Raw genomic sequence first — 121,896 nt, 5'->3', positions numbered from 1 at the left:
AAAAAACTACTGACAAAGATAATAATTTTAATTATGAGTTCCGTTTTGAAACATAATAAATTTATGTATTAATACCGATTATATAAATGCATATTTAAAATATACGCGTAAAATTGAACTTTTATACCCACTAGAACAACACAAACACGCGCTACACGCGCACTATTTATTTAATTTCATATTTACATATAACTAAATATAAATAATAAATAAATTTTATGAACATAATTCTATAATTGTTGTGCAGATTGTTTATGTTAAATAAAAACAATAAACATTATTATTAAAATGTATTTTAAATATTTCGTAAAAAGATATGTCAAGTACAAGATTATAAAATACTTATTTTAAACTTAATCAAGGCACTGATATTTACAAGATTGACACAAGCGCTAGTGGCGATAGAAATATTGTTTATGTTCGCGTATAATTTACAATAAATCTTAATTCTAAATGACACTTTTAATATTTTTATAATACTTGTGTTAAACTCGAGACGAAAGAACGATCGAGTATTGTAACGTATTTGTTAGTAATACAAAATTTACAACAAAGGTATATAATATTCATTATAATCGACATCGCTCTTGAAGAAATGTAAACATTACACAAAGCGTGTATTATAATGAATACAGACGCATAATTTAATGTACATTCGCAACAATTTTATCACTTATGTCAAGTGGATCATACTTTTTGTAAATAATGTCAGATAATAATCCTATGTATGTACGTAGAATAGTGCAAGCGTGGTATCTCCTGATAAATAATAATTAATTACGAATTAGAGGAAATTCAAAATTTGATCGCATTGTTTTATTTCGCATAGATAAGGCACGTGATATATATATTCTTTTAGCACGCTGATAAATATTCTCTTTAAAAATCTGTTAAAAAATATTTGATTGCTGCAACATCATATACAATATAATGGCGCGCGCACGTGAATGACTATTTTCATTCTTGGATAGATTATGATATCGCAAAACATTTAACATGATTTCGTATCGTGCACAGAAATATAATAGTAACTCTTATATATTATTTTATAAATTCCATAAAAAATTTGAGTATAAAAAAGATATAAATATTATAATATAACTTACCGCCTACTTAGTTAAGGCACTTTTATGTACACATTTTTTGATTGTGTCTCGCAGCATTAAAGTCGATTCACAGATCGGTTTCTATGCAGGGTGTATCAAATTCATAACAAAGTCAAAAACGAGGAAATAACAAAGAACTTTACATGTTAGAGTAATACATATAAATTCTTTTTATTATTGATTATGGATTGATTTATATAGTTTTATATAATATGTACAGATTGCCACGAAATTTGCAACTTAAAGTACTATAGCAAAAAATTTTTCAAAAATGAAGTAAAATAATTATTTGTAGATTTTTATTTCAAGCAGTAACTTTTGAGATATTTATAGCTTAAAAGTTAATCAGAGACTATATTTAGATGATTGTTTATGTGGTCACTAATATTACAATTTGTACGACTCACAGAGATGCCAAAAATTATGGCTTGAAATAAAAATGTACAAATAACTATTTTACTTAATTTTTCGATACTTTTCTTGCTTTATTATTTTGCGTCGCGGTTTTCGGGATATCCTGTGTACATATATATATAAAATTGCTAATAACTATATGAACTGCATATAAATTTTGTATATTATCAGTATTTGTAAATATTTTATATTATAAAAGCTGTGATTATAGTACCTACGTAAATGGAATATACAAGAATATATAAATTATATTTGCATAATTATATAATTTATATATTTATGTATTCTAATATTTACGCAGATAATGAATATTTTCAATGAATAATATATTATACAAAACATTTGCACATGCTGCTAATACACAAGCAAAATTTAGTGTGCAGTACATGTAACTGCATAATGCACATTATATCATTACGTAATTTTCTACATATTATCTCTTCGTTGGTTGACCTATTTCCATCGATGTACCCTACATGTTGTTCTTTATTATTTTATGTAACATGTTAAATTGTGCAATAACGGACACATGGCGTAATAAATATAAACATTGTTTTTATAAATAAGAGTGTCATAATTTTATCTTTCAAATCTTAAACATGCTGCAAAAATTTATTAAAATAGCATAGCAACGTTTGATGATATTAGTACAACAAGAATATTGGTTTTATTCTATAACACGTTACGAACGTTATGCACATTTCTCAACTTAATAATTTTGCGGTAAATAGTGTTTCGTGTAAATATAATTATATTCTTGATATAACTAAATTAATTGTACTCGTTGTGATATAAATAGCCGAGAAAATAAGCATTTTCTTTCTGGAAGCGCAAAACGTCATTGCTAAAGAGAATTAAAATATTTTTCTCTATTGTCCTTAAAAGAAGGTAATTGGTTAGTACAGTTGAAAGTATACGGGTAACGGTACATCAATTCGCGCAATTGATGTAATTAATACATGTACAAATGGAATATAACTTTCAAGGCTTAAAGAAGCTTTAAGGTACACTTTAAGATATAAGGCAATTCAAATAGCAACCTTTCATGAATACGATGTGAAATGTGATATAATATCACATTTAATTTGTTTTTAATAAATCTATATTCTTATTAAATAAATAAATATTATCCATAATAATGGCGACCATATTAGCTTCATATTCTGTTAATAATCCGAAAGACACGTATAACAATAGATAGGTTTGCTTAAAGGATAAGTACTCGTAAGTACAATTTTCCAACTTTTGTTATTGATCACAATACACGCTCTCGTATCTGTCGCGTCAGATATTGTCGCGCGCGAGAGGATATCTTCATCCAGGTTTAGTGAGATCATACGAAATTTGAGGCGTACTATATTATAGTAGACTTTGAATTTGGTTGCAAATATTCATCTTCCCTAACTGGAATCTGTAACTAAAACAAAATCACAAAACAATATTAATTCTATGCGTGACAAATGTTAAATTAGTACGTAGATCGAGAGAACTAATTTTTTTTTAGATCACGCAGAGTGATCCACGTTTTACTTTTAATTTCCACAATTCGTGACGTTTCACATGGATTATTCTTATTTTTGTAATAGAACTTTTTTGTTATTCCCCTTTTTATTGTGAAATTCTTCAAGTACGAAAATTGTCTTGCTCGCGACAACCGTTACTATCCGAAATACACGTGAACCCTTGTCGAAGATTTATATCGAGAGAAAACAGTTTCCATCACAATTTCGTGATCCTGGGAGTAAAGGAAGGAAAAAAGATCCCGTCTATCCTCGAGAGATCCTTTGTCCCGTCTCGGCTATTGTGTTCCGTCACTGGATCGCGCGGATCGTCGTTTAGCTGTATTGGGGAAGAATTAAATTCGGAAACGGACGGACGAATCGTCGCGCGGACATCCCGTAGATTCCGGATATATCGTGGGAAAAAACGCATGTACAAATAATGTGGCAAATCCTCATTTTTCTTTGGAAGAAAGCATCGGGGGGCAAAGAAGAACAGGATAGTTTGTGTATGAGAAAAAAAAGATGTCAGAAACTTCTGCTTTTCATGGTACGCATTGAATTAAAAAACTCTGTAAAAAAAAGTGATCTTTAATCGAAACATATTATTACATGTTAACGTATAAAACATTTATTATAATTAATAATAAATGCAATGCAACTTATGATCTAAATTGTAATTATAATATTATACAAAAAAATAACATAAATATGTATTGTATTACGATCCAATTTATAACAGTGCAATTCAAATTATCATACAAAATTGTGTAGAATGAATTACAGAAATATTCAATTGTTGACTTTCGTTATTACATATTATTTTAAGAAAGATATTATGAGAATACAAATAGTGTTATTCAATCAACGTTACGTAAATTTTACTGACAATGAGAAAAATAGCAATTTAATGACAAAAATAGAAATTTAAATAAATTTCGAGGGACTATATGTACATATCGTTATCTATTCTGTCGACGGTGTCTCGTAAAGAGTTTAGTGAAGAGACGTCTTTTTCTTCGTAACCGCAAAGGCGCCGATAAAAAAAAAGCTTGAGGAAAGCGTGTGTGGGATATTCGTAAGTGGCGAGAGATAAATTGGAGGATCTGCCACGCCTGTACTTTTAAGTTCCTAAGAACCGACATGAAGTGTTCTTTGGCGAAGTATTCGTTGTCTCCCGAATCTGGAAGTTCTCAGACATATTTCTTCTTATCAGACGCATGAGTCAATATTGCGTCTTGATAAACGAAAGAAGAGCGTGTCTTTTAGATTGCAACTAAATTTTTTCTGTTAAAGAACGTTGAATTATCTGTTTTAAAATGTGAAATTGAATTTTTTACGACAATATCAAAAGAGTTTAGAACATACAATTTAATTAAATTATTATATATATAAATAAAAAATTATTTTTAATTATTAGAATATTTAAAAAATAATTAAATTTTAATTTTATATATAATGATATATAAAATTGTATAATTAGATAAAAACAAAATAACTGTGATGTACTTTTGCAATTATGTCAGAAAAATTGATTTAAAAAATCGATAATTTAGTACTGAAATAGGCTCCAAACCGTCACCGTCGTTTTAAAGTTGTCGCGCTACCATGCTGGTAATGTTTATTGATAAGATAAAAACATGCGGGTTCCACCAGCATATTGCTCGTTGGATTCTTTGTTCTATGTCTGTGGAATAAGTCAAAGGCGGAAAATGACTGTGACGATTGCCATAAACTTAGTTGCGTACTTATTTCACAATACATTCTGCGCTAATTTGCTAATGACCTCTGTTCGAGATATACGCTACTTTTAAACATTTCTTTTTTTTTAAATAAAGAAAATCTATATTTTTTAAATATTTTTGAAATAAAAATAGCTCTTTTAAAAATACAAAAATATTATATTATTATTTAAAAATTAAGAAGCAAATTATTAAATGAAAAAAAAAAGAATTCATTCTCACTTACTGCAAAATTAAAAACTTGTCATATAGGAAGATTAAGGATTTTTTCAAAATTCCTTTCCGTAAAGAATTTATTCCGTATAATTGTATAGAAAAAACTTCTCTTTTTTTCTATTTTCTCTCTTTTTCTTATGTAACAAATTTATGGACTTCGTCGAAGGGCTACCAAGAAAAATTCTCACGATTATATAGTCGCAGCACGGCTGTATCTTATATTATATTTGATCTCTATAATACGTTTCAATTACTAAAGCGAGACGCGGTTATTATTTACTGCAACTTTTAGCCTACGGCTTTCCGGCCACCCCTGCACACGCTCCTACCGAGAGGCTCCCGTGTTCGACGCGACGTAACGCCACTTCGATTAATTATCTTGATTACCGTGGATTATCTCGCGCTTAATTTGCGCGTAACGCATTTCCGTTATTGGTATAATACGTTATTCAAAAAAGGGGATTTAATTGGGATATAGCCGCGGCCCTCGAATGAGAGAGGACAGAGAGATCCCAGGCTCTTACCACGCGGATTAACGCGATGCTAAAAACCTGGACTTCGTGTACCCCTCGCGGTGCTGTTCCCGCGCAAGAGGCTAACTAAATGCGAGGAAGAAAACCGGCACAGCGGTCGCACACACCGATATACGTGACCGGGAGCCGGGTAAGGAATTTATTAAATTAATTTGACGCGACGACGCATCTCGTAAACTTCGTAGATGACCTCACTTTATAATTGTCGAGAATTACTTGCTGGCCGCTCATTCCAAACCCTCGCGAGCCTAAAGCCTAAAGCTCCTTGCTCCCTGCGCTTCTTGTCACACCGCGATACGTTTCTGCATAACTACATTCGATTGATAACTATATTTCCATTGAGAAAAATTATACACGTATGAGGAAAGTGCGGCGTGTTAAGGAAAAGATAAAAAAATTTTACAAACAAATTTAAAATCTAACAAGTAGTTCTGAAGAAATTTAAAGAAACTGTTAAGGTGTAAATATTGACAAAATTAAAATAATTTTTGACAAACTAAAATTTTGAGAAGTTTATTATTGTCTAATAACGTATAATTCTTTATTATTTTCTTAGAAACAATATTTCTAGATGAAAGAATGAGTTCTTTCATACAATAATGATGACGAAGCTAATAATTTTGAAATTCCGTGTAAGACGTTTCACGGCCTATGACTCGACTTTTTTTAAATCGCCATACTGCACATATGTCAGCGGCAATGGTAATTCAGCTTCCATCGCCCTTCAGTCGAACGTATGTGCATCCAGCACTACATGTCGGCCTGCATGTACGGCACGTGGGCGCTACGCACGTTTCTAAGGAAACCGCGACTTCTATTTGTGGCGACTGGCACCGCCTGCCAGCTGATTTTTTTTCCCTTCCCGTTGCACGTCCAGAATCGAATGCATCGGTTATTACTACGCAACAGTTACGCTTCTCTTTTCTAAGAAATATATGTTTGAAATGTATCGTGCTTGTACAGAAATTTAAAAAAAATTGAGTTTTGTAAAACTTCTGTAAATGAAGAAATAAAATGTAACGTGATTTGTCTCTGGCGCAAGTCCTTAAGAGAATTCAATTTTTTTAATTATTTTTTAAATTTATCTATGTGTTTCTATGTGCATATTGAACAAATTTCATGATATAAGTAAATTTGAATTTGAGATTAATTAGAAGTAATCTCTCTTTAACATCCTTCATCCTGATCGTCCATCTTTAAACTCTCTCAAACGGACAAAAAGAATCTATAAGAAGATATTTTGCATACTCGTACGGATATCGATTTAAAGTTCCCCTAAGTGGATTTGAAAGAAGTAGCTCGGTCGTGAAACGAACATGTGTCAGATATCCATGGGAATTGATGACCAGCAATTGGAAACCAAGAAGATTGAGGAAGGTCTGGTTGCGAGATATTTCAAGAAGAATATCCAACATATGGCTAGACGTTCCGCCACTTCCGTTCGTGGTTGCACGCTTTTAAGATGACACACCATGATCCACCACCAGCCATGTGTCCCCCAAATTGCATACTGTAGACCATTAAGGTTGCTCTGACCTTCGACGTACATACGAGTCTTCGAGCACAAATATGATAGAAAAACAAAAATGCAAAAGTGAATTAATTCAAATTTTTCTTTTTATCTATAAGAGAAACTCTAGCTCTCTGTTTAAACGTAAAGTATTCTTTTTTATAAATAATTCTAGAAATTAACTTGAAGAAAGTTTTTTTTTATCGCGAGGATTAAATAAAAATAATTGCAAAAATAATAAATAAAAAATTATCAAATGTAAGCGACGTTTTTACGTCAAATAGAAAAAGTAATTTTTATACATTAATAAAGCATTATAAAAATTTGATATTCTTGATAAGAAGATAAGTGCTCCTTACTGGTATAAAATTTCTTTTATAGGATAGGGTTCTCGAGAAAAAATGTAACGGGGACCGTGACATCCAAGTGTCACGTCGGCACGTACTTCGCAAAGTGGTTCAATGCGTAAAGTTTATTTTCGGGCTCGACACCGATGTAGCACGTGTTCAGGACGAAGCGTCGAACACGAGTTTCCACTTGGCGGCATTTCCGCGACGCGGGTATCACGTGTGCATCCTGAATGCATCGGGCATGCAACTCGCGACACTGTGCGCAAACACCTCTATCCTTTGTAACTTTACGATTAAATTTTTTTTTTGCGAAAAACTTGTAATGTTGCATCATCAATTGTGTTAAAATCAAGCATTCTGTTATTAAACAGTTACTTCCTCGTTCACTGGAGAAATCGGCAAAAATAAAAAGGTAAACGCTATTTTACGATAATACGATCTTCCGTTAAATAATAATACAATTGTTATGACAATATAATACCATGTAATTTAAAAGAGGTAGATAGCTATCGAATTATGGCCATCAGTCTTGCGTGTGAAGTGCTAAAAATGTACGCAAGTTGTTCTGTAATTTATTGTCGTCGGCCGGTCTCGCAGCTTGAACAGACAACTTGAGTTAAACTCGTCGGGAACTTACCTATAGTTACACGTGCGTCAGCCGTTGCGTATGCTGTTGATGGACGAGTCTTCCCTGTTCCTGTTCCCACCAGCTGACGACGTCCATGAATTCCCCCGTTTCGGTGATCTCTTGCTTGTAGTAGAGGGCTCCGGAGAAGGTCTCTGGGCTAGTCGCGTAAACAGTCGTCGCACCCTCTTCGCTATCCCCGGCGCCGCTGTACGGCGACAGAATCTGCGGCTCCAGATTCTCCTCATTCTGAGCGTAATATTCCGAAGGTGGCGAGGCCACCGAATTTGGCGATAGTCTAGAGAAATTCTGTCCACCGGTTATAGTTCGCGGTTCCAAATTTTCTTCATCGCCTGCCGAGGATGCGTAGTAGTCACGCGGAGATGAAATAGCCGTTCGGTTAGGTGATAATCTGTAAGAAAAAAAGAAGTAAAATTAATGTGCTTAAAAAAAGGCACAGCTGTTTACACTCGAGTGTTGTATACAATTACGTTATTAGTTGTAATTAATGTAAATGTCTATATTTATTTTATGAAGTAAAGCGTATGTTTTTTTTTTTTTTTTTTAATCGTATCTCTACTTTTTTCTAATTATCGTTTTAGTTTGAAATATCTAAAATTTACCTAGATAATGTAATTTTCGATTTAGCGGTACTCTCATCCTCTTCCTCGTCGAGATGTTCCCCCTCGTCGTCCTCTGCGGCTAGTACATCGTCCTCGAGAACGAGTCTTTCGCCAGAGCCGTTATGAGTCGAAGAGATGACGCTGTTAGTCGGAGAAGGAGCGCACTGTGCACCGACAATGGTCTTGGAATCATATTCAATACCATCAGCTTCGGCCAGGAGCCTCTGAAGGCCTCGGATGTATTCTACGGCCATTCTGAGCGTCTCCACCTTCGACAACTTCTTACCCCTGTCACCATAACCCGCGGCAATATGGCTCGGAATATGTTGTCGCAATGTGGCAAATCCATTGTTCACTTGTTTCACGCGATTTCTCTCCCTGGCATTTCTTCGTGCGACAGCAACGGGCGGCGGTTGCCCGTTCTTGCCGTGCTTCTTCAACCTGGAGGGATCGTACGGAGGTAACACTGTCGTAGAGTTCGCTGTATTACTGCTAGCATTGTTTTTCGGGACTATTAACGTCGGTTGATTGCCAATGATATTATTCTCGTTATCTTGTAACGTTCGCAGCAACATCAATTGTTCTTGATCATTGCCGTTTATCTGCACTCTATTGCAAAACACCGTTACCCCCATGGTCGCCATTGTGCTCGTTCCAACGAGTGTTTGTTGGTGACACGAATTAGCCGTGAGTACTTGGAATACTTAGTAAACTATCATCGAAGTTCCGTGATTTTGTTCCAAGCTGAAAAAAATTAATTCATAATCGTGAAGTTTGATGGGGTAAATAATGTTTTAAGTGATTAATCAAATATTATCAAGGATGTTTATTATTGAATTTAATTCAATAATAAATAAATTTATAACGACGCTAAATATAATTAATATAATAGAAATAGGAATATATGGTTAATAATATATTTGCGTCTACGTCGAAAATTATGTGATATCTCGATAAATTATGAATTCCACGCGAAGTATTGTGTTTTCTACCGCGTAATTTCCACAATAATGTTGATTAAGCGAGTTGCGTTAAGAGACAGAGCGATCTCTTCAACCGGTCGATAAACGACACTAATGCTTGCCGAGGACGAATCTAATTGCCGGGCTTATAAATAAAACGTTTCCTCTTGTTGGAGACAAAGGCGATTATCGACACAGACCGTTCGACGACTTCATGATTGAGTATCAATTCAAATCTGGGTCAGACCTGTCGTGCTCGCAAAAAGTGTTATAAATCTTTTGCATAAGGATATAAACATTTTTAAATTGTTTATTAATGATTGATTAATGACATTTTTAAATATTTACTTGTGAAATTAATATACATTTTATTTTCTACTTCATATAAACTTTTAACCTTTCTGAAAGCTGACGATTCGAAATACAAATGCGTAAATGTTTTGCTGTAGGCTTTTACAAGAGCTTATAGTTTCTTCCTTTACTAACTCATGAAGCTGATGACCCAAACCGAGATCTAATTGTCTCGCTGCCGGTCGCCACGGCTTAAGTAAAGCATGAGGTCACCATCTATTCTTCTCCACGAGAGACGGTCGTCGACTCCTCGGAAACTAACTATCGAGAGTTTTCAAAACAAATCTATCTCAACGCAAGTTATCTTTAATAGAAAACATTTTTCTCGCCTAATATCAAACATCATGAATTCAGTTTTACTTATTGTTTGCATTCAACAAATTGTCGAATTAATGCGATTCAAAATAATCTTGCAGTAAACCTTTGAGTTAACACGTGGATCAATTATAAAACGCAATTTAATTTGATCTCAATTGAAAATAGCTTGCAAGCTAGTGCCGTTATTGGACCAATTGCTATTAAGCGCACCGTAATAAATGACGTTATATTTTTGAAACAATATACAACTTCCAAATTAAATACTCACCGAAGATCAAGGTGACACTTGATGAAAATACTCTTTAACGTATGCCATGAAGATAAATAGTTTTGATGTCAACACATAGTCGACTTCCAAACGTTCATACAGACGGATAACAGCTTCGCTACAAGTATAAAAGTTGGAGACACAGAAAAGGCACTTGGATTTTTGCTCGTTACACTTCCGCAAGACACAAATATTGTGATTTAAATTTCAATCGGGAATTTGATCTTGCTAACAGCTGTAACTACGCCATCCACCGCAAATCGTTAAAGGCACCGCGGACATGCAAACAATTAGGGATTAATATTGATTTAATGTCCGAACGAACGGTAGCTTCACTCTTTTGTGTTTGATTTCCTCTGGCACAGATAGTATAGACAATGTAAAATTGTCAAGTTCGACCTGTTTTGTGTTTTAAATTATCGACGGCACACACGAGACTACAATTAACTCGTATTATTTTTTCTGACGTCGAATGCGAACGAGAGGAAAATTCCCTTGGAAGTTGAACTACACGCACTCGAGTAATCCGTTCGACTGAAAATCTTCATTCATCACACTCTTCACTCCTCACTCTTCACTTGCAACGATCCACATGGATCATTTAGCGAACAATCTGATCCACGTTGATTTACGAAACGAAGCGCTAACGGAACGGAAATATCGAGGGTGCCCTTCAGAGTACAAAGACCTCTAGGACTAGCTAGACGCTCGCGTTGCTGGAAGGGAAATCCTCACGATCGCGTATCACCAGCACCTCTGTTCGTCGATCATGTCTACGTGGTATGCACTACATGGCGTCCGCTTCGAGAATGAGCGCGGACATCGATAGATGGGTTACGTTTCAGCATTTTGCCGTGCCGCGCCGAGTTGGATCGCGGGGTTGGAGCGAGAAGGGAGAAGGGCGCCCGTGAGGGAGCGAAAGCGTGAAAGGGAAGGGAAGAGAGGAAGAAAGAGAGAGAGAGAGAGAAATGGTGGGGATTTTCAGCACGCGCCGCAGCCCCTCGTTTCTTCTCCCCCGGAACTGAAAAAGGGGGACCGTGCGCGCCATATGCCGGGGGAGAGAGAGCGTGTGCCGGTTGTGCTACTACGTGTGTGGGTCTACGGCCCAGCAATAAATGCGTGGCGCACATTGGTGCGTGCGTGCGTGCGTGCGTACCTTGCCCGCAATTACCGCTTCTTGTACCGGTGGCGTCGGCCATAGAAGACTATACGAAAGACAAAGTGATCTTGGCAATCTAATGTGTAATTGAACGGCGGTCGATACGCGATTAAAGGGCCCCATATTATTATGTACTTTAGCCCTTATTGCCCTACGATGATACGCGTGCCGACGGCGGAGTAATATTATTAGGTAGTCATGCTTATATTGTTAGTCTACTTAACGCCTGTCTCTATCCGGCATGTTCTATAACATTATGTTCATCACCGAGAGACATTAAGCTGCCTATACACTTTTTAAGTAATATTATTTACGTAGAGTTTTTTAAATTTCGAAAAATTTCCATAGACAATATATACTACAGATTCTATATACTTATTCTTATTCATACTGTTTAACAAAAATTGTTTTTGTTGCAATATTGTGATTTTCATATTGATGATCGAAGATTACATAGATATTCACATCAAACAAATGCGTTTCGTGATTTGCATTTTTGTCCTATATTGCCAGAGCGCTTTAATCTTCATCGCTGTACGCTATGAACACAGGATGAGAAAAATACATATGTGTTCTAAACAGCTGACAAAACTGAATAAAGTATCTTTTTTTGTAATATAATAGCACGAAAGATAAAATAATAAGACAGTGATGTAGTTTATGACATTAGTAGCTTTTTGCAAATATCAAGTTGCGCGCGATTTAAATCTTTCAACAATATTAAAAAAAATAATTTAATTCCACCTGGCATATTTCCTACTGCGGCAAAAGACAGGAAGAACCACACTCGTTCGTTGCGCCGCGGAAGTTTCGTGTTTCGGGGCGGTACGCTCGTGAGAGTGACATACCGAATGTGAAATATAATTTTTGTTCGGGGAAAATAAAAAAGACCGGTTTTAAAAAGTCTATTGGTGGGTATTATTAGCAATTACTTTGAAAGGTACTTGTCTTAAAAGGAGAAATATAAGGACAGGAAGTGGAAGACATTGGTTGAAAAGTGAGTGAAGATTCATTTTTACATTAAATAATCGGGAATTGCTGCAGTTGCTAGGCAAAATGGTGATTGAATTGAATATTGAATTAGTGTGTACCTAACTGATCTTTATGCGCATACGTAAATTATAATTTAGAAAGCAACCGCGATAAAAAGCTTTTCATGCCGGGGGCTGTACTGATTATGCTTAAGGGATCGGAGGGTTCAGTGGGATTCGACCTAGATCTAGTCTGCATTTGTGCACCCAAACCTGAGAGCCCCTAAACCAACCGTGCGATTAAAACGGAGAGGCCCGAATTTATAATGTACATTATGTAAACTGGGGCAGTGTCTGTACGAAACCCTGTGCGCAGAATTTTAATTTTAGATTTGCAAAGCGAACAATATTATTTATTAAAATACGATAAATGTCTAGAGTCTAAGATATTACATGTCTCTGTTATAAATCTAAATTAACACTTTATTGATAATCTACAGTTGTCGGTTAGCAGTTTTATGGGGGTAGAAAAATGAAAAAAAAAAAAAAAAAAACAGTTATTTTCCGTTCTATAACAGCTGGGAAAAATCTGTTTATGGGAATAATGCGGTGTAGCGGTGTGGTTTTCCCATATGTAGGAAAGATCCTCTTCTCCCATAAGGGATTAACGCAATTCGTGTGCAAACGGTTTACACGTGACACCGATTAGTCTTCAGCGATTAAGACGGTGATTTATGAAATCTTTCTCGATGCGATATTTTCTCCTCTCGCTTTCTCATTATTTTCATTGAAAACGGGAAAGGATCAATTCTCACATATGACGCTCGTTAGCGATGACGGGATACTTCCTTCTCGAGTAAAGTGAAGGAAACGACCGTCGCGTCGGGGAACTCGATACTGGTTTGCTTTTCGCATAACGCACAATTGGAATTTATACGACGTGATATAAGAAAAATACATGTAAGGATGTCACGCGAGGAATATAAAGCGATCTATATGTGCGCGTTCTTGCATGACCGCAGCGTCTAAGCGTCGCGTCTTATCGCGCGTTAAACGTGCGTAATTCAGCGATTATCATTGCAAGGATAACATATATCGAGTGCATGCCATTTAAGCGCGACGTCGAACCGGGGTGGAGTCCGAAATCGTGGTACGCGCGACCGGGCCCCGTAAAGTCCCCGGATATGTTGATCCGATAGTCGCGCGCAAAACGGACTCAAATATTTTCAAAGGCCTATTCGGCCACGGCAAACGAGCTCTTTGCGTGCGTGCAAGAAAAGCGCGCGCCGCTACAGCACAAAATGATCTGATCCTGATTTACGTACCCAGACGAGGCGGCGCGGCGCGAATATCCTGCGATCGTAATGCCCCTCCCCTCTCTCCTCGATCGACCTCGTTCCCGCCGTGGTATATCATGGAGATTCGGTATTATCGAACGGCGCATCGATGCCGCTCGCGACCGTCCGACTGATAAGTTTACAGGCTCATCCGGAGGCATTATGCGTCGGAGAAGATTCCCAACAATGGGGGAACTCGGTGGGGCCCCACGGCGGTCCCCGTTCTCGCGCATAATCCCCACGAGCACTTCTCTCTCATGGGACTCCGCTGAGGCGTGCGCGCCCGCTCCTCGTCTCCTCGGTACCCCTCGGCATCGGGAGATTAAAGTTCCTCTTTTGCGAGGGTTGCCGCTCTATATATTTCGTTATAAATTCGGTCGCGGCTTTCTCGTTCACCACGGCTTAGTATTGGCAGTCCCGGGCGCGCGCTCTATATACGGACGAGCGTGGCACCATCCACAACTGACGTTCCCGGCTAATTTTCCATGTTTATTGTTAAAGGGATAACCGTCGGGGTTATTGATGACCGTATTATTATGACAATGCAATGCCTATTTGATCACGTTGGCCGTGGCGAAAACGTGATCTCTTTCGTCTTGCAACGGGGCACCCCTTAAGTTTACATTTCATTTAAATTCCCGTGTCTATAGAATCTATTGTCGTTTCCAGAGGTCCGACTGTTTTCCGTCGATTTACCAAAGTTTCGGTAAGCGTAGTACCAAGTTATCGTTATTACCTATATTTAAGTATTGATCGTAAAATACTGGCCTCGTCGTAGGTTCGTTATAGGCGATTACCACCGCCTGGCACGAACATGACTCGTTCTTCCGGTGCGATGGGGTAGAGCAAAGTCCCTCGATTCACGATTATCGGTCAAGTCGAGCCAGCACGAGCGCAAGTTCAACGTGTAAAATTCGCGCAGTCCGATGCGCCGCGGGGGCCCACGTGCTTAAAAAGCGCTAATAGCATGACGAATGCTTCAGACTTTCGTTCGCGTTAAGCGACCGAAGCGGTCGACAGCCGTAGAAGAACGCGATAGGCAGGAGGGACGGAAAGAGGAAGAGGGGTGGTAGTGACGGGGAAGCAGAGAGTAAAACGAAGCAGAAAGGGGGTGGATCAGTGCGGGCCCTTTGTCACGACGCGTGCCCCTGCACGTGTGCACGACCAATGCCTACGCACTTCTGTTACGCACCATGCTTCGTTGCAGGGGCGGATTTCGAAGCTAGAAATTCGTATGGCGATACTTCGGAGGAATGAACTTGCACTTCCATTCCACCTATGGATTTAAAATAATCGTCTAAAATTTTTAGCTTTGATAAAAGACACCTAAAGAATTGTATGTGACGATATACATGTAAATTCATTGTTAATAATTAATTGTTAAATATTAACATCTGGTCACGACATGAAAAACGCTGCTTAAGAATAAATCTAATTACTAATTGGATTAAAAGACGTTTTATTCTGCTGTTTTCACGGTACGAAAGATGCATTATATGAAACAGTCGATTCCTTGTTTCTTCTGTAGCGGCCCGACCCTGATTCGAGGCGCACTTACGCTCCGCTATACAACTCGTCCTACGTGCCTACGTAGGTGCGTTCTATTCAACTACGAAAGGTAATTCTACTCCCCTTTTCTCTATCGAGCCCACCCTGCCACGGGTTGAGCTTTACAATGTGCAAAATTATACGATCAGCCTGCTCAATCTACCCTCTTCCCCCCTCCGTGCGCTTCTCGCTGACTTTGCTTGAATTTGTCAATTGTAAATGATACTCGCGAGTTTTCGTGCAACAAAGCACAACATTTTTCGGTGTTAATTTTTTTTTGCAGCAACAAAACATGATCGTCTCTGTCTCTTTCGTCCAGAGAAATGTCATTAAAATGTCGATGATGTAATAATGAATGTATCGAATGTAAAAAAGAAATCTTAATCAAACGTGTATGCGTTATAAAAGAGAAGGAAAACTGAATTATTATTTTAATTAAACACGGAATTTTTCATTCAATTTCTCCCCGGAAAGAAAACATAATAAAAATCTTTTTTGTTTTACTTGCTGATTTACGAGCAAACATTTCTTTGATATGTTAAAATATCTTTTCTTATTACTAATTGATTACAATGACATATATATGTAAAAACGTGTTAAAATGTTCGATTGCGTGCCAAAGTTAATTACATTACGTCACGCGAATGCTTCAGGGTTACGTGCAAATTAAAGTACTTAATTGCCACACTGTTTCTCTACTACCTTCACGCGATTACTAAATCTTCGGAGTACGGGAAGAGTCTGTGGCCTTTCGTGCAATCCTTCAGCGGTACCTTTGCTCTTCAAGATAACAAAAGTAATCCTTTCTCTCCCCTTACACGCGAATATTTGGGAGATAGTTATCTTTTTGCGCTATTAAAAGTTGAGATAACCCAGACCGTTTCGATGATAAAAGATTCGGAGGCGCAAAAAGTCCAAACCGTTTCCTGCTTCGGGATTCGAGGGCTCCTAAGAAAGGGCGCAGAAAGGAGCCGAGAAGAAATCCTTTTTTTTCTCTTTCTCTCTCGTTTCTCCTTTTTTTTGCCATACGTAGTTCGTTCAACTCGCGCGGGGACTAATCCGTAGCGCCAATGGATCTCACGCTCCTCTTTTTCGTCGACCCTCGGCGAAAATGCCATCGCGACGCTCTTATACGTCGCTTCGTCGAAGGCGTATGACGCGACTGTTTGCAACAAGAAGCCAACTGTCGTATCCTCCAAGGATATGCAGCAATGATAGTAATCGAATGGCGGTCGGCGGTTTCCTCCCGGAAGCAACCATATGCATCCCGCTCGGAACACACTGTGGTCTCGTATTGATGTCGCATCAATTGCAAATGTCTTCACTTTTTGGAGAAACTCGACGTATTCATTAAAGTTTTCATCACTGATTATTGATTGCAGGAAATCGACATATAACAATTCTCGCCGATTTTTTAGCTATAAAATACGAATCAAGTTATCGAAATTTAAAAACTGAAGGCTTCTCTAAGTTAATTTTTTTTCTTAATAAAAAAACAAAAAATTTTGATCGCGAATATCCGAATTTGACCGTGAAACTAGTTACAAAGAAGAAAATAATAAAAAAATAGATTTATAATGATTTTTGCGACAAAAATTACTATATTTTACTTCAATTTTAAATAAATAATTTTTAAACGAGTAAGTGGATCTAAATGAATTATTGCATGAATATTTATTAATGTTCTATTAATATAAAATTTTGATTTAATTGGTAATGCTACTTTCCCGTCAAATTTGCAAATAAGTACTGCAAAACGCGATTTTATATAAAAGTAAACAAAAAATTTAAAAACTTTTAAACCAATAAGAGAATTGTACTCAAATTTAACACAGATACTCAAACATATAATCCAAAAATATTTATAATATTTTAAAGTTTTTATTTTTTCGGTAATGCTTTGAGATATGACCCATACTTCTTTAAAATAGTATAGCTTAACTTGTCAATTTGTACAAAACGGTATAAAAAAAGGTGTCATAGTATTTAAATAAAAAATTGTTTGCACTTTTCTGTACACATGAATGATAATAATAAAAAGTATTACTCATACTTATAGATTAATATATTTAAAGTAATGGAATACATTAAACGTCGTTCAAAGAACGTTTCCTCCCAGTCATCCCATTCCTTTCCAGTCCTCATATTAAAATCTATTGCCCGTTTATTACACCCGTATATTATAATATTGTAAACGATAACTCGTGGTTGAAACAAAGAAGTAAAGATAATTAGCAATGCATGTAACATCGCATCGCGACGATGGACTCGTTTCGATTGTTATCGAGAGGCGCGTGTGTGCGTGCATGTTATAACTTACAACCTCCGACCTACAGGCACAGAGAGTGCAAGAAGGAGGCTTCTGTACGGCTCGAAGTCGCGTGGCCGAAGCGTGGCTGCAATCTACCGTCCTCGTTCATCCTACCGGTTGGAAGGAACCGGATGGCGGGAAAGGAAGGGCAGATACGCGCGAACGACGGTGCGTACGGGACGAACGATGAGAGCGCACTTCGTTCGTGTGCCCGGAACGAGTGACGTGGGGACCAGCTGCGCTTTGGGGTGCCCGCTCAGCTCGCTTCGTCCTGCTCTGCGCTCGCGCGCGCGAACGGGATCTCGTTCGCTCGCTCCGCGTCACAATGCAACGATCGCCGACGTGTCGTGCGTTTTCCTCTCCGTGCTTTAAAGGGAACGAGACAATCTTCCGGAGACGACCGCTCTTTTCTCTTTTTTTCTGGTCATTCAAGCCAATCGGGGCACACGCGTTCTTTAACCCCGTCTCCCGCGGATTCGCAATTTCGCTGTCAGCGAGATTACGCTCGGTACGAAAAACGAGATGTATATATGATGCCTGAGAAGCAGCGAGTATCATTTCAGAGGTGGGCAGGTTCTCCAATCAATTTGCGGTACCTCCGTCCTCTTTCGCAGAGATTGCAACTTGATGTTTCGACATAATCGAAGCATTATAGGATACTTTGAGACAGATAATTACAGAGAAGCAAAAAAATATATATATATATTAATGCCACACACCGGTGGACAGACAAAGCTTTGAGAAATTAATATTGAACAGAATGGGAACGGTTGATTGACAGTGATTCCGAAATTTTTTTACACAACCAGCCGACATCGTTAATGAAATGCATTTATGTTGTGACTTGCAGATCTTGCGACGCGATGCAACATGCAGGTGAGAGTAACCGATTTTGCACCTGGAGGCATCGCAAAATTGAGCAACATGAAATATCGATCGTACCGTCGACACCGGGTCGACACTCGTTGCAACAATGTAAGTCGAAATGATTAATTAATTAATTGAACTAGTGAGCGTTGAGCCTGATGACTTTCTCATGTCATAATGTTATATATTACTCGGCATGACTCTCTTGGAAACCTTTCGATAACATGTACAATATTAAAATACGATGTATGTACGCCAAGTCTTTGCGAAAAAATTCATTTAAATAATTAAGAATGTGTAGAACATTTAACAAAACATTTAAAAAATTATGAAAAAATTACAGATTGTTTTCTATCCGGAAAAAAAATTATTTTAATAGAAAGTAGACATGTGCTCTAATGAAAATAGAATTAATAATGAAATAATAAAAGAATCTAAATTCTTTTTATTTAAGTACTTTAAATATTTAAGATGATTGATGTAAAGTTTAATTGCAATACAGAGATCAGTTCTGTAAAATAAACAACATTTATTTATTTACCTATTTACGAAATAACCTATTACGAAATAAACAAACCATTACAATAAAACTTTATATAAATCATCTTGAATGCTTAAAGTACTTACACAAAGAAATTCAGATTTTTCTTAATGCTGTAAAAAATAATTTAATTTTTAATCAAAAATGCAGTAAATAAACTATAAAAAATTTATTGTTAATATTAAACTATATTAAAATATAGTTAATATTGAACACATTTCCAAATTTTATTTATTTTGCAATAACTGTGTGTGTCCGATACATCTTTAAATAAAACATAGAAATGATACATAGATAAATTAGGAAAGATGTGATTAAGAAGCTTTACTTCCGTTACGTATATATGGATACATTTTTGGTAACTTGGGTTACACGTTGGAAGGTCTGTCTCTATAAATAAAAATGAAAACGCGTGAGCAGTCGTGCGTTACCGAGGTAGGGCCCAATACAAAATCAAAACGTGCCGGTTCGCGTCCGCGCCGACACGAGCCAACCCCTCGGGCTCGATTTTCCTCCCTACTACATTTCCTAATTACGAAAACACTCGTTTCCTCGGACATTTCGAGGGAGGTGACGGGGTTCGTTTCCGACTTCCTCTCGTCGTCGTCGGGCAGACAGTCGGTTCCTGGTCTCGGACGAGCGGTTCTCTCTCTTACGGCTTGCGGCCCCGACATACGCGGGGCATAACATATGCGGGCAGATGGTTTCTGTCCCCCTCCGTACCCCACCTACCCTCCTCTCGGTACCTCCCCGGTACATTCGATTTCTGGCCTCCCCTCTTCGTTCGCTGCATCGCGTCTGAGCGCGGCGACCCGAGCCGAAAAAGCTCGGGGCACCCTCTACGAGCGCGCGAGTGCTCTTGCCTGTTGCCCACCCCAAAAATATCCCGAGACTCATCCAACCACCCTGCGCGGCACTCATCAATAATGTGCGCAGTGGTTCTCCCCCCGACTCGCCAACCACTTGTAGAGTTTCGCTCGATGACACTATTGGGATGCTAATTTCGCTAACAGAAAGTATACCGTTTTTACCTTCATTCATCTATTATTCTTTTAAAGTTTATTCATATTAATTTGAAAATTATCGTAAATGATTCTTCTCTCAGTATGATTATTAATGTATAAGTCTAAAATCTATATTAACAATTAACATCTATCGCGATAGTAGACGTTCGATAGTATCGGTTGCTCCAAGCTACGACTGCCGTCGTGACCTGACTCGGAAATCGATTCACTCGTCGCCACGTCACGTCTTGTGTCGAGAGAAGAGCGCTTTGTAAGGTTCGGGCAACCTTGCACACGTGAGAGAGCGGCGCAAGAGAGTGAATTTTAGGGGTGGATTCAGCTCCGTGGCATGCGACGCTATTCTTTTGTGCCTTCGACCCCAGCGGCCGACACCGCCTCTCCCGTCTCTCTTCTTCTCCTCTCGATTGCCGTACACCTCCTTTCTTCCTTCGTCCCTTCGCCCCTGCCGTGACCGCGCTCGTGCGCGAGGGGTGCACCCCGCAACCCTCCGTCTATCGGGGCAAGCGCCTGCACATGCGTGTTCGCACGCGAGGACAACGGATCTCATATTGTATTTCACGTCGGGAAAGCGCGCGAGTGAAACTGTCGTGTCGCTTAATGTATTCGTGGCGTGCTAACGAGTGTCTGTGATTTATCGCCATCGCCGAGAGACCCTGTATTCTTTTCTCGTCGTCGTGGCGTCGTTGCGCGCCGGCACCGAACACTTGACGTAGAAAAAAAAAACATGCAAATCTTATGTACTAGATAAATAAATATAATTTAGAGAAGCAGCTTATTCCGATTCACATTTTTTTCATCAATAAGATCCCTTTCTTCTTCACGTCTTCTAACGTTCGTCGCATTTTGTAAACCGAGAGTCGGCTGCATCACGACGCACGTAATCTAATTTGAAACGTCGTGTTGCACACGTTTAGTCAGTTTCTTACTTCTTTTTTTATGTCACCAAGAGGCTTTCGATAATTCTGATAACTCCGCGTAAGGGAGATTTTTTATTCTACTGAGAACCTCTGATCTCGCGCGCTACGCGATATCAGTGCAGTTATTCCGGATCACGGTCTACACGTATCGGCCTCGAGTCCTAGGGACGACATATGCCACCTGAATGCCGAAAATCAGGGGGGAGCAGTCAGGTTTCTGGATCGAGTCGAAATTCGGGGATGCAAATAGAGATTAGCCATTGCTGACACACCGCGCCGTGCCGGTTCACCCCTACATGCGTGCGTATGTGCGTGCGTGCGTCTGCATTAGTCGCGTATATATGCATACATAATTTATCGTTCCACGCATCGATACGGGGAACGGCGTCTGGCGTCTGTTATTGTCAAAGAACGCAGCGGCCACTTCGACACAATTGTTACGACGCATCGCACATGCACATAGACACGTAAATCGCGAATTTGATGTTTTTTTTTTGTTTGGGCACTGTATGCATCGGTTCACTCTCAAGGGAAGTAGAAGAGAGGATATACATATATATAATGCGCTAGGTGCATAATAACGACTGCACTACCATTGTTATTGTCATTTATTTGCATCCATTACAGCGTGTCATTGCCAAGGCTAGTTCGGCTAGTTGTAAATTCTATTAAACATTTAACATATTTTAGGCGTCTAAAGATAGCTAGAAACAAATTAAATTATGCAATGCATTGTTAAAGTTATTATTGAAGGTCCAAGGGTTATAGTATTCTATATTGAAGAAAGAGTTTAGTAATAATAATCATAGCTTTGATGAAATAATTTCTATTAAATGTTTGATTATTATAATAAAATATTTAGTAATATTTGATAATTACACATGGTAATAGTAATTACCAAATCAAATCAAATATAATAATAGTAACCTGTCAATTAAATATTTGATTATATTAATTAAATATTTAGTTAAAGCTATTTTACCAAGGCTTAATAACAATCATTGAGGTTTGATTATTATTACTAGACTCTGTTTTCAGTTTATTAAAAAAGTAAAATATTTTGTGACATACGTACACATTTTAACACGAAAAAATTCTTTAATATAATGTAAATTGTTTTTGTTTTATTGAATAAAATAAAATATGTGCATTGATTTTGAAATCGATTGTCTCATGAATATTCGAAAGAAAAAACCGAATGTATGACTTCAACATTGATTCTTGCAGTGTCGCAAATGAGTAACGTTCTTGATTTCTGACTCATAACATTTATTGTCAGTCGAGTAACAATTATTTAAAACGATTTCGTATATTGATTTCGAAATCGAATACTGTTTGCTACAATGCCCAAGACGCAAATAAAGAAGATCAAGAAGCGACTTTCATTTTTCATGTGGAGCACACCGCGAATCTTCTCCCGGGCGAATAAAGAAAATCAATTTGTACATAAAAATGTGCTTATCACTTTCTGCCGCATAATAAAACGTCGGCATGTGCGAGCTTATTGTTGCGCAACGTGTGGTTAAGAAAAGATGCATAGGGCGCAAAAGAGAAAGAACGAGAAGCCAGGGAGCAATTTTCGCCGCTTGTCAATGAGAGCAACTCGTATAAGAAATAGCTATCGGTATGACACGATCGATTCTTTAGAATAATAGTCCCTCGGCGCAAGAGAGAGGGAGAAGAAAAAGAGAGCAGCAGAAGGAGGAGAGGAAAAAGAGAGAAAGACGCGTTCCAATCGTGGAAATAAATCTCCATATCTGACACGAAATGGAACACTTTGGCGCTTTTCTATGGAAAGCTACGGATGAATATCCACGCCGGAGGAGACTGAGAGAGGGTGGGGTGAAGCGCGGAAAAAGGAACGCGATGATTTCTACTTTACTATGAAAGAAGTTGCGGACTACCAACAGGATGGATCCGGGGCGGAATAAACGGACGAGAAAGATAGATAAAAAGAAGAATGAAAGGAAGATGAAGACTGGATGAAGAAATGGGGTCCCGTCCTCCGATGGCACGGGGACCGTCTCAAATCCGTTTCTTTGAAGAAGTTTTCTCGCAGCGATACAGAGACTTCTTCTCCCTTCATTCCCCTCGCCGATCCTTTTTTCGGGTTATACGAAGGAAAAGGATGGCTCAGCTTAATTAACATCACCGATTAAATATAAATTATTACTGTACTAGGAAATGCGAAATTTAGAAAACGAAATAATTTTTGCTTCATTCAATTAAATAAATTGTTATTATATTTTTAAAATTAGTAAAAATAATATTTGCAGATAATTTGATGAAAGAAGAATTGATTAACGAATAGAATTGGATAACTAATTTTTGCAAGTACTACTCTTCCTATCGTTCTTACATCTATAACAAATCGCGGTCTCACATAGATGGTGGACTCGGTAGCAGACAGCAGAAGAGAGACCCTAAGGTCAATGTACAGGCAAAGGCTCAGTTTGGTCGCCGATCAGGTTCTTTTGTCCGTTTTAATCCGCAAAGACGTTGCTTGCGTAGCTGTGCCAACTTTCATCCATCGGCAACCGATTTGTTGACTCGCCTATAAATGTAAAACCTTACAAAGTAGACGGAAAATCTGATTTGTAAACGTATAGTTCTTTTTTACAGTTTATTGTTCAAAATTTCGTTTTTAACCAAATATGGAAAAAAAGTATTTAAATCTGATGAGTGGGAGTAATTTTTTCTTTCGGATAACATTATTAGTTTAATAATTTCATCTTACTTAATTTTATGTATTCTCTGTTCTAAAACAGCTTGACAAAAGCGTCATACTTACATACAGGATGTAAAATTGAAATTTACTGTAATTACAGTCTTATTGAATATTTTGTTCATTCTTCATTTTTGATAAATATTAATTTGTAAAAAATGAATGACGCTTGTTTTAATATAGACCTGAAATCACGAAGCAACTTAAATAAATAATCTGTGTATCCATCTACTCTGTTTCAAGAGAAATGCAGTGTAATGGTTTGATAATAATTGACTTTCGGACTACTATGTTGCAATTCGACTCAGGTCTGCAATAAGGGTTAAGGAGTAAGTCTCGGAGATATCGGGCGATTAGCGCTTCCTGTCTGCAGCAACCGCGAGTTAGCGAGTTGCCGGCACGCGTCCACAGGAGATTCGCCGAAGTCGGACTCGCGGGGCGAGAGAGCGGGTTCGAACGCCAGGAGAAGCGGGCGAGCGAGGGGGGCCAGAGGGTGGAGAGGGAAAGGGAGACAGGTGCATCGCACCGCCAATTATATTTCGGAAGGGAAAAAACGAGCGGTGCGTAAAAACAGGAAAAAAGTCCGAAGGCGCGCGCGCACATACGCACGTGCGAGAAGGAGAAAAGGGGGGAAAGCGAGAGCAACGAGGAAGGGGGAAGATTGTGAGGGCCCCAGAGAGCGGGGGAGAGTAGACGGAAGAGAGGATAGACGGGATACCGAGGAGGAAGAAAGTAATGGTACTTCCAGCTAGAGAGAAAGAACGATGCATCGCACGTAACTCCATTTGCTATGTGATTTACGCGAATTTAATAGAGAATTTACATAATTATGGGGAAACAAGTGGATGGATATGTGGGAGGCACATATGCGTATGCCATCGAATAACGGCAATGTTAATATTATCTCCGACGAATGTTATTTTGCATGACTTATTGCTACAGTCGGCAGTTTGTTTTTAGAGTAAACCAAATGTTTCTAAAAAGTTAGTGATTACGGGACTACCTTGAATCGAGTCATCCAGTTTTGGCGACACGTACGTGCATTTGTATTAGAAAAACTTTGACAGTCAACGAACGAGGGGGAACGCGGAGCGATTCTCAGGGACGATTTGGCTGTGTAAATTCGCTTTAACGCGATCCAGATGCCCGCGTAATTGACACAGAGAGATGGGGGGCTCTCGCGAGTGGTCGATTTTCATATTTTATCTCGGCGCAAGGGGCGCGCGCGGTGACGGTGTACGCCGCACACAAGATTTAACGACAATAATGGCCGAGCATTAAATCTTCGGCGTGTATGTCACCGCTGGCAGCTCCGTCGGGCAGCCTTTAATTATCACGAGATTCGGAAGTGGACTCTGGGGCCCTGCGAGACCGACGACGACGAGCCGTGGAGATTCGCGGGGAGAAAACGTGTCCGAGAGAGAGAGAGAGAGAGAGAGAGAGAGAGAGAGAGAGAGAGAGAGAGAGAGAGAGAGAGAGAGAGAGAGAGAGAGAGACAGAGAGAGACAGAGAGAGACAGAGACGGAGAAGCCGCGGCCGCAGGAAGAAGTTTTGAGCTACACGGCGGCTACAATCATGAAGAAGAGGTCGTGCACCTGCTGTTTGCACGCCACTAAAGGCCGTATTTATAGTCGTTACTTGAATCTCATCTCAAGGGCGTATCAAGTGAGACATCCCGATCGGAATTTTATATCTCGAATCAGGAACAATTCTGTAATGACACTCAAAGTAAAAATTGAACAAATAAAAGAAGCACAGCATTACATGCTTCAGTTTATACTAGGGCTTATAATGTTGTGTGTACGCAAGGTCGCCGTACTCTCATTTGTACGACGAGACTCGAGCGCAGGCAAACAGCGGTAAGCGTTACTCCGTCTGTCGTCGTGTTATTATCGGTAGCGATTATTTCTTATAGACATGTGTACGGCTTGTTATTAATAAATTTTTACAACCAGAAGCGATTTGTAATCGAGATAAAGGTTTTTGATTAAAGAAATTTTGCATCATTTTACACTGGGAGAAGAGTTATTAATTTGATTAAATTTTTCAACTTAATTGCATTTTATCAATTTAAACATTTACATATTTAAATTAAATATATGTGTAGTTAGGTTAAATATATAAATACCTTAATTAAAGTTTAAGTATTTTATGTATTTAAAATACTTAATAGTTACGTTTAAATACGTAAATGGTTGAATTAAAAAAATTTAATTAAGTTGAATTTAGTCAAGTTAACTTTTTTTTCAATGAATCGTGAAGCGAAAGATGATGGGAATTATCAATTTGCTCTTTAGTAATAGGGACGATAGAATTATTTCTGCAATTTTCTGAATACATATTTATGTCGCATATAAAATTTTAATTTAATTAATTCAAAATGTAATTTGCCCATTTTCATTCTCGGATCAAAAATGTGACGTAATATATACGAAGAGCCGAACGATTCGATAGAAATCCGTGAAATGTCAATCCTAAATTTAAATCGAGATAAAATGTAAGAAATACATAGTTCGATATTTTAAAAAACTGAAATAAATATTTTTTATAACAGAAACACCGATGACAGGTTCGTTTTGACGAACATTTATGAAGTTCGGCGCGCTACCTCTAAAGTTGCCGCGTTGTCAATCGCGCGACGAGATTCAAGTAGACAAGTAGTGACAAGAGTTCCTCATCGTGTCATCGTGTTATTATTCCTTCATTATTGCCTTTCGAAACGCGATTAAAGACAAGCATCTCTCTAAACTAAAAAATTCTCAACAATAACGAAAAATGATGTATGTATTGAAGTGATAGTTATTTGATAAAACACACACACACACACACACACACACACACACACACACACACTCTTTCTCTCTCTTTCTTCGTGTGATTTAAGTAGTGATACTTTAATAAAAATTAGAAGAGGAAAAAAAAAGTATGAATTATAAAGAGCGATATCATACAAAAGGAAATAAGAAAGATGATACGTAATTTTAATTGTTTTTTGATATTTATATCTTGAGCAATATAAGTATTTTTATAATACTTATTGTTAGATTCAAATGTATCTCGCGTTGTGAATTTGAAATACTTGTATTTGAAATAGAATTTGTATTTTTTATTTTTGTAGAGCAATTAAAAGTATTTTGTACTTCAAGAAGGTTATTTAATTTATCTTGTATTTCAAATATAAATTTAATTTATTTTGTATTTTTAATTACCAAAAAATCCATGACAAGTAACTTAAATTTTTTTAATATAGCACAACGATGCCAGTTTGAAACTGAAATAAATCAATTAATTTGCTCCGGTTCCATCGATAATACGATCTTTATTAGTTAATATAAAAATCTCGATTAAATCCTGATTTTTTTCTATAAAATTTAATTGTTAATACTAGTATATTTTATAACTTTTTTCTGCTCAGTTAGCTAAAAGCCAGCTCAAAATTTCCGTGCAATATTGTAGCACTTAGCTTCATTGAGAAAGTTTAACATTATATATTATCGTAATTAAAAAATCGAATTAAGAAGCATTTTGTATTTCACAGAAGTATTTCATATTTCAAATAAAAAATTTTGAAGTATTTTATATTTCAAATCGAAAGATCAAAAGTATTTTGTATTTCAAATATTTTAATGTTGTATTTTGTCAAGCCCTGTCGACAATTTACACGTAATTTGCTTGTCATTTTGGATCGAGAGTGTGACGTGTGATGCACGAACGATCCGATGGAGACCCGCGAGATGTCCATCGCAAAACCATTTAAATTAGAGTAAAATATAAGAGACGGAACATTCGAAGTAAGTTTAAAAAGCCGAATTAAATGTATTTAAAGGGAAAGAGGGATGGTATGCGGCCTTGACGCTTGTGTTTACATCGTGCGGCGCGCCTTTTTTGTTAACCTGAAGTTGCCGCGCTGACAACTCGCGACGAGCTTCAAGCGGGCGGATAGTAATGTGACGAGCGTCGGTTTCGTGTGTCGTTGCGCTTCGAGAGGCGATCGCCCTTCAAAAATCGCAAAGTTTAATATACTTTCGCGATTAATAGTGTCCGTTCGAAGCAGAGATACAACCTCGCGTGCGTGGATATTAACGCAAGACAGGAGCAACAGGCAATGAGAAGGTACGGGCGAAACTAACCTCTTTAACCTGCGACCCTGCGAATCGAGTACATTTCGCCTCGCGCTTTGCATCTCTCGCCGAGTCGTTTTCCGAAGTTTCGATTGTCATGGAACAGTACCCTTACTCGTCCGTTGCCAATTTCAGATTTGATTGTGAGTGCGCGTGATAAGACACATTGGTCCGAGTGAATCGCATAACGCAAATTCGTTCGTTCGTTCGTCAGTAATCTGCGCATCCTGTGCAATATCGCGTACGGCGTACGGGAGTGTCTCGCAGTGTCGCGCGATAGTAATTAACTCGTCTTCCGTAAGTGATTATCATGTGAGTGCGATGATCTGCGAGGAAGAGGAGGAGGAGGAGGAGGAGGAGAAGGAGGAAGAGGAAGAGGAAGAGGAAGAGACGGAGGCTCGGAGGCATCGGGCGAAGGCAGAGCAACTACGGGGTAAGTGTAATTATCTCTTAACAATTGCGGAGTGTTATAAGCAGGATTGTGCCGTAAATTTTAATTACGTCTAAACGGATTATTTTTACGTATTGCTGATCACCGTGACCGCAATTCTCTTAATTAATTTCCCAACGTTTTCCCATGACATCGACGCACACATTCATACATCCGTGCGTATACGCACAAATGTGTACCGCACGTGCGTCGCACGCGTTCGAAGAAACGCTTGGGCGCGCGCGCGCGCACACACACACCTACACACACACACACCCACACACACACACATACACACACACACACTCTCTCATCGGCGCTCATTAGCTCGATATCGCGCGGACGGCGCGCGGCGTGGCGCGGTGGCGCGAGCGTTACCTTCGCTCTTGCACCTTGCTTTCTCGCGACGGCGACAGGTGCGATCTCGTATCGCTGTCTTCGTTTGTTCGTACGCCGCGCGCCGGTCCCACGTTCGTCCGTCCTCGTCGGTCCTTCCCCGATAATAAGAGACACGTCGCGGTGGAACGGGGCACGTGGCATCGAAATAATTGCGAGAAGCGCTCTCGCGCGTTCGCGAGGAAGAACGCGTCGGAGAAATCGACAGGAGCCCGAGACAGCTCGACCGCGCGCTGCGTCGTAACGCGATAACGGTCGAGTAATATGATAATGTATGATAATGCGAGTTGTATCGACGAATAAGTCAGCTAATGAAGCGGACAGGCGAGGGGCTCTTTCACGTGCGCTAAAATCTTTATTTTTCAATCATCGTGACACTAATTGCTTTTACTTTTAAATTCCTGTCTCAAAGAATCTAATCAGCTTTCATTCGAAAAATGTATAAGGATAAGGCGATTCGAACTTGCAAAGTTTCTTCTTCGTAAGAAGCGCTTCAATGATCGGAACAGATGTTTGGCCAGCGGGACGAATACGGTGGACGAGAAAACATTTTCTATTCTAACTTTTTAATTTTTTGTTGCGTCTGTTTCGCTATATTTGTCGAGTATTATGGAGACGGTTAGAGACTCTTCTCCTTGAAATTAAAAGACTAATAAGGTGGACGATGATGGTAGAAAACGGTGATAATTAAATTATTTAATAAATAAGGAATTATATATATATATATTAACGACATTTTATACTGTTTATCTTACAATGAGAGAAAAAATACCTTAAAACAAAAAAATTGAAATATTTATGTAACGAAAATAAAGAAATAATTTTTAATCAAGTAATTTTTTCTTGCGATTAAAAAAAATATTTATTGTTAGACTGTTTTTATATTTAAGATAATTAGATTTCTTTAGAAAACTCTCATAAGAAAACAAATGCTTGCATCAAAATATATGGTTTTGAGAAAATGTATTTTTTTTCATTAAAATAAAAATTTTCTCTCAGTGTATCTATAGAAATGACATTACACAAATGGAAAGCTTATGTTTAATACATGTATAAGTTGGGATTTATATACATATTTCTATAGATACTATTTGGGAATAGTACATTCAAATTTTTGTGTTATTTAAGGTAGTTAAACCCCAAAGCACATTATTAAAAAATGACATGAATATCGTCTTAATTAAGTAAAATAGATATTAATATATACATATATCGGTAAAATGTGAGGTCAAATTACCATTCCATTTCTGACATATAATCATTTAAACATATGTTTTTTGTAACGATGAGTTAAAAAAAGTACATAGTAATTAGCGTGCCATTAAATAATGAAAACTTTATTGTTGCCAATAATAATATAATAGGCACGTAAGAAGCATTTAATTATATACACATAATTAACAGTTTAACAAAGTTTGTTACGAGATGATATCTCTTACGAGAGATGATGCTCTTACGCCTGATACTAGGCTGCACCGCGATACATCTGTGAAGAAGATATTTCTCTTACGCAGGCGGTAGAGAGACAATTTTGTGCAACGTCGATACTTACAATATAATTAATGTGCCAATTAATTGACGTGATACATTTGAAATGACCGCGATTGACCGCAATCACTAAATCGTTAAAATGTATGCCATTCTCGGTGTTCAACAGGTTTGCTTCATTTTATAATACGAACGATTCATTGATTTTTGTCTTACACTCTAAGAAAAATAATTTATTGAGAAACTAAAGTATTCAGTACGATACACAATTAAATATTGAGTTGGTTTCATTAATTTTTGGTTAAAAAATTTGAATGGTTGGTATGAATGAACTATATCTTTTTTTACACAACTAAATAATTGTTGAATGAACTCAATGTTTAGTTGATCGTATCGGACTAAATATTTTGATTTTTTTTTACACAAATTTTTCTCTCAGTGTACGCCATGATCGCAGCGTACTGTCATTAACTGATGCTGTAAGTTGTTTTGAAGTATTTTTTTGGCCCTTAAAAATGATATCGTACAGACGATCTGGATCGCCGCGCGGACCAAAGGAAAATTAATGAGGAAACGTTAGCGCTCCTGAAAACCTCGGACGATTTCAACAACCGCAGCGTGTCTGTTAATTGAAAACGTGATAATTAGTCTCGGGTGTGCGTGCCGGACGTGCCGGCGCGAGCCACAAAAAGGACAATCGTACGGGCAGAAAGTATCGTGATTAAACGGCCACGCCGACGTTATTTTCTTCACGTATACGCAAATTGCCTGCTGACTCGCATGCGTTAGCGTGCGTTCGAACTTGCTCTTGCCGCGTCATTTTTATCATTTTATGCACCGGCAGCGTGACGCGATCGGTCTTGGGGGCCCTGATGGACCCGTTTCTCCAATCTCAGGTCCGGGCCTTCTCTCTAATCGATTCAACTTCGTAAACATGTCGGAGGTTAATAATAATTTTGCGTGACGCATTTAATACGTTGTATCGTTCGAGTCTCAAACGTGAGGAAAAATACGTCAATATCGAGCATTAATTATGCGCGCTGCTGCTGTGTTGTTTTGGAATAACTTTGAATTAATTGCTACGCAATTAAAACGGTACTTCTGTCGATTCACCTGCATTGCTTAAATATTAACTTCCAAATAACCTTACAAAATGACGTGGTAATTTCTTTGCGATGATAAATGCAATTCGATTGATTGTGATCGATCGTCACGTTATATATTATGCATTTACACGAACGTATAATCGCAATGGCGTGATTTTTACCTTTCGTTTGTCAATTATAATAATATCGGTTAGCATGACAATGCGTAAATTTTGACGTTTATAATTTTGTTCGAAATTCGAATATTTATTTTTTTCTTTTTTCGACGGGTCTTCGGAACTATTCGAAGCCTTCCGGCACGGTGGACGCTGGAATGAGAGGGAGCACCATAAAGCAACTGAATTTTATGGCTTCATAATTTCAAGAAAATCTTAATCACATCGTTAAAGCTAGGGTGCCAGTCGTTTACGACATGGCACTCTTTCATCCTTTCATGCAATTATGTAACGAAGAATTCAGACTCCTCCGAATTCTTGATTAGTTATTATTGACCATTGAAATTTTTTCGATAACTTTAACCTTTCCTCTCGTAAATGGAACATCGAAACGCAATAACAATAATGATATTGAACACTCATGTAAATGAATACTTGGAAGGAAACTATTTACCTTAAGTATATCTTTTGTTAAATTAATAATCTTTGATAATTTTTAGTGACTGGAAGTAGAATATCTCTTTCCAATAAAAAAAAAACATTTAGAATATAACAAAAAACGAGGAAAATAAGTAGAAAGAATCATACGTGAGTGTTAATACGAAAATATGTTTGTATAAATATCGTATATATATTTATATATATTTGAACGACCGCGAAATAAAAAACCGTGAAATGTACGTTTCGGCTCTTACTCGAGAGCCCACCTCAGCATTCGAATGCGACGCAGAATGCGAACAAAAAGGAAATAAAGAGTCGGATTCTCTCAATTTATTTCGTTCACGGTATTTTGCATCACATCCGTATGATAAGAAAGGCTCGAAGAGTCGAAACATTTGGCGTTTTTTATTTCGCGGTTATTCAATTACGTACAACATTTATATAAATATATTTTCGCCCCAATACTTGCGTATGATTCTCACTAGCCCGCACTTACTTCTCTTGTGTTTTGTTATAATTTTCGGAATCCTAATCATTAATTAATTTTGAACATATTTTAACATTTGTCGTATTTATGAGTAATTACATTGATGTCCTTTTAATTAGAAAAGCAGGGCACAAAAGTTAATATAAAGGCGTTAAATCGAACTTTAATTTAACATATAGACAATTGGTAAAACTCGTTAGGGTAGCTAACGACTCGAAAAAGAGAAGCCAGCTTGCGCGGGAAGACGAATTCGTTGTCAAATTGTCTAACAGCGGGACGGCGGTTATTATCAAGATGGTATAGCCCGGTTGTGTGTGCTGTGTATCGTCGGAGGCAGCGATCATCTTTTCTCGGCGCGCACGCTGCCCGGGCGCACTCGATTTATCGCTGAAAACAATCTTGGATGTGTTCCTGCGCTTCCTATCCGAGCCTAGAATCACTCCAGAGTTGTTAACGAGGACCAAAAAGGGGCATCGTTCTTTCGCGTGGCTAATGTAGGATCCATCGAAATTAATTCGATCGTCAGTCTCAAAAACGGCGGTTGCTCGCGATAATTACTCTCTACGGTAAATCTTGAGGATCTTACAATTTAATTTGATTGTCAGTTCGAAAACTGAAGTTTTTCGATGACTAAATTCGTTATTTTAAGAGGAACGTTACTTCGAACTTGTTTCGCTCTCACGGAATAGAAAATGTAATTTTCAAACGCACTAATACAATTTCATAAGAATATTTTGTTATTTTGAAAAGTATGTAATATACAAAGCAAGTATATGACTGTAACAGACACATTTTTCATTTACAAGTGTGTATTTGAAACAAGAAATGAGAAACAATTGCATGCGATAATTTTTAATGCGTCATGATAAATCAAGAACCGATATTATTTGGGTCAATGCATACGAATGCTATTTCCATTTTAATTAGCTGTATTTTTCCATATTTCAATTCAATACATTTAATTTAAAATTTTGCAAGTTGTGACTTAATTAATGTTCTTTTTTTAATACAAAAAGTAGTTACCGTAGAGCAAATCAATTGACTTTGTCGATTGTTGTAGCAGTTGGGAATAGCGGAAGGATCGATTTTCGAAATGGTAGAGTAGATTGAAATGCGTCCGCCAATAAGATCCGGATGTATTTATCGAGGGTCGAGGGATCTACGGGATTGGAGAGAAAGAGAGAATTGTATATCGATCTAACATCGAGACCGAGTGCGTAACGGTGCATTTTACAAATAGGGTACATAAAGGGAAGGAACGGCTTCCCCCCCCCCATTATTTCCTATCCAAACGAGTCCCTCTAGAGTCGGTCCCTCATCCTCGCGACTTTCGATGAATCGGGTGCGTTCATCATTCGCGATCACAGATTAAATCTACAAGGGCAGCCTGACGAAAAATTTTGCCGAAATCTAACGTCGTCCTTTGACCGTTTTGATCTGAGCCAAGATTATCAGCCAAATTTCTGCTATCGATCTCTTGCAAATTTTTTTTTAAATTGCAAAAAGTATCAGATTTCACTATTATTTTTTAGCTGCAAGAGTACACAGAGTTTAGTAAAGTTACAATTAAAAATTATGTATGATTCTATATATTTCTTCTGTATATTTCTTTGGTATATGAACAAAATTAAACGTGCATAATAGATATTTGAAGTACACGAGGAGATAATGAGAAAAACAAGTAAAAAGTTTACAATATTATAATTATTTTATGTTAATATATGCACAAATATAGCTTATAGTTAAAAATATATTTTTTGAACATATTTTTTTAATACTTTTAATTTAACTAGAAGGATTTAAACAAAAATTAAAATATAAATTATCATTTTTTTCCAGAACTCTTTAAATTTATGTACAATGCCAGTAATCGATATGAGATAATACAGATAAAAGAATTTGAGAAAAAATTATAGATGCCTAATAATTTGGGTTCACTGTATAAGTTGTTACAAGGATGAGAATTTAATTTTTTTGTAATATACATATATATTCTGTAATATATTTTCTGAATTTTTTAGTCATTTTGAGAAACCTCTAGCAGACATAATTTCAAGAGCTCCTAATCATGTCAAAGTAACGTTTACTTAACGTTTACTATTGCAAACTCTATTCGTCACACTTCGATCTCTGCGCGGCTCATTACCTTGGATAGAACACGATTAATTCGACGTAAGTGTATCGCATCAATTTCCACGGCGTTATCGAAAGAGGAGCGCCGCGCCACGGCGGTCGTCGCGACGGGAAGATCGATCGGCAGTATGGGCGATCGTTCGATCAGACGTGGTGCGTCCGATACCTGCTTCGATACCCGCGTCGTCGGCGAACGTCGGCCGCGTTCGCCACGGGTGCCGAAAAAAAAGGACCGGACGGGCGCACGCACTCACGCACTCACGCACTCACGCACGCACGCACGCACGCACGACGCACGCACCCGTGCATTCACACGCATGCCCGCGCAGTTCGTGGGCTCGGAAGCGAGCGAAAGAGGGAGAGAGATGGGGAATCCTGCTCGAGATGAGACGAGAATGACCGGGGGCAGCGCACGCGAGTCTGTAATGATACACCGCGGAAAGGAGGGATAGAGCCCGCGACCAGCTCGATGGAAAAAGAGAGTGGACACTCTCTGGCGCGAGCGAGCGGAATTTCGCGTGCAGAATTACGTACCTACCAGTGGTCGAACCGATCAGATCGAGGAATCGCCCCAAAAATTCGAGTCCCTAAATTCTTGAAAACTGTTTGTAGAAATAAAAAGGAGAATGGCACGCAGTAAAAATTAAGAATAAATAAGTATAGATTTTAACTGGTTTTAAATTCACGTTAGTACGCTGAGAAAAAACTGCCGAAGAACTAAAATATTTAGTCCTATACGTTCAACTAAATATTGAGTTGGTTTAGTTAATTTTTGATTATAAAAAAACTTGAATGGTCGACGTGAATAAACTACAACTTTTTTATGTAACTAAACAACTGTTGAATTAACTTAATGTTTAGTTGATCGTATCGGACTAAATATTTTAGTTTTTCAACAAATTTTTGTTCTCAATGTGTGTACGCTTAATTTTATTCAATATTATTATGATTCGTGGAAAGGTTACAAAAAATTGGTGGGCCTTAAAGAAAATCAATTCGACACTGCGTCTCGCGTCACTGACCGCCGACGTGATGGAAGAAGAAACTTTTTCAATTTACGGTGCAATGGTAAATTAAAAGTATTCTTCCAAAGAGGATCCTACGGCTGCGCTATTCGGTATTGTGCCATCTCGATAATAATAATAACAGTTCTCTCTAATCTACTGATTGTAGTCGCTAATGGAAGGTGGATTGATCGTTGAAGCGTAGATTACTTTGTCCTCAAGACGAAGCTCGACAGAGTCAACGTCTTTCGCAAATTCAATAGAATCACCGTTGTAAATCGGTTTATTATCTCCGGAAAGGCACAAAATCGCTTCGTCGATAGCCACGCGATTCGGAAAAAAAGAGCGTCTTTGATCTCTTTGGGGGAACGAGTTGGTTGGGATAGCGCTGTGAACAGGATCGGCAATCAATTTAGCTTCAACGTCTTCGATCGCGCGCCCTGATCGATCATTCACTCGTGTGAAAGCTTTTTCGGACGCGACGGGGAAATCGCCCGCCGGCAAGACTCATTCCATCCTTTCGCTCGACTTTCTGCATCCATATGAGGATGCACTCGCCGCGTCGATTTCGATGCGGCTAATGTGTATCGGTCGGTCAGACATGAATGACGTTGCACACTCGGGACTCGGGATTCGCTCGCTTATTATCGCGTCGCACGTAGCCGCAATCGTTTATTACGCTACATAACGCGTTATGCAGAACATGAAAAAAAAAACTGAAAATAAAATAAAATTGTCAAGGATTGATCGGAGTAATAGGATTTAAGGAAATGCACCTCGCTGAGAGATTACGTACGCTAAAAGCGATGGTTACCGTCAATGATCGTTTACGATTTTCTGACGAAATAACGGCTCGAGAAAATTCTCGGTTACTCGTCGGCGATCACGCGAGAAAGGGGCGATCGCCGTTGGGATGGGTGCATATGCAGCAGTCACACATTGTGTATCGCGCCGGAATTACGTACGGCGTACAAATTGTCGACGGATAAACGAAGATAATTTGGCGCTCTCGGGGAAGTCGCCAATTATCATAATTCCGCGAATGCCACAATTTCCAAATGCAAGAGTTGCAAGCGGCAACGTTTCAGCGGGAATGCATATGTACGTGACCTGTTCTTTCTCGGTCGAAACGCGCGGACGGATGGACGGACGAACGGACGGACGGCGGCCGCGCCGCTGTGCTGTGCGTGAAAAGGGCGGGGAGGAGCTGCATCAACGACGAAGGGTAACACGAGATAAGAGGGAGAGGTACATACGTATTCTCCATTTGTTACAGATTCCTCTCTCTCTCTCTCTCTCTCTCTGCAGAACAAGCAGAAAATGCGCTGCGAACGTAATTACGCGTCGTCGGCAGGCAACATTCGATGGGTTAATGCGGCCGCGCGATATTAAAGTATTTATCGCGTGCAAGAGGTAGAGACAAGATGTAATTTCACGTCGGACGCCATGCGCGTAACGCCTCGCGTCGGACGCAGTCCTGTTTTTGCAGATCTTAAATTCCACGTTGTTGTGTTTTCGGCCGAACGCCGCGCCGCCGCCGCCGCCGCCGCCGCCGCCGCCGCCTTTATCACAAATTGATTCCGCGTGAAGAGAGTCAGAGAGGGAACGGACGACGACGATTCCTCTCTCGCTAGGCGAGGAAGAAGTAGCAATTTATTTGACCGCTCAGGTAGCAATTTATGCCCACCCGTATCTCTACTCTCGCGACAACGGACGACAAGTAAAACATTTGTGTTGAAAATTTCGCGACCAAGGCAAAGTTGGGTAGCAGTCAAAGTTATCGTAATTCATGTAATGCGACGGATAACTGTGGTACACGGTACACACCGCACGGAGGAAGCACACGCGGGCGCGAGAGATGCGGCTTCGGTAAATTATCGGGAGATAAACGTGGCGGTAATTTAGCGCGACTTTGCCAATTACCGCGCTTCTAAGAATGCCGCAATTTTGATACGCGTGCGTGCGGTTGCGGTCGCGCTCTTAATGGGCCAACGTGTCCACAACCAGTTTCGTGAATGAAACAGTGTTGCGGGACGGGCGAAAAGAAAAAATTAAGATGACCAACATGAGCGTAAATATCGGCAGAGACAAAGAGATAACTGACGGTCTCTCATGCTCTCAGCCGATTTCCGATACCGTGTTTCTTACCGATCGACAGCAGAATTGTACGTACGAGAGTAATGCAATTGCGTGCCACGGAAAATGCAATTGTGCTGACGCGAAATTCCGGGATGAGTATCGATACAAAATGCAACGATCATGCACTTAGCGCACGTGACGTCGAAACGTATCGTTATTTTCCACTTACACTAGGATGATCGAACGTGAAATACGCGTAACATTAGCATTGATTTCCGCGCTGTCATTATTTTAAAACTTTAGCAGAATTTACGCAAAATTATTCATGTTTGCACAGTGGTTTAATTGAAATACAATGGGCTATCTGTTAAATATTTCAAACGACGTCGATTGTCGAAACTCATGCTGATTAAACAAAAATTGCGACATATTGCGACATATTGACAATAATTAATATACCTATAAGACTATGAAATGTATAACATAATTATAAAATCAAGAAAAAGGGCAACAACGGTTATAGCCGATCTTCCTACTCAAATAATAATTTCGTAGGTGTTATATTTTTTAATTCTTCGAATTGCGCTTATTTATTTTTAATTATCTTGAAACTCTTGGGTTGAATCAGAAAAATAATATCACAGTATTAAATCGACAAAATTCATTTAATAATACTGATGCTATAGGTACAGGTCTGGGCAAAAAGTATTTAAAATACAAAATATTGGCAATCTTTCGATTGCACAAGCTTGTACATTGTATTTTGCGAGGGGGAATTCACAACCCAAAATTTTGTACACCAATGCCGATTTTTGGCATTGCTGTAAAACACTGCCGACATTTTTGTACACTGCCGACAATGCTTATTGTTAGTCAATGCCTACAATGCCGTCAATCCTATATTAAAATTAAGGCAATGCCATGCAATTATGAGCACTACCGCGTGCCCATTATCATACGCCAATGCCTGCACAAGAATTCTAAAGCTTTCCCGAAGTATTCAAAAATTTTTGTGCTCAACCCCATGATCGACTCTGAAGTGAGCTCACCACTCCCCAACCACTGACGACAATGCCGTCAATATTATAGGTCACTGCTTACTTTTTTCGGCAGTCCACTGCCGAAATTTTGTACACCAATGCCGGCTGTGAATTTCCCCTCGGTATTTTGTATTTCAAATACTTTTCGCTCAGCCTTATAAAATATCAACGTTGCAATACTAGATTAACGTTCTCTTTAACAAATTCCCGTTTAAATAAAATATTATCAATTTCAATTTTCTGAAAAAAAAGAGTTAGACAGTTTACTTTCTAGATAAGAAAAATATAAGTCAATGATTAGGCATTTTTTTATTGTTGGGAATTATTTCGAAGCTGTGCAACTTTTTCTTCAATTTCACAAATACAACAAATGATTTATATCAACTTAATAAATTAAGATATGCGATCGAGCACAAGTATTCCCATGCATATATATTTACAAAATAATCTTATAACTTTATAATCAGTAATCGCTGTACGCAGATATGCATTTTCTGGAATGCATCTCAGGCGATCTATTATAATTTCCGTACACAATGTGTCGCACATTTATTATATAACTCGTGCGGCATGGCATTTACCGAGTTCTCACTTTCCCGTCCATCCCGACGTACGCGAACCCTCCTTCTTCTTCGGCGGGCAACACTGTTGCAGTCGGTGCAAGGCGCGCGCGGCGCACACGCACGTCGAGAAAATAAAACACCGCCACCGCCCCGGGAGCGCATTTCACGATACGCCGCTCTGCCCGAGAAAGGGATCGACCACACGGCGGGTTGGACAAAGATGAAGAACCCGGGTTCGGTGGGAACCCAAGAAGTTGCTGCCGGTCCCGCTGCCGTTGCTGCTCCTAGCGATGGGAACCAATCGCGCTCGACCACTCGACTTCTAGTTTTTTAACGGAAAGTTTGAAACAGCACGTCGAACATTATCAATTGCGTTTTACTTTCCCGATTATCTAATTTATTTATGATTAATAACGTTTTTGTTTCCCTAAAAAAAAGTGTTTATCAAGAAAATTTGTTAAGAAAAGGAGGGGGGATTGAGACACTTTTCAGTAGCTTCAATAAGAAAATGAAGATGGTAACAATAATTTGTCAGATGTTAATTTAATACTTTTTAATTTTAATTTGTTAATACTTTTTACTCGATGTATGTATACATAGCGATGTATGAAGCTTTAACAATTATTTTTATTTCCAATTTATAGAAATTCTTAAAAGTTGCTAAACGAAAGTCATATTTTATCGGCCTGTTGCTAACCATACGTACGGAGCATCGAACACTTTTCACGTTTGCTACGTTAAAGCCCAAAGGCTAAAGTCTTCTTCGCACCTGATTATTGGGAGCGGTAAAAAATAGCGGTGTAGTCCTAAATTTACCCGCGCCGAAGCTCGTTCCTCTTCGCAACCACAATGTATTAAGTAACAATTACCGACCGCAAGCGCAGCATCTACGCGCGATCATCCGGCTGCATATTGCTGGCAAAAAATGTATTATTCCGTCAATTACGTAAGATTCAAGTGTCGATTCGCGATTGCCACGTATCTTACCGCCGCTGCAGAAACAAGAGCTAGTAGATGATCGGACGGGATGCACCCATCCCATACGATTATCTCGGCTATTATAAACAGACTCTAAAAGAAGCAACTCGAAGTGATGAGAAAGGGGAATCGCAAGCCCCGAAGAGATCGGGAGAAGACGAAGAAGAGATTCTCTTTTGAAAGGGGGTGGAAGTGATGTGAGATAGCCATCGGCATTCCGTGGAAGGAAAGCGCAGGAAGATGGCGGGAATGGCGGGAGGATGAGAGATGGATAAAAGGAGGAGAGAAGAGAAAGAGAGAGAGAGAGAGAGAGAGAGAGAGAAGATAAGAGCGAACGTGGCGGTCGCGTGGCCGGCAAAGAGGCGCGCGCGCGTGTGCACGAGAGAGACTCATCACGATGTTTATTCCGGTTGGGTTGTTTATCAGCCGGTATATCGAAGCTCATTTCGACCAACGGGAGAGTTGCACTCCACTAACATTAGTAAAGATACCACGACACTTCTCGGTTAATTCAATATATGGTTCAATTTCATCCTAATTATACCCTTCGATATTCTCGCTCTTCGTCTCTTTCCATTCGCGCGTCGCTCGACAGTGTCCCAAAAATGTGCGGCATATAATCTCACTAGGATTCCAGCCCTTCCACCATCTAATTTTATGAATAAAAGTTACGATTTTTCTTCAGCGGCATTTATATTATCTCATCTAAATTGGAATTAATAAGAGCGCTTTTATCTTGCGCCAATCTCCTTCAATTTCACGACCTCTCTCGTTTAATCCGTAGCCGGATCAGAAATAATATTCTTGATATAATTATAAATACTTGTTTCGGCTTTTGGTTCAAGTATACGACGATGTAAAGTGTATATCGGCCATTTTTCTTTTTCCTTTTGCACCGTCGAGAAGGAATGCGCGTCTCTTTCGGCTTCTGAGTCGTGGGTGTTTGGATGTCTTCCCGCGTCTTCGACATCTTCACTTTTTACGGTGTTCTCGCCAAGTTTGAGGACAACGTCCAACTGTAAAAAAATTATTCAGAGAGAGAGTCAAACCATTATGATTCGCAATATCTGGGTGGCGTTTTCGTGTAAAAGTTTGACGAGGGATGCCATGGAATTCGTAAACTTTGCTCGAGAGACGAGATCACTTCCTGCTCGCGATACCAATGCAATTTACGCGCGACGGCGGCAAAGCGAGTATAACGAGAATATTACCAATTTGTAGTGACGCATCAAGCGATGGAAAGGACAGGCGGGAGATAACGATCCGGCTTCTTCGTTACTCGTAACACGGCCGAGGCGATTTGACGCGCGGCAATTACCGGTGACATCTTCATTATCTCACCCACGAGGATCGGCTCGTGGTGGATCTTGAGTGTCCCCATGAAAATGTACATATATATACATGTATATACATATATAGTAGAGGCTGCTTCTTTCGCGGGATCGTTACAGCGCTTTAAATCCCTCCGGGAGCGCTCGCGTCGTGCTCGTCGTGCTCGTTTCCAAGGTCGACTCGATGCTCCCGGGTGTAATTTCGACTTTTAATGCCCGTTGCAACCTACCACTAGGTGCGCCGAATGTTCGCCGAGGTCTCGTTACCGGGACTTAACCCGGGCTCGTTGTTTATCCATGCACGTGCGCGCGGCACACGCACTCGCCCGCGCGTGAACGTAAAGTTCGAAAGACGAAAGGAGGCACTGGCCGCGGCGTTTGTTCCGCTCGGGCCCTCAAATGATTTGGGAGCACTCGGCTCGGTTTGTAGGTTCGTATGCCACGGGGCCAGTAGGCTCTCGTCTCTGTGTGTCGAGAGGCCGTGAGTACGTGTGCGTGCCATCGGACACGCGCGTGCTCGCGGACCGACTGGGTCCGCGAGCACGAGCCGCGCTTCGGTTTTAATTCGCGCTGATCCAAATTGAGTATTGGGGTCGTTGGACGGAGATGAAATATAAGAATAATGCTAGCTTTCAATAAGTAATTTCTTTTGTCTCTGTATATGTACATACTATATAACTCTCTTATTTATCAGATAAATATTCTTATTGTTTCTTTTTTCAATCAAATTTTTCAATGTGAAAAAGATCTACAAGTAATACACCGAGAGAAAAAATTATTTTTATTAAATTTTTATAATTATTCAGTTGAGCACCTTGCAATGAAATGTTTATTAAATGTAAAGGAATATTTATTTAATACAAGAACTACTATTTCAATTTAACTATTATTTCTTTTATTGAGGAAATATTTATGTACCTTATGTAAATATTTCATTGTAATTATTCAAACAAATAGTGATTAAAATTTAGTAATTTTTTTCTCTCCGTGTATGTAACAAAAAATGAAAAATTTGTTTCAACACGTTTCACAAGAAATATTTTTGTACTCAAAGTATTGTAACACATCAATTTATTTATTTATTATAATTATTATAACTATTTTTCTTTTTTTGCACTACACGCTTACTCTCTCTCCCTTTTTTTTCTATTTCTGTTCCGTTTTTTTTCTCTCATTTTTGGTCTTTTTCTCTTTCTCTCTCTTCATCTTGTTCTATCTATCTTCTTCTTCAGCTTTCTCTTTCTTACATTAATAATTGCGCCGTCGAAACCTGTCCGGTTTATACTCGGCCGGAGTGCAAAGGGAGGAGTAGCACGCGGACCCGCTCGTTGCCGCTCGTCTGAGGTACTGGTAATTGTCGGAGCCTCTCTTTCGGGTCCTCGTTAGATCCGCTCCGCTTGGTTCGTCGTGGGTCCGGAGAGTGCTGCTGGAGAGTTCCGATACCACACAGATCGACCGCAACTCTGCGCCGGTTTCACCATCGAAATTCACTTGGAATTGGTTCAGTTTGCGACCGCTGAAAATCGAGCACGTGCTTTCTTACGAGGATCGTGCATAACTGTCCAATCGTGGCGCAGAATTTTGAATTATGTTGCGTAAATACGTTCACCACATGTGTCTTGGGATGTTCGAAAGATCATTGACATTGCAGGTAAAACTCTTTCCGTGAAAGGACCTGCTCTTATTTGCGTCGCTTTGGATGGTAAAAACTCGTAAGATACATGAGCCGAATAAGATTCAGCGATAAATAAGGCCCACTCTTAAATTTATCATTTAAAAACATGCTTTATGCCTTATGCCTAAATATATTCTTAAAAAGGTGTGTCATAAGAAGTAGATGAAAAGGGACTACAGAATTCAAACCGGCAGCAACACGTTTATTTAGTGACATAAAAACTTAGAATGAAGTGGATAAATAAGCCATTTTTATAAAAATTTACTGCAAAGTTTATTAAGTATACTTAATTTTATTACAACATATTTGTAATATTCAACTTTCCAAGTTTAGAAAAAAGCATTAAAGATACTTGTCATGTTTAATAGTAGAGTAGATTTTACGGGTTTTTGTTTTTGTGATTAATCAGCATTTTAAAAGTGATTTAGAACATAATGTTTGATTCGGACTTTATTAAAAACACAAGCATTTAATAAGGCTCAATGTCAAAGTTAAATTTTTTTTGTTTAGTTACAAATGTTCTACGTAAAATATAATTTTATTTTTGAGTGATTGAAATATTTATTCTTACTTAGTTTATTTCAATATCTTCACAAATAAAATTTATAAAGAAATATAATAAATTAGGTGGACCTTATTTGGTTCAGGCTTACTAGGTGAAATTGCAAGATTAAAATTATTTCCACACAAATTTTGTATTAGTTTCATATATTATTCAGACGACTACATATTCTTATTCAGTCTCATTTTTTAATAAGGTTGTCATTTTTAGCTCGTATATCAGCAATTTTTTTCTATATGGCACATAAAATTATATGCTTTATTGAAGATGATCTCGTTTAGATTTGCATCTTAAAAAATTTATTGATAACATTTGCATAAAATTATAAAGAAACTGTTTTTATCTATTTAAGGCGTAGTTAATTGAAATTCCAAAACCTGTCTCAAGATTTTTGTTTCGTTTTGTGCCCCCTCCGATTCAGTATACATATATCGATGTGCGCGCGTGCGGACGATGTTCTCTGTCTGACGTTCATCTCAGTTTCTCCAATAATTTCTTACGGGAGCCCTCCGTTTGTTCGAGAATGATTCAAGGCCTCTCAGTAAAATCACAGTGACATTATGCCAGTCGAGCGGAGGGCGTGATTTCGGCAAAGTGGCCAGGAAAATAGCATACCGATCTCGCATTCTATTGAATTCGGACCACAAGCGGTCGGTAATTCCGCGGGTCGAGCCATCTCTCATCTCGCCTCTTCGCGCCCGTTCCGCATTACAATTTCTTCGGTATGCCACTAGCTCCCTTCCTCTCTATGCGACGTAGGGAGGTGACAAAGAGTCGCTGTCGAAGAAAGAGAATGGCAGACTGTATGGCGGCGGTCAATGTCGAGGCGTGAGACCCCGGGACACCGTGAATTGTCCTCGGAAGAAAACGCGAATACTGAATGGGAAAGAATGGTGGCCAAACGAGGCGAATTCGTCGACCCTACTGCGGTTGCACCGACGACGGTGATATGGAAACGGTGCGCAGCGAAGATCGACGAGGCTTTCTCGTCATAAAAACGCCCCTCCTGCCGGCTCAGAAAAATCGCGGGGCTCGGGGATACTGCGATAATATTTTCCTAGGATCCTAGAAAAACTCGATACTCGCGTTTGTAGCCACCGGGGATCCATCCTTCGATCTCATCTTCCCCGAAGACGAGCCACCGCTCTTCTCTCGCGCTCGGATTACCGAGGCACGAATCGCAACCGTGAAAGGATCCGATTCGAGAACGGATACGTCCTCGAGCTTGACTGTTTGTCTTCTCATTCAACTGCGCGCCGCGTTGAGTTTTCCTTTTTTTTTTTAAGACCCCATTACAGTTTCCTTATATCGCTTTGGGAGCGATAGCAACGCTTGTTTTATTAATGAACCGATATCTTTACGGTAATTTCAATTTCCGACCTATTGATCCGTAAATTCGTACAGAGACAAGTCGTACGGAGAATCCAATCGCAAATCTTCCATTTGGTTTTCTTGATTTTGCTATATACATATATATTCGTAGAACATGTATAACGCATGCTAATTGTGTATTAACATGCGTCCAAGGTATGCAGAGCGACCTCGAAAGATAAGACTGATAAAAAAATAAGCAATAATGAGTAGCAAGCGTGCGGGCAACCGTGTCGGCTAATCAGACAACAAGCACCGATCGCAAATGAGAGCATCTCGCACGTTCGGCTAATGAATAATTTTAGTATCTTAACGAAAATAGTCGACGCGGCGCGCGGCGGCGTGTCCGCAACATCGCCGAATCCTTTAATCAAGTCGTTACGCTTTCCGCACGATGCCGACATGCGGGATGATCCGCTCGTGGTTTCGACACGTGTCCGTGCGCGATAAACGAAGGATGATCGCGCTAGTTTGGGAAAGAGGAAAGAGAGAGAAAGATATAAAAATGAGAAAAGAGAGAGAGAGAGAGAGAGAGAGAGGGAGAAAGAAAGAACCCGCCGCGAATCGCCGCGTGTTGTTGCCGGGATATAAAGATCTTCTTAATTCGCGTGAGGAGCCGGCTTCCGTGCTTTTTTTAATCCACGTGGACTTTTTGCGAGGTTCCTGCACCCGGTGGTGCCTACCAACGTCGGTCGCAACGTGTATATTTAGGCTGGCATTAGGCCGTCCCGGCTTCTAGGCGGCTACTTATTAACTCTTCTTCGGCATATTGCCTCCCGTAATGCGACCAACAACTGCAACGCCTCCCTTGTGTTTGCCTCCTTTTGCCTTCTCTTATCCTCGGCTAAGGGTTCCTAATGCCACGATATCGCGTCGCGACTAATTCGCAGTCGTGATTGAGAATGATGAGCATGATGGGTCTTTGGCCGTTGCGATGAGCACGTGGATGATTGAAGAACGCAACAACCAAAATTTCTTTCGACTGTGAATTTATTGCGATTACCTTGAAACGATCGCGCTGTCGTGATTAAATTAATAGTGCGAAGTTTACTGAATGCAGCCTTGTCCCGAGAGGTTTGCACTAGCGCCAACCACAGGAACGCGTTACGTCATTCGAACACAATCGGCCTCCAGTCAGCTTGGATCGAGATACAATCGTGAACGAGAGTTAGTTCGGCAAATATTTGTATTCATTTCCGGCTTTGGAGCTTTCTCACAGAGACTGCTTGATTCTGTTCTAGAAAACTGTGGTGTCTACAGCGAACATGGCAAATCTAATAAAAATGTTCGGAAAGGAGAGAAAGAGAACGGAAAGCAAATATTTTAGTTAACATTTGTTTAAATTAAAATTTAACTTTTTCTTTCAATTAAATTTTACCAATTATAGACATTTGCAGTTAAAATCTATTTTAACTGCGAAAAAGCTGAACTTGTGTTCAAAGAATTGTTTCTATTTTTAAATACGTGATTGAAAAGGATGCACCGTTCATTTTTAATTTTTATCACACATTCAAATCTCATTAAATTCAGAAAGGGATACTTACTTTTCTTTGTTAGCGATTTATCTGGTTTTTGATTTTTTTCCCCTAAAGTTCACCAGGTGGTCCGAAGATACGGACTTCTCGCAGCTCCTATCGTTGATGCGTTTGCTTCATATAAGAGGCTGATCATTGAGCGATGATAAGGCGGACAGAATACAAAGCGTAAACAATCGTTTTTTTTTGCAAAGTCACATCGTAACCATCCGTCGTTTTCGATGAGCGATTAGAAAGTAATTAGCACCCCGATAATTGCCGATCCTTAGATCGAACCCCTGCGGTTCCTACTCATTTGGTACCGGATGTTCAATGCTTCGGAGGAGGGACCTATTGTTTTCCATTGAACACTTTCTCACGAGTGTTGCTAAGCGCTGCCATTAACTACTTGGCGTTAGTATAAGAAATTTTATTTATTACAACGGTACGCACAACGTTTGTCGCTGATACGTATCTTGCTCGCTCTCATTCTCGTTTCGGACAATTTCGAGTAAGATAAATATGTAATAAGAGAAACAGATCGGTTCGCATACCGGTTGTAAAACCACGGGCGGTCTTGTGCAACGATGTTGTGACCGAGGACAACATTGTATCTCTGTTTTCTGCCAAACAAATCCCAGAGCGTCTCGAGACTGTCGCATGCAATCGTCTGTGAGAATCGCAGACGGATGGATTTACTTGGGTAAGCACACATTGCATTATGTTCTCTTCGGCTAATGTACAAGCTAACGAGGCCGGGATATGGTTTTTCCGCGACAAAGGCGTAGGTTACACAGCGCGACGGCGCGAGGAGAAAAAGGGAAAAGGGAAGAGGGAGGACATTCATGCGTGGCCGTCTCCCCCGGTACTACCACCAGCGAAATGAAAGGGAAGGCACGGTAATTGAAGTTAAACGAGATAGCCGGCCATTCATGGGTTACGGGATCGTGACAATGAAGCTGGCTCTTGGTTGAACGGACGCCTCGGGCGACAGACAATGGCTCCGCTGGAGTTTACACCGCGTTGAGGAGTTATGCCGTAATATTGTGGCCGTCCTGGTAGTTTTCTGCCGATGTCGATGAAGGTACCGCGTCAAGTTCTCTCTCCGAGCCTCGAGTCGTTCACAAAGTCGCCTGGCCGATTCATACTGTAGTTCCGTCCCGACCTCAGTTCGTTCACCGCGTGAAATTGAAGAAGCGGGAAGAAATGATTTAGCAGTGATTTTCACTTTATTAGAAACCAATTATCTATTGCGAGTGATTTACAAGGAAAACGGATTAAAATCCAAACTTTGAGAAATTTTAAGATGCTTGCGTTTTTGGTATTAAGATATCTATCAAATTATTAAGATAGATAATATTAAATTAATATTCTCGATAAAATTATAGTAGTGGTGAAAACTAAAGGTACAATGCAGAAACACAATTAAATTGTAGAAACACTTTGCAATCGTATCTCTCTTCTCAAATCTGAAATTTAAAAAATGAATTTTATTTCTAATTAGCATTGTTTGCAAAAATCATTTACATATTTATCAATATACAATTGATAGAATTTGTGCATATCAAATATATTTAATCAGTGAGAGAAACAAAATTAGTTTGTGAATGATATTCGGAAAGCACGGTCTATCTATTTGGCATGTTTCCCGATTAATTATTTAATGAATCAGCGCTTGCTAAACATTGATACTTATTCATTGTTACAATCGGACATGCAGTGAATTTGTGTAAATGCGAATTGGATTAATAATAAACTCGAAGCAGGCGTGTATGAGCGTAGATTGCATTCTTTCCATTGCGCTTTAAAAGTCATAAAAAGAAAAGAAGAGCCAAGGGAACCCAGAGTTGAGATGACCTAAGATCGCACCTTCTTCGTCGCGAGCAGATTTTTCCAGAGATGAGTTATGACACCGAACGAAGGATTACAAGATTGATTTTCCTGTTCGCAGTGGTAGCCAGGGATCTCCCGTTGCGATCTCCTGGAAGCTGTAAACTTACCGCGACGCCGAGATTGAAATCTCGGATCTTTCACAACTCTTTTCTGCTTATCGTCGAAACAAAAGTGAGATTTCGTGGAGAGCGCGCCGCAATCGTGTTTCGGGGAAATAATCGATGAGCCGGCGCGAACGACATCGGTCCGGATGCTCGGGAGGAACGGACTGTCGTTTACTTATTTTTCATATGAAGGAGCTCTCATATGTTTTCAAGTAGTCACCCGTTTCTCGTTAACACTCTACGTATTTTACGTGTCACGCTGTAGAAAAGATAGATAGGGACGTACCTGAAGTGTCGAGTCAAGATAATAACTCTTTTTATCACGTTAATGTTCTTGAAAATTGCAAGACAAACTAGAAAAAACTAACTACAGGAAGTATATATAAAACAAAACGTTTTTTTTCTCTGTCGTTAACGTGTTCAATTAATCTCTGATTAATCTCTGATTAATTGAACACGTTGGAAATTATTGCTACGAAAAAATGATTTTACACTCGGATGTTGGATTCGTCGTGATGATGCACATAAACGCATCAGTGTAAGATCGTAGACGTCTTAATGGCAGCCAAGACGACTGCTGGGCGGGTTCGCCGAGAGCGATTGGCGCGCGATCGTTGATTTCATCCCGGGCGGTATCTCACTCCCCCATCTTCTGCGGTCGCACGTGAATTCTTCCCTGAAGAGACGCAACATCCAAAACGCGTTTCCCGGGACGACGCTATTCGGCCGAGCTCCACGAGCTCTACGAGCTCCACGACCACCCACGACTCGAACGTGGCGAATCTGTGAGACGCGAGCGGGCACGAGTTCTCCCGTTTCATTTTTTTTCCCTTCTCGTCCTTCACTCGACACGACATCTCCCCGGATCCTCATCTCGGGACCCGAGAAGCCGCGCTTGAATGACTAAATGGAATCGAAGTGAAATGGAACGACCGCCCGTGTGTCATTCACATTCGTGTGTCACGTCTCGCTTCTCCCGGCTCCCGAAAAGCCGGTCCAGAACGATGATTCCCGGGCGACGAAACGCGACGGTGCCGATGACTTTCGTGACTTAAGCCTTTCTGGCTGTCATGCCGCCATAATTATGCATAAAAGAACTGAATACTCTTTCTCTCTGAATGACTTGGCAGCAGTCGAACACGCGGGATAAACTGTCTCTATTACTGACACAGCATATTATTATATTATCATGCCACACTAATGCATCCATGCGTGTATTCGCATAATTTGATATGAATTTATAATGGCTCCCGAGATCACAAATTTAGCAGTATACATAGGTGTTGGCAAATAGTATTATCTGCATATTCATATTGTATTGTAGAATGCGTTATAATTCAATGGCGTTTATTCTAAAGATTATGACGCTGGGTAAATTCAATTTTTATACAAGCAGCATAAATTTTGACGAAACGTTCACGTCGACGATGGTCGCAATAACGTCCGTGGTAGAAAATCTCTTTCCGAGTCTCGATTATTCTTTACGTTTACTCTCTACGTAATGTCGTAAGATATTCGGGCATCTTTTTTGTAGCAATTTGTGAGAGGCTTAATAGTTCGCGCGGGGTGTTTCTTTGTCGTCTTTTCGGCCATTACCCCGTGGCGTCTCCCTTCGCGCATCTCTTATTACGTACGGAGCCGTGTGGAGTGTGCGTCCGGAAGCAAAATCGAAGAAAACGATACCACGCCGGGGTGGTATAATGCTTTCCGTGGCACAGCCCCCGGCGTCCTTTCTCACACTCTCTCTTTCTAACGGAACAGAACGTGGTACAGCGCGTCGGAGCGCGCCGGATCCCGACTGACCTGTGGAAGAGTTGGAAAGGAAACTTGCCTCTAATTATCCTGTTGGGGCCATATAGTAGCCGCGTGAGTGCACGCGTGCGCTGCGCCGCGTACATACGTGAGTGCGTATATGCGAGTGTGCCTATACGTGCGTGCGTGCGTGCGTGCGTGCGTGCGTGCGTGCGTACGAGTAACGCTGACGCGCGATCGAGAGGAGGACCGGACTTCAAGGAGAAGGGCGGCTCCGACGGCAACAGAATATATTATAGACTCGTTCCTTTCGACTTGCGCCGCGCCGGGCTGAAATCTCGCTCTGGGTTTCGTGTTAACTTAAGTGTCCCTGAAACGGACTTTGTGGGAGAGCGCGGCGTGCGTATGTGCCGCACGCACGCGGTCGCCTCTTCTTCCAGTTGACCTCTTAACGGTCGATCTCTTTTTTCTTTTTTTTTTTTACGCGATCCATCCGGATGTGGATTATGGATTGTTATGAATTAGTTTTGTACCGGGCTACGCTCTTAGGGATAAGCGAATGGTCACATTGCGGGGACAGAATAAATTACTGCGTAGAAAAACCGGAGCGAAAAATTGCGACGGGTATTGTATGGATTTCTATGCAATAATTACACGCGAAGTTACGTAGGATATCGAAATTAAAATTTTAATAAGTTGGTTAATAGCAATAAGATTATTTTTTGCTTTTTTATTAGAAAATAGAAGTACAGAAAAGTTTGTTAAATGGAAATTAATATAAATGACAAACGTTAATTCTGTGATGAGAGATTTTAAGTATAATATTTCAAAACTTTTATGCTTAGAAAATGATATCAAGATATATTTGAAAAGATTATTTATTGATTTTATAGAACAACGATCAATTGGTTGTTTTTGTTAAGGGTTCTCACAGTTAAACGGATTTAAAATTCGTCATTGGTTAATTCGTTATTAAGGCAGTTCACGTCCTTTTAACTTATTGCACTGGTAAGCCAGGCTTACGGTTCAATCCGTCGCCGCGTGTCCTCTTAAACCTCTTGATCTATCCTCTTCGTGTTCTTGGTTTGTCGAAATATGTAGATAAGATATAAGAGAATATAAGGCAGGACACAGATAAAATTGCGTAAAATTTGCCTTTAAATATATTAAATTTGAAGTAAGACAAAATTAATAATGTATAATCTATATTTAAAATTCAGATATATTTCTTCAGTACTTAAAATATTATATTTTTTAATGTGACGTTTTTATGGCTCGCAGTGCCATGCTAGATTGACACGTCGCATTTTTTGCAAGTCATTTGTGGCACATCGAAATCTTTAATGCTAATTCAGTCGTTTTGCGGTTTCGAAAATCGTGAGGCAGCCAAAGGGGCGTACGACAGGGAAATTACTGTTATTCCCGCGTATTATTTACTCTGAAATCTGGGACCATAGAGACACTAACAGGAATATAATCGTTAGACTAGTTCTTCTCTGCGCTATGATATTATTTGCTTCTTGACAGAAATGACTCTTTTAATTTTTCAATTTCTATGATTACCAATTAATATTTTGAACTGAGATAAGTTGACATTAATACATGCGACACGTTTTTGTTGCGTTTTAACGATAGATAAAATTGTGATGCGTTTCACATAGTATCGGTCATCTCGAAAAATTTAAAAACTTTATATCAATTTAAAAATCTTTTTATATATAAATAATTTAATATTACTTTCATTATTTCAAGATTTTTTGTTAGATGTTAGAGATTAAAATACATAATGAAAAAAAATTTGGAAAATGTGTTATTTTAAGTCCTCTCTTACAGTCGCTTGTTGTTATTTAATTTGTAGAAACAGTTGTTCAAATACAAAATTATACATGTATTATAATTTTAAGTATATGTATTTTTCTGTAAATTGTGTACAATTATTTTACATCCAATTCTGCAGGTGCAGAAAATTTTTTATTTTGATCCTTAATTCTGATCCTTTTATTTTGATTTTATGATTCTGCGGGTGCAGAGTTGGAATTTATTTAAAAATATTATTATTCAATTTTTAACCATGAAAATGAAGAAGATGAAAAATTTTTTGTACCTGCAGAATTGGATATAAAATAATTGTACATAATTTAATGTGGAATACGGGGCATTTAAGTTCATAATAGACGCACAATTTTGTTATGAATTTGAATAGACATTTTATTTACGTCACAGTATCAAGTATTTACAAGATTAAAAAAAAATTAGAAATTTACGAATGCATCAAAAATGCGAAATGCAATTATAAAGTACGTTTGTGATGTATGTTCGCGATTGATTTTAATCGCTTGTCACTTATCCCTTTCTCTTTCTTCTTTCTTATGACTTTTTAGCATTAAAATTAAGATTATTTAAATTTTGTCTCTAAAAATTAATAGTTATAAATAATCTTTAATTGAGAGATCAAATAAATAGATAATTAGAAAGACAAAATAGATATATATATAATACATAAGTAAATTAAAAGTATTTTTCAAATATTATGTAAGAGGAATCAAACCAAATATTACGGAGTTGGAATAGGGTAGTTTGATAAATAACAATCCTGAATTATTCGTAACGTCATTCGTTATATTTAACAAATCGTCGTTAAATCTTATTACAATGTCTTTTTTTTTATTTACAAGAAGGCACTGCCGATCGCGAAACGTCGTCGATCGATTCGCTCCGGGCGAGAATATAAGTCCGCTCGATTATGTGTGATTCATCCATTTTTCTTTCATACATAATTTTCATACATAACTTAGGATGCTGTGTATAAATAATTAGTGCTGTCAATAGTTAGGTACACAGGCATTTTGAATGTTACTTGGATTAGCCCGCGTATTACTTCGGAATATCAGATTTATTCCAAATGATTAGGAAATATTAAATGAATATTAAACAACAAGATTACATCTCGATTACGTCTCTCATACATATATATTCATATCTGGAAGAAAGATAATTCATGAAAAGGCACACTCAATCAGAGAATAATATTATATTTTAACAAATATAAATATTTAGTATTACTCCCTGAATGTTTTTTTGTTATAGTTAATGCTATTCAATTCCTATTACGCAAACATCTATATGAACATATATAAGCTTAAAAGTAATGTCATAACATAGTACAACACAGTTTTTATTATTACCAGTTTATGTGTATTTAGGCATATTAAATGAATCTATAAAGAGGAAAAAATAGAAACTGGTTATCCAGATACTAAAGTTCTGTTCAAAAATAATGCGTCGTGATGTAATGTATCCGAATAGACATGTAATTTCTTTGATCGAGTAATGGATAGATACTCGGAGATTACTTTGCTCATGCTAACAACATTGTAAATAATTATTACATAATAGTGTAACAGCATAGTTATAATTATAATGTAAAAATAGTAATAAGTATGTAATGCAGTTTTATAAAAAGTAATTAATCATATTAAGTAATCGAATACACGGATAACGTCCGAAATGTCCAGATACCTGAATACTGACAGCACTAACGCTTACATTGGCTGACATAGCTAATAATTCTATAGAATCGCTATGGATTGTATAGAATTACCGCGAATTAATCACTTTAATATATATACATATATGTATAATATTATAAAATAATAATATAAAGTAATACGATATATAATACAACATAATATATAAACGTAAATGTAATATATAATATATATAAAATTATTATTAATTATTTCAATATACACAATAATAATCGAAATACCTGTCGATGGATCTCATTTTAAGAACAATTATCTTAAATTTTTAGGGAACTATTCGTTGAAATGTTTCGATTGAAAATTACATGATTTTGAGGGAAACATCTTATTAATTTATGGAAGATTTTATCTTATTCAAGCATTAAATAAAATTATGTGATTTTTTATGCAAGTTGATTTTTTATGTTTTACATGTAAGAATATTAAGATAACGTAAATAAATTGAATGCACTCCATGTTATATTTTAACATTTCTCCGTATTTTACGTCTCCCTTGAAACCATGCTACTTTTGCTTGAAATAATTTTTATTGAACAATAAATAGTTAAAAAATGATTTCAGGACGTTTTCTTTTTTTCAAGATGTGAGCTATTTTGAATAAATAACTGTATAGGCGCGCCCTATCTTATGTTTAATTTTTGGGTGATGAAGTGTGAGGAAATATTTTCATCATAATAAATTACGAAATAGAAAGTTAACATAATTAGAAATTGCAATGCATTTGTCATATACTTTTGAACTACTACTTGTAATTGTACGCTTCCAAATTTCGTTCGATATTAATGTATAATTCTAGAGATAATTTCCAAGAATTTTTTGCATTTATACAGAAAAGGACAACATATTACACATAGTTTAGATGACAAAATGCAAAGTAATATGACTAGATTATAGTTAATGCAACAGCCGCTTTCTTCGTTTACCTTTGTTTCTTTTATTTTTGTCTTTGACTCCACGCGTACCTTTGCATTTGGTCATTGCTGCAACAGAAAACAAAGAAAAATTTATTAGATAAGTGTATTTCTTTCTCTCTTTCTGTCTTCATAACATTATTAATAGTTGAGGCAATAATTTTTATTTTATCAAAGAAATTGGTAAAAATATTAATATATAAATATACGTTATATACTTTGGACGTTATGTACAAAACTTTATGCGAATGATGCGAGTAAAAGGAGACATTCAACGCTTGCGCTTTCAGTGTGATATCGATTCCTCCGAATAGATCGCGGGTTTTTCGTTGGCAGAGGATGATAAAAAAGAAGTCCTGCAGGTATACGAGATGGAAGAAGCAGGGGATGATTTCAGGTAAGGGCGGTTTTACTGCAAAGGAGTCCTGCACGTTCTTCATGGGCAAAAGCGAGAGAAAAAGTGGAAAGGAGTGGAGAAGAGAGAGAGGACGTACCGGTTCAAAAACCGACAAACGAGGGACGGGAATATCTTGAAAGATGCATTCAGGTTAAACGCGGCAGACGAATTCGTCCTCGTGAAAAAGAGAGGTGGAACGGGAGGTGGATAAAGAAAGATGGCGACAGGGGAAAAGTGAGAGACGAGGATAAGGGAAGATACTCACGCGCACACACACACATACAGAAATGTGACGAGAGATCTGAAAAAGTTACGTCCGTCAAGATTATACCTAAAAGCGAGCTTCGAAAGGCAATCAAATTTCTTCTATTCGCGATTCGTCGAGGTCTTTGAACTAGAAAAGGAGTTCACGAAAAATCTTTCTCGAAGAAAATCCTTATAAAGAGTACTTTGACATACGTTGAACTCTAGGTTATGTTTTTCAAATATTTTTACTTTAATCTTGCTACATTTAATAAATACTATTTCATCAATGTTATAATCTCCAGTGAAAAAATTGAAACAATCCTTTATTATGTCATTTTTATTAAACGGTGACGTTTTCGAGCTTACTTCACAATGTGCATATCCAACCGAAAAAAGATGTTCCTCGATGATCGGATCGAGCGACTTGGAAACGCCGCTGAAGGACGAGAGGCGGGGTGGAGTTGGAGAAAAAACGGTAGAAGAGGGACCGACACTCACGCACACACATATGTGCATTAACGTACCGTGAAAGAAATCGCGGTACAAAAGCGTCGCTCCTCGAATGTATACGCGGTGCCCCTCTGAATGGAGTCTGCGATTTGAATGGTTTCAGCGAGGGTTCGTGCGCGTCATTGTGAGGGGGCAAGGTCACAAATTTACTCGGAAATTTCTTTAAGCTTCCCGGTAACGTAGCCAGATATTCCTTGTACGTTTGTCAACTGGCGAGGGTGGCAAATACAGAAAAATTATTTTTTCAATAATCGCGATCAAATACGAATGTGTCGGTGACGTCCAATAACAAAAATTAATTATTAATTCTCAAATTATCTTGAAAATTTTGGTAATAATGTTATCTAAAATATTTTACTTAAAGACGCTCATTCAGACATTTAAAAATAAAGATAATGAAAACGTGCTGATTAAAAATTGCAGTGAAATTACGTTTCATGTCACATCACAAGTGAGATTTACAACTGAATCACAAAAAATTTTTTAGTAAAACGACATAAGACTAACAATCACAAGTAGAACACGCGATACAATTCTTTAAGGTCACAAGACCTTGCAATGTGAATGACCCGCAAGTTATAATTACAAGAGAAAAATATATCACGACACTAACCTTCAGAAGGCAGGGATCCGACATCGGCATCCTCACTGACTCTGTTGCCACCAGGAAATGACATCTAGCAACTCTTCATCTTCCGGACTCATTGGCTCGTAATTGTCATAACTGTCGGAATGCGTTGCGTAAAGGGTGCCAGAAGTGCCATAACCTTGACTTCCAGCTGACGAGGTTTCGGAGACAAAGCTTGGAGTTGGTGAACTCGACGCTTCCGAGCATGTCGTCGGGACAAAAGTCGTCGGACTCGGATTCTGCCTAAGGTGTTGATGCCGAAGGTCAGATCCATGTGGACTACTGTGATGATGGCTCTCTCCGCTGATGCTACCTCGTAATCTTAGTTCCGCCGAATGATTAGAGTCAGAGCCTACTCCGTTTTCGGGCGAGTTGGAGGACGTTAAAGAAGTGGACTCGGAACTACCATCGTGCTCTTCGAGAAGACGTTGAAGACTCCTGATGTATTCCACTGCCATTCTCAAGGTCTCCACTTTGGATAGTTTCTTGCTGCCGGCTCTGGATCCTCCATGAGTCCCAGCAGTACTACTTCCCAGTGCCTGCGCCACTGTCTGCGGTATGTGTTGTCTCAGAGTGGCGAATCCGTTGTTTACCTGCTTCACCCTGTTGCGTTCACGCGCGTTTCGCCTAGCCACCGAAGCAGGCTGATGCGGTACCGCGCCGTAAGGTCCAGTTGCTTGTCCGTAAATTTTGGTTCGCTTACATCCGTGTTGTAGAGTACTGCCGTTCGTTGGCATACTGTTGGTGGATACAATCACGTTGCCGCGATGGGTCTGCGCGCTCGAAGTGGCGTGAAGGCCGTGATGGTGATGCTGCTGCTGCACACTCAGCATGATGGGCAAGACGCTCTCCTCCTTGGGCCCCACTAAGGTCATATCACGGGTCCGAATCCCCCACTACCCGCGAGCAGGAATTGTAGCAGCGCGTGCCAGGCGACCTTCGTGCGGCGTACACTGCTCGACTTATCGAAGAGAAACTTCGTCGTGGTGAAGTCGATGCGAATTCTTAACACCTCGTAGTACGCGCGATCGTGAAAGTGAGAAAAACAGACGAAAGCGTGTGGTTACTCGACCGACCGAGAAGAAAAGCGTGGGAAGAAAAATTAAACCGCACCCTCGATGCTCTCGGTACGATTCTGGCTCCCGAAATGCCTAGCCAATGAGAGTTCGGGCCTTATATAGCCAGGGCGGGCACGCGCCTATCCCCACTCGCTCTCGATCTCGGGTCCTAAACCCCCGTTTTCTCCCCTTCCCCCGTTTTACCGGCCCGCAGCGCCTCATACCCCTGTGATTCCCCACTACTGCAGTCCCAAAGGCCCTACGTTGCCCGAGATTCTCATCTCCGATCGTCCTTATACTGGTGCGCCGCTACTATCCCAATCTGTTTACCGATTTACCTTTCGTAGCATGCCGCGTTGTTATCAATATGATAGGACTTATCGTCGGCGTGTGCCGTCAAAGTAGTTGACGGACTGATAAGTTAACTTAATGTTAGAAGAAGATAAATCGAAAGATGTGGCTTATATATATTTCTATTCTTTTTTTATTTCTATTGCACATGAGTAAGCAATTAACTCTTATGTGTATAAATATTAAATATATTATTTTGTTATTATGGGCCGTTAGCATTTTGAATGCATCTTCTGGAACGCGCTCTATAGTTCACTTTTTTCCAAGTCCTTTTTCATATTTAAAAACACAGAATTGCATACATCATATGCACTTAAACCTGACTTGAAAATATGTATCTTACAAAAATAATAATAAAAAAATCTGTGTTTTTTGATTAAAAAAAGAATGATAAATTTACAATTGCAATGCAACTTACAATACAAGAAACAAAGAAAAGAAAGAAATAGAATAGAAATTTTGATTTCACAATCACTATTTAAAAAAAAAAACTTTTTTATAAGTTATTTATAAATAGAAATTGATTCGCAATCTACGAAACATTTATTTATAAAGAAAATAATTTCTTAATCAATAGTTTAAATGCAATAAGGCCCAATGTGTATATATCCAATTGTGTCTTGCAATTCTCGTGTGAGAGACACTGGCACGCACATATGAAGGGTCCACATCCCCACCGGTCTCGCGGTGTCTCGGGGATCGAAATTTGAACAGTTACCGGGAGAAGGAAAAGCTGGTCCGGGGGCCAGAGCAAGTAGACTGAGCGGGATAGCGAGAGAGCGAGGTGTAGAATACACGACAAGGACAGAAGACGCAAAAGAAGAAGAAGAAGAAGAATGATGAGGAACAAGGAGTGGGAGGAGATGGAGAGGTCTGCGGCTGTAGAGAAGCTGTGCAGAAGACGAAGAGGTATCGGAGGAGGGTAAGGGAGCCCGGTGGCACGGAACATACGAGTACCCGAGACAACTGCAACAGTGGGGAGAAGCAGCGGCAGAAGCGTATAGCGATGGGCTCAACTGTGGCACGTGTCTTCATTTTACGTAGCACGTAGTTTAATATAAGCGCATTGCAAAATATTTGAAAAATTTATGAACATTTTTAAAATTTTAATAAATGATATATCGTTCAATCGTAATCGTTGAAATCGTAATTTTTTTTATAAGTAAGTTGTATTTCAACGATTTACTGGGGGAAAAAAATCCAGTTTCTTTATGAAACATGAAGAGAATCAAATCAGAAGAAAGGAGTAGATGATGTATAGGGTGTAAATATGTATAGATGGAAAATTTTCTCATTTTGATACCAGTCCGTGTGAAAGAATTAAAACCAATGATATTGCGTTCACTGCCTTCACTAGTAAAGAAGACATGTATGACGACAAAGGGGAAGGGGAAGAGACGCGAGCCGTCCTCCCTTCCTCACATTCGTGGCGCGCGCCTACTCCCATCCACCGGCTCTCCCTCCTTCCATTCGTCCGGTTTTATCCTCCCCGAACGGAGCGTGTGTCTGCATACATGCGTGCATGCGTGTATGAGGGCGCACGCGTTCTTGCTCGGGCCTCGTGCTTAAGGGCGTTGTGTGGGGGATGTGTGTGCGTTCATACACGCGTGAGGAGTTGTGCGTTCCTGTATGCATACGCGTCTGTACGTGTGCGTGCTCGCGCGTGGAACAGGTATATGCTCTCCTCGTTTCTTTTTTTTTCTCCCTTTCGATTCTGGCGGTTCTTTCCGTCCTCTTCGCGGGTCTGTCTTTCTCCTTGTCGAAAAGGCGACGCGTGAGGGAGCGTTATAGGACGGTAGGGTCTCGCTGGACATTCCTACGAATAAATAAACGTCAGGCGGATGCTCGACGGTTTGGATAGATAATAGATGCGCGCTTTGAAACCTTCGATAAGGATGTGTAGGAACGCGAAAGAGATAGTGTGTCTCGATACGCTGGAAATGCGGATGCGTTCAAGCGCGAATGAGTGAAATGTTAACAAAAATCGCATAAGATTTAATGCACAGTATTACAAAGTTGTAAATTTTACGTTAACATAAATTTTTAACTATTATATATTTATAATCTTTATTGAATTTGTTTTGGTATGAAATTTATTAATATCAAAAGTCTCTTTACAAGGTCAGGAAAGTTATTTTTTACAATAAACTTGTTTGTTATTGTTATTTAATAAATAATGATTTGTTACTTTTTTAATAATAGACAAAACAAAATAAAGTAAAATAAAAAAATGTATTTTTTACATATTTTTTTGTTAAATACAAAAAATACAATTGTATATCTTAAATCAAATAAATAATTCTTAATAAATTTATAAATACTGCAAAATTTATATTTCACCCTCGATCTTATCTTTAAAAATTTTAATTTGATCATTTCAAATTCAATATTGTTAATATATACTCGTACAATGCATTTTTTCATTTCTTCGTGCATCTCAATATTGTAAAGATTTTGAGACTAAAGTTTCTACTGTCATCTATTTTTTGAAAGGAAGGACTTCAAGAAATGTTTTTGTTCTTTTACCCAAATTTGTTTATCCATGTTGATGCCTTAAAAACTTTAAAATTATAATTTGTAATTGTTTTCAACGCTCTATGACAATGAGAGATAGTAAAATATTTTGACATGTATTTTTCATTTTTCATCATTCACTGTTAACATTTATTAATTCTGCGCACATGGAGATAGAAATAAATGATAAAAGTTATCATGTACCTTCAATATTTTGATTGTTATGATTTTGATTCGATGTTTTCAATTTATTTTCTACCACTGCCGACTAGATTTTTGAAAAAAATAACTTTTTTATGCTGAAAATCAATTATTATTTTTTTACTTCTACATGAGCAAAATGCCAACAATAAATGAAATACATGTATTATATTATTTTCCACTGTCATAGGGAATTGAAGAAAATATAATACAAATTATTTATAATCTTAAAGTTTTTTTAGGACATTGATGTGAATAGAAAAAATTTCTAAATTTTGTTTAAGACTCGAGTTATAAAGATTTAAAACAGAAAAGTGCACAGAGATCTTCTGGGACTTAATCAGTTAAGATAATCTTAACTCTAACAAAGAACGATAAATACTAATTAGACTGGATACACGGAAATTATGTTAAACGAGACGAAACAGGCGCGCGCTACAAAACTTTTAATATTACATAATTTCATATAAATAACAAATTTAATATTACACTATTAACCCAATACACACAGTCAAAATACGCGATCTTCGCGATGACAGCCGCTTAAGAAGTTAGCGCAGCGAGAAAACTAATTTAAATCTTATGTTTGTGTGTTACAGTATTACCGCAGCTTCGTGGCTGATTGTGAGTAACTCCGCTCGTTGCGCATCAGGTCGGTGAGTCAGAAATTTTTTTATTATACTTCAATACTTTGACAATATCCTGCGCAGGATAAAGAAAAGAGGATATTGAAAGAAAGAGTTTGGTAATAGCTACCAAATATTAAGTGAAATAAATAATTATATATTTGATTAATATAATAACAAATAATTTTAGTTTTTAAAATTTTTGTGAACATTACTAAACTGGATAATACTCGCTAAATGTTTAGAAAAGTAAAATTATTTTTGGTAATATTAATCAAATATTTAATTGACATTATTTAATTCAACATTTGGTAGCTTTTACGAACTCTTTTCTTCAGTGGACCCGAACAATTTTACAAAGGGAAAATCGAGTATCCAATCGTGCGCGATCGGTTTCCGGGAGTGCCGTGTAAAGTACACTGATTGTGAAAATAAAATTTGGTAATAACTACCAAATGTACAGCAAAACAGTATTAATTAAATATTTGGTCAACATAAAATAATTTTACTTTTCTAAATATGTAGTAAAGTACGCGTGCGTTCTACTCGCCGACTCGGAGTGCTGAATTCATGGGAATCTCTTCTCCGAATCGAAAGTCTTATTATGGATTTTATAAACCCGAAGTGCCGCAGCGTATTCGCGTGAAAGACATATTTAATTAGTCTACGGGCGCAATTTTATTGTACTTAACGCGAGTGTTTATTGCAGGTGCAACAAAAGGAGACAACTCGACAACCTGGAGCTGAGAGGAGGAGGAGGGCTTGGAGAGGCATCGGGCCCCAGCGGAGCAACCTTGGGGTAAATATAATTCTTTACATCAATTTAATAAGCATTTTTTTTTATTCTATCTTATTACAATAAATTAAAAAAAAGATACTTAAAAGAAGGAAATTTATATAAAATTTTATACACACTCAAAGAAAAGTTATGTTTAAATTGATGAAATTGTTTCTTTAACTTGATTTTTTAACTTGAAAATACATTTAAGGAAAATAGAAATTTGATTTCAAGAAATGATGTTATTAGCCTTTTAAATAAATTATATTTGTTCAAATTATTTGTTTCATTTAAACAAATAATTGTTTAATTCAAGGAAAGTATTAATAGAAATGTAAAAAATAATTTAGTCGTTCTGATTTTAAAAATATATTTTTTTCATTAAAAAAAGTTTGCGTTGCATAATCAAACTGTTTCTTTAATTCTAATAAAAGAAACAATTAAAAAATTTCTTAAAGTCAAAGAAACTTTTCTTTAACCGTATAACAGTGCACGAATTTCTTTGAGTCAAACAAATATTTTTTTTTACTCAAAGAAACCTTTCTCTGGGTTTATAAAAAGTATAGAATAACTTTTGAACTTATTAATTTTGAGCGCAGTTTTAATTTTTAAATCTTATGTTTGTTACAGTAATCACCGTAGCTTCGTGGCTGATTAACTCCGCTCGTTGCGCATCGGATCGGTGAGTCAGAAATTAATTTTTTCATTATAAAAAAAGGATTGTAACGATGTTACAAGTAACGCGTTATTTCCCCCTCTGTCCTTTTATAGCATTGATAATACGAATGAAAATCACGTTACATTAATATACGAATATTCGTTACATACAATAAGTATGATAAATAAAATTACTATATATTTAATTATACATTTGATCAATAAAAAGATTATGTCATTTAATCTGAAAAAGAAAAAAGAATTTGGAAGCATCACTAGGCACGCGGCAATGTCGAATAGGAACCAAAGTGATCATGTTCATAAACAAAGGATGAATGCAAGGCAGAGATTTTGAGAGGAGGAGGGGGGGGGGGAGAAAGAGAGAGAATATGAAAGTAAATTCGTAATAGCTTTAAACCTCCGAATTAGAATTTATTCCGTAATTATATTCCTTGAGGCTCTCTCGATTTTCTTTCACCAAACACTTTGACGGTAATTACCGTGGAATTAATTACCGTGTCGAGTGGTGAGATGAACGATACCACGTTCGTGTTCTCCGAGTCAATCCTTGCAGGGTGCGTCGACTCCAACGCAACTGCGATCCGAAACGCGCGTTGCAATCGTCTCGCGCCTCGGGCACGGTCTTAGATGTTAGATCGCTCAGATCATTGTCCCGCGCGATCATAGAGATTAGGGGTTTTCTGGTTGGCCGAATGAAGTATGGTCCATGGATGCACTATGCAGTTGTTACAATTTCTCTCAGCTCTTTTGTTCTCCATTATTTTCACGACGGAGGCGTTTAAAACAGTTTAGTTCTATAATACGTTATTGTAATAATATACCGGTGCTGATTTGTGTCGATTACACGTTATCATAAACAGTTTAATAAGTATCTAAATATAAACGATAATAATAGCAGCTTGTTCCTATACTTTCAATACCTACTCTCTGATGTGGAATACTTTTTGTGTGTATGTATAATATACACAAGCACACGTATGTATATTATATTTACGAATATATCTAACGTATCGTTATTAATAAAATAATTTTTTGGATATTAGGAAATTAATCACTTTTGTAAAGCGTGTTTTAATCAGATGCTTCACGCACAAAGAGAATTTTTCTGGATCCCTAATTAACTGCAGACGCTTTATAATGGCGACAAGGTCGATAATGATCGTCCTCGAAACATTGTGTCCACCATAAAGCAAAACGCATCGTCACCAAGATCATTTATAATAATAAAGACATCGAGTAACGAATTTCATCGTGGATTCATGGCAGCTTGTGCTTTTCTTAATCTTAAATGTTGCGCAAAAATGTAATGTCGAATGTGAGCGCAGTTCATGTAGTAATTACAATAATTACTAATTATTAACAGCTAATTAAATTTTGAATAAGTTTATAAATTTAATGATTTTTTTATAAGGTTTATTAATTACGTTCATGAAAATGCCGCTTTTCTCATTGTAACGATAAACTTAACGTTGTCATCACCAAATTTGTAAAAAAAATTATATCTGACAGGTTTACCACAAAAATACGTGTTTTCACGTGTCAGCAGGTCGACACCGGCTCGCATAAGTAATGTACAAATACTTTAGTGTTCTGGAATGGACAGGGAGCCGAGGAAGGTAGTTCGAGGGAGAGAATTTACTCATGCATACGTCTATTTTGTGAAGGGTCATGTGGGGTTGCCGAATAGAATATAATCAGCGACACATATGGTGCGCAAATGTATGTAGGCAGTGCGTATTGGTGCGTGAGCCAACGTACCTAACATATGTCACAGCAGGTTGGCCGGATACCGACATTGCTGATTAATTCATTCGTATCAATACCCCGAAGATTTTTTCAACCTTTTTAACGAGAATGAAGAAAATTCTGTATAATTATCGTTAGGAAGATTAAACAGTTAGAAAATTATCAACTTAAATTACCGAATTATTTAAATGTTAACAATTAATTGTAAATGCGCGTTGCGTGAAAAAAAGATATCGTAATGTTTAATTATTAGCTTATTTGGTAGGTTTCTTGATAAGTGTTGAATTACAAACAATTTATAAGAAATATATGTAAAAAAAACGATTCGTTTATAAAGAAGCCGCATATTAAGGTATTAAATGCTCGAATAAACAGTGCGCGTTATTAAGGTGGCGCCAATTACCATCAAAAGATGCATATGCATTTATCATGCCGTAATTAAACTGCCTTTTGCATCCAAGCACGCGCGTGCATTAATGGACAACAGGCACTTTGTTTAAGAGATGCGTAAAAATTTTTGACAAGGAGGTCCTTATCGGAATTTATCTTTCCAACTCATCCTTCCCGAACTCCATCTCAGAGGAGAAGAAAAAAAAGAGAACGTGCGGTGAAAGAGTTTCGCCGCGACGAATTACTTTATAAGAAATGCCACCCGCATGAGTGTTCATGCGTGTGCTCTTGTCAAGTTATAGCTAATAAATAAATGTATTTTAATAATTTTATATAGAAAAAGAATATGTTTTAGCAACTTATTTTCAATGACATCGTTTATTTGCTACAATAACGGCATAACTCACAAAACAAATTTTCTCAGTTTAAACGTTTTGAATTGTAATTCAAATTTTGTAATATTACTGTAAGAGCGCGAAGAGTGTAGCCGATTTGGTCCAATTGTAAAAATATCATTAACTCTTCACTCAGTGTATTGAATTCTCATCGAGATTCTATTTTTGCAGATAATTCACAAACATTATTTTTAAATTATATTGTTATTATAGCTAATGAAAAATATATTAACGTTAATGTCATATAAAATTAATCAATCAAGTAAACATAATTTAAAAAATGAAAAGATACGATATATCATTGCATCTCATGCACAGTCATACGCATATATTTATATAATGCAGAAAATTCAGTTTCAATTTTTTCTTTATTTTGTTCCTCGTCTTCTTTGGCCAGTCTTGATTCCGAAATTTCGCGTTTACTCTGCGGGAGCCAACTGAAAATTGCCTCATTACTTTTGGTAACCAAACGATAGGATTCTAGAAACCAGTATATTCTGCATTTGTCACGTTAAGACAAAAACGTTATTTGCATACCAGCACCCGGCGGATCGCGTACGCGTGAAACGTTGCGATTATGCTGGCGCGGATGTCCATGCCAACGAATGCAATTGCTGTGGCGACCCGCGCATAATCCTCCCGTTTAAGCATGAAACGACAAAGGCTTTACGGTTCCATCGGTCGTCGTGAGCGCATGCTGATTAATGATCCACGACACGTTCCACGCGAACCGCCCGGTTGCGGTTTTCCATGCTTCACGCGAGTAACCTTGCCGATTTTATCACTAGAAATGTTTTTTTTTTCGCAAATCGGTGCGCGACGTACAAGAATGAAGCACAAGTTGTGCATTTGATAGTTCGCGATTTCAGTCTTTTGCGAGATGTTTAATTGTAATATATTTTTTAAACTTAAACTCACCCTCTTCCTCGGTGGAAAATAAAATAATTCGATCTAAAAATTATGTGAAAATTTATACATTAAAAATATTTTTCAGCGGGCAATCAACTGCGCCCGCATAGACAATTACAATTTTTAAGATGACATGTCCCTCCCTTCTATGCATACGTTGCATTTTTTTCATTTTTGTTTTACCAACGTTATCTATTGACAATCACTTTTGAATATTAATAATATCGTTAGTAATACCGGTACAACCACATGCATTAAATATTGTTTTATCTTTTTATTTACGCGATGAAGAGTTATCTTCAATTTATGAAGTTCTATGCGAGTAAATAATGAATATTCTTAGTTATTCTTGTTACATCTTGCACATATCCATAATAGTCGAAAAATACTTACCGTTATAATACATTAAATTGTATCGAATTAATATCAATTTATAACATAACAATATGTGGAAAACATTTTATTCTTATTGCAAAGATGTTCATTTATCAGCACTCGATAAATGTATTTGTACATTTAATTTAAAAATTTTACATTATATACAGTCTTGGTTAAAAATATTAGGCAAATATTTTTAAATATTTTTAACTGGAAATATTTAAATAGAAATTAAAATGTCAATTATTCTTTGTGTCAAGTATCATTTAAACTTAGATGTAATGCCAAAAATTAATATGAAATAATACAGATAAAAGAATTTCAGGTAAATGAAAGAATATAGGTACCTAATAATTTTGGCCAAGGCTTGTACACATAAATGAGGATCTAAATCGGTATATAATTATTGATAAAATATAATACATTTTACAATTATATATTTTGAATTTACTAAATTCTGTGACATTATAATGCAATCGGAATAAGAGTATCTAAGCAATCCATCTTATTATGTGTCGTATCCGCTAGCACACTGCAATCTGGCGGTTATCGCGATTTTTCTTCCTCATCTCCGTCCAAGTTGATTTTGCGCGTAAAAACGGCGTTGTCGTGAGATCGTAGATCGTGGATCGTCGATCGGCACGACGATTCTTCTCAGTGAAGATTTATCGTGCGAGCGGTCCTGTGTACCTTGGCATAATCCCGAGGTGGACCCGCGTCCTTCTGCGGCGGATCATTCGACGAGTCATTTTTCACGTGAACGCACAAAGGGAACGCCATCCCCGGGGGAGGAGACGGCGCGCGCTTGCAGAACTATCTGGTTAGGATATCTGTACACCGACGAACGTCTCGCAGGAATTTTTCGTGCCCGACAAAAGGCGGAATCACAATCCTCCACGAGCTCGACTCGGCGGTCGTTGAAAGGCCGAGCTCAATCGAGAGCTACCGTTGATCATCACCGATGATTCGAGGAGGCGATATCTGTCGGCGAGAATATGAGGATCGGCTATCAAACGCTGCTATGCGAGTCGATGGTCCTTTTACAAGGGAAGCTTGATTGCCCGACAATATTTACATCGAGAATATTAAGTGATGAATACGTCGTTTAATTCTGATCTATTCTCAGTAGCGTTCTTCATGAATGAAGCCTTGAAAAGGATACTTCAATACCGATAACCCCGTAGGTGTTTTTTCTTTACTGTTCAAAAATTGCTTTATGTTGCGTCATAGTACTACGTTGTAGCGTCACGTGGTTCGACAATGATTCCATTCAGCTTTCTATCGCGCGTCACATTTTATCGTCGGCTAATATTAAACTCGGTTTGCACGCGATTATATATACAAGATTAGGACGGAAGAGAGAGAGGAAACTAAGGTCGACCATCAAATTTGAAACGCAAATTCGTCTTATCGCTTCAAAACTTTCAAGCTTCTCAATGAAGACAATACGTTTCTTCCTCTGTCGATTTCTCTGCAAAGATTCTATCGCAAACAATAACCGGTCGTTTGGGTCGCTTTATGACTTTTTGGATTTTTCGGGACGCCCGAGAGGGTGTGTTCTCTCGTCGCGAGGGAGAAAAATCTGTTCTTCTCGGTACACCTACCTGCTACCGTATACATCGTCGACGCGTTGGCGGAAGGCCAATACGGTATTTTTCTTTTTACAACGTATTATCTAAATTGTCACCGTGTGCGACCGGACGCCGAAGAATGTCAGATATTTCGAGATAACCTTAATTACAAGCATCGGGGAATTGAGCAGAGGGACCGTATACTTACCTTCATCGTAAAATCCTTTTCCTTGCGCAGTGGTGGCCCACAACGTTAAGGATCGAATCGTGTCTTTACGTATTAATCGATTAAATCTCGAGGGACCTTGAATACATTAGCCGAACAAGACGCCGCGCGAGAAATAAGAAACAACGGTAGACCTTTCTCCTTGAACCGTGCCGGATACCGGTAACGATGAAATATTACAGAGATGCATTCGTGGATTGAAGCCTCATTCATTATCTGCGTAGCTGACGGTGTCGGAAAACAAATCAATTAATTTTTTTTTTATCTAGTTTCAGCTTTAAGCTTTTTATTCAAAATTAAATTCATCTGCAGATCTCTAGTCCACTTAACTGAACAGTGTAATATATAAAGGAATCTAACGATCAATACTAATATAATTTTTTGACGGTGGGGCTGCATAAATAACGTGAATTGAAATCAAAATTGAAAATTAAAATTGAAATTCCATGATCGCAATTGATCGAATAGAATCATTATTACTTTTGCCGACACAAATTGGCAGAGTCATATTATATTTTTACAGACCCTCCAACATTTTTCTAGTCCAACTAGGTCTAATATTATTTTTGAAAGGGTTTTTTGGGCTCTGAAAAATTTGAAAAATTCACACTGTTTTCACACTGTTTTCAGAATACAATTTCACAATTGTGTAATTCGAAACGTTTTTCACTTTTTTTTTGTACGTAGTTGAATTTAAGGCAGAATAATTCAAAATTGAAAATTCGCCTTGGGTTACAAATCCCCGGTTGGACCAGGGGGAATTAACTATTAAGTATCTAGATAAATGTAACCAGTCCTATCTATCGATTAGCTTCGTGAATTGCACAAGCGAAAAATGCTGTGTTAGCAAATTGCAGTGTAGTAGCTTCTGAAACGAGTAAAGTAAACACGCGTGCCGCCTATACCACCTACAATTTTCCGTCTGACTCCTATTGTGAGCTCTCGGCACGCGATTCCGCGCGCGCCTCGTTGACATGCAAATATCAGGCAGCTGATGACGGTCAGGGGATGCAACAAGACTACATGCATATGAATGTGTGTGTGTGTGTGTGTGTGTGTGTATCGCACGGCGCGGTGTGGCGCGGCGCGTTTCCACTTTCACGAAATGACGTGGTCTACCCTGAGAGGTCGGATGCAATCGCCCGGATGTCAAGGTCTCGCGGTCAAGGACGCGCGCACGTGAGCCTGTACGTCGTGACCCGCGAGAGTCCGGGGCTCCGGGGCCTCGGGACTCAGTCGCGCCGCGCGCCGGTTGCCACGGCTTGGCGCGCACCATCAAGGAAGAGAGATGATCGAAGAAGGAATAAAACACCTGAATATCTCTTCTCTTTCGTTACCGCTACCTCCCGTGCGAATAAGCAGTGATCGTGGTTTATAATAATAAAATATCCCGATGTGCGTGCACCGGCTCCTCGTACTCCCGATCAGCTGCTGCACTTGATTATATACGCATGCAGAAAAATACGTAGAAATCTTGCTTCCCTGAAGACTTCTCCTGTAATCACAATCGAAGGATAATCATGTCTCACATCGCAAAGTTGAATTTGAATAATTGCTAATTAACTAAAGTAAATGAACTCTGACGTGAGATAATTTTTTCACAATATGAAGTAATTTAATACTCATAATATTTGCGGATTTCTCTCATCAAACTTATAAAGCCAATTAAAAATTATACAAATCATATACCAAGTGTCTGGTAATTATTAACCCAACGGTTGCATAGAGGTAGAACGAACTAACCTCGAATCGAAAAATCTTATATTATTTTGCAATATTCACAATAGTTAACTAGTTATTAATTTATAAAGATAATTGAATTCGTTTTATCATCAAATGTAAATAGTGCTTGGCGAGATACGACCGCCCAATCTATCATCGTTGTTAGTAACGTGAGAGTTATTGTTTATAAATGGCATGATTATGCAAAAAAAGAAGAGACTCTTGGAGCACATTTTTAAACATCTCGCGCACTTGGCAGTAATAGCTGCTATACGGCCATCGTATCTTTCTGTGCCCTTACGGACACTTTGTGTGTGTATTTTTTTTTGTTGAAAATTTTAGTGCATAAAGATTTGTCACGTAACATTCAGTATAATTGTATAATCATAACATTACAATATTTAAATAACATGAACATTTTTTTTATTCTTTTGAGCAAAAGCGTAATTACATAAAAGCACAACTGTCGTGCTCTTTTTACTATTTATACAAAACGCAATTTAAAAAACGAATTAAACATAAAATTCAGTTTTTGTATTTTTCATAAAATTGCGTATGAAAATAGTTTTTAAAAATTTCTTAATTAACTCTATCTTTTTAACACAATTTTAATATCTTAAACAAAATAACTTACATATATAGCATTTTTGCTCTTCAGTATAATAATTACCTAAAACGATGTTTTAGATTGCGGCAAAAATTCAGAAACTACTTACAAAGTTTGTGTTCCAATGTAATTAACTTTATTGCTGCATCACCCCGAAACGCTACGATGCCATTCGCGTCAGACGGCACGATCGATCCACGAGTCGCACGCAAAAAAGTGGGCTCCAAAAAGGGTGCCCACTGTTCCGAGGTGCTAAAAACCTCGATAATCTCGGCGAGTAATAACGAAGGACAAACCTCAAAAAGGATCCCCGAAAGGGGGCGTGCCAAAAAAGATACCAAAGTACGGGGCAGGACTCCACCAGGGAAAAAGGATAAGTGCGAGCCGCAGTAAGCGGGAAGGGAGAGGAGGGTGTGGGGAAGAAAGACAGGAAAAAGAGAGACTAGCAGAGAGATTTTGGAGATAACGAGTACGGTATCCACTCTTTCTTCTTTCATTTCTCTTAACACCAATGGTTTGTTAATTATATATCGCCCACAATTATAATTATCTCCGGCGAGATAACGAGTCGATTACCATGATGGTATCGAATGAACAATCCATCGACTCTATTCTATTCTAAAATTTTTGAAAAAAAAATTATGTTTTTTGTGAATTTTTCTACACTTTTGTGATTATTAGTGATAATTACCGACAATGAGCCATTATTAAAAAAAAAGAGAAACGCTCATTCTGCATAATTTTGAGAGCTCTTAATCGAGCTCTCTCGATTAAGAGCTTTCTCATTGAGATTTCTCTAACTCTTTGCTCAGAGCTTAAAGCATTTTTCGCGCTGTCATAAATATAAACATAAATTTTCATTTTCATGAACGTAAATATAAATTTTAATATAAATTATAAATCTAAATTTTAATAAAAATTATAGCGCGACTTCGTTAATGAAACGGTAATTTTGTACATAAATCGATTGTGCATGTGCAATGTATTTTGAGCATGGGTGAAAAATAGAAGAAGACGCCATGAGAAGAAAAACAGATGACAAAGCAAAAAGTCAGTTTGCGAACGAAATGGCAGATATAACAGAATTTACGAACTGGCGATTGGCCGCGTGACGCGCGATATCTCACGAGGGGCATGCAGTACTTGTGTGAAAAAAGACGAGAACCAATCCAGATATACTTTTTACGACCGAAGTGCGTGTAATAATACAATCTTTTAGTTTTAGTTGCTCGATAGCATCTCGATCGATGCCTACATGTGGATTTCGATATTGATAACGTCGCGAGAAACGAGAACTCCTCTCCGACATGCAAGGACGTCAACTAAGAATTTTTCATATTGTCTGTACTTTGCAAAGCTTTCGCTTCTTACGAAAAAACAAAAAGTGTACGCATGCCGACAGATTTATATGCACCTCGAAACCTGTTTCATTTGCGTTAATAAGAGATTGCGGCGCAATTGCCTTTTGTTAGATAATTTCCGAAATCACGAAGGCGTTAAATATGTCAATATTGTTCCGTGCGATGAGGTTGTAAAAGCAACGTAGATATTATTACAAATAATGAACGTTTCCGCTTGGAAGAAAGGCTCGCAACACGAAAAGCTATCGGTGACGCCTCATTTAGAATTCTTCTGTGAGTTAAGCGACGCGTCGATGACACCATAAGACGCGTGCCACGACTTCTCCTTCACTTTTCCTGAAATTTTTACGTTGATTACGACGGTAGATTACGAGACGACACTTTGAGGATGCGGGCCTTCGAGGCTACCAATTACGATAGCAGCTGCCGTCTCGAATATTCCTCGATATTCATGTTATGCGGTCTGCAAGATATCGATATTTGACTACGATCCACTTTCTTGATACTCTGTGCCAGAAGTTTTTGATTTTAAGAAATGTCGATTGATACAGGAACACCTGCGGAAACACGCACATGTATGTATAGTTATATTGTGAGGGCAAGCCAGTACTTCATTTTGCTACCAATTTTTAATCGTAGTAACATAAGTAATAATACAGACGCATGAATATCAAATATGGTGAATGGGACATCGTAAACGATGAATTGTGAAGGAATTTCTGAGTTACCTTTTAAGGAATTTCGAAATTCAGTGTTGGAAATTTTTTGACATACTCGAAATTGGATAACAAGTTTGACATAAAAAAAGAGTATAATATTCATAGGGATATTTTTATAGATATTTCTTTGACACTTTCTTTTCGACATCGCGTTAATGAGAACCATTTTCATTGTCGTTACAAGAGATAGACGTTTTGATAATTGCGCTGCAAGGTATCGCATACATTAAGATACAAATCCTTACAAATGACGGGGTTCATGTATGTTGATAGAGCTAGTTATTGTGTGTACACTGTTAAATATTAAAGAAAATTTAAACCACAGTGTCCTCGAATCAAATAACATTTTGTTATTTGTAACTTGTATGCATGTCAAAATTTATTATTTGGACATAAAACATGTAGTGAAAAAAACAACCTCTAATTAATTCATTTTTGTGGTTAAATTGTTTAGATTCAAAGTAAGTAGCGCCCGTACTAACGTAGGCCTTTGATAAATAATAAATTACATTTAAGTAAAATTAACATTTTTATAATTAAATTACTTAACTTTAATGCTTTAGTTAAATTGACGACATATTGAGTAGGAGCAATAGCGATCTATAAGAATGATATTAAAAATAACTCAAATTGGATATAATTTGACACTGTGATTTTAACAGTGTATCTGATTGCAAATATTTGATTGTAAATTAACAAATATGTATATATTTAGATATGCACAAACATTTAAAAATAAATATACGTTTAATTTTTTTTGCGTTAACTTAAATAATAAGGTTTTTTATATTATAATTTCTTATTGGCTAAATATCATTCGCTTAATCTGACTCATAACTTTTATGCCAGCGACAGCTGGTTTAATGCAATTTCATGTAACGCAAATAGACGAAAAAAACTTTGTCATACGTTAAATTTGAAGGCATATACGTATACATGTATAAATGACACGCATTTTCGTGACATACGATTCCGCGCGTGCAAACGCGTGCTCTATCAAGATCACGCATGCACGCATGTGAAAGAAACTTCGTGCATCAGGATTCACCTTTGCGCGATGCACCTGCACCTGCCTACGGCCCAGGAGCTTATTTAATGTCGCGCGTTACGTCAGAGCGAGACTTTGAGCGGGATCCTCGCTAAAGAAAGAACCGACATGTGTTAATATTTCTTCTCTTTGCAAAGGAAAACTAAAAAACATAAACCAGTAGCCTTATCGATATTAATTTGTCATTTAAGCATGCAAAATGAAACACGGTGTAAAAAAGATACATGCGATTAATATTTTTCTTGATATTCCTTTTGTCTTAAATTTTAACTCAACAATTAGTAGTGATTATTACTTTTCTTCAAGAGAAGTCAGTGTCTGATTAAAGGCGTAAAATAGAAAACAATTATTTGGAATAAAGAAATTAAGCGTGAAAATTAGCGATTTCCATATTCAACTTGTCTTGAGCACCTGCTTAAGATAAATTGAATATGGAAATCGCTAATTTTTATCTTCGTTCTCCAGATAATTAAGTTGCGTTCTCCATCGTACATTCCATGTTCGATATTACATGTTAATGTAAACTATCGATGTGAACGATGATAAATCGACTGAAAATGTAATCCAAACGTCTGGAAACAATGTCAATTTTCCAAATTCACTGTCCCCTGCCTCCTCTTTTCGCCACTGAGCTCGAAAAGTTAGGCAAGGTGTCGACGGTGGCCGTAGGAACGTTGGGAGTCTGCCAAGCTGCAGGTGACGAGTCCGGTGGTCCTCTTTGGCGCACGACCCCGCTTCGGTGTGCGTGCGTGCATGCGTGTCACCGTACATGAAGAAGGATGGCGATAGGGTGTCCGGCTTGCCGGCGCGAGAAGGAAGGAGGGCAAGATGGACAGAGGACGAAAAAGGATGATAATACTCGGACCCGTGCGACAGAGGGAGAGAAAGAGGGAAGGAAAAGGGTACGCGAAGGGAGGGACCAGGGGAAACAGGAACGAGCGCCGTGGAAGCGAACCTGTAAAATGGTGTACGAAGAGAGGCCGAGGCCGTGGCCGAAGCGGCGCGGCGCGACGGAGGGCAGCGCGTGGCAGCGCTGCAGCTGCCGTTTTCGTCGTCCGCATGTGCGCGCGAGGGGCCCGACATTGGCGTTCTCTTTCTCCCCCCCTCTCTCTCTCTCTCTCTTTCTTTCTTTCTCGCGCGCGCGCGCGCGCAATTCCTTTCTCTCTTGGTCTTTTTCTCTCTCTCTCTCCTTTCCGGCCGGGTCTTACGCGCGCGTGCTCGCCCGCACGCCGCCGGTGCCGTGGCGCGCGCCAACACTCATTAACGCGAAACTGCGGCGGCGCGCGTACTTTCGCGCGGGTACGCGCGACGCGCGCGCGGAGACGTTCGCCTCTCCGACTCTCCGCTTCTCACCTCGCCCATTCTTCATCGGCTTGGAATTAATATATGGCATTAATTTGCAAATGGCAAAAATCGGATGGCTTAATGACGATGTCTTAATGAGCGGTCATATAATCGCTAAGTTACGCGTGTCGGTAAATATATATATATAAAGAAAAGGAGATTATTAATGAATCGCGATAATTATGTGACGCGAGTCCTTCGTGTATTTGCCGTTTGGCGATATTTAAATTGTTAATTCTGCGGCATGTAACTAAGGCGTAATGTCAAGAATGCTTTGAACGACGATAAGTTTCATGATTACGTATTACATGTTCTCTGTGCAGTTCTGGTTCCGTTGCATCAATCGCAATCGAGATTTCGACGATCGACAACTGTTTTTTTATAACGGTAGCTTAATTAAGACGGGCCATCTCGATATGTTGCTTGATGAATTTTGTAATAACCCGAAAGTATTTGGCAATGCGTGCCAGGTGAGCTTCTTAATGCGATACAATTTTATGAAGTGTTGCCGATGTCTTGAAAATTGCTGCATTTCGTAACAACGCCATCACGTTAAAAATGCATCGTCAAATCTGCGTTCTTGTGTGAAAATGATTGATAACTAATTAATATATATTAATTGATGTATTATGAAAAGGTTTTAGGTAACACAGTATAATATTTAAACATTTCACGGTGTTATCGTATAAATTATAATTTGGAAAGTTCCGTTAGAGGTTTTCCAGCTATCTCACATTCCATAATTTTTGACGTCGTCATTATCCGATGTCTTTAGAAATAATTTCATATAAAATAATGAGAGAATGTTTCCTGGCAACGATGGAACAAGTCGATAATTATCGAACGAAGTAGCGTCTTGAAGTCGGGAAAGAAGCGATGTCTCCAAGTTTCGTATAAATAAGAACAACATGTCTCCGAAACGATCCGATAATTACCGAATGAGGTAGCGTTTCGAAGTCGAAGGGAAAAATAACGAAATGTTATAAAGATAACCGTTTCGGTGGATGCACATGGCATCGTTGAGTGGAATCCGGCGGGGAAACTTTTCAGAGAAGGTTTAATTAAGACGCGAGGCGGCGGAGATGAATACATCTGTACGTATAATCTTGATTTGCAGCACCTTATGTAAGGAGATTTTAAATCTTTCCATGTAATTATTTGATCCGATGTGGCGCGCGTACAGTTTATGTACTTTCATTTGTAACGTCATGCCGATTCACGCGCAACACGCGTTCCTCATGTTAGCCGTCGCATTTAGCTTTGCCGAGTTTTGGCATTCCCGAATTTGTTACGAGGCAAAAATTTATTTCGCAGAGCGATATATTTAAAATGTATTCTGCCGCCGGATCCATAACTTTTTTGGTTGAATGGAACCGTTGACATAAAACGAGGATGCCCAAAAAGGAAAACATTTACATTTCCGTGACGAAAAAAATTCACGATCGTGGAGGCACGTCGCAGGACATGGATATTCGGACAGAATAGTATTAGCTAGGTATCTACGAAGAGTAGAATGACAACGGAACATCGCATCAAAATGCAATATAGTACCGAAGTTATAGACTGTTGCATTAATTTCGACACGGGAGGTACACGCCGTGCTCCTCGAGATAAGAGCGGGCAGCTTCTGGCGGTTTTTATTCGCCGCTCACGCTGAGAGGACGGCGAGGTAACGGGCAAATTAGCGGTGTGCAACGTTAACATCCTATCAAGACGCTCGTAACCTCCCGGTCCCTCGGTTAAATTAGTCGAAACTTAGTTTCGCCGCAGTTCGGCGCTCCTTTGCCTTGCGCGAACAGCGCGTGCGTCACGCGCGTGTGTGGATGCACGGTTGTAAATAAAAGATCTTATACTTGGTATCCGAGGATCGAAGGTTCTCGGCGAAAGCTGACGCAAGCCCCCTCGGCGAATCAGAGAAACGAATCGGCTTGCCGAGAGCATCCCGGCGCGGCTTCGATCTTCGAATTTCATAGAAAATACGAATGAACCGGCCACTAAATATCGCCTAGTCTGCCATTGCTAATTTGAATGCCGTCCGGGAACTTTTAACCCTAGTCTCTACCGGTCGGACGTATCGATAAAACTGACGTGAGTCATCGATGCCGATGTGAGTCATACCTCATTTGATGAAGAAGATTATTATTTTTTTTTTATAATATTATAATGACGGCGCATATATATAGTGTCTGATAATTATTTTCGCATCTTGAAGTCATAAATTCTAATGCCTCGTGTGATAAAATACTTTTTATTAATGCGCGAGTAACAGCGAGCCATTTATTTTGTGTGATTGTGAAGTGAAAAGCCTTCGTCCGTGTTATGGTGAGAGGAAAAAAAATAGTGCTTATCGCGCGAGCTGTCGTCGTATATTAAACTGCAGCATCTGTTTACCTGATTAGTAGACCTTACATTAAGCTAGAGACGACTGCCGTTACATTAAAACCCAGTGACAACTTTCACAAAACGCTAAACAATCCAAGAGCCCGTAAAATTGAAAGACACGATGTCTCGTAAACACATTATAACGTAATTGTACGATATTCATTCCCTTTCGCATATTTTATTCGATATTATAACTTTAAGTACCATTTCACACAAATACACGCATTTATTCAATATATTTGTAAAATCACGATCGGAAAGTGAGTCAAGAGCGGCGATTGCGATTTCGCAAGGACTGCTTCGGCCGAGCTACCCCCTTGCCGCGCCCTGCGCCGGCCGATTGTGATCGGCGAGCAGAACACTTTTTACGACATTATCCCTCGTGACGCGGCGACGATCGTTTATCAATTCGAATAATGATGACGGGAGATTCGCGTACGCGCATACAAGTGTCCGGTAATAAAGCCGGTGCTAGGCCGTGGCTATAACGATCCGGTCTCGCCAGTCTCAATGGCTCAGGCTCAATGGCGAGGAATTGAAAATAATAGCGGGGTGGGTATTGTGCTCTCGCATGCTTCTTTACGAACCTCCCCCGCGTTTCTGACGTGACCGAGCACTATATGCCGAGTCCTCGGTCAAACTCGAGCTGGAACCGCTTCAATGGACGCTCGTCTCTCACCCTAACGGAAATCAAGTGCCATCGCGCCTTGCAAAAAGGAATATTTATTTAATCATTGCCGCGCCATTCTATAAATTTTCAAGATTCCCGTTCTGAAGATTTCCCTTCTTGATATTCAGATTGCACCGGGAATAGGGTGAGGGGAACGAAGTTATTAGAGAGAAATCATATTTTAGTAGCTTTGTATAATTTCGCAGGTGGATCTAAGAGGGAGGGGTTCAGAGAATTGAGTCCCTCCAGAAATATTAGTCGTCATATAAGGAAACTTTATTGTCTCACTATTTTTTTCCTCAAGTTTAAGCCTCTTTCCTCTCGTTTCTTTCTCCTAACAAAACCACAAAGGTAGATCCGTCTGCGCCGAAACTCGCGCGCCGCTCAAGCCCTTCATATATTTTAAGAAACGTAGCGCTTTTGCTTGTTGTAAAAATGTCGGCAGGAGCTAATATGGTCCCCGGATCGTGGGATTCGTATTAACATGTATTTTTATCTGCGAGAGCGGTGCAAAAGTAATTTTATTATGCAGAATTGGTTACGGGCGTTGCAACGATTCTTTCGCTTATGCAAAGTAGCGTGCGAAGTTGTTGCGAAGTGTTCTCGTGTCAACATCGCGCGCAATATATTTCCAATGGCGTTGGCGACCCGTAGCAGGGGAACCTGAATCGGCCCGAAGACATCGGCAAGATTGTTTCTGTAGCGGTAAAGTCGCTGTATATTACGGAATAACCATTGAAGAATTAAAGGAATGAAATCGGCTCGCGAGTAATCTTCTATTCACAAACCCTTCGTAAAAATATCGTCTTTACAGCATTCTTTCGTTAAGCCAGACGAGAAAAGATTTTGAAAATTCCCCTTGGGTGCGTCGACCGTTGTTACTTTACTTAATTCCGTCGAATCACTTTCATAAATTCGCCTTCTTATTCGCTACACTTTGCTACGTTCACCGAAATGATTGCATTTGATAGATGCTCTACCCGCGTATTAGTCCATTGTTATGCTGTTAACGTTCGAAGGAACGAAATTCCGACATAAAGAAGACAGAAATTAGATAAATGAAGAGTACACAAAGTTGGTACGCTTCAATCGCGTGTGTACCATACTACTTACCGCTGCTCGCACCGTAAGATTTCCACGCGCGGTTAAGTATGCGATCGGCTTAAGTAGAACGTGGATATACGTGAAGAAGAGCGAAAGGAGCAGCAGCGTGAACAGAGCGCCAACGCGAGTAGAGGGGATCGTTGGCGCGTGGCTCCGATCGTCCCCCCTGATCCCTTGACTCGTCCGCCGATCGCCGACTCGCGCGACTGTTCGGAAGGAGACGGAGATAGAGAGAAAGAGAGATAGAGCGAGTGATAGGGAGAGAGAGAGAGAGAGAGAGAGAGAGAGAACGAGAGGGAGGCAGATGCCGTGGTGCTTCTTTCGGGTTTGCCTCTTACCCAAGGCGGCATTGAAGGCACGAGAGAGGAGCGCCGGCACCAGCGAGAAAGGCTGGTATAAGAGGCAAGCACCTGCCGCGGGCGCACGGTGTCGGACCGCGATCGCTCATAGCGCCTGGTCCCGGCCGTCTGCCTGATCGGGCCCCTATACCCACATCTCTGCCCACCACGAAAAATCATCATCTAGAGAAAGAGAAGAGCGCGACACACGTGTACCTGTCGCATAAAGTAGTCGAGTCATTAACTAGTTTCCTTTGCCTCTCAAGAGCCTCACTCCTCACCCATCCCGATATCACTGTCGTCACCGTCGTCTCACCTCGTGTCCTCTTGGACAATGATGACGGTCGCGGAGCAATTGCGCGGTCAAAGACGATAAAGACGACCTATTCTTATTCAGCGAGTGAGAACTTTTTGAATGACTTTAATCGGATAAATGACTAAGCGATGGTACCAACGAACGTGTTTCACCTTTGAGAAACGTACAGTCGTTGTTTTATTCTGCCCTTTGTTTCGCGAAATACTTTCGAGTAAGAAAAAATGCATTTACATGACCTTGCGGATCTGTCGATGTATCTGACACGAATATCTTCACTAACGACTCAAAAATCGCGTTATGTGTAGGTCAATCATTTTTCTTATTCATTATTATTTTCTGAACCGCATGTCTCGTAAAAATGAAAGAATCGAGTATCGAGAAATCAAATCTTTCTTCTTATATCTATTTCCACCAATGTAGATTAACTTTGATCTTGGTTGAACTATTTTTTTTTTTTAAGAATTAGAAGAAGCTAAAGAGTAAATGAAATCAAGACCAAAGTTAATTTAAATTGATGAATATAGACATTAGGATAATGTTTGTGGCGGGAACTTTATCGTGCGTAGACAAATCAATCAAAAGAAAAAAAAGAAAGAAAAAGAAAGAAAGTGCGTGGCTAGACCAGTTTGTATGGGTGAGTGTGGGTATGAGTTGATGATGCCCGCATGATTGAACTGAAGGAATAGGAGATGAGGAACGGGGGAATACGTGGAGTCTCGGTGATGAGGCACGACTACACATCGGCAGTACTAACCCACTGAACGTGATGTCCGGCTGCATGAGCTAGAGACTAGTAGAGTTTTTCTTCGCGACCGGTCTAGTGGCGTCTAGCTGCAGTCTACCGTCTCGAAGATTCCCCTTCTTTTCATCGAACGAGACGTATGATACGTGAAGGCATACTGAATCCGTTATCACAATGGGTCCCAACAGCATCAGAACTTGACGACACTTCTCACTTTTGTTGTTTTTTTATTTTAACTAACAAATTGGTTTATTTTAATTGTTTTTTTATTTATATAGAATAAAATACAATTCAAATTTGATTGAAGGTATATTTGGTGCGAACATGGTACCATATATTTTTTCTAACGCAATTTTTATTTTTGAAATTTAAAAGTGAGCAGATCTTTTTTTAATTTTACAATTAAAATTTTAATTAAATATATTTAATTAAAATTTTAATTGCAATTAATTAGCTGGATAATTGTAGATGAGATTTTGTGTGAAAAAAAATTTTATTAATAAAATTGCCTAAGGAGAAATAAGATTTCATCTATTTGCATTTTTGAAGCGTTTTTTTTTTTATTAAAAAATGTTTCAAGATACAGCTAAAAAAACCAGTTTACATTTTCTTCGTTTTTTTTTAATTACAGAAATGTAGTTATATTTTTTTAATATTTCTTAAAGGTGTCAGATTGGATGACAATTCTTATTTAAATAAAATTTGTACATGTGCGTGTGTTTTACGTGCCGTGAATTCACTCGCATTGCGACGCAGTAGAAAACAAACGAGTTGGAGATTCGATGAGGGTGCTCAGGAAGGGTGGCGCGGATTGTGGCGCTCGTTCTGATTATGTCTGACACCACCTGCCCCCCGCAGGTGGCCGGTTGTCGCACGATATAAGGAAATTTATCCTCATGCTTATGATCGGTAACAACTGGTCAGTAATCATGTTTCGATAGCATTTCTGGTATAGGCGCGGCTCAACCCATAATCACACTTCATAAAACGCGATCATCAACGATCTCATTACTCTCATTTGCACGGCTTAAGTATAGAATTAATTCCGGAGTAGTTTGCTTTTAATAAATGTTAATATAAGAGCAGCTGGCATAATTTTGCAATAGCGTATGCGATCAGTTTATAATTTTCCTCTTTATATAGATATTGACGAATAAAAGGCCATTTTGAGATAGATAAAGACATATAATAATTAAAAATATTACATTTCATACGTAGTGAGATTTTCTATCGGCAATAAAAGAAAGTTCTTTTTTTTTTTCACACATTTATAACAGTTCGAAAACGACATGGTGATATTGTTTCTAAATATCACTGACCGAAAAAAGGGAACGCGTGTACACCAGTGTCAATATTTTGAATTCTAGGAAGATATCTCTTTCAGTTTGTTTGATTTGCTTTTATCACTGACCACGGTTATATCGATGCAACAGTCCGCACGCCGATATATACATTTTTCCCCTTTACCCACCCTCGCTTTCCCTGCAATCACTTATGCGGGAGTAGGCACCTGGCCACCCCCGCACGCGTTCTTATCCTTTTGACCACCTTGCCGGGATCTATGCATACTTGCACACGTGTGCATACTTGCGCACGTAATCCGGCATATGCTTTCCTTTTACAAAAGTGTTGCTCCCTCAGAGTCGCGTGGTCAAAAGCTTAAAGAGGTATAATTTATTTAACTCGTTTAGCACTGCATTTATGGTAATAAATTTAATAACGCATTTTTAGTGATGAAACGTTAAAATATTTTAAGTACCTATGTTTGTGTAATATCGCTCTTTGAAATTTTATTGTTGACAAAAATACATTTTAAACTAATATACATATATCTTGTAATATACCGTTTAATATTATAAAACATTAATACTGCGTAAAATATGATATATTACGATACGTGCTTTATAAAACGGGAACGTAAATAATGGCTGCGGATATTCATTATTATAAGTACGTGTATGTGGCCGCCCACGTCTTTTCTTCCAATTATCAGTTCCTTGTCCAATTAACGCGTCAACAATAGTGGGTTAATAAATAACGATAGCTGGGTGCTATCGAGAGCCATCGAGAGCTCATTCCGCGGACAATTGAAGCGAAATCGAAGGAAACGAGGCGCTGTCGAGCGAAACTGCTGAGAGCTCGGCCAACTGACAGCCGAGGCCAGAAGTCATCGGCAAACAAACCACGGGGCATCCTCCCGAAGCCCTGATACTCGTCTGCATGCATGCTGGTACGCCGTGTGACCACAATCGCCATTTCCAAAGGAGAAAAATCCGAGGTAACGATCGCGGCAGATGGGCGAGCACCCATACGCGCATACGCGCGCCGTCGTCTCTTTCGACCGACGCATAATCGTCAATAATAGATGCAGCGAAGGTGTGTATTCAACCCTTGCTCACGGGTCTACCGCGAAAAAGCGAAAAACAGCCAGACGACACCGCGAATGCATCCCCCTCATCCTGTGGGTGCGGTGAATTTTATAATACATGAATGAGACATACCCTCTTTTTGAATTTCAGCCTTTCGCTAGATGTACGTATCGTTGACGGCTGATCGGCGTTTTTGTAGCATTCTGTACCAAACCCTCTTTAATCCCTGTACGCATGATCACATGTCGATTTTGCTTTTAATCTTTCGCGGCACATTTTATTTTTTTACGAATAAATTTGAAACGTGCATCAAAAGAACATTCAATTAGATAATTGAAAAAATTCTTTGTTTTATTTCCTGCTTTATATGGACTTTTTTTGTCACAACGACCGAAAATAAAATATTTTATTTCGTTATGTACCGGGACTGAAAGAATTAAATGAAATTAATGTTACATAGGTTATGTTGCAGAAAACTATTAACTTGGAGATAACTATTTTTTAGTATTTTTAGACTCATATTGAAAAATTAACGATGGCAACATAAATACACACCCCCTCGAAAATAATGGATTGTTTCGTTTTTAGCGAATATTTTTTAAACTATGAGATGTATTTTTTAACTATGAAAAAATGTTCCATACAAAAGTTGTATAAATTTTTATACTCTGTATAACGATGTTTACTTTTTTAAAAAAATCCAATTAAAAAATCTATTTCCTTGTCAGACACGAGCGCACATCAAATGGAGACTACGATTTTCAGTTACGAAGGACTGATTTGCTGGAGAGACTTAAAAATGATTTTTCTTGATTTTTTTTGCATTTCAAATATTCATAGTCTAAAAATTTTTTAGCGTTTTGCCAAATATATGTCGCGCTATTACAATTGATATTGCATAACAATATCTTTGATGGTAATATCAAATGTCTTTTCGCACACTGTAAGCTTCACTAGATATTGTCGTCTCGATAGATCGATCGTGAATGATTCGGGGATTTCAACCCTTTTTCGATCTCGCTCGGAAAATATTCCTTCGAAATGCGGAATCATCCCTTTCGCGCTTGATTGTCCGTCACTTCTCGCGGGAACACCCGGCTGCTGTTTGAATAAGACGTTCAGACGACGGGGCGCAGCTGTCAGAAGTGCGGCGTTACGGCCTTCCGTAGTTTTTCCAGATTTTTGCGTGCCGCAGGTGATGCGGGCACGCGACCTTCCACATGCATACGCTCTCCTCTGTTCTCGGTTCTGTTGTTGGCCTTTTCAGTGCCTGCAGGGAACCCTTTCGAGAAGTGACCACTGTGAATTACGAGGATCGAGATCCTCCGGCGAAGCGTGGGAGAGCTGAGGGGCAGATGCCGGATTTTGGCTTTGCCGCCCGGGGATGCGTTACCGCCGACTGCGTGCGTGTCAAAACAGAATTAATTCTTTTTTTGCCCGTTGCTCTGCGATGCGAATTTGCGACGTGGTCGTGCCTATCTGTCTCGAGTTTTAACTCTATCTTTTAATAAGGAAGTTTGGGTGGGAGCAACTTATACATCGACACAGAGTACAATGGTGTATTGGGGAAACAGCATTGCGCGCGTTAAAATATTTATCGTTACTCAACTCTGTAATATGAATTATTTCGTAATTTGCTATTTTATTGAACAGCCGGTGGCATTTTTAATTACATGTTTCGCACGTTGCGGTAAAACACGAAATTTACCGCGCGAACGGTAAAGAGCGCCTACTCGTCGATAACGTAAGTTCTCACGTGGTGCGGAAACGAGAAATGTAATTTGTCATTAAGCCGCGATCGTTACTGCGTCGTGCGAACGTATCTACTCGTATACGTATACGCGCGTGATTACTCGGTTTTTTTTTTTTTCAACGAACCGCACGTTGGATGATGTAACGATAATGCAACGAGCAATCCTCCCTATTCCCACGCAATTCGTATTGCGTTGGCGCGGCCTGGCACGCACGAAATTCCACCCTCGGTCACTGACCACAACAAACTCGCTCGCCCTCCCGATGTGAAAAAGGGTCCCAGGGCTTTGCGTGGGGCGGCCACGTCGCCGGCTCCAAACGCCGAAGAGAGAAACCGGGCAATAACAGCAAACTACCTGGACGGCGCGATTTCGCCGCCTATGCCATATGGCGCTTCCTCCTGAAAGGGCCCAACGGTTTTGCTATGTGACACCTACCGCTCCCACGGACAAACCATTACGTTGAGATTATTTAGCGCGACTGTGTCTGCTGCCGAACGTATCTGTCGCATTTTCCGGAAGCAAACGCACACAAGTAACCGTTACCGCTTTTCCGATAAAACCCGATTGCAATTTCGTCGAGGAAAGGATCGGAAATGTTTCAAAATTAATACATTTCGTGTAACGATGAGAAAAACATTTTATTGCCTATTACGAAAATACAAAAGTGTATTTATTTGTTTTTGCGTTGATCGGAGTTGATTTATTTTCATAAAATTATCGAAAGTAACTTTTATTTTAATATCATAATATTTATTATTTTACAAATCATTTTTGTGTAATTAAATTATTCATGAGTATAGAAAATATCTCGCAATTCACGTATTAAAATACGAAAAAAGGGAAATGCACGGAAAATTGTGAGCGATAGAAGTCTTTGGTGTTTTAAATACTCGTATTTGAAAAGAGTATTGTTTTGGATCAAACATCGCGAGGATTAATTTAATTTTGCATAATTTTTTCTGCCGATTGGAAGCAGGAGAATTGTGAGGTTTTACATATTGGAGAAAATGTATCCCGTCTAGACGCGTGAAACATAGGATCACAGTGAGTCGTCGAAGCGAGTCTATAAATGGTGCTCGGATCGTCAACCACATGTTATCGAGCTGCGCATAAGCATAAAGCACTGCAAATTGCTTCGTAAAATTGGTAGTCGACGAAGGCGACAATAAAGTTCTAACACGCGAGCTGTATCTACGTGATTTCATCTACATAGTTTTTTTCAGGTATAGAATCTTATTTCTGTACTGATATCTTTGCGAGTTACGAAAATTTTTAGAAAAAATATTTTATCCCGATATCGATAATCTCAATAGACGAGATGAATTTTTTATTCATCTCGTCAGCAGAAAAAATTTCGAATTTATAGATCGTGAAATGTCTCGAGATAATGGTTATGTAATTGCTAATGAATGGAAAGAAATATATCGAAATGATAATGGAATTCCTCTCAAGTTCGCTGAAACAAAAGACACAATTTCACGGTCGCCGACCACATGTCATCACGTCTGCTCGCTCGGTGAAGAATTGCGAAACGTATACGCGGCATCTTCGCGAGACCGAGAAATAATAGGAGGTCGTCGAAACCGAGAGTGCGAGTGTGCTGTTTGCTGGCGAAGAAGTCGCGCGAAAGCGCTCGGGGGGGAAAACGAATGCGTCGAACGGAGAAGAAAGAGGCGAAGAGGAAGCGGAGAATGAAAAGGAAAAAGAAGGCGACGGAAGGAAGACTGAAAAGGGAGGAGAAGGTGAGCACCTCACGGGCAACATTTATACCGTTTACGAGCTTGCTGGCGTGAGCAATAGACGAGGAGCGGCGCGAAGGACGCGAGGAAGACGAGAAAGCCGAGAGAATGAGAGAAGGCCGAGCACACGAAAGTAAAACCATTGCGGTTTATGGGAGATTTTATGGCGTAACCCATAGAGGCACCACGGTGCTATTATTATCTATCTTGGCAATAGAAATTGGCTGCCTTTTAATAGGTATCTGCCTCTCGCGCGGGCCCTTAATAACACCCCAAGTTCGGAGAGTTTGAGGATGCTGTGCGCTTCGTGTCGCGCCCACTTTTACGCGGGATATAATGGAATTAGCACACGCCAATGCGCGCTGCACCGTGCTGCGCGCACTCATCATCATATTTTTAACACACATTTAGTACAGCGGAGCGCGAGGCCTCGAGCGAACCGCGAAATTATAGCGCTCGCGTCCGCATCTTCTTTTTTTCGAGGGCATGGCGGTCGGATTAATTTCATTCGTGAACTACTCCAATTCAATTCGCCCGATCGTAAAATGCTGATTGCGAATAAGATTCTTCGACTTTTACACACATATGCATACATAGCACGGAAAAAAAAAGATTTTCGATAGAGCATTAGAATCTTTTTATACGTCAGTTTCGTCGCTCTTTTCTAACACAATTTGAAGCAGACTTCTCGCGTAGTCTGCTCTCGATGGATTTGGGATAATAGGATAAATATGTATGTTATTGCGGTTTTATTTTGCGACGAATTTGGACCCTTAAGAGAAGGAATGCGAAAGTTCGGCATCAGATGGTAGAGCTGGCGAACCAGACGATCGTGGACCATCTGGTGATCCATCGTGGCATACGGCGAGTATCCGAGCGAGCGTTTGAAAAAAGGCTAAAACTCGATACTTCGGCTTTAAGACTCTAGAGATAAGTAACAACAGGAAGACAGACGGTACAGGATGATCCATACTTATCCATCATTGCTAGGAGGCAAGAGGTTACTTAATAAGTGCAGAAAATAAGATTAAGTTCATGTATAAATCTAGGTAAGTTATCGTGGTCATATATATGAATTTATCTGGAAAAGGAGAGAAAATTTGATATATTCTCTGTCTAAACAGAAATGTCTAGTTTTATAATCAATCTTATCTTAAACGATACTTTTACTGACTTCCCGATACTAAAAACACTTGACACTAAAAACAACCGTCTTGATAAATGTGTTTCAAATAAAAACAGATAACACGAAATTCATCCAACATTAATTAAAGAATAATATTTTGTTATCTGTTTATCTCGATTCGAAAAAAAAATGTAGTTTTTCGACTACGGTTCAGAAACTCCTCGTGCTTGATATTATTTCGATATTATTTCCTTTAGGGAGAAAATGATTTCAGTCTTAAGGAAGAATTTTTTTGACGAAACGCATGCTACTGAACATCCTGTATATTCGAATTATCGTCAGTTGCCAAACAAACGATATTTTTGTAGCACCGTCGTCGCGTCGGTGTGCTCCAATCGCGCAGAGAGCCGGTGCAGGTTATTCCCTCGGGATTCTTTTGTCGGTGCGCGAAGCCGAAGCACGCGTGCTGCACGTGCCCCATTGCGGACGTGACTCGGCCGGCATTGCGCCTTATATTGCGTTAACCGTCTTATTTTGCCCCGGTTGCGCCCTGAAAAACAACGCCGTCCAGCCGCGGCCGGTTCGGCGCCTGGAATTGCGACGCGTCGTGCGCGAGCCGCGAGTGTGTGACCTAAAAATCTCATTTAACTTTTCACGTGTATTCGTTGCGCCGTCTCGAAGAAAAAGGGACTCGGGGTTTTGCGTGCTCCCTTCGTTAGATCCGGTCCTCCATTGTCCCCGCGGTTCGTTTTCTATCGTCGCACGAACTATCTCGATATTCCGGAGTTGGAGCATATGAAATCAATTGTGGACAATTCTGGACACAAAACTTTGCGCGATTGTCGTTCCAACATTGGTAACAATAAGTTTTACACGCCATTATTTTTTTCTATTCGTGCTCTTATGCTGAATTATGAAACTCTCGCATTTAATCTTACGCGCGTGTTGCGCATACGTGTGCGCAAGGGTAATTTTATACAAGCGCGGCGCCCGGTACTTTCGCTTGGCGCAGACATAAAACTGAAGAGCCGATCTCTTTAACGTATGCAAAAAAGCCGGAGAGATGGACCGCGCGAGATCGGTGGAAACGCGCGAAAGAGTACCATCTCGTTCCGGCGCGAACGCGGTTGTTTTGCCTCGATTAAGACCGGGAACCTTTTTTCCACGTCGGCTCGACTGGCCCCCTTTGTCTCCCGTGGCGGCACGTACCCCAGTTTCGGTGGAGTGATTTACAAGTCACTCCAGCATGAAAGGCAGGTGACCGTGCCGCTCGAGCGCTACTTAAGCGCTTGCACGAGTTACGAACACGACCTCGTCGGGAATAAAAAAGGGACTCCGGCGTATTCTGGATAATAGTAATTCCGCCCGGCTTTACACCCTCGATCGGAACGCATTGGTGTGTCCTCTCGCGGGACGATAATATGGAAATTTCGTGCGTTACATGCGCGGTCTCGCGTGCCAAACGCTTGTCGTATGAGGCGTTTTATATTTATGCGCGTATTTACGGCGACGTTGTATTTCCTTTATGGCCGCGCGCAGTACGAACGGTTTGTTCAACACAGTCGATTGGAAGATTAAGCGACTTCCATATTTCCGCAAGGGACAGCGGCCATGCGCGTATATTCTTAGGTCCTCCGTAAAAAAAAAAAGCATTGGAGGCAGAGACGAGCGATCTTTCGGTGAAGATTTATTCGAGGTGAGGCGGCAGGATCACAGAAAATCAATGTTTAACAACGAGTGGCTTCCGCCGATCAAGATTCAACTTTTTTTTCTCCTTCTTATCCTTTATTATCTTCGGGAAAGGTCGAGTCACAAGCGCGACGGGTATCGTACCGTCCTTCGACCGTAAAATCATCGTCCAGTGGAGGTCCGGAATTTACCCCACGTACATCTCGGATCCCGAGATCGCTCTTGGAATCGTTCAGACGTGTCGAGACGCATTGTCGTATAAAAGATGCCGAATGAATAAAAAAATGTGTCGATGAAAATCATCGGAGTGTAACGACATCGAGGAGCTCGTTCGAGCGTCACAAGACTTATCCACCTTTTATCACGTTATTTTGATCTTCATATCTGTTTTCTTGCAATGTGATGCATGATAGAGAAAGAAATATTGGAAATCCGAACTTTGGAACTCTTTTCAGATTACAAATCGAGTATTGGATCGATACGTGAATAACACAAGAAATGAAAAGTGCTGTTTTAAATGAAAACAAATCTTGGTGCTTAATAATATTTCTGTGTCAGTTATTAAATACGTAAATGCATTTTACAAGGTGAAATAATTATAGCATTATTATTAAATTAATGATTAATTTAATTTGAGATATTATTTCTAGCTTCAGTTTACGATTGCTTTTCAAGTACGGCAACTCGTATCAGTATGCCGTTTATAGAACTGAAAAATGTATTTAATAATCGATATAGAAATATTATTTAGCAAAATTTGTTTCGATAGAAAAATGGCGTATCTTCTTATTTCTTGTGTTAAAAAAAAATACACGGAAAAAACAATCAAATTGAAACTAATTATATCGAACTATTAAAAAATTTATATTGAACGTATTGTTTAAGCTATTTGTTAAAATGTTAAAATATTTGCAGCAGTATCATCATGTTTGAATGTTTTACATAATAATTTTGATAGAATCTAAAAATATTTTCTGATTTGTATCTTAGCTAAACTTTTAAATACTATATAGTAAAAGGAATTAAAAATCGCATAACAAAACGCAAAGTCGTTTTTAATTTATCGTTTCAAATACAAACTTTCACAATTCATCAAAGCTATCGTTTTTGCTAAAGAGAGTAAAAAGTCTTTAACGTGTCTTAACAAAGAGGCAACGCAAATTATTCGTCAGTCACGAGAAATTGATTTCGTAGTACGGGGTTGCGGTGGGACGCGCTAATGTATCAAGGCTATACGTATCCGCAGTTTTGTGTCTCGAGGAAGCAGAGAGAAAGAGAGAAAAAGACAGTCTGTAATATTAGGCGTCGAAATCGTTAACACTGGCTGACCCGTGTACATACCTGACGCGCGTACCCTGACACCCTTCAATTACTTCTCTCACGTAGCGCACGCGGATGGGTTATGGTTTGTACTCACGCACCGCGCCACACGGCGTAATGCATTTTAGCGTCGACACCATCGGGAACCGTAAATATCAGTTGAACCGAGAAACCGATCGTTTCGACGCGGTATGCGAGAGTTAACGCCACGCAGATCCTTCTTTCACTTTCCAAATCATTTAAGCGCGCGTGTTACGCGCGCAACAAAAGGTGCTGGCAGATGCACAACAGGATTGAAGCGATACTTGAGGTCTGTCCACTTATTTTCAGTATTATTCATGTTTATACTCGTGGTCTCTGCATCTTTTTTTCTAAATTTTTTTCTTCTTTCTTATTTACAAATACGTTCTTGCATATTACTATTATTTTTAAATATTGTTATACTTTTTTCATTCATTTTGTACAGTATTTTTATTCTTTTAAAGAAAATAATTTTAAAATAAGTCAAACAATTTGCTGCTGCTGTTGTTATTTTAGCTTTAATAGTAAAATTATGATTTTTTTTTATGGGAAATGGAGTGATGTCCATGTCCATTATAATGTAGATTAATTTTGATTTCTCAGTTTAATTTATTCTTTATTTTTTTCTAATTTTTAGCACTAGAAAAGGATAAAGAGTTAATTAAATCAAAATCAAAGATAATCTACATTGATGAAAATGGAAGCAAAATTAAAAAGGGAAAATTAAACTGTACGAAAACCATTTACAGCATTGCGTTCTTTAAATACAGCACCGGCGTAACCGAGCATAGCTCGGGCGAAGTGCAACGTAACACCGGTGTATCGGCACGTGCTCTCGTGCGCATAACTTGTCGCCATATTGGTGCGGGTGTAGATACGGCGCGATATTTGTTCGCCGAAAGAAGGAAAAAAAAAAGAAAGAACAGGCGAGGGGACGACGTGGAAGGACGTGGTAAAAGAGTCGGCTGAATCGTCTCGTTGTTGGCCGCCACCACCCTTTCTTCAACCGCCCCTTTTCCCGCGTTTTTATCTGTTCACGCGTGCGTTTCTCTCTTTCTTTCTTTCTCCCCGTTTCCTTTATCGGGCCCTGTTACGTATCTCCCTTTCTCCAACGTTTAAACGTTTTGCCTCTCTTCAGTTACTCGCAGGAAACGCCGGCTATCTCGCCGGTTATCTCGTTGAGAAGAGTACACATCTCGCGCGTCAAATATACGGAAAGCGATTTTCAGCTAGACGCCAAGCCGGGATCTGCGCGATATCCTTTTCATCTCTTTTTTATATATATACATATATATATTTTAGACGAAAGTAACCATCGTTTCACACTAATTTACAAATCAGATAAATTAAAAAAAACACTATATTTTGAATTTAACGGAAAACTAAATAAATCGTACGCCAGTATTTTTATCGAGGTTGCAAAATATTTCTGCTTCTATATAATAAAATTCCGTTTCTCATATTTAACCTACTTATTCTATTTATTATTAATCTGAAAGATAGACCAGATACTATACACTACACAAAAAACAATTTTGTTTTGAGAATATTCTTATTTTCGAAATGTTGTTGTAAATTGAAAAAAGATTACATATGTAGATATATTCTACATGAAGAAATTTTGCACAGTTTTATCAAGAAAAATATATCTTTGTTATTCAATAATAGTTTTCATAAAATCAGAGGTAAAGGTATCAGATAGAAAATAATATCTTTTATCCAAGAATGACAATTTTTAAATAATGTATTATTATTATTATTATTAAAACACAAAAGCATTATATTATGCGCGTTAGAGGACTATTATAATATTAAAATTATAAAAATAGAATGTTTTACTGAAATTTAAGATTATCTTATTTTTTTTTTTTTTAAGAAGATTGTCATTATTTCATCATTATTTCACTGAGAATAATAAAAATTGTTAAATTTTTCAAATTGATTAATTAAGTACACACTTGACAAAATTTAATCAAGTTAAAGAATTTAGTCAAGTTAACACCTTTCTTCCTTAGTGTACATAAGCAAGAATGTAATTTTTTGTACATATGGAAAAATGATTGTTGCAGAGAATATATTAATTTTAATTTGATATTAATATTTGGCAATATTTTTTAAATGTATAATTACTCATTAAGACAGCTTGCTTATTAGATTTATAAATCATAACAAGAACTACAGTAAATCAATATAAAACACAAATAAGAGAACGGCTATTAGTTTAACACGACGGCAAAATAAATTTCACCGATTCCGTTATAAATTATTGTCGTTTCAGATTGTTCGGATGTAGAACATGCGTACTCGGAACGTGCAATGCATACTATTAGCAGGGCGCCACGTAACAACAGAAGCAAGGTTGGATGCGCAATTCTCTTTGCACTTGAATTACACACATTTGAATTACATACGCTTTTTCACGCAATGCCGACACGATGACAATTTGCTCGTCTCAGAAATAGAAATAAAAAAATAATGTGTCTATAATGATATAATGTGTCTATAGTGACGGATCGAAATTCACGCGAACAATTGCACGAAGAGCATAGAAAATTCAAAGATTTCGCTATATCATTTTGCAAAAAAAAACAAAAATTTATCTTCAATAAAGACCAAGTAGAAAAAGACGGATACATCCATAAACGCACGTCACTTATCTTATTAAACGGAACCTTAGATTACGTTTATCGCGAAACGCGAACGATACGGACCGTCGTCACGCGAGACACATCGCTTCTTGCTTCTTTCCGTCAGCCAATCGCGAGCCCCATCGCCATCGGCGCGAAGAAGAATCGCCATTGAACGTCGCACAAGCAGAAGTGCGCAACGATATAAAAATGTCGCTGTTATCGGGGGTCCTCATCTCGCGTATGTTACCGCGCGCGCAGTTTATTAAAATCGCTTCCCCGTACTAATTGCGTCGGTAAACCGTATCTCTCGTCGCTTCGCGACGCCAGAAGTAGTTCTCTCTCGCCCGTGTTACCCTTCTATTATTGCTCAACGCGTTTCACAGGTCTCACCCCGAAGCCAGGCTACCAAGGTGCCGCCATTTATACTCTATTATGTACGCGGTCTCGCCGCTTTTTACTCGTGGGGCCCCGCGAGTAATTTCTTCATTCGAGGTTTTACGTTAATAAGACGCTTTTACAGGCGCGGCCTGTCAGCTCGTAGCTGACGCCGCGCGCCGTATAGTGAAACTCTCTTGACCGTGACCGTGCTTCATGCAAATCATAACTCGTGGCTATGCCTTTTACTCTAGAAAAATGAGTTCCGGCGGGAAAGAAAGAGAATCAAGAACCTCATTCCCCTACGACCTTTTCTCTGGCACGTATTTAAATGCAAACGCGTATTCATATCTGCCGCGTACGGTCTGCATTTTAAACGATTGGCAGTGATAGTGTAAATAATGAGTCAATCATCTCGACTACCTTAATTTTCTAACACTTCTTTTCTCACTTTTAGTTGAATCCTAACTATGCTAGTCAATGACGGATTTAAACAAAATATATTGTTATGTAAAATCTAAAAATAAATAAAAAAACAAAACATTTTATCCACTTTCAATATTAAATCATAGTGAAACGAATTTTAACTTGAGAAAAAAAGAAGACCTATCACGCAGTGATCAATTTCTTGTCGCTCCTTGACAGTGCGCTGTCATACTTATTAGACTTTCTTAATTTTTGAGAAAATTTATAAAATCAAGATTTTTTTATCGACTCAAATTTTGATAACATACGGTAAATATTTGCAATCTTGTTACACATGCTTCCTCACGAATTCAACTACTCGAGACTTGTTTTTTATTAACTTTTTTAATGTGGTTTCGATATTATACGAAAATTCGTGTCGCGTCATGACAGAAATAGCTACGCACTACAATGGTAAGTACGGAAAAATTTGCGATATTGGAACGGGACGATAAATCGAGCTTATACCATATTTTACAGGCATACGTAATAATATCTAAATTACTTAAGACAAAAATTTAAAAACATTCTTGAATGACTTGAATCTATGTGTTAAGGTCTAACTATACTTAAAATTTACGTGATTGCATTAGAAAAAATCAAATGATTATTTATATTATTCACGTGGGAAAATATCTCTTCATTCGGTCGCAAAATATTTTTAATGTAAATCACGTAATCGTTTCCTTCGAATACACGAATCGAGCGTGAAGTATAATCAACAAATGAGTGAAATGAAAAGTTCATATTTTATTTATAAGAACGAAAAGTAATTGAACATAATTGATTTAACCGTCCGAAAGTCTCCATTTATCTAATGAATATTTATAAGAATATCACAATGTGCATGTCGCTAGCCTCGATTATCCGGAGGGTTATAGCATTAGTGTTGCTAATTTCTTGAAATTACATATAATTTCTGTGCTTCTCAAAATATTGACGCATAATCATGTACACGTGCGCGCGTCGCTGGGGGCTACCTGTAGCTCATGCAAATTCGATCTTGGAGTCTCGTGCCAAATCGTGATACCTACTGCATAGAGATTCGCCACAAGAAGAAACTCGTCGGGTCGCGAGCTGTTAAATCGGGAATATATCATATCGCATTTCGCAGGAATGCAGTTTCTGAATGGGCGCAAGTTGACGCTAATAACGGTGATTTTTGCATATCCGTTTCGTGTGTCGATGCACGAAAACTCGGTGCGGTGTCGCGCGGACAATAGAAATGTCGGTTGTAGCTCGTTTAAGCAGTTTACAAAGTTCATGCTAGCATAAATATTCATACGTATATTATATAATATTATATATTCATACGTACGTGTCTCTTGCGTCCCTTTTTTTCTCCTACTCGTTCGGATTTGCATTTTTCAGCCTTCAGCAGCGCGCGTTCGCACTATCGTCAGACGCCACTACCGAGATGCCATCGGACATTCGTGACTGAATCTTCAATGGAGGTCTCGCGCTGATTCCCGTCCTTCTAGAAATTACCAAGTCCTCCGCGCGCAGACTGTCGCATCAGCATTTTAAGCGCGCGTCCTTACTGATACAGACCTATTTGAGATACCGACGTTTTGTAAATCACGCCGCTGTAATTCGCACGACAAAATTAAATTTCGATAATACGCGGCGCAAGCTTTGTTTTAATACGGTACCGATAATAAGAATTGTAAATTTTCAAAGTTATGTCGATCAGCGAGTTTGATTCGGCGTACAAAAATAACCACTTAGCTCTTATCAAATATTTTACGATCTTATGTACTCAAACATAACTTACCTGCGATCCCGCGTGAAGCTCTTTAAATGTTCGAATAGGTGCATGATTATTAATTGGTAAAATAAATCGTTTGGATTTCCGTAAAATTTTTCAAGCGGTGTAAATGGTGTCTTACAATACATTAGGCTGCGATGATAAGATTGAAACGAGTTTTTCGATGTGAGACGAGCTTCGTACGTTGATTTATTTATTTATGTAAATTAATTCAGATTAAGCGAAAGGGTTGGCTAAACTCTCTCTTTCTCCGAGTTTGGGGAAAACTGAATTCCGGTTGACTGAATTAGAGATTTTGATCGACAGACGATTGTTATTCTCGGACGTGCGAGTGCCACCAATCCGGTGCACCGAGACGTTTGATGCGACAGCACGTGCGCGGGAAAAATAGAAGCTATCGGGATTCCATCGTGCTCGCGTGACTAGACCGTCGATAGAGGCCTCGTGTGCCATTTTCGTTCTTCCAGAAATTAGTAAATCGTCCACGCAGCCCGCGCAGGCTGCGCCTCCTCCTCCATCAGCACCCCGTGCGTCTATCCACCTTCCTGATGGATGCAGCGGGAATAATAAACGCGCTGTGCCGACGCGACGCGACGCGACGCAACGCGACGCGTCTCTCCTCTTTTCTTATCTTCCCGCTTGCGCCCTCCGCTCGTTTAGCTGGAGACACCTTGCCACGCGCCAGACTTTTTCCTCTTATCTCCTGTGTCAATGTTTCTTCATCCAGACGCGAATAAACATCTTATCGCCGCGACGTATTAACGCCATTTCGGGAAGCGACATTTTTCATACCGCGCTACTTCGAGCCACGAAGCGAGCTCGATGTTTACGATGGTCGGCGGCGACGCCGTTTAAATATTTGTTTATCAATGCCCCCTCGTGCACCTGAGCGATAAGTATTTGATGTTAGTGTGAAATTCGTGCTAAATGGACTTCTGCCCGTGTACGTCCACGGTGGTCCAAAAGTCGTATATTCTTTCTCGACGGCAAATGTTTTGGAACCATCACCGCGCGCGTCAATGCGGTAGAAGAGACCGCCTTCACGCGCGTGGGAAAATCTCAAAATGGACCTGTATCCGCGCGTCACGAGAGAGTGAAATGCGTTTCGAAATATTTTCCACGCTGCCTTCGGCCGAAATTTCATAGCTTTGTCCAGTGCTTTCGCTTTTTACTCTACAGGACGATTGTTACACGATAAACGTGTCAAAAAATATTCAGGACAGGAATTTTCAATGGGCACGCGGCTAAACTTTCTGAATATACGCGTAAATTTCTTTAATGCTGCATATAATGCAATTATTTTATCTTTAGCGTACATTCAATTTATTTTCGTATCGTTACGACGAATCTATTGTGAAAAAGATTTTTATGCATAAAAAATTTTAACAGCAAACCGAGCATGTAATGGAAAGGGTGATGGCAGAGAGATCAGAGCCGCTTTTGTGATGCAGCGAGACGATATATGGTTTTAGAAAGGAATGAGGGAGGCAAAAAGTTTCCCAAAGTTTTGTGAGTCCCTCGCCACGCATCGCGCGATCGGAATCTCGTGAGATCAGCTACGAAGATGAAAGTTTGACGCGACCATGACATAACGATTCAGCAAGTTTCAGGGGTCGAGACAGGAAGGATGATATAGGCGCTTCCGTTAGCGGTTAAGTGTGCGAGAATCGATTCGTAATCTCTTTGAAAATCTGCCCATTAGCGATCCAATTTTATTGACGTCTCGAATCTTCCCTACGTGATTTTCTTCTCTTTAGATCCCAGAGACCGATATGTATATAAATTGAATGGTTAGCGGTAATTATTTTTTTGTTATCCCAATCCATTGCGATGTTTATGTAAACCTCTACGTACAAACGTGAGAAAATTTGTCGTTATTATTGTATATGTTTACATTAGTTACTAATTATAACCACGATATCCGTATTCGTCAGGCAACTGCAGTCCCTATGCGTCCTCACTCGAAGGGGCGAACGGGCCTGAGGGATCCGCAATCGTGTAGGGGGCTCTCCCGACGGGGTGTCTTCTGGTCGGCGAGTGAAAATAATTAATGCGCCTCGTTAACTCGCGATAGCTGCAATATGTATACAAACTTGGCGGGGAGTGTGTAATGGATACTAACGAATGGTCGCGTCTTATTCGCTCCTCACCGGGGAGGATGTGGTAATCCACTTTTCGGCAGGAACCGATTCGTCGGGTGAATAATTAGGCCCGTTCACCCCCGGCCGTGCCAGGCCCCGGGATGATCGAAGGGATCTTTATGATCGTCCGCGGATGGACCCGTTCTCGGGTGATTTAATAGGCTGCTGCAACGGCGCGCGGCGCGTTCCGAGTTTTTCTGCCGTTAAATAACGACCCGTTATTAATTGCGTCCGCCGCAGCGCCTCGCTTTGGAATAGTCAGCGATTGAATTCAACTCTAGCCGATTGAATGATCAGTCGGGAATTGTATTATTCCTTTCCTAGTTACCTGATTTCTATTCTTTCTTGATTCCTGAATGATTAATAATGCTTTTGATAATTGAATCGTTCATTTTGGAAAAGAAATTGTTTTAAATTCTATTTATTTTTCAACGTACAGATAGTATTGTATGTGTTGTCTTTATAAAAGAAGGCAAGTACAATAAAATTATCGTTTATTAATGATATGTACACTGAGAAAAAAAAGTTGTTAACTTGACTAAATTTTTTAACTCGACTAAATTTTTTCATTTCAAGTATTTATGTAGTTGACTTAAATATATAAAATACTTGAACTTGAGTTTAAGCATTTACATACTTCACTTAAATACATAAATATTTCAACTAAAGAAATTTAATCAAGTTGAAAAGTTTAGTCAAGTTAACAACTTTTATTCTCATATAACGCTTTAACACGCATATAATTTACATTTATTTTATGTCTATTACTATATTCATTTCTGCATGATAATTATCAAATTACAAACGATTTTTATAGCCGATAAAATTTTGCCTAAAATGCTGTGATTTGCCGTTATTTGAACGATGTATTAGAACGATGAAACGAGAAAAGTGATGGAAAGCATAAAAATGTCTTAGTCATCGTCGATCGTTCCACGATGAAAAAAATCGAAAATATCTATTCGTCGAACGAGTCCATTTGTCGTGGATGTACAGCTGGCCGAACCGCAACTCTTTCTTTCGGCGCTTGCATTTCCAAGACTTGAGAATTGTACGTGTATCAATAGGTATCGTTAACAAACTATTTTATCGAGGCTAGAGCGTGTGAAATATTTTTGAATAATGAATTAACTCCATTCTGATCATTTGAATCTCAATGTCGGCATATTTGTACCTCGGTTATAATATTTTTTTTGCGTGAATAAGAATAATTTATTTATTTTCTTTTGATTGATAAAGATTAATAAAGGTTATTATTTCTGGAAAAAATATGAACGATATTAAAATTAATGTGCGATTACTTTTTTCAAAAAATTTTATTGATCGAAATTTTTATTTATGATTACTATATTGAAGTGTATACAAAATATATATCATCTTCAAAATAACAAAGTTACATTTATACATATAATATATTTGCTAAATGTAAATATAATTTGATATCGTAAAAAATAAAATAAAATAAAAATTAATAAAACACGAATAAAGAGTGTCATTACAACTTACAAACACCACCATAATTATCATCGTCACGGTGTCGAGCAGCTTAACAATAATTAAGAGCAACAAATTGCAGACACATTTGTCGAACCAAGAAGTCGACGACAGTGGGTAAGGTTCTTTTTGCCGGACCGTTACCGTTTTGCGAACGTTTCTCGATCGAATTTCCGGAACGAAAGTCGACCTCGATCCCGAATGCTCGACCGTGGAAATACGAGTACAATTACGAAGATGGAGGATGAGGTGGTTTAAGCATTCCTTCCGTGATCGACCGGGACAAAAAGGAATATTAAGGTGGAGAAAAAGAAAATACACTGTAGTGAAATCAATTGATGATTACCCTCGGCGATCGAATCGACAACTCCCCTTATGTAATTATTTATTCGAGACGCTCTACATACACCGTAAAATTTACATCCTCCATCTTAACTTTGTTGATATATTTATTTAATTAGCGTAATTTAATTATCTTGAAAGAGAGAGAGAAAGAGAGAGAATTTTTATTCGGTGATCGTAAAAGTTTTCAAGACTTTTTATTAATTAGAGAAAATATTAAACACGAGTGGTATTCGCATGATTATCATAATATATGCTAATTTTATAATGTAATGCTCCGAAGGTTATAATATAAATGAGAAAAATAATTTTCACAGAGTTCTGTTACAATCTGTTTCTTCTTTTGTGTTGTCGCTCTTGATGTAAGAGACATTTATGTTTCTTGCGTGTAGCTCAAGATGAAATTCGCTTCTTCATAATTAGGTACACGGGTTTGCCTTTTTTTCTTAATCGGTAATCCACGTTTGGTCCCTTTGAAAACTCACCTTTAATTTACAAAATAACTTGCGCGCGGCGGTTACTAATAATGAACTGTCGCGCGCAATTAATTGCGCATTTCGTGCTCTCCCAGTTTCGGTGTCGGGCGAAATTTTTATCCTCCCGGCGGGCCAAAGAGTTCTCGTCGGAGATAAAACGAATAAAAAAATGGCACCTTTCATTATCTCATGCCAGGCACGTGGCCCGTTGCACGACAACTTTCTCGATCCCGCGTTTTTCATCTGAGTAATTATCTCCACTCCCCTGCGGCTCTCGATGTAGATTAAGTTCCGCAAAAACTTTGATGCATCGCGCTTACTATAATACCGTCGATAAAGGTGCCTTTCGAAAATTACTTTCTGATACAACGATCAATTAAAAAAAATAAATTTACTTTATGATATTAATGAAACGGTAAAATAAGCACGCACGAGATTATTATTGGAGTAAAAAGTATATCGATACGATAGGTACTACTAATATTAGCACTGAGGTCCTTTCATACAATAATTACTATCGCCAAATTTCTATTATCCCAAGTGATATAAAATTGATATAAAAAATTTATTTGTAACATCAATTGTAAAGTATCATTGGTCGATTCGAGTCAACCTTCCATATAATATGAGATTCATAGGACGGGATTACATCGACACCTGGCGCGATATATACACGCATCTTCTGAGGTAATCAAAATGATCGAGAATCGTTACATAACGTGAGATGTGCGCGAGCTTGTCGAGAGCCGTAACGTATAGACGGAATTTCGCTGGAAATTTTACGGCCGAAGTTTTGAGATAAAAGAAGCGGAGCAAGAAGATAGCCGTGTGTTACGATGCCGCTAAAATATTTACTACATACATACATATACCTTTCGCGGTCGGTTAAAAATAATGAAAAGTAGCCGAGTTGCGCGTCTCTCGTTCGAGTCGCCGCGCCAAGGCGCTCGCTCGCGTGAAGGAGCGCGCGCGCGCGCGCACGCGTGTGCATGCGAAACACGACGCGAGGCGCGGAGGGGCACTCGAAGCAAGTCGCCCGGATAATTTGAAAGCGATCCGATCTTCTCGGGGCAGCTGCCTGCCTTACGCGTAAAATATTCAAGAACTGCCCTCCTCCCCGCTACTCTTCTTTGCGTTAGTCGGTTTGTTAAGTGAGACGATGACGAGGGCCTCGCGTTAAACCGCGCCCGCTCGAATATTTTCCCTCGTAAATTCGCCGTGTCGTTACGCAGGAGGATCGCGAGATTCGATGATTTCCTGAGCTGGTTATTGTCGAGACTTGCCTCTTAAGTTTTCGTATCGATATACAAGTAATAAGAAAATAATAAGACAATAAAAGATTACGTAAATCAACAACAATGTTTATGCCGCGAGAGATAGAAATAAATAAATCTATTAGCAAAAAGAACCGATTAGGTTTATATGCCCTTTTTATTAGATTAGATTGTTTTTAAATTTAAAAACCCAAGTTTCCAGATTTTTTTTAAATAAAAAAACTCTATTCGCGCTTAAACTTTCGAAATCCCACAGTTCTTCGATAAAATGCCCAAGATGTATGTATTTACCAGAAAGAAGGCAGTGTGAGAAATCATGTTGTTTATATATCCCAAAAATGTGATTTTCCGATCGACATGACAAATGCGCGGATAATAAATGTAATATCCGCAAACGGAATCGTAAGTTTTTGCTTTTACTTTCTGGCAGCAGTAAAGATCTTCGTATATCCTTAACTTTGTCCTGCTTTCACCGTGCCGGCCGTTTGTCGAATAGTCGATAAAAAAATTGGCTCTCTCCCCTCCTCATTTTTTGCCGTGTGAAATATCGTGTTACCAGAAATATGCAGATGCACTTCGGAGGCCGTGTTAAATTTCGGAAAATCAGAGAGCTGATAAAAAAAAAACTTACAACGATCGGCAAATTCAATGATTACTCTCTAAATCTGAATCAGTGGATAGTCACTGATTATCCAGTGGCATACTTGGCACTGATAAATCAATGATTTTTTTAACCTAAATATCAATGAAAAGTTACTGGTAATCATTGAAAAGTTCTTATTGATCAGTGTATTAATAAACACACTCGTAAATACTAATAAATACGCAATAGTCATTAATAAATACACTATAAATTCATTGATTTTTTAGTTCAGATAATCACTGATTACCAATGGCATACTTGGCACTGATGTCAGTGATTATCCACTGATTCAGATTTAGAGAGCATTATTTGAATTTATCATTTGCGATGTAGTCGTTTGTGGCAAACTCTAACATACAATTAATTGCAATATTTTATTAGAACGGAATATCTCGATCGTATGTTAATGAGACTTTATTTAAAATTATTCGCGCTAAAGTTGATACTCTCGGAAAGAAAGAAACACGACGAAATCCTACCGTATTCGCCGAGCGAATTTTTAAAATGGATTTCTAATTTTCAAAAGAGGGGCCGACGTTGCGCTTTGCCAGGGTATCGATTTCTCGCATTGTGTCCTCGGGTGTTGTTTAGCCTTGCGGTTTACGCCAGATTGTTTCATATGAGGAAAGAACCGTCCACTTCGGCTTCGGAACGATTCAATGAGCCATGAGGCTCTCTTTTTCGGATCGCTCCCTTAATTTACCTAATCCGCGGAGATAGCCGTCTTAGCATCGGTGAGTATTCATGTCAGTAATGTGATACTAATCTTCTGTAGCATAATGGAAACCGCAGCGACCACAAAAAACGAGGTATATCGATTATCCTCCCCGAGAGATAAAGTTGCTGCGTAATACGTATTTATATGTACTTTAAGTTTCTCATAATCGATCGATTACTCGCATATAAAATCATTTACGCGACGAGTGATTTCTTCGATCGAGAAAACCCCTTCGAGAAATTGCTCGAGTTAAGCGAGTTTTACAATGGAGACGAACGGAAGAGGAATGACAGGCGCATGGCGGGACTACTCGAATGTCTCATTAAATAGATGTCGAGTGCACCGGAAATAGGTCGAATCGACAAGAAGCGAGCTCAAAGAACGCCGACCTCTCTTCTTCGGATTTTCACGTAATACCCGTCACTCGAGTGTCTCTCATGGAATCGCTGGTAATTATCCTTAAGATCCTGACAGGAAAATAAAGCTTTCCTCCGCGTCTCGACGAGTTCGCCAAACCCTTGATTACCGGAAAGACACTTCTGAAGAACCGATAGACAAGGCAATTTTTCAAATTTTCAATTTCCGGGATTTTTCACGAGCATAAGCACCAAATTTTCGAGCGATGTCTTCCGCAAATAAGCAATACTGGTGCAAAGGGGTAGGCCGTCGAACAAAGGACCGTTTCACATGCCCGCAGACAAAGCGACTCACCCGGAGATCGATTCATGCATAAACGGACAAAGGGTTGAGTTATATCTGTCAGTTTTATTCTTGTTTACATCGTCTTTTATCTAACTCTCTCTAAATATTTTTACGTCGCTTTTTGCACCTCTTTGAGCGTCCTCATCGACAGCGGAAACCGTAGCGTCACCCCTTCTGACTGCGTAATGTACGAGCGGAAAAACGTTCTCGCGCGAAATTCTCACGACAGAGTATTTATTCAGCGCTCGGCAACGAGAGAAAATTGAGTGGAATTAATGACGGACAAATTACACGACAAGTTTTCGGGATTTCGTCGCGGGATTCTCTTTAGACTAACGAAACAGGGACGTAGTTAGGAATTAATTCTGTGGACGCAGAAATAGAATTGCATTATATTTTGTCAATGTAACAAACGACGAGAATACAGATGTCTTATTTACTATTGAAATTATTAAAAATTATTATTAAAAAAATATTTTCTAAAATCATACTTATTTCACCTTTTAATTTCATACGATACAAAATAGAGCAAAAGTGCAGTCTAGGGGTGCACGTGCACTTTTACATTTACCGATGCTACGCCCATGTCGTTCGATGATATGTAAATGCATCGCTCGTTCCTTTACTGAGAAGTAAGGAGCGACGAAAAAACTGATTGTCGAATAATTATGCATTCCACGATCGGATGCGCCCCTCTTTCGCTTCTTCAGCTTCTTTTTCTGCGCGGATCTCTAAGGGTCGCGTATCTCTGAAACGGTGGGACGGTTACCTGGAGAAAATCCAGATCGAGAAGGGGTTGCTCTGCCATTCATGATTCCCAAATTGCGCATTGTTATCAATCCTTCCGTTGCTCTCGTTCTTACTGTTGCGAGAAAGGACGCGTCTTGAATCTGCATTCTTCATTTCAATTCTTTTGGCATCATTGGGGTGTTGTGTATTCTATTCAAACGTGTACTTTTCTTTTCATATCTTAAATAAACTTTTTTAATGCATAAAATATAAGATGCTTGCGCGAGAGATGCGTATTTCTATTTCAACTTGAAATAAATGATACATTAAAAGTAAGGCTGATTACAATAGTAGGCTGAAAATAGGTTTAGCCAATTGGTCTTGAATCGTGCAAATCAGCATATTGACGTGCCCGTGTTCAACGTTTATTAGAATCGTTAGATTCAATGAAAGACAACGTCATACTTCCACTTTTTTCGGGTCTCCCTTTAAAAATAAGGGTCACGAAATATTGAGTGTGCAGGTAGGCATTTCGTGATGGAGATTCGGTGTGGGATTGGGTTCCAGGTCGGTAGGGAGAACGATCATTGTCGTTGTGTATTGTTCACGTATGCGAGAGCCACGTCTGAAATGGCATTAAGCCTTGATTCTAACTCCGTATGATTCTAGAGTGAAAAGGGAGTCTGTCGTGTGTCGCGCGAGCATTTTTCTCGATTTTTTGTCTCTCTCTCTCTCTCTTCTGTGCTCGGTACTTCGCTGAGTTGTCAAGAAGACAGCCCTACTCTTCGAGAAATGTGGGTTATGCCTAGTGATCCTGTCGGGAATCTTCTACACAAGGTGGCCGTTTTGCTCGCACTCGCAAATATAAAGATAAATATATGTGTGCTCTTATGAGAAGATAATTATAATAAAAAATTGATTCTTAAAAATTTGTAATGAATCATTTATAATTTTTATAATTTCTCGAGTATTAAATGCAAAATATTTAAGGTATTTTATATGTTACTTTTGTAAAATTTATATTTGATATAAACATCATGTACATAATATAAAATATATAATTAATTATATTTTTGTCATCTTCCAGAAATCATTCTACATTTTTTAAAATTCAATAAAATGTGAGCTATGCTTTTGAGTCACCCGTTGTATTCAGATCGGTGCTTTTCACGTGCTCATCATAGAATAAGGGAGCGGTACGTAGGCAGGTAGAAAAGTCGTTGAATGATATCGCGTAGAAAAGGAGTCCTGCCCCAAATATCCGTGATCGACGAGCGGGCTAGATCGGGACGACGAATCCTGATGCGCAGGTAAAACCGTTATCCTTCGCGGCAGCCAGTCGTGTTTTAGTGAGGCTTTATAGGACACTTTTCGGGGCGTAAACCCTGTCTGGTATCGTCTATCATTCAGCTAAAAAAAGGGAAAAAAACGATCGAATTTTGAAGCGAGTTCTGAGATTCAAAGTACATCTTCTCTTTATGAGTTTTAATAAAAAAGATCCTCGCGGTGCAGGATACGGCTTGTAGAGAATTCTGCAAACGTATTTGTAAAATTACAAATGCGTTGATTTTTTTGAACGAAAGACGCGAGTCAGTTTATAGCAAAGTTCTGTGCGCGAAGTAAACGCGCGCGAAGGAGCACAGTGAAATCGCGGTGTTACGGTAGTAGATATGGACCACATTGTTTTGATCATAACCGGTAATGATGGCTTCCACGGGGTATCGGTGATCTTCAAATTTGAAGCCAAAGGCAAGTTGCGAGTGGAGTAGCAGTCTGGACAATTCCGCCCCCTCGAATTTATGATCGGTATTGCGATTTTATGACATCAGATCGAGATCGTATCGATGTACCCAACGCAAAATAATTCCGACGTACACGAGAGACACGTAGAGCACATGTACGCTTCTATGGACGTTATAATAATGCATTGTATTTATAAATAATGATCGGCATTTAGTAAATGAAAAGAAAGGTTTACTCGTGTGTTAGCCGGCACGTATTAATTAAAATAAAAATTCCACGCACAACAATCTCGCTGGCTTGGACCCTCTGCTACTTTTTCGGCGGGAACCAATAATGATGGCTTCTTGGGGTATCCATGATCTCTAAATTCGAGCTCGAGGGCAAGTAACGAGCGGGGTAGTAGTTCACGAAACTGCCTTTGGATTTACGATCGGCATCTTCCGATCTCGTTATATCAGATTATTAGAACCATATGATTACTCCGATATTTTGGCTTTAAAGCAACATTCCACGTATGAAGCATATACCAATACTTTCCGTCGATGCAAACGGATGTATATCAAGGCTATCAGAGAAAATCTCAGGTATACCCGTCTGTCTCTTGTAAACAATCGGGATACATTTATGCTTGAAAATCGAGATACCAATGGTACTTAAAGACATTTCCAATGTCTTAATTAAAGGCGTGGGATACGGAGATTGACGAAAATCAGGGGCTACCAGGCCGGCCCATATTTTGTTCCGTCTGGACCTAAAGGGAGACGCACGGATCTCGAGATAGCAGTGATCTCTAAATTCAACCCCGAAGGCAAGTAGCGTACAGCAAGGTACTGATCCACGAGACCGCCCTTGGATTTACGAGCGGTATCCAGACCGAAACTCACGGAGCAGTCGCGTGGCCTCTTCGTCGGGCCTCTTATTACCCCACGCACGGAGCTCTTTGAACTCCGATATAGCATCGAAGCCTTTTTCTTTATTTTTATACACTTTTAGAGAGAGAGAGAGAGAGAGAAAAAAATAACGCGATAATCTATGAAGGTTTTCGGACCGGCACGGCGAGACTAAAGTATATTGCTTCGAAGTAGTCGAAGTAGTCGAATTGAAAATTTGTAAATGAGCCGCGGTGTCTTTTGACTATTTCCGAGAGATTTAAGGCGCGAGAGCGACGCACGTTCGCGCCGATAGACGTTTCTACGATCTTTCGACGAGATTTATAAGATGGTGCCGCCTTTTTTCTTTCGACATCTTTCTTAATAGCGAGATGGAATTTTCGATGCAGTAACATTCTTTATAAGGCATTGATATCTACTTCAACGAAATTGCTTTAATAATCTTTTATTTACCTGAAGCGGCTGATTTTCACGCGTCACATTCTACTTTATTTGGTAATTTTTGGTATTTAATTTTTGCAGAGAGAGAGAGAGAGAGAGAGAGAGAGAGAGAGAGAGAGAGATTGCTTCATACCGAAAAGATATATCTGTTGAGAAATCGAGCGTCCGATCGAGATGCAAGTACGCGTAGGGGAAAGTATATCTCAATCTTTAATATCCATAACGATCCATCATGCGTGACGCGCATTGTGCACCCGTGCGTGCATTGTATTCGTGCGCGGATGGGCAAAGAAGCGCGAGAGCACGGCGCCGCGTCCGCTTTCTCGGGAGAAGGCACGAAATCTGTTTTTCGTCCCCGCGGGCCCGCGCCCGCGGCTCGAATTTCGTCGTGTACCGCGCCGTCCCCTTCCGCGTCCTGTGCACACGGAGTGTCCATTTTCCGGGACTTCCGACAGAAAGGACACTCCCGTCTCGGCTGTAATGGGTCCTCCATCGAGGGGGAGTCGTGAGAGCTCCGAGATCGTGCCTCTCCTTTAATCTTTTTTTAAGCAGCCACTTTCAAAGCCTCGAGTACACTTCCGAGTGCTGGAAGGCGTCTCGAGGAGAGAGTCGTCGGGAGAAGATTGAGTCTGTCGACACGTTTCCCGTCGCTGATAGGAAAGGGAGGAGGTCGGATATTTCACGCGGCTACGTTCTTTATTCCTGCAAAGGATTATTTATAAAAATGATAAATGATATTTTTACGCCAAAAGACAGTAAGAAGGATGTTAGACGCTCTTACAGCGTGAAACATAAGCACGAATTCCGACTATTCCGAGACGCTGAATACACGAATTCCGTTTTTTTTAACTAATCCTATTGAAACAGTCTCCTTTCGGCAGATTTTTCAAATACTGAAAGCAGAAACATTACGCGCTTTGTATTTTACATCCACTGGCGCTCACGCGTTTCGGAGTAACATGATATTTTTCCCCCAAAGCCGATACGAAAATAAACGCTTTGCTTGCGCAACTGATTTGTTAGATTTTTTTCTTAAAGTTCTCTCAGTCTTCTATTGAAATATCTGATAATTTTAAGTAACTCGTTCACACGGAATCAAAGTATATAGATTCTCCCTACGATTTATTCGAAATGTATGATCAGATATATTATTTTTTATTCTTGACAGTTACAATTAATTGACAGTATAAATTAAATCACGTTAGCTAATATAATAGCTTGTTTTATGTATATGGACTCAAATTTATATCTTGTTTAAAAGAAACTTTGCAAAATAATTTTACTTATAAAAGAGTCTTTCGTTCTAGAAAATCAAAATTTACTTCAATTCATAAAAAAATGCAGCAAATAGAAATTAAACGATACTGTTATTTAATAAATCACGTTCATTTGCAGTAAGATTAGAGATAATTTAGACAGAACTACTGTGATGCCGTGTCAGAAATCGTTCTTGTCCAAATGACCGCGATTAAAGGCGTCGCGTAATATCTCTCTACAACTGTCATATCCAACAGTTTTAATCCAACAGTTTTAATTGATCAGTGCTTCTTATATAACTCTGATGTAGTTGCAGTTATAAAAGAATCGCTTCGCACGGAAGTTTCTTGATGGATCACATAGATGAACGAGATTTAGCACGAATTAAGGTCGATTACGATCCTTCTGTTCAAAGACAGGTAGCCGCCTGGTTTTTTTTCCAACGGCCAACGGCTAATTAGAAGTTAATTGTATTAATGGACGATCGGACGGTCGGCTACTACAAAGGTTTCGACTTGATGGGCCCAAGTATCTGTTTTGGCTATATACTCTTCGTCGAGAGGGGAGGAGAGCCTCTTCGATGTGATTTACTGAGGTCGCTTGTAAATTTTAAATTATTAATTAGTCCTAGTTATTCTGAAAGCAGTCAACTCTACGAGATATTTTTCAATTGCGCCCATTACGCAAGAATGGAAATAAAATTTTACGGTGGCATTGTGAAAAATAAAATAGTCATTTTAAATTGTATTTGATACAAATATTCAACAGTATTTTGTAATAAAGTTAAACTTTCTTTAAAAAGACAATTGATTTTTTTTTATACTATTTATCTAATTTTTCTTTTTAGATAAATTCAATTTCTTTATGTATTATTTACTTTAAAATTGGCGTGCTTTAATTTGAAGTTTGTTTTCCGCGTTTCTGATTGGTCGTTTAATTTATTAATTTAATAATTATTTAATTAATATAAATATAAATGTAATATAAATATAATCATTGCATACATGAATTAATTAATATAATTGTTTTATTAAATAATTGTATAATTGTTTAATTAATATGTCGAATCTCTGTGGAAAAAAGAAGGCGCATGCGTAGCGCGTTGTTATGTTCTAGTATATCAAATGATGCAAGGGTATCTAACGAATATGTGTTTTATTCATTTTTTTTAAGTTATTCTTATAAGTTAAATATTTTTGGAAAGAAGTAGAATATGATTTGTGTGATAGAACTTTGATCCAACCTTAAACGACGTGTGTTTTACGTTTGTTGTATGACAGACCGAAATTTCCCGCGGACATTCCCGCTCCCTAAAAGCAAAGACTTGAGCTACCCGAAAAACGGATGTTCGTTTCTCGTGTACGTACTACCGGGGGACAAAGTAGATATGTATGTACACACGACCCACTTCATCCTAAATAAATCGAGCGACTTTTAGTAGCCTTGGTCGACACAAATATTGTCGCATCAATTAAAGCCATTGTCCCAACGGTACTTCGCGATCGCGTCTCTCTCTCTCTCTCTCTCTCTCTCTCTCTCTCTCTCTCTCCATTTGTTTGTATCTTAAAACGTGGCGCCATGTTCGGGAAGCATTTTTTTCTAGTATATGCGTTTATAGGTATGTATAGAGTTTTAAATAATAAATATAAAATTTTAAATTAAATGACAAACTGAAAAATAAATTAGGATGCTATAAGTAATTAGAAAAAATTAAATCAGGTTACTAGAGAATAATTTTTTGGAACGATTGGAATACACAAATTCTACATTTTATGTTCGAAAAGAATTTTGTAATCTATCATGTAGAATCTTTTTGTCGAAACTTTTTATTTTGATAAAATAATATAATTTATGAAGGAATTTCATTTACATTGAAATCAATTTTACGTTAAGCAGCGAAGTAGTTTTAGGTTTTACTGTATCGCGTATGAAGATAATATTAAAATCATTTATAAATTTCGTGTCAATTAACTTAACGAGGTTTAAGAAAAAAGGCTTTACCCGCTAACATATCCGCACTATTATATCTGGCTAATTTGGAATGATTCCAATAAAAAGTCAATTTCGGTATTCGTGGAGCAACTAATCTCTCTTCTGCTTCGATAGCGAATAACAAACATGCCTCCCAAGCGTTTAATCGGAGCGACTCGAAAACATGAAATCGGGCCCCCTTCCGTAGCTTCCTTTTTTTTAAACTGCACGCGTTGGATGCGAGGCAGATGCGCCCCCGAGAGCGAACAGCTGTACGATTGTCCATTTCGTTTCCACGTCCAGTCGTTCATCCTCCGTAGGGCCCCCCAAAAGATACCGGGATAAGGATCGACGGCTCTCCCGCGCGAGAGAAAAGAAGACGGCAAGAAATATGAAGATACGTCGACGGATAAAGATTGGGCCCCCGAAATGGGGGGTCGGAGCGTAGGGCGAGGAGAGAGGCGGGGCCCGGGGTTGCGTCGGCGGTGGCGGTGAGATTAGGAACGGGTGAACGGCGAAAAAGAACGAATCATGAAAGTGCCACGCGACCCACGGCGGAAACATAATAAAAACTGATTGAGGATCCTTCGGGGCCGTCATCGGGCGGCAATGGCAACGATTCGGCGGCGGCGACGGCGCGTCGATCACGGCGACGACGACGACGGCGGCGGCGGCCGTGTTGGCGGAACATCTGGCCCTCCTGGCTATCGGTAATAATCACAGTCGGAGCGGGAAATAAAACGCTCGCGTGCGTGCGCGATCCGTTTAACGGATGTAATGTGTAACGATACACTCCAATTAGGTAGCCCTCGTTGAACTTTTTGATCGCGCCGAGTCTCTCTTTCTCTCTCTCTCTTTCTCTCTTCCCGTTGTAACCGGCTCCCAGGATGTATTTGAAGAATTGCACTCTTTGAATCTTTTGAGAATAAGGAGCAATTAAAATAGAATAATTGATTTATTTATCTAAATGACAATTGAGAAATTTAATCTTAATTCTATCGGCTGATTCTTTGGCGGTAAAGTCAGTTTTCCCGGGAAATGTTTTCAGCGAAATATAATATATAGATTTTATTATATAATTGAGCAAAATAACATCTAATTAAATTATTAGTTTTTTTTATGTAAATTAGTAAAATAAAATTAAAGTTTAGAGGCGTAAGTGAATAATAAAAAAATTAGTTGTTCAATTTGAAGTGGATATTATTTTAACGGTTGAGGCTTAATTTTTGATATAATAAATGTTAAAATTTTGTTCAACATTTTACTGATATTTTTTTTACTAATAATTTTATCTTGCATTTTAAGCAATCTTAAATTTATTTCTCGTCAACATTCGAAGACACGCTGAAGAATATTCTACATGATTATTATATTGTATTGAGTCTCGTAACTTGCAACTTTTTGGAGTTAAAAATGCAGGCTAATTTGGATCGCACGCGGCTACGTGGCGGCATCGAAAAAAAGGACCGCGGCAAAATCGCGAGTCATCGTCGGCGAATGGCCCTTTCGTATGGTCACGATCGAAAATACTCCGCCCATCCTGAGTGCCGGTGCCGGACGGGCAAAGGGTTGCGTCAACAATGCGCGGCTCTCGACTTTCATTCGAGAAATTTGAAGGGAGAACTTTGTAAACGAGACGCGGACAAATAAGCGGTCCGCCATCGCTCAAAAGGGTCCGCGTTCCCGTTGTGGCGTGAAAGTTCCGCTTGCAAATTCCCTCGTGGTATGTTTTTATTGCTATAACAATAATATTAACGACTTTATCCTTATTGACGTATCCGAAGATACCAGTTGCTTGCTGCCGCACAAGCGATTTGTTGATTCGTTACTTGGACGTAATATAGGATGGTCTACTGCTGATACTTTCTACGAAGTCTGAATGTTGAATGACGGGAGAGGCTTAATCGATTAAACGGAGAGATTTTTTTCTTAGAATTTGCTTTCAAAATCATGGTAGTGGGACAACGTGACTTCGAAGAATTTTACTTTTAGTAAAATTTGGTTAAATTTCGGCGCGAATCTAATAAAGTGACTTTTCTGCGCTTTATAATTACTATTGGCGTTCGTAATTTTCTACGGCTATTCTGTTAACTGTTATTAACGTGAGAATTAATTTTAATAATATTATAATGCGATGAAATAAATTCCAGAATAATCAAAGAAGATATTAGTAGGTATACTCGTACATATAGTAGTGTTTTTTTTTTAATACAATCAAGGCACGTACATCTTTTTCTGATAATCTTGATATTAAATACGCTATAATTTTATGAAAAACACAACGTTTAAATATAGATATTATTAATCATATTTTATTTTATTAATTATAGGTCTGTAGACAGAATTTTTAAAAACTGTTACGCAGTTGCGTCATAATTAAACTATCCTGTAACATTAATTTTTAAACTATAGTTTAAAAATAATTTACTCATATATGAGTAGATTGTTGCAAGTAATGTTTGATCTATGATCAATGCACTTGATCTTTACATTGTTGGAAAAAATATTTCATTAAGCGCACGACCGAAATCCGAAATCAATTGTGGTTGATCAGATTTGCGGAAAGTCCACTTGTAGATAATCCAAATGCGACAATTTTCGGCGAGGCTTTCGAAGATCCCGATCACAAAGTACACATTCGCTGGTTAAAGGGCGTCCATAATGGTTGCGTTGAATTCGGTAACCGCAAAATCCTTCTGCGGTATTCACGATGCCTCCCAAGGACGGCTTCCACGATATTGCATGGACGGCAGCGAGAGGAGCCTAGGAAAAAGTGAAGAATCGTAGGACCGTGAAATCGATTCACGGGCCGATCGGGTTTTGCGATTTGCTCGCTTGACCGGCGACACGGTGACATCTGTGCCGATAGAGAGCCGATTTTCACGTATTACCGTCGCCGCTGGTCATCCAGCGGATCTTTATGGTCATTAATGGGATTTCGGGCGAAAGAGGAACCGTCCAGCTGTTCCTGCATGCCACGCGAGCAGAGTCATATGTTTTGCGATATGTGAAGCATGCGTTTCTACAAAAGGAAGAAAATGTACCTGTACAAATGAAATAAATTGCACGTAGCTGTGCAGACAGATCCAACTGTCGAGGTTTGGATTTTTGGCCTATTATCGCAAAATATTGCAGGACATATTTGACGTTATGTACATACGCATCTTGATGAGTAAATCTATAGAAATTATCTTTGAAAAGGAGAAACTCTCATTCATGTTAACTATATCGTGAGAACTTGTATTAAGCTAAAATACAAGACTGACGATTTGTTTACATTCCTGAAGCGCAATGCGTCCTATTTCTTTTGAAAATTACAATTTCAAAATTATTTGTTTCTCAATATTTTTTGCACATGAGAAATTATTCCAATCTCCGACAAGATACGTCGCCATGTACACCAAATTCCTATTTCGTTGAAACTCAAGTTCCTTTTTACGTAACATTGGTTTCGTTGTCGTTCTCAGGTACGTGCGGGTATCGCTGAATCGCTACGCATTCCACATGGATGTTCTTGAATCGCGGATTATGCGTTCGTGCGGGAGACAGCGGGGCACCCAAGAGGAACCAAGGGTGCCAGCTTTGTCGCATTGTCCCGTGCGAGATGGCAATTTGTATGCTTTTGTGCGGGAACTAAGAAGACACGCCAGCTACGCTATCTGATGAGTGAGAAACTTTTCCTCACCGACTACCACCGAGTTGCATTTGCGCAATAGCAGATATCAGCTGCGTTTACGAACCGTTCATCAAAAAATTACACGTGTCTTATCTAGATTACGAAAGACGGTTTCCAATAGTTTGAGTCGTGATAATCCGGATTACGCTAAATTCCTTTATGCTTGAGCTAAAAGCTCGCTTAGCTCGGAGTCTTAATTTTGAAGATGAAGTTTTTTTTGCGCGTCATATCGTATCATTAGAAAAAGACAAATGCTTACTGCTATATTATATTAATGATGGAAATACAGCGAAAAAGTCATTAACATATCTCTCAATTTGATTAATTTTCGTTCAGGAGGAATTGATCTCAAGGTTTGTCACGAGATAATCTGACGTATTCGCTTTCTGTCAGTTTTAGGCTAAAGGATTATTAATATGAAAATAATTTCTAAACGTATAGATAACACGGTCCAAACTGTTGAAAGAGTATTCGCAAACAACTTAGCACAGCAACAATTGAAGGTGGCAGTTGGAGTGGCGGACTACTCAATAAACGTATCCATTCGCGGCTCAGCGGAAGTCGTAGGAAGGAAGGGTCAAAAAAAGAGTCTCTTTTAGAGAGGCCCTTTCTCGGGGAGCAACTCGATCCACCCACCTTTCAACCCTTTTTTTCCTTCATTGAATAAAGTAAATACTTTCACCTATGCAGCTCGAGCATCGCTTGGCGGAGATGCTCGAACGGCAAACAGCGATCCATCGATTGTGGCCTTCACATGGGCATTGAAACTTTCTTTCTGCAGGGCTCAGGTATCCGATATCTTTCGATTTTTATCCTCCATCCTCGCGCATCTACATGAAAATTCACGCCTCCGCAAATCGCACGTCACGTGAGTCCCTTCACGGCTCTCACGCTACATTGTCCTGTCGAGCATTCATCGTCAGTTAATTTTGAAAAAAAGGAACGAACAGAAAAATTAAAACTTTTGCGACTCGTACTTTAGTTGTTTTATTAACTCGATGGAATCGTTTCTATTTTATTTAAATCTTATTTTATTTTAATACTCGCAAATTATCTAATAATTTAATGTGTATGTATTGAATATCGATTTCTACACTCTTATATATATAAAGTGCATAATTATTCTCGTGGATGGGTAATGCGCATTTAATTAGACTAATTATTTGCACGCAAAACAGATTTTTTGGAGTGTCAGTAAATTAGCGATTCGATTCAGGCCGACATCGATACGATATCTGGCACAGCGTGTATGTACATCGTTGACGTACATAAAATAATTAATACCCGTAGTGTGTCATTTACGCGATGCGCACATTTATGGCAGTAATAAATACGGAACGTAATACTCTTGTTGACATGAACACAACCGCATATTCGTGTTGATCGATCGATTCGACGTGTATTCGGCTGAAAGTAAGAGTATCCACGCGAGTCGAGAGAGAAAACACGGTTTCGAGAAGAGGAGAAAGATTCCTTTTCTCGTTGGTCCACTTTTTCGCGTCATCGAGAGTGAGGAGTACTCGAAACGGGTTAGCGAATCGCTGGAGAAAACTATAAATCTAACGTGTCGTGTCGGATTAATAAGTCGTCAAGAAACTCACAGAACAAGAAGTTACGATTCTGTGAAAATGTAAGATGTTGTATGCGAATAAGTTTAATGTTTCAAAGAATACATTATGCATATGCAACAAATTACATTTACCGCACAGAATTGAAAAATTTTTTAAACAAAGGCTAATACAATAAAAAAAAAAAAAAAAAATAATAAAAATAAAAAATTTCTTGATAAATGAAAGAAATATAAATCTAATATAGGCCTAATATTTCTGGCCGAGTATATATAATTATACAGTGACAAAACTAATTATTTGTAGTTTCTGTTTATATTTGTATTATATAAGTAATTGTGAATCTACCAGTGTCATAATGCGTGCGTGGAACCATAATTTTTTTAATATCCGAAAAGCAGTTTGAAGAAATCATTGACATAATAACGCACTTTGTCTGGACAATTAATTTCGTGACTATATATACCTGAAAAGCATTTCTTTATCTTTCGTAGCAGCGAGTAACCCTCTAAACTCGACCGCGCTAAGATCCTATCATTTAATCAACCCTCTAGATCTCGAGAGAAGCAGTCCGTGGAACGAAGACGAATAGCGAGCAATTAAAACATTATCGCATCGGTAATGTGCGGTAAATAGCCGTGAAGATGTTTGAAGATATCAAAAATTATTAGGCGGCGAGATCACTCCTCTACCATTAAATGAGACAATTTTAGCAACCTGTTAATAGAAAATATTTTCTTTTTGTAGTAGTTTTTGGAAAATATTTCAACGTGATATATTAGCACACACATGTATCGACAAATACAAAATTATTGAATGTTTTGGATTTTTTTCGAGATAATATGAATCATTCGACCTTTTCTGATGATACAAAGTATAAGTACTATATTTAAAAAAAAAGATAATTAACAAGAACTTTTGTTCATCAGTATTTACATGTTACGCGTTTTTAGGTTTTACAAAAAAAAAGGTGAACGATGGTTGATGATGATAGATCGAAGAAGCTATTATGTAGTGTGCGGAAAGGCTTCCTAACTACCCCCATGATGAGGTTTTCTCTAGTAGGGATGGATACTATCTCATTAAGACGAATCTCTTCCATTTACCTCCTTTCGTGAGAAAATTTGAAAGATATGTGTTGCCACGTAAAAAAGTGGAAAGTTTCTCATACTGCATTACGAGATGCTGAATTATTCAATCTTGTAAACAACAGTGTAAAAAGATTTGTTTTAAAGTGAAAGCATAAAGTATGGTAAATATATTTTGTATACAAAATCTACTGAAACTTAAATATAATTAGAATTTATCATTTATATTCTTTTTCATGAAGTTTCGCTTTCAAACGACGACACATACAGTAACAAATACATTTTATTCGTATAACTGAGATTATGTGCATGACTTTTCACAAGACATGTGGACACGAACGCTATTTACTAGTGATGAATAGTCGCAAATATAGAAAAAAAATTGTATTCCGAAGGAAAGATATTTTCAACGACGAAATTGAACATCGAGACGCGACGCGACTCATTTTGCATAAAATTTCCAAGGATCCGCGATGCCCTCGGATCAACGCCACTCTGAAAAAAGGATCCACAGGAACGAGAGAGAACCGATCGATAACGCTCGTGCCTCTTTTTCTCCTTCTGCCCCCCTTTTCTTGCTCTCTCTCTCTCTCTCTCTTTCTCTTTACCGTCCGCCGAAAATTACGAGGGTCCGGCTCGCTCCGGTTGCGTCAATGACCAAAGTTGGCCGGCCCGGGCGCGGGCAGCCCGACGCAGTTCGAGCAACTCGCGCCGGAGGCTGCCACGTTCGTATTTATATAAGTGATTTTTTATTCATGCAGCTTTTTGTTCGAGAGTCCCGAGAGAGGGTACCCCGTGCTAGCCGATCGGCGTTACCCACCCTCTCGCCCTCTCGCCCTCTCGCCCTCTCGGTCCCCGCCCGACGCCGCGCGCCGCTCGCCGCCGTTCGCCATCGTCCATGTCTCCGTCGGCGGGCTCGCACGTGGAAGTGCGTGTGCGTGAGGGGGCACCTGTAGTTTTTCATATACACCTGCTCCATCGGCTTGAGTGTCTTTCTGGTATAGTTTCGGCGTTTCTTCTCGCCGTGGGGATACTACATTCGGCGAGGAAGAAGTCGGTTATGGGACGCGTGCCCGGTGCAAGCTGATTGGACGACCCGTTAAGAGAATACCGCCGAGGGACCAGCCGCGCATGCACGCCCTGATGAAATATTTTCGCCGATTCTTCTCTCTTTCTCGCTCTCTCTCTCTCTCTCTTTTTGTTTCTCTCCATTCTGCCGCCTTTTCCTTCCCTTCGATTTGATGGATTGTAATGTCCGTCGATACTTCCGTTCGCGCCGCCCCTACCGACGTATATAATCATGTATATATTACAGAGGGAGAATTTGCGCGCGGGACTCTGAGCAGTCGGAGAATCTAACAAAATAAGAGAGTCTAGAGAAATTTCTCAGAAATACGCAGAAATTGCAGGATCGATTACATATTTCGCTGATCGTCAAGTATAGCCGTATCGATAATCACGGTACAATCTTGTGTTATTTATTTTTACTATCTATCTCGGTTGATTCTATTATTGCGAATGTAGCAGTTATATATTTTAGCAATTATGTGGATTTCTGACATTTGTTTTGCTCTATGGATCTTTCTCAGTTTCCATTTCTTCTACGTTTCATTCGAGATGATACAACAGGATTATACAGAACAAAATTGTCCCCAAAATCTTTTTCGCGGGAGATTACTGAAATCCGTTTTAAAGATTTTATTATATTTGGCATATTCTTGTAAAGTTTTAACGTTTATTCTTACAACGATTCAAAGCTAGCTTTATCACGCATTTTACAAATGGCTGTTAATAATCGTCCGCTTATCGATGTCCTTCGCGGCGAAAGGGTTTAGAGATCGTAGAGTACCAGTACCGTGGTGCTTCTCGTAAAATGCCGCTCCTTTTTAAATTCAAGCCACGTACAGTTAGCACGATGTTGCGAAACAACCGGCTGTTGCATAAAAATGTGCCGTAATCGTACGTTATTTTATCATTTCTGCTGTTCTGCTTCAATCAGCTTTGCTTTAATTAATGCGAAAATATGGACGCTCTACAAGGCAGTAGAATGATTAAAAAAAAATAAAATAAAATAAAACGAGAGCGAGTAAATTACCGAAAATGTCATAGCGATTTGCACATGCTGTCGATAAAAATGAAACGCAGTAAAAAATCATCGATAATCGATCATACGTTTATCGAGCGTTTATTTGAAATTAACGAGAGCCCACGGAAAATTTAATGATAGAAATTTCAGGAAGTTTTTAAGGAAGACCGTGTAAATGTTAAATATACAAAAATTAAGAGAGTGAGATAATCCGTTAAATTTAAATCGATTCCTGGAAACGCGTTATGTAAATTCCAACAAGTACAAGATGCAACAGGTTGTAATATATTTTATCGTATTCATCTTTCATTGATGTTGGGTATACCTTTCTAGCCGTGCAGGTAGTACTGTAGATGCTTGATCACGGACCAACCTGATTTTTTTTCACTATATACATCACTTTAAAAAACTTAAAAAAAAATTTGCTTGTTATCTACATTACGCAATTACGCCAAGATCAATAATGAAGGTATGAGGTAAAGATCTATCATTAAATGTCTCATTATAACGAATGCACGGTTTTACATATTGACTTTGACAGAAGGGAAAGAGAACCTCAATTCTTACTTTATCATCTTTACTTTATCACGTAATATTATATGTATCTTTGAAAAAAATAGCGGTTTAAGAAAAATTAATTACTCGGCGTAATATTACTCAAGTTACTTTACACCATATTCATTTCAACTTGTTTTGTGACTTATCTCGATTTGATCTTGACTTTAATGAAGTTCTCTCCTTTTTCCTCTTTCTCTCCCGTTCTCGTCCGCTTCCTATTACGTTATCTTCCAAGCGTTGTCAAACTCAAGCTGCAGAGAAAGTTGAAATAAGTTAGAGAGCCTTCTTTTCGGAGTAAGAGCCATTCCTTGTAGAGCGTTTCTTGGATCAATATCTGACAACAGACGCGTATCTATAGACGAGATCGACGAGGTACCTTGCAAAAGTAGTCTCTCACTGATTTAACACTCTGCGACACTTTCGAACTTGTTGCCCTTGACTTTAACAAGGTAGATCTTTGTCGATAACGCAGCTGATGCGAAGAAGACGAAGTTCTGCGTCGCAAATTCCACAGAGTATGTTCAAGATGTTTTGCATGCCTCACAATGGAGCGAAGCAGCTCCATGCTGCGCAATTCCACAAACTTTAGACCCAAACTTGGCGTTAAACACAATTTCTTGTGGTGCTTGCGACTATTTGTTTTTCAGAAGACATCTTCCACCATTTGGTAAAATTTTGTAAAAAATAATTTCACCACCCTTATAAGTCGGATTTTGCGAAGCTTTTGTTTGTTAAGTAGAGTTTTAATTTAAGTGGGCATTGGAAAAAGAACTTGTATGAAAACCGATTCTTTTTGTGGAAAAAGAAAATTATAATGTAATTAAAATTAAAATATCTATTTTCTTTTATGGAGTATTTGGAAACAAAAACAAGTCTATTAATTTGTAATTAATTACTGTAGCAAGTAAAATAACGTACAATTTTTTTTGTTTATATTCTAGCAATCACCAATTAATTATTTTCTTCTTATTATATTCGTAACTTATTTTATAAATTATAGTAAATAATTATTATTTTAAGTCTTTTTCTCTCTCTTTTAGCTTTTACATTTGTACAATAAAGTTTTTGATATAAATCTATCTTATCAATTTTATAAAAATTTTATCAATTTTTTCAATAATATTTACAGTTAAAAAAATTATTTAAATCTCACATTAGTAAATACTGTATGAGAAGATAATTAATAGTTAAATATCACACCATGTCCGCGGTCACACTATATCTTGCTACACCTCGCCTCGCTAATCGCGAGCAGTGCTCATGAATGAAGATCAGTAGCATAGACGGCCTGGTCATCGTTTTCCCACGAAGGCATCTTCCTCTTTCTTCCTTTCGTCCCTGGCGGGGAGGAATTGTCGGTGGATACACCGTCGCGGGGGAGAGCCAGGACCATTCGTCCTTCCGTCTTGAATGGGTAGGATAAGCGAAGTGAGTCTCCGCGAAGAGCCGCTCAACTCCGCGGGTAAATTTATCAATGTCCGGATACGAATCAGTGAGGCTTCATTTACAAGACAAAGCTACGCCATGCGGCCGCTGCCAGGACTCCAAGAAAGACAACCTCCTTGAAGGAGGAGTAGGATACCTGCGTGAGCTCATAGGCGTCGATTTCCTTTAGACCAGTCAGCACTACAGTGAACTGTGCGCAAATAAACGCTATTCTTTTATTGCATATTTAACAATTTCAGAAAATTAATATTTAGAAATTAGAAAGTAAAAATGAAGGGCTAGAAGACATCAGAAGTTTAGAAATTGGACATTTAGACGTCGAACGTTAAGCATGTTTACGCAAAACGAAAGAAAGTTTAAAATCCCTTTTCTAAGTAATTGTAAATGTACTTACACAACAATCGTTACGTGAGAAAGAATTGTATAACGGCTTTGTGGCCGGCGC

At 38.9% G+C, this 121,896-nt stretch overlaps 2 protein-coding genes across 2 annotated transcripts; both read right to left on the bottom strand.

Moving 5' to 3' along the window:
- Positions 1-276: 276 nt before the first annotated feature.
- Positions 277-12,471, bottom strand: LOC105192835. The gene is made up of 4 exons (XM_011157088.3): positions 10,518-12,471; positions 8,619-9,362; positions 8,008-8,407; positions 277-2,937 (listed from the first exon to the last, which is right to left on the bottom strand). The coding sequence occupies exons 2-3, from the start codon at positions 9,260-9,262 to the stop codon at positions 8,014-8,016; spliced, it is 1,038 nt and encodes a 345-aa protein (XP_011155390.1). The 5' UTR covers positions 9,263-9,362; positions 10,518-12,471; the 3' UTR covers positions 277-2,937; positions 8,008-8,013.
- Positions 12,472-54,307: 41,836 nt separating this feature from the next.
- On the bottom strand, positions 54,308-58,525 carry LOC105192836 (achaete-scute complex protein T3). Its single transcript, XM_011157090.3, has 2 exons — positions 56,764-58,525; positions 54,308-55,066 (listed from the first exon to the last, which is right to left on the bottom strand). Exon 1 carries the CDS (start codon positions 57,651-57,653, stop codon positions 56,796-56,798), a length of 858 nt encoding a protein of 285 aa, XP_011155392.1. The 5' UTR covers positions 57,654-58,525; the 3' UTR covers positions 54,308-55,066; positions 56,764-56,795.
- Between the last annotated feature and the right edge of the window lie 63,371 nt (positions 58,526-121,896).

Source organism: Solenopsis invicta, chromosome 8 (genome assembly GCF_016802725.1).
Source record: "Solenopsis invicta isolate M01_SB chromosome 8, UNIL_Sinv_3.0, whole genome shotgun sequence".
Taxonomy (NCBI): domain Eukaryota; kingdom Metazoa; phylum Arthropoda; class Insecta; order Hymenoptera; family Formicidae; genus Solenopsis; species Solenopsis invicta.
This window is presented reverse-complemented; position numbering and strand designations above follow the sequence as displayed.

Coding starts and splice junctions, on each gene's coding strand:
- LOC105192835 (XM_011157088.3), bottom strand. CDS start 9,262: ATGGCGACCATGGGGGTAACGGTGTTTTGCAATAGAGTGCAGATAAAC. Junction 8,408..8,618: donor TCGAAAATTACATTATCTAG/GTAAATTTTAGA, acceptor TTTTTCTTACAG/ATTATCACCTAACCGAACGG.
- LOC105192836 (XM_011157090.3), bottom strand. CDS start 57,653: ATGACCTTAGTGGGGCCCAAGGAGGAGAGCGTCTTGCCCATCATGCTG.